We start from the raw sequence: 130,411 nt of genomic DNA on the forward strand, positions 1-130,411 counted from the left end.
GCGTTAAGGCCAGGGTTCGGCTTTATGTGGACGGGGCCTGAAATTCTCTGGGACTTCTAGTGTTAATACGACTTCAAGCTGTCATAGCCGAAATGGTAGCAACAAATGGGAGCATGGTGTTTCTGGATTGGGCTGTATATCCCAGGAGAGGCTGCAGGGGAATCTTTTCCTTGTCACAATCCTTCATTTACTTTTTATTCTTCGTTTTTTAGGGAGATAGAACAGAACAAGTCAGCTTGTGAATGTAAAGTCGAAAGACACTATTTGTTTGCAAAGTGTTTGACAGATCTATGATTATGATGCATGTTTCATCCAAAATTGCAGTTAAACCGTTTTCACACACAGATTCAATTTTGAACAAAAGAGCAAAGCGTATTTTCAATTAGTCTTAATATAAATACTTGGTTTGTATTCATGGCTGGACTTTGACTACACCGTTCTTAGATCAAAAACCCTTCAATTGTTGTTCTGGTTGTGAGTTCAGGATCCTTGTCTTCTCTCCTCAGTCTCTTTTACAGAAACAGCGTTTCTTTCAGGATTTTTATATTTCTCCAAAAACTCTAACTAGCTTTCTTGTTCACATTGACAAAACAATTCCAACAGAATGATGGCTTTCCCTCCATGTCTCAGTGTGGCAGGGCTGACTAAGGTGTGGCTCTCGTTTTCTTTTTAAAGCAGTTTATGGAATATTTTATTATGAAAAATCTTTTGCTTAGAAAACTGTCAATTCCATATAGTCAAGGAAGGCAAAGGTTAATGGAATAAGGGGAGAACAAAACATTTTTGTGTAAATGGAATAAATTGTCTATCTTGTATCAAATAATTATGAAAACCTTCTGCTTGCTTTACCCGGCATACCTGTCACATTTTACAACTTCAAAGCCCTATTTAGTGCAGCTTGGTCTGAATTTAAGATTTGTTTTGATCCAGAAGACATTTTTTTGTTTTTTTATGTTCAAGTAATAGATTAATTAATAAAACAAACTGATCTGAAAATGTTTTGTTAGGTTAGGTCAAAGGCTTTAAAGTTGTTCAAATGTATCCACATTTTATTGAGTGGTTATTTGAACTGCTGTGCTGAACTGGTTGGCCACTCCTGCACTATGGGGATGATGTGTGGAATTTTAGTTCATGTTTATGAGTCTCCCACAAGGCAATACCTGCTTTACATTTCTAAACACCTTCATCCCTCTCCTATCTGCATGTCTCTTGGTCCTCTTTGAGCAGTTATCTCCTCTAGCAAACTTTCCAAGCCTTTATTGAATGTTCATATTTATATGAATATTTGATTTCTGATGGCTTTGTTGTATTTAAAAATATTATACTGGAAGATTGTTGCTCTGGATTTTATGAAAGAGTATCGGAGTAAAGTCTAAATACCCATGCATGCCTCAGCTTAATATTTCTACTTTTAAAAATGTCCTTTTGTGCTGGACCATCACATGGAATCTGTAGAAACTATGCTGGGTGTAATGTGACAAAACTGGGTAAGAGTTAGACGCCATTGCTTGCTCTGCAGAAGTTTTCAACTTTAAAAAGAATTTCCATTCTCTTTAATAGTTTATTCTTCTTTCAAAGATTCAATAAGATTATCAACACTTTCACCACTTTTTACTAAACAACCTCTTTCACTGTGTCTATTTTATGGTATAAAAATGTCAGTTTTGTGATTTTCTCTAAATTATGGACAACAATCCCAAAATGAACATGTTTGTGTGCAAAGAACCCTGTATACGTTACTTATTTTTGTAAATTTACAGATTACTGACTCTGCTTCTCTGACACTGTTGCTAAAGCTTTTCCTTTAACATAAAAGCGAATGCATATAATTGTAAAAACACCTGGATGCCTCTTGCATCTGAAGAATATTAATTTGTCTACCTTTCTGTCTTTTTTTCTGCCCTTTAAAGTCCGACATGGTCCAGTGTTGATGGATCCGTCTGAGCTGTTTAAGACCAGGGCGCCCCCTGTGGCGGTTCACGCTGACCTGGATGTCTTAAGCTTCCTGCAACAACCGGGGGAGGACAACAGCACGGCAGAGCAATGCTTCCGCGCTCACTCTCGGAACAGCGTCCTCCAGGGCCTGCCATTTGGTGGGGTGCCCACAGTCCTCTTCATAAATGTGGTGCTTTGGATGGTACATACTTTCACACACACACACTCTCACAAAAAAAGTCTGTTGACTCCTCTTTCCAACAGCAATACTTCCTGTTTTTGTTTAAAACTAAAAGAATATTTACTAAAATGAATGGATTACAGACATGCAGTATTCCATGGATCCAGATCTTAAGCCATACATCTTAAATGGGACTAATGTTGATGTAGTTTTAGAAGTATCTTAGTTTTAAATGTCTATCAGTTGTTTTGAGGGGAAGGACACTTGCTGTCACCATACTGCCACAATCATACTTAATAGTAGATTTTCTGTTTGTAGATGTAAAAGCCCCATCCTGATCCCTTTAAACATAACGTTAAAGTGACCAAACAGCTCAGTGTTTTTCTACTGGCACCATAAAACATTATTAAAAAGGCTGTTTGTTAAAAAAAAAGGACATTTTTGTAACTTGGGGACAATCAGGCCTGCACAGTGATATCAAATACTCATGCCAACTGTTTTTGCAATGAATCAAAAAGAACACCTTCCTGCATGGTCTTTATCTCTACTCTACTGAAAATGTTTGAACTATATTCAGAAATCTGTGTCAGGAAACCGTCCTGTTCAAATTAATGGCACTAATTCTGATCTGAACAAAGGCTGAGTATCCTACGAATTATTTCAGAAGCTTTTTGATGCTAGAAACTAATGTGCCATCTCTTTGACTGTATGGATTATGTGAGCCTGTATGTATAATTATGAAGCTTTGTTGATAAGAAAAACTACAATCTTTGGTGGACATACTCCTCCAATGATCTGGTTTTAAGCACTTTTGCATGAAACACTTTGGGATTTTAATCAGAGGAAAGACAAACTTCAATAAAATTAGCCTTACTTCATTTTATAATGTTGAAATCTTTATCTTGGTGTGCGTTTAAACAAAATTAATTAAAAGATTATAAGGAAGCAAAAAAAAAATCCAGGTTGTTATGGAGGAGTTGGAGTTCCCCCGCAATGACCTGAGTCCTGCTGACAGAGTAATATTACTCAGATTTCAGCTGCTATCCTTTTAGACAACATTTAGAAGCTGAAGATATCTGATATATAAAAATTACCCAAGAAGTTTTATTAGAAGTTGGATTTATTTATTTTTATTTCTGTTCTCTTTTTTCCAACCCTTCTTCCCTCTGTGCACCTCTGATGATTTGATTGACAGCAGTGTTTCTAAATATAGCTCAAACTGCCATCACCTTGTTAACACGTCACACAAGGACCAAAGAAAGCTGGCAACAAGAGTGTGATAGATTTTTATTTTTGTGAAAATGATTTAGGACTTTCTAATAGACATTGTGTGTCATTTATCTGAGAGGAACAGCGGCTTCAGTGTTGCAATAAATCCTGATTTTCTTCACCCCTCTTTTTTTTTCTCTATCATTACAATGTCTCCACTGCTTTCTGTGACCTTTAGCAGCTTGGGCGCATCATGTGGGCAACGACTGCAGTGAGGCTCCCTTCAAAAGGCTGAATGTGTTAGGAGCATGGAGAACATGAATTTATGACTATTGGGTTATGGGAGAAAAGAAATTCAGCATCTTTGTCTCTTACAATGTTAATATCGTGCATATTTTCTATATATTTTGAAATGTCCAATATAAAAGCAAGGTTTATGTCAAATTAAAGAAGGTTTTGCTTTGAAAAAGCATTTGGATGATTCTCCAAACACAAGAAAATTTATTAGGATTTCATGTAACAGATCCATGAAGTAGTACAAGCAGCACCATGAAGACCAAGGTAAACAAAAGGCAGATCAACTGTAAAGCTCTGTGAAAGATTAAAGCAGGGTTAGGTTATACAACAATTGACCATCTCATGGAGCTCAGTTCAATCCATCATCTAAATCTAAATCTAAAACTGTGTCTAAATTAGACACAGCTTTAGATTTAAGAAGCCAGTAGCTTTATGGTGTCTCTGGAGATGCTCAACTTGGGTGGAAGAATCTGTGGAGGTGAAAAATATAAGTTATGAACTCCTTAGTTTGCCAGAAGACCTGTAGGAGACCTAGGTAACTTGAAGGAACTGAGCTCATTCAGAGCTGCCAGCCCAGTTGTAAAACTTGGTGTGGGCAGTATCATGCTGTGGGGTGAAGTAAAAGTGAAGATGGAATGAGTTTAGTACAAGATAATCCATGCAGAAAACCTTTCAAAGCCTGAAAAAGAGACTGTGAAGGGAATCCCTCCTCCAGCAGAACAACAATATTCCATATACATGAAGTAATTTAAAATATGCCTAAATGATTCCATCAAAGTCGAATTGAGAGTTAAGTTGAGGTTTGTGACAGAAATAATGTAGATCCTTCCAATTTTAGCTGCTTTGTATTTCTATTTCAGACTCTAGATGTGCAATGGTGGTAGAGACACACTCCAAAGATTTGCAGCTAAAATTACTCAGGGGCTTAATTCAAATAAACTTCACACACTTCAAAACACACTTCAAAAGAGAAAAGCTTTGAACACCATGCAGAATTTTTACTTATGTACTACTACCTTGTGTCAGAGCTGTAACCAGAATATTATTATAGGGGTGACCAGGTAGGAACTGATATGCCCTGAGAGGTCGCTGAAAGCGGATCGGCGCCAGAAACTCAGGGTCAATTTCCGCTGTTCCAACAGGGAAATAAACGAGCACAACATACATATTTTCTCTTTAAAACTATATTTTCTTATATTTGCACATCAATACTGTCTAAATTAAAGGTATAGAGGACAAATTTCATTCAGCTTTAAGTTATGGGGGTAACATGTTATCTATTGTCATTTTCTACCTAAACTTCTGGAAAAAAAACTCTCCACTCTACTTTATAAATAATAGTTCAACATAATATGAATATTAATTATACTAATACATACATGAAATGGATTTACTTGTTATTCATCTTTGTTTACACTGGCGACTCCTAGATGACCGCAGAGACACATCATTTTCTCTTCACCCAATAAAAACAAAATGTTCTGAAAAGAGCATTAATTCTGTATTTATCATCTTTAATGTTAGTATATTTATGAGTAAATAACCAACATATGTTTTGTCAGTGTATTGTTAATATATGAAAAATGAAAAGGGCCCCCTATCTAGCTACGCCCCTGCCTTGTGTTGGTCTTTCCCACATAATATCCCAAAATACAATAAACCGTGAGAAAGTTTAAGGTGTATTAATATCCTGACTGCAATCACTGTAGGTTTATAACAAGAGTTTCTTTTTACAACCTACCGGTAACCATAACCTTTTAACCATATTGTTATTCAAACTATATAGAAGAAAAATACTAATTCAGAGTTTTTCTCCTTCAGACCTGAGATTTTGTTTCCCATAATTATGTCCACAAACAGAGATCCAAACACATCAGTCTCTTGTCACATACATCAAGTGAAATATAATTTTGAGAATCCATTGTGTCAATTATTTACAAACATGGGTGTGCTGTTTGTCTTGGAGTCTTCCATATAATAATAGGCTTCAATTCAGAGCTGTCAGCCAGCTCAGTTCCACTGTCAGGCTCCGTCGTTCTCGATCTCCACTCTCGATCAGCATCCATCTTTTATTGGCTAATCTTTTGACTTCTGGGTTGTCAAGCCAACGCAGATTTTGAGTGCCGTTTCTTAATGACGGCATAAGTTAAAGTGTGTTTCCCTTCAGGTGATGGGAGCTTGCCTCCACATTAATCCTATCATCATGCTGAATAAAATATGTGCAGGGATTACAGAGAAAATGTTTTTAACAATGAGGGAGGAGCCCAGCAGGGAGAAAATATCAAGAAGCCAAACGTTGGCCCATTATTCATCCTGCAGCCTCCGTAATGTTTTCATTGCTTAAAGACTGAATCATTGAACATTTATGGATGCTTTCCCCCATTAACACAGCTGACAGGAAAAGCTTAGATGAGGAAATGATTTAAAGCTGCCATTAAAATCAAAAGCTCATCAGCACTTTCAATCAATTAGCATTAATCAGCATTCATCCACAAAGTCTCAATCATGTCCTTGGATACCACTTGACTCCACTTTGAAGCTGTAGTGATTTCAGGGCCTTTACTGCATTTAGATCTCATGGAGACAAGCAGCTTGGCCTGTTCTTTTCAGCTTATCCTTTTTTTCTTGTTTGTTTTTAACAGCTGAACACTGATTTGACATTATTGCATGGCATGTGCTCACACTGACCTGTTTCTGATAGTTTCCAAGACAACCACACATAATAAGTACTGGAAAGAGTGATTGGGGGGGGTTCTTTGTTGCTGCAACAAAATGTTTGAAATCCTGAGAGTAAGACAGAGAATTTAGAGGCAGCTTCATGATCAAACATCATGGAGACGCTTGAGCCAGAGCGGATAAGAACAAAGTGAGGGAATCTGATTTCCCAGAGGCTCTGAAATGATTTCCCTTATTTTGTGTTGCAGTTGTTATTGCTCATCTTTTCTTGTCTGAGGAAGGCTGCGTGGGATTATGGGCGTTTGGCCCTGCTTATGGACAATGACAGGTAAGTCCCACACACTCTAACCTAATCAGAAACAGCAGATATCAGGTCTTATTGTACAAAGGAGGAGAAATGAGGCTCAGTGGTGTTTCTTCTAATGCAGCAGCTCCCTCTGTTGGTTGAGAAAGACAACAGATTTCTGTATTTCTATTTTTTAGAACAAAACGTTTCCATGTTTAAACAAAAAGCTTCATTTTATTTTTGATTTTTGGCATTAATATAATTAGGATATGTATGTGATTTACACTCTATTGAAGTAATTTATTTTATACGTACATCTAATAATTTTTAAGGGTACATAAAAAAGACGAAAAAAAAAACAAATATTTTTAAATTTCTGAAACTTCAGATCAAGAAATGCCCTGCTTTAAATTGAGGGCCTATAAATGAATATGAATGTTTGAATTTGAAATTTGAAGGTTTTTTTCTTTGGGGGGAATGGAAGAAAAACAACATACAGTTTTCAAACTACACATAAATCTGTTAAGTGGGATGTGCGTATGAAACCATAGTCCTTTACAGTGGTAGCCCTGGAAAAAAATCAGAATGACACAAGGAAGCTACTCCAAGCTGCTAGGAGCATAGATGGAGCAGAACACAGGTCTGTCCTGAAGGAGAGTCTAGATGAGAGATTAACTTTTCAGTAAGACCTTGATCCTAACATTTTAGACAGAGCTACGAGGGAACGGTTTAAATCAGAACATATCCATATATTGAAAAGGTCCAGCATAAATTCAAACCTAATTTACTTTGCGAAACTTCATCAAGACTGATAATTAGGTCTTCATCCAAGCATGATCTGTTTTGCAGAGAGAAGATTGGGTCTTTAAATGTAAAAACTCTCAGTAGTAGGCTGCAGCTCCAGAGTATTGACTCATTGTAGCTGAATGTAAAATACACATATTCATTTGTATATTTTGAACCTTCTCCTTCATAATATTGGTGTCTAATAATAAAAAATACAAAATTGGTTTTGAGTCGAAAGGTGAAAGGACGACGATTTCCTTGCAGGGCACTATAAGTGTCAGTACTAGGTGTGTCCCGATACAACTTTTTGTTGTCCAATATGTCAATATGGCAGCTCTGACTACTGGCCATTACCAATACAATATCAGCATAAATGGATAAATACATTTATTACTCATTTTATACCTTGGAACAGGGGTGATCATCTGACACTTCTCAAACAGAGAACATTGATGACCTATGGTTTACATAAACTTTAAGAAGTATTTCTGTCAGCATGTTTTTAATCAGAGATTTTAGATGCAGGCAGATATATTCAAACATTCGACTGATATCAGACGAATCTGTTATCAATATCAGATCAGGACATCCCTAGTCGGTACCTTAAACCGTAAAGCAGGGGTCACCAACGCGGTGCCTGCAGGCACCAAGGGATCCTCAAGGACCACATGTGGTGCCTTCAATGTCTTCTGAAAACGGAAAAAAAAAAAAACAGTAGGCTAAGTTTGAAATGTTTTTTTTATTCTGTTGCTCTTCTTTTTAATCATTTATAAATCCATCCATCCATCCATTATCTGACACGCTTGTCCCAACTGGGGTCACAAGGGGTGCTGGTGCCTATCTCCAGCTGTCAATGGGCGAGAGGCGGGGTACACCCTGGACAGTTCGCTAGTCCATCGCAGCATTTATAAATCCTTTCATCATATTAAAGATTTCAAATTCACATTATTCAATAAGAAATTTGAAATATAAAGTTAATACACAATAAAAATGAGTTTCTTATGGATTAGGTTTAGGTGAACACTGATCACTCTTGTCCATTGGTCAGTATTGGTAGCCCTTCCTATGACTCAGTAGCCATGAAGTAGCCCTCAGCCTTTAAAAGGTTGGTGACCCCTGCCGTAAAGCTTGTTGAATACAAAATTGAAAAAGTTTTGATCGTATTTTTTCTGAGCATTTATCTTGCCAGTTTCCTGACTAAATAACTGGAAATCAAAGACATTATTATATTTTTTCAATCTCTTTGAAATGTTGTGGATTGGGTGATGTCAAACGCCTCCAGGATTATTCCTACCAGAATGAAGGCCGATCAACATAAGCACAATGATCAGTATTTGGAATATGATTTAAGGCTGTGAAATGAAGCTTCTTTGTAGGTTTTCTTCAACTTGTCCTGCATCATGAGCTTGATTGATTCTGCCTGAATGGAGACAGTTTTGCTGTGCAGGGCTGGACGGCATCTGTCTGTAATACCAAGCGGCCCTGTCTTATTGTAATTGAATTGCACTGCTTCATTTGCCATCTGCTAAACCATCAGCTGTGAAGCCTGGAGACTGATTATCACAGACTTGATCACATTTGCCTGCTTGTTGTTGATGTCCTGCTTATTTTGGAACCCCTGGTGCACAGCGTTTGTTTTTATGTGCATTGAAAAGGTCAGAATTGACGGTTAGAAAAAGGTTATTCTGTTCCTTCTTGTCCCCCTCAGTCTTACATCCCTGTTTTATGGAGAACCGAGTGAAAAGGAGAAGTCTCCCTCGGAGTCCAGCCCCTCAGACTCTGAGATAAAAGACATGGTGAGTTTTAGAATCATTAATTATACTGAAGCTAAAAAAACCCCCACAAATTTTATTGCATAACCTGCTTTATAGCAAATTGCATTACCCAGACTGTTGCTCTTTCAAAAGATCCAAATACCAAATAAAATATTTCCTTTATTAAAATATTATTTTGTCTTCTTTGTCGTAACAAAAAACTTGTATTTGAGATCTAAAATATTTTTGTTGAGGGTTACATTTTTTTCCCTTTTACGCTTTTAAGTATAACACTAAAAGTAACAAAATAAAACAACATTAACCTACCTTTAGTTCACATGTGCCTGTGTATCTGTCACAACAATGGGTGCATTTGTGTTCTTGTGCTTCTCTGAAGTGTTCCTACCCTTTGCTATTTTAATTATTGATTGATAGCCATAAGCATAAATGTTTTTAATTGGAATTTTATGTCAGACTCCAACAAAGAACAGTGCAAAGATTTGAAGTGATAAAAACATCCATCCATACTCTGCTACTTATCCATTAGGGTCATGGGGGTTTGGAGCCACAGTCTATAAATGAAAGGCAAAATACAACAATGTTCAAATCTGAAAAGTATGGCTTGCATTTGTTTTCAGGCCTTCAAAAGTCTATACTTTTTAATTCAGTGTGATTTGAGCTCCACTCAAAAAAGTGTCCATAGTCCTATTGATCTTATTATATGAGATTAATGTACTAATACAGAGTAGATTTGTCAGATTATTAATCTTCTTTGGAGAAAATTCTACTCAAAAATAAGTGTAATAATCTGAGAGTGCATTAAAACAAGTCTACTTGTTAAGACTTCTTATTTTAAAAAATATACTGTAATTTCAAGAAATCCCACCAAGCATAATTTCCTTACTGCACTGGATGATCATTCTACTGATTCAGAATAGAATTTTCTCCAATGAAGATTAATAATCTAAAAGAATCTGTTCTTGCCTAATATATCAACCTCAAAATAAGATCAAATGTACTTTTGTCTAGATACCAGAATGCAAGACTTGGTTTTGATGGACAATTTTCTAATGTATGATTATTTTTGGAGCCTGTCTCTGCTATATTTATACATCTCTATACAGTACAGTAATTATATTTCCACAAATTGTTCTTTGTAAAACAGCTCAAGCTCAGTCAAATTAGACAAAAGTGTCTTTCAGTGTCAGTTTTACTGTGTTAACACTAAATCTCAATTAAAATCTTTGAGCTCTGGGCATTCTACAAATATGCTTTAATCTGATCCTTACATTGATCCTTACACCTCTGGGTGTAGGTTGAGGATTCTTGCTTTGCTAGATTTAACCTCAACCCAGTTTTAAGAGTTTTCCAGACTCCTCCAGTTTTTCTTTCAGGATAGCCTTAAATATAGTACAGTACTATTCAGTTTACAAATTAACTCTAACCAGCTTCCATGATGCTGGTGAAGAAAATCATCCAGATAGCATAATGTTACCACCACCATGTTTCAGCATGGAGATGGTGTCTGTCTGCTCTTTTCCCTGACCTGTCCTCTTTGTTCCTTGGTTTTCATTAGTCTGTTTGCTCACAAACCTCTGAAGTCTCTACAGAGCTGCTGGATTTAAACTTAGAAAAAAAGCACACATAGACCCTGTTGTATGTGTTGGTCCCCCAACACAGTCCTGGAAAAAATACATAAAAGTCATAAAATGTGAAGCTTATGGGGTATCAATACTTTGGCAGGGTATTGTTGTAAAAGCTTTTGTTCTTCTTATATGTTGTTTCTTGGATTTGAGTTAAAACTAGCCAAATAATTGTTTTTATTAGTTATTTATTTTTTTAAATGTGCGTACCAACTGATTTTAAAGGAGCACAGCGCAAGCTCCAGAGGTTTGCCTCCTCTGTTGACAAGTTGAAATGACACCAGTGTTGCGCAGGAAGTAAAGAGCCCTGCAGTCTGCCACTGCAGAACACAGCAGGTCTCTTTTTAGAGGCTTAACGTCTTCTAAGAAAGTTATTGATAATGCTTATTTAAACAGAGTCTCTAACCTTTTTAGCCAAAGAAAGGGCCAACTGCTCCTGCTTAATCCAGGGGTCTGCAACCTTTGCATTCCAAAGAGCGATTTTCTGACATCAGTCCAGCTAATGCAACTAGTTTAGAGCTGCAAACATTACATTACCCTTTTTTTAAAAAGAAAAAAAAGATTACTTATGTTTTAAAAATATCTACAACAGGAGATTTGTCATTTGTAAATCTTCACTGTGCCATTTAGAATTTTAGGTTTTAAGATGAAGGAAGAAACTCCTGAAAAGAGAATAAACTTCTTTTTCACTGGTTTTGCTGAAATTATTTTGTAACACTTTTTTAAAAAAACTCCATGTATAAAAGATCAAATTTTATATTTCTGTTATATGTACAGTTGATTTATTTTAGAAATGCAATGCAATTAATCAGTGGAGAAATTACATTTGATAGTATATCAATATTTCTCAAAATTAGCTGCCTCTTTCTCATTTTTAGCCAAAGTGATTGAGAACCATTGTATAGTGTCTGAGCCCCTGTGGCTCCAGAGCCAGGGGTTGCAGACCCTTGTCTTAATCCATTGCAGGTCAGACTTCAGTGTGGTCCCTTTCATTGCACTACAGAAAAACATTTTTTTTACTCTTGTGTGGAGTCTGTGAAGGGGTTTAAGGTGCCCTTCTGGTTGGTATTTTGTGATTTACAAAAAATGTCACACCTGTTCTCTTGCTGCAGCAGAAATTCAACATATTGCAGCTCAAACCCCCCCCCCACACACACACACACACACCTAAAGAATTTGGCTCCATCACTCTCTAATTAACTGAGTAATGTAACCTATAGATGCAACTGTGGTTGAGGAAAGCTCCTTTTACACATCATACAATTCAAATGGCATTTATGAAAAAGAAAAAAAAAAGACTTTTAAACTTGCACAATGCACCTTAAAAAGATGAATCCAATTGTATCAGATGTGACACAATGTTTCTGCAAATAGATTACTCAAATACAGGTTAAAAAACATACTTTCTCACTCTTTAACATACTTCTGTCACAGTGCATACTTTATAGAAGCTCGTGGTCACCACCAATTGACAAATTAGTGTAACCTGAACCCGATCAGACCATCATGAGTGTGAAACTATAGCACTAACTTGTTAACTCTTAAAAGGATGGCTAACCGGTCCATGGAATGAGTGGACCTGCTTCCATGCTGCTCCTCTCCCTTTGAGTCAGTAATACTATAATTAGGATAAACAAATGTGAGTAAAGGAGGAGGAGACTGGTGGAGTCCAGCCATCAACACCCTGCACAATATTTTTAAGAAATACTATCATTACCACTACCAAAGATACTGCACAGACGACCAGTCTCACACAGGTTTATTTAGAGTAATTACACCAATGTGTCACTGTTAATTTGCTGAATCTATTTTCATGCCTACAAAAACATGCATGCTGAGTTTTTCATGATGAGGCCCAGTTTGCTTGAGATGGTGCGGCCCCAACTGTTTGGACCATGACTCACTGAACTGTCTGTGACTCCCTGTGACACCTGTGTGACAGACTAGGGTCACTCCCTGCCTGTTTATAACACTGCAAGTCAAAGAGTCAGACAGGAGTCAGCCGCCTGTGCCCACACAGAGCCGAGGCGGCACTGAACTGATTACAGCACCAGCCTAGACCCATTAAATCCCCATCTCTTTGTCACACTGCAGACCTCATGTAAGGCGCACGCATGTTTCCACATGTAGCATGTTGTTTGCCTTTAGTTTTATGATTCTCTTCTCATTCCAGGGCTTCTGCTCATGGCTTTCATCTCTTTACCATATGAAGTAAGTTAACACACAGCAGTTGGTTCTGAAATTATTTTTATCCTCCTCTAATCTCCGCTGATGTCACTACCCAATGTAAAGTCTATGCTACAGCTCTTTTAACAGCTAAGTAAACCCATCTGGGCTTTTGTGGCTTTTTGCTTCTGAATTTTGACTGCACATTATTGTTGTAAAAGCCGCCGTTTTGATGGTATCCATGGTTTCCATAGTACAGTGGTAGCTTCTGTTTTTGGCTTCTATGTCAGCGGCTCACCCAAGGATCTCTAGGGAAGAACAATCCCACCCTGAGAGTTCATAATGTGTTGGCTGCATTCAGACCAGCATGCACTGCTTACCCCTTTGTTCTAATGTCTTTCTGGGTTTTCTGAACTTTCCCTTTGATTTGGCTAAATCTTAAGGCTCAAACATAAGCCAAGTGTTATGGCGGCCCTTTAGGTACTGGTTAAACCTAGACTGTCTGCCAGTTACAATTCTTTTCATCTATAAAACTCGGTCTCAGATGTTTTATTGTGTGTGTTCAGGGACGAGGAGATCCGCAGCAAGTGCGGCATCGATGCAGTCACATACCTGTCCTTTCAGCGCCACATCATGCTACTCATGACAGTGGTTTCCCTGCTGTCTTTGGCTGTAATCCTGCCCGTCAACTTTTCAGGGAACCTTCAAGGTATGATGGTTGATTAGGCAATTATCTGATAAGAAACCTTTGTAAAAAGCCAAAAATACCACTAGCCTCAGGAGGCAGCATTCTAAATATTTCTACCCATAGCAAGACATTACATTGATACCAACCCTAAACGTTACCTGTATATTCTTAACCTTAAAGTTGATTCACAACCTGGCTCTAAGCCCACATCCTTTACAAACATCGATCCGCAACATAAACCCAGACAATAATCTCCATAAGGCCTGTAAGGTCCTCACAAGGTTAGTAAATATACCAGTAGAAGACATAATAATAATAATAATAATAATAATAATAATAATAATAATAATAATAATAATAATAATAATAATAATAATAATAATAATAATAATNTAATAATAATAATAATAATAATAATAATAATAATAATAATAATAATAATAATAATAATAATAATAATAATAATAATAATAATACATTTTATTTAACAGCGCCTTTCTTTACACTCAAGGTCACTTTACAAATAATACATAATACATAAAAAGGTAAACTTAAAAAGTACAAGTAAATATTACAAAAAAAAGTACAATCTTTAAATCACAAAATATCACATTGAGGTGCACAATCCAATGTCGATACCTGGGGCTGAGTTTATTGGCTGATATTTGATAATGATTCAACTGCCGATGGATGAACCCTATATCTTGCCGTGTGAGTGAAGGCTTGGGCCTTGATATAAACTTTGTTAAAAAAAAGTTATCATACTAAAACAGATATAAATGTACTTTATATAATTTATTGACAGATAAACAGGATTAAAAACAGTTCCATTTAAAGTGCACTAGATTGGAGTTCCAATATCTGATATTAAATCAGTTATATCTGATCCAGCTAATCAGTCAGTATTGATATCCAATTCAGGTATCAGATCGGTGCATTTCTACTTAAGTTTCTTTTTACTTTAGCTTAACTGTTTTACCGTGTTAAAGAATTTTTCATTTGTATCAATGCATTTAAAATTTCATTAAATTTGAAACCTGTCCATCCTCCTAACTTAACAGGGAGAACATTTACTAACAAGTAGCCCAGGGACTAGAGATACAAAGCCCAGGCGAGATAATCTGAGTTCTACAGCTCAAACATCTCATTTTTATGGTAATTAAGAAAGAAGAAAGCAATAAAGTCTCCAATTTAAACCTTAACATAAGCCATGCAAGGTACTGTACATCCCCCTAAGCACAACATCCCTACAAAAAAAGACTTTGGTGGCAGAATCATGGTATGAAATAGTGTGAGGATGCCTTAGTTGTTTGTTAAAGTTGACAGGGGGATGGATGAAATAAAATAAAGGGAAGGCCTGGAAAAAGAAAACTGATATAGGCAAAGAAAGACTTTAGAATATTAATAAGATAAGCAGAGTAATAAAAATATTACCTTCCAACAAGGCGTAATTCTCAATTTTTTTTTAAAGCTGGAAGAACATTGAAAATATACTTGTTAGTTCAATTCAGTAGCTTTTATCTGTCCCAGTGTGGGCAATTTTTGTGCAGTAGTAGTACACCTTTCACACACATATTCACACTTTACACATAAAAACACAAGAAACACATAAAATATATATTAAAAAAGGATAAAAGTAAGGTGGATAAATAAATAAATATGTGCAGTGCAGAGGATGAATAACAGCGTAGGCCTATATGCATGCAGCATATGACTATCTGCTTTTCCCAGTAGAGTTTAGCAGCTGAACAGCAGAGGGAATAAACCGAGCCTTAGTGTTAGTATGGCTGCCTCATTGCCCAGACCTAAATATACCTACTGGACAAAACTCTTGGACTGATGGATACGTTTTTTTTTGTTTGTTTTTTTTTTCAAGAACGGGTAAAGAATACAGTTTCTAAATGAAACTTACACCGAGATATATTATTGCAATGAAGATCTGATTTAAATGGGCAAATAAAAATGTGGGTCACACTTTATTTTTTTATTCATAAGATAATCAAGTCTCTATTGTTCTATCACACAACATGTCTGTGAAATACATAAAGAATTTAGTGGTGTCCTTTAGGCTTTTACAAAAAGAACTGCCTCATCTCCCGCTAAAGCACACCGACAGGTGTAAGGAGAGGGTTGGTGTACACAACCAGCTCTTAAAAAGCACCATAAATCCAAGCTGTGTATTTATTTTGTAGGAACACAAAAGGATAAAGACAGGGACCGGGAAATAGACAGCTTGCACAAACTTTTTTGAAAGCTGCTCGTTGTCATGTTATGGCCCATTGCGTTACCCTCTTTTTACATAAACCAATTGAGGCTGCCATAGCAACGGTAAACAAAGGCTGGCCCAAATTATCCCAGACTGGGATGTGAGGACATTGTGTAAAATTCATATAGATGAACATGACTTTGCCTTAATTGTGTCTCGCCCTGCAGAATAAAAGTGGTGGGATTTTCCACCAGTCTGAAATATATGTCATGTGTGATTATTTCTACAGGAGACAGCCCCAAAGACTTTGGAAGAACGACCCTGGCTAATGTTAGCGCAAAGTAAGTGAATGACAGCTTGGATGACATCAAATGTCATGAAACTAACCAGAGCTGTTAACATAGTTGCTGTCACTGATGTGTTGTTTTGTGCTTCAAAGGGACAGTTTTCTTTGGCTGCACAGCGTCTTTGCTTTGGTTTACTTTATCATCACTCTGGTGTCGATGGCTCACCACTCAGCAAGGCTGGAGCACAGAGAGGATGAGAAGGTCTGTCTGCATTGCATCATATCCACAATGTCTATGGAAATATTAGGCATTGTTACATACAAATAATTATCACAAAATTTTCAGACACGTGGTTATTTTTCTCGGGTTTATTCTAAAATGTGTACTTTAATAAAAGAGTTCTAGAGGAATCAATAAGCATCAGGAGTAAACAAAGATTAAGGTTGTTTTTGCTGTGGTTTTCTCTGTAACTGCAGGAATGAGGTCATCGTTCTTTACAAGATGCCTCTTTCTGTGTGGAGTTTGCATGTTCTCACTGTGATTCTGTGGTTTTCAGAGGAAAAGACATCTGGCTCTAGATGTTTGTCTCGATTATTTGGGGAGAAAAAAAACATGTCCCATATAATAGGCTTGTTTTTAACTTAGATAAAACCAAAAATAGAGGAAAACACCTGAAAAAAGATAACCAACTAAAAAAAAACAAAAACACAACAAAAAACAAATTGAGCAACAAACACTGTAAAAAGCCCTACCCCTCTTGTTTGAGTTTGCCAAAAGAGAGATAAAAAAAAAGACAAGGCTTTCACAAATACTCTTTATTGGAGAAATATTTCTAAAATGAAAATATTAGAATGCCATAATTAAATGCTGCAGTCCATGAACGCTGAACAGCATGGAGCTGGAAGATTCATGGTCTGGATTCTTTGCTGCGGTGGAACAGGGCCAACACATCTTAGATTCCAACAAGATTTCTGCTGTTTTACTGAGGATGCTTGAAGAAAATGTGAGACCTTCTGTAAGAAAAAAAAAAAACAGGCTAAAAACAGATGCCGCATAAAAATAAATAAATACCGTAATAATAAATTGAACATTATTGATCTCACATTGGAGAAATTTATCTCTGCATTTAACCCATCCCCTTGGGGAGCAGTGGGCTACCATTGTGCGGCACCCGGGGAGCAGTGTGGGGTTAAGGGTCTTGCTCAGGGCGCCAGAGTGGCAGTCTGGGGGATTGGGGGATCAAACTCCCCATCTCAGGATTCAAAGCCCTATGCCCCAACCACTAGGCCGCCACTTCCCTTAATCATCATCATCATCATGAAAATGATCCAAAATCAACAAAGAGCTGGTTGAAACAAGAACACAATAAACATAGAATGGGATGGTTAAAATCACATTCTGATTAGGATTTATTCCAAGCCTAATAAGATTAGATTTCGTCCAGTCTAATCCTACCAGGACACCATGGAGTGTGCTGTATTAGAAAGGACCCCCTGAAACATCTCACAGATAAAAACTCTTGGATAAGGTAGTTTTATTATCCTGGTCCTTAGGATCTATTTTTCTTGATGTGCAAAGAGTTTCTTGTTTTCACACTCCTGACTTATTTTAATGAATAATTAACAGGCTTGTGTTGCCCTTGATGTTTGCTGAGGAGGTAGAATGAATGCAATTATAGAATCAGGTGTTTTGAAAGCAGAGACAAATCTAAAACATGCATAACAATATGGGCCAAAAAGGACAAAGCTTAAGCTGTTGGCTTTTTTTTCCAGATATCCAAGGCTGTTGAATAATTTTTTTTTAAGGAACTTTTTCACAGGACTATATATTGTCATACATGTATGTTTTCAATGTAAATATGTCAATATGAGAAAATTTTCTGTGGCACAACATTTTGATTCCTCTGTATAGAAAAAAAAAACTGTCTTTGTACTGATAATGGTACATTCTGTGAGGTAGTAAGGTCAAGGATCAGCAAGGTGAATAAACAAACAACAACAAAAAACAGCATCAGCTACTGGATCCAGACTCTTCTGATGATTTTTATTTTTTACTTTTAACTCTGACAACCATTCCTGATAATCTGAAGTAAATTTTTTAGAAATGGCTTAAATAAGTGGCTATCAGTCCTATAGAATGGCTTCAGATTGTGCCAGTAGGCTCTTTTGGTTGTTATCATAGAGTCAATTCTAATCCTTCCTCAATTCCTTTTCCCCCACTGAATTATTAATTCTATTTATGTATAATTGGAAAATTATTTTAATAGTTCTTCATGTACTGTAAGTATAACTGAATAGAATAAAATGATCCGCAAACCAAAAACAAGTAATCTCATGCCCTGTCAGCTGAGTTCTAGAATCCTGTCCCTATTCATTCCTAATCCTCTGTGGAAACGTGCCAATCATTCTAAGATCTTCGTCAAATGGACATGCAATGTTTGCTTTTAAAACCTACAGTAATGTCACCAACAGAGGAAGTGAATGTTACATATATATATATATTCTCTATATTTTATGCACAAAACTATGACAAAAATCTGACTATCAGGAAATAAAACAGCGTGATTGGTTCCAAGGAGAGTGGAGACAGAGGACACTCTAGTTTACTGAAGAAAACCTGCTACTGACCAGGTTAGCTCTGGGGAGAAAGTTACTACTGTGACTGAAACAAAGGTTGTGGAAAATCTCAGAGTTTCCCTGTTTTCAGGTTTAGACAATGTAGAGTTTTCGGTAAACATGCTTTATGAAACAGACACTAGGAAGGTCATCGATGACATCCTCCAGCCATTTTAGCAGGAAATACTGGGACAAAGAATAATTAATTAAAAGGAAACAAAATACACAAGTTCAACCAATAGTCCAGAAGTAGTAGCCTTAACCTAAACATATAAATAGATGGAAACTGCAACATAATGCTAACGGAAACAAACCCCAATAGAAAGTGAAGCAAAGTTGCAAACTAATGTTTAAATTTAAGAATTATGAATCAGAAATAAGAATAAGGGACAAGTGTTGAACACAAACTGAACCACTTTGTCACACTTTCACAGCAAAAAAACTAAAACTTGCTGCTCATGTTTTAGGCTTCCAGGACCCTGATGATCACCTCCATACCCAGAGAGATCTCAGACCCAGGACTCATCACCAAACACTTCCAGTAATTATTTATCTTCTCTTGTAGCCTTTTGGCTTAAATTACCTCCTTTATTTTGTTTTATATTCACCTTTCTGATCTATTCATCGATTTTAAACCTTTACCCTCCAGCGAAGCGTACCCCAGCTGCACAGTCACGGACATCCGCTTCTGCTTTGACGTTCACAAACTGATGAAGCTGGACTTAGAAAGGTAAATTGACCTCTCACCTAAGTAGACGGCAACATTTAGATGTGGAGTAAAATGTTTTGTGTATTTTGCAGGCGTAAAGCAATGAAAGGCAGGCTCTATTTTGCTACTAAGTCCCAAAAAGATGGGAAGGTCATGATCATGACCCATCCGTGTGCACAGATATTTTGTTGCAACATATGTGGCTTTGAGAAGGTAGGTGAAAAGACTATACTCATTGCATGGGTAGAGTTTTACCACTTGATGGCACTGCAATGCAAAAATAAAAGTGTCTCAGTAGTGCAATTTAAGGTTTTTGAAGTTTGCAGTATAATTTTTTTGCAGGTAGATGCAGAACAGTACTACAGCGAATTAGAGGAGAAGCGCACGGATGAGTTCAACGCAGAGAAGCAGCGGATCACCATGAAAAGGCTGGGAATCGCCTTTGTGACTCTTAGAGATGAGAGAATGACAGCTGTGTGAGTAATCTGCAGGTTAAAACCTAAGGTCCTCTCATCTAAAGAGAGTGATGTAATGTTCATGCTGTTTTTTTTTGTTTGTTGTTGTTGTTTTTTACAGTTGTCTTTGTTTGTTTTTCAGCATTGTGAAGGACTACAGGCGTGTGCGCTGCCGTAGAAGACCCCAGCAGTCCAGCATCACTACTGTGGTGCAGTCGCAAAGATGGGGGGTCAGCTATGCACCTGCTCCAAGTGACATCATCTGGTGAGTACCAGAAATTCACAGTTTTACACATAACCTAGGTTGTTACCAAACACTTCTTTTATCTTGTCAGGATTTTATGTGCTGAAGGGTTGTAAGTCGAAGGGAAAAAAGCACATAGTTTAAAATATTTTTGTAAGTAAAACTTTGAAGAGTTTGGTATAATTTTGCATTTATCGAAGTTTACTTTGTTCTCCATAAATAAAACCCACTGTATCCCTGTGCATTCAGAAATCCCTTAATTAGTCATGTAAAAGTATAATGTATGACAGCCCTACAGTAAGGGACCACAGATGTCAGTTAGGGAAACATTAGTGATTAAACCGGATCATAAAGACCAATGGATACAGCACTCTGGTTAGTGGGAATGTCATGGAGTAAATTAAAGCACAATGAGGTTATAAGAAAAATAATACATATATGTCTTTCAGAGAACGCTGTTGATTTGATTTGATTATCTAAACAGAGTTGGGTAGTAAGTAGTCCAGCTTTTTTTTTTTTTTTTTTTATTGTCATTACACTGTCACAAGTACAGCGCAACAAAATTCACTCTCTGCATTTAACCCATTCCCTTGCAAAATGCACGTGCATTTTTGTTAGGTGGAGAGGGTGGGTCTTTTCAAAAATTCGAGAAAATCCTCCATACCTTTAAAAAAAAAAAAATGAATATGCACAACCCTGTACCTGCTCCGGAGAGGGAACATCTGTTAAACGTATGCACGAACCCATTTCTCCTCGTGCACGCTGTGTTTAAATATTGCTGTTCTCATAGCTTATACAAGCTTACTGTGCCCGGACGTCCACTCTAACCCCTAAACCCACAATCATTATATAGAGAGGGGACTATATAGTGGACTTTATAGCTTTGCGAGGAGAGCTCTCCATGCAAAGCATTCTGGAATATATCTGCCTCCTCTCTTTTCTTCTCATACACTTCATAGACACATTTTCTCTTATGACTCTCAGCCATTTTCAAAGAAACGCAGTGAGAAAGGTGAGCTTCAATGACTGTGTATAACCATAGCTCATGACACATATACGCTTGAAAGTCTGTATGCGCAGAAAAATATAGTCAAAGGAATGAGCACGTAGGACGGCCTTAGGTAAACATATCACCAGAATGATTGACAATTAGGAGGACCACTTAATTAGATGATCCACCTGTAGATAAAAGCTTGTCCTCTATACCTTTCAGCGATTAGGTGAATACTGAGTGAACAGTAGATGTTGTCAGAAGAAGTTCTTTACCCTGTTCAACAAATATACATCTACTTACTTAGAGTATTTTTTCAGTTTTATGTTAAAACAATTTGGGGAAAATGGGAATTTATGTTGTAATCATCACATTTATTTGGTATTATTGCTTTAGTCTTTAGAATACCAGAATTTGCATATAGTCGTCAGTCTTTTTTTAATATATATATAAATCTGATGTTTTGATGCAACAAAATAAAAAGTTTGAAGTAATGTTGCTCTTAATTTTGTTAACTTTTTGGGTGCTCTACCCACCTATGCATCGCAAATATGCAAACCTACCTAGACATGATGGTCCAACTAAGATGGCCAAGTTAAATAGAAAAGCAGCCATGATGCCTATGGAGACTTTGAAAGAGCTTTAAAGGTCACTGCATGTGAAATCCACAGCTTAAAAAAATTATTTACTTAAAAGAAAAAAAATGTACTATAAATCTCTCTTAAAGCTTGCGACTAATCTGGTAGGAGACACAGTGAATATATGAAAAAGCTATTCTGGTTAGATTAGAATAATCTAAACTTTTTTGCATGTCTGCTAAATGCTCAGTGGCAAAAAAAAATCTTTACCTCACCCTGAACATACTATCCTGTTGAGGGAATGGTCTTGTGCACAATGCATATTTTTGTGATTATTTTTCTTAAATAAATTTTGAAATCATGTGTGATTATACTTTCATTTCTGAATCGGGCACTAAATAATGTGCCTATGTCATTTTATTTAACTTTATTTACATAGCTCAAATTTCACAACGTATGTCATCTTAAGGCATTTTACAGAGACAATAAGGTCAGATCATGGAGTTAGATTGATTCAAAGATATCTAATTAAGGGAAACCAGCTGACTGCATGAAGTCATTTACTTTGCAGGACTTGCTTTCCCTGTAGTGACATTTGCATTGAGTAGTTGATTCTGCAGCAATTCCTCACACTGAACATGCATGAAGCGACAGTGGAGATGAAAAACTCCCTTTTAACAAGAGGAAACCTCCAGCAGAACCAGGATCAGTTTTAACAGCCTTCTGCCGTGGCTGATTTGTGTTCAAAGAGACAGAAGCAGAAATATGAAAGGAACATAGAAGCACTGATCTGTAAAAAAAATTAGGTTAGAAGTATCAAGGAAATACACTGACATTTTTTATTTTGATGTGATGGAGTGTAAAAAAGGTGACTTTTATGAATAATTTTAATATTCTAAACTAGATGTGAAAGAGATTTCATTTAAGCGTCTGGTTAACAACAGCAGCAGAATAAACTCTTTTACCCCAGCATGCACTTTAAATCCTTTATGGAGTAAAGTCACAGTCTCAGCACAACAGATGTAATCTTTTCTAATCTGCATGTCTTTTCACTGTTGGAAGAAACTGGAGCACTCAAAGGAAACCCACAACAAAACAGTTTTTAAGTCTAACACATACTTTTCAGAGTTTCTCACGCAATTTGGAGACATAAACCCATAATCAAGCCTTACATTTTTGGCATATTTGGGACTCTGGGAAAGAAATGTGAATCATCTAAAATGCGATCATCTTAGTAACCAGTCTTTGCATTTGGAAAACTGTCTTTTTGATGCTTTGCTAAAGAGATGACCTAAAGAGGTGATCAAATCCAGTGTGCCAAGCTTTTTGCTTCCAACCTACTTCTCTACATTCCACATCTTAGGAAATCAGCTGGTTACTTGTGTATGGTTGTGATCTACCAAAATCAAACTTGGGGTGGAATCGTCTGGTCTCTAATATCAACTCAGACCCCTGCATAAGCACATTTTAAATAAAAGGTGAAAATGGCAAAACAGATGATAAGCATGCAAACTGGTTTGCACTGGTGAACCATATCTATACATAAGGAGCTGTTAAATAAATAAACAAAGGCCATATAGTAGCTCAAATGTTTAATTAAACAATGCGCATTATTTAAATGTCGTTTTTCACCATCACATTTCTCTTCCCGATGAGTTGTAGCACAGATCAACAAGCACATTTAACAAGTTGTGAGGCATTCACACTACTTTAAAAAAAAAAACAAGTACCATTGGGAATCTGACAGAATGGTGCATGGTGGGTCCTGCTCTGCAGGAAGGAGAGCATTCATAAGGCTAAGCAAGATTTCCTGTCCCATGACGATGACTGGTTTATCCGCCAATCAGACTGCCTAAAGCATTGCTCTTGGATCTGTTTGCTGAACGGGGGCGAACATAGGAGAGACTGAACCAACACCCTTTCTGTTCATCAACAATGGTAAACCAAAGTAATGTAATCTATCTACCATTTTAGATTAGATTAGATTCAACTTTATTGTCATTACAGATGTACAGGTACAAGGCAACGAAATGCAGTTTAGGTCTAACCAGAAGTGCAAAAGCAGCAAGTGCAGGATAAATAATGGTTCCATAAATACAGGACGTGGGTATTTCTACTGANATGTACTATAAATCTCTCTTAAAGCTTGCGACTAATCTGGTAGGAGACACAGTGAATATATGAAAAAGCTATTCTGGTTAGATTAGAATAATCTAAACTTTTTTGCATGTCTGCTAAATGCTCAGTGGCAAAAAAAAATCTTTACCTCACCCTGAACATACTATCCTGTTGAGGGAATGGTCTTGTGCACAATGCATATTTTTGTGATTATTTTTCTTAAATAAATTTTGTAATCATGTGTGATTATACTTTCATTTCTGAATCGGGCACTAAATAATGTGCCTATGTCATTTTATTTAACTTTATTTACATAGCTCAAATTTCACAACGTATGTCATCTTAAGGCATTTTACAGAGACAATAAGGTCAGATCATGGAGTTAGATTGATTCAAAGATATCTAATTAAGGGAAACCAGCTGACTGCATGAAGTCATTTACTTTGCAGGACTTGCTTTCCCTGTAGTGACATTTGCATTGAGTAGTTGATTCTGCAGCAATTCCTCACACTGAACATGCATGAAGCGACAGTGGAGATGAAAAACTCCCTTTTAACAAGAGGAAACCTCCAGCAGAACCAGGATCAGTTTCAACAGCCTTCTGCCGTGGCTGATTTGTGTTCAAAGAGACAGAAGCAGAAATATGAAAGGAACATAGAAGCACTGATCTGTAAAAAATGTAGGTTAGAAATATCAAGGAAATACACTGACATAAAAAAGGTGACTTGCATGAATACTTTTAATACTCTAAACTAGATGTGAAAGAGATTTCATTTAAGCTTCTGGTTAACAACAGCAGCAGAATAAACTCTTTTACCCCAGCATGCACTTTAAATCCTTTATGGAGTAAAGTCACAGTCTCAGCACAACAGATGTAATCTTTTCTAATCTGCATGTCTTTTCACTGTTGGAAGAAACTGGAGCACTCAAAGGAAACCCACAACAAAACAGTTTTTAAGTCTAACACATACTTTTCAGAGTTTCTCACGCAATTTGGAGACATAAACCCATAATCAAGCCTTACATTTTTGGCATATTTGGGACTCTGGGAAAGAAATGTGAATCATCTAAAATGCGATCATCTTAGTAACCAGTCTTTGCATTTGGAAAACTGTCTTTTTGATGCTTTGCTATAGAGATGACCTAAAGAGGTGATCAAATCCAGTGTGCCAAGCTTTTTGCTTCCAACCTACTTCTCTACATTCCACATCTTAGGAAATCAGCTGGTTACTTGTGTATGGTTGTGATCTACCAAAATCAAACTTGGGGTGGAATCGTCTGGTCTCTAATATCAACTCAGACCCCTGCATAAGCACATTTTAAATAAAAGGTGAAAATGGCAAAACAGATGATAAGCATGCAAACTGGTTTGCACTGGTGAACCATATCTATACATAAGGAGCTGTTAAATAAATAAACAAAGGCCATATAGTAGCTCAAATGTTTAATTAAACAATGCGCATTATTTAAATGTCGTTTTTCACCATCACATTTCTCTTCCCGATGAGTTGTAGCACAGATCAACAAGCACATTTAACAAGTTGTGAGGCATTCACACTACTTTAAAAAAAAAAACAAGTACCATTGGGAATCTGACAGAATGGTGCATGGTGGGTCCTGCTCTGCAGGAAGGAGAGCATTCATAAGGCTAAGCAAGATTTCCTGTCCCATGACGATGACTGGTTTATCCGCCAATCAGACTGCCTAAAGCATTGCTCTTGGATCTGTTTGCTGAACGGGGGCGAACATAGGAGAGATTGAACCAACACATTTCTGTTCATCACCAATGGTAAACCAAAGTAATGTAATCTATCTACCATTTTAGATTAGATTAGATTCAACTTTATTGTCATTACAGATGTACAGGTACAAGGCAACGAAATGCAGTTTAGGTCTAACCAGAAGTGCAAAAGCAGCAAGTGCAGGATAAATAATGGTTCCATAAATACAGGACGTGGGTATTTCTACTGAATGAGTATAGAGATGCATACTATGAATATAATATATAGATCACTAGTGTTATGAACTAAATTTACAGCTGGATATGTACCGAATATAATATACAGATGATATTACTATTAAAAAAATGTTTTACAGTTATGTACAATGGCATATATACAGATGGGTTTTACTATAAAATGAATAAATAGAGTTTGTCCAGAAGCTATCTAAATTAAAGTGCAGTGAAAGGTAATTGCATATTACCATACTTAAAGGTATAGTGGAGAATGGTGTTTTTGTGGGTGGATCTTCAAAATAACTCCTAATTGTCAGTCATTCAGGTGATTCAGGCTGTCCTACGTTCCCAGTTAGCTATCTTTTTTTTCTGAGTATGCGCACTTCAGGCGTATATCTGTGGTGAGCTACGGTTTCAGACAGCCATTGAAGCTCACCTTTCTCGCCACGGTACTTTGAAAATATCACAATAGGCTGCCACTATCCGACGGCTGCGACTAATAACAAAGATGTGCAGGCACCACGCAGAAGGAGGAGTTACGTGACCAACAGGGGGCAATAAGCAGTGATCATCTGTCTGAACAGTTAGTTACCTGAGTTCACTATAAAGTCCAGTATATTGTCCCACTCTTTATAGTGATTGAGGGATTTAGGGGTTAGAGTGGATGTTCTGACACAATAAACTTGTATCAGCTATGAGAACAGCAACTTTTAAACAGAGTTTGCAGGAGGAGAAATGGGCTTGTGCAGGTTCTGGCATGCATTTAATAGGTGTTCCCTTCCTGGAGCAGGTACATGGTTGTGCATGTGCATTTTTTTTTTTTAAGTGGAGAGGGTGGGTCTTCTCAAAAATTTAAGAAAATCCTCCACTATACCTTTAACAGGTAGGTAATCTTAGGTTTTTACCTGCACATACATGGATGACAGAGAATAATTCTAATGGTTATATGGAAGTTATTTATTCATTATGAGCATAATACAGATGTTCTGTTATGCTGCAGATTCTATAAGATCAAAAATAATTAAAGAGATTATTAAACATCTAAATATAGTAAGCTGATGGTCATTTTCCTCTTCATATGAAGTCTTATAGAAGGCTTGGTTGGCAGTTTCCCCAGATTTTTATTTTAATGAATTACAGCCATTAACCACTCTGGGGTTTGTGGCGACTGGCTCTTAATAGCTTGAAATCCTCACACAGGTGATAAACATATTTAATAATTAATTACCTTTCTGTATGAAACAACGTATGGAAACAGAATAGTTCTGTCAATTCATCCAAAAAGCTGAGATATTCCAAGCAACACATGGAGACTTATGCACACAGCCGGGATTTATCAAGGACATTTTCTTTGTGTGTATGTGAACATGTTTTGATAAATCTGAAACATATCTTCTAGATGCCATTTCTGTATTTTTAGCATATGACACTTTGAGTGTAGATCCCATGTAATGTTTGAGACCTCTGCTCTTACTGCTGGATTGTCCTCAACTAAACCTTTATATCCCGTCCCTGACCTCACCAGGGAGAACCTGTCTGTCTGCGGCTCTCGCTGGTGGCTCCGATGTGTTCTCCTCAACATCCTCCTCTTCTTGCTGCTCTTCTTTTTCACTACTCCTGCCATCATTGTGAACACCATGGACAAGTTCAACGTCACGCAGCCCATGGAGAGTTTGAGGGTCAGATTTTTTTAATAATTCTGAGCTTTGCTTTGACCTTACTGGATCATGTTGACTAACCATATTTCTCCTCTCTGTAGAGCCCGATTATTACTCAGTTCTTTCCCACCTTCCTGCTCTGGGTGTTCTCAGTGCTCCTGCCTTTCATCGTTTATTACTCAGCCTTCTTTGAGTGCCACTGGACCAGGTACCCATCCTGTACTTAACTTTCTTGTTCTATTCCAATCTTTCTAGTCCTTGCCTTTTTCAAACAGTCATTTTTTAACCCTATTTATTATGTATTTTCCTTTTATTCTCTTGATTTTTCTCTCTCTCCCTCGCTGTCATTTTTACCCGCACTGTTATTCTAAGCAGGTTGTCATAGAGATCTTCATGAGAGAATAATGAAATGCACTGAAGTTGCCCTGCGCCATTTTTTCCCATTTTTTTTTTTCTGTTCGCTGTGTTTCGCTTAAAGAGGCTTGGAACAACTGTGCATCCGGATGAAACCTTCATTCAGCACCTATGAGCTCTGTTTCTTTACATAACCACCCACACAAACGTTTGTGTGCAGGCGAAAGCAGCAAATGCGAATCAGATATTTACTGGAGGGAAAAAAGCAGAATGAATCCAACTGAGCTAAAACATGTTGATTCAGTTAAATGTACTTTTCTAAATGCATTCATTGTGCAATGTTTTTCATTTTTTTGACTCGATGTCCGCTGGTGTCTCTCAGATCAGTTGAGAACCAAGTGACGATGCACAAGTGTTTTCTGCTGCTGATCTTCATGGTGATCATCCTCCCTTCACTTGGTCTGTCCAGGTAAAATCTCAGCAAAAACACCGGGAAAAAAAACACTAGTTTTCTTTTTCATTCTAATGCAGTTTTTAACTTCTACCTTTTTTCTATGTTATACATTTTTTTGTAGTCTTGACCTGTTCTTCACTTGGTTGTTTGACGTCAACTTTCTGGATGAGAAAGAAATCAAATTCCAGTAAGGATACTTCTTCTCATTTCAAACTGAAAGGTCAATGTCAGCTTTTTTTTATTTAGCACGTAGTAAGGCTGTGTCAAAGTGTTTTACAGGCCTGACTCATGCGTACATGCACAGAGCAATGGTATTCAATAAGGGATTTGAAAATATATACTGTTCAGCAAAAATCGCTTATAATTATATGATTAAAATTGTGTAAAACATGTTTTTATTTAATATGGAAAGTATTCAATTCATTTGAATAGCATGTTGCTTAGTTGGAGCCAAGCCAAGTGTGTTTAGGTAAGCACACTCAGTTCCTTATACCCAGCTCTGAGAACGGACAGTCTGGCATCTTGGACGACCAACTTATATAATGCAGTATTATTCTTTTCATTCCCCTGTTATACTCTACAATTGGTTGGACTATCTAATGAAATCCAAATCATGAAAATATCTGGAAATGTTTAGGTTCCTTCAGCACAACCCTGTAAGTAATTTTAACTAGAAGTCATCTTTTTGATTTTAGGTGTGTGTTTCTTCCTGACAACGGTGCATTCTTTGTGAACTACGTCATCACCTCCAGTCTGGTTGGAACATCTATGGAATTGCTTCGAATCCCAGCACTGACTGTGTACGCTCTGCGACTCTGCTTTGCCAAATCCCAGGCTGAGCGCATACATGTTAAAAGGGTTGGCTATTTTCTTCTATTTGTTTTATGTTTAATGCTTCATTTTCTGTTTAAGTGTTAAAGGTCTACATGGGTCAACCTTTTTCATATGTGCAGAGTCAAGCTTATGAGTTCCAGTTTGGCCTGGAATATGCCTGGACCATGTGCATCTTTGCTGTCAGTATGACCTACAGCATCACATGTCCTATCATTACACCCTTTGGTGAGTGACATGCAATTACCCACTTGTATCATGATCCAACCCTCTTTTTTCAGCCCTTTCCATTCCTCCAGGCTCTCTCTTAGTCAATGTGTATGTGCAGGCTCTCCTCACACAGACTGTGTGAATATGCTGCTGTAGTCCCAGACACCCAGACACAGCGAGCTGCAAGCCAGACGCCCACTCCACTCCTGTGTCAGCCTAGAGCTCACCAAGTTCTGTTTGCTTCAGCAGCCTGATCGCTAGTCCAAGCAACTTCATTTATTAAAGACAAAAATTAGCTTTTACATAAGCTTTACATACTGTCAGCAAAAGCCTTTAGTAAAGTGCAATGCTGTGATTTACAGACTATATTTGTTTTCCAGGAACTGGAGATTTTTGGCCCTTTTTACACTGCTCTTAGCTTTATAAATGCCTTTTTTAAAGTCGTAGGGAAGTCATATTTAAATGTAAATCATTTTGGCTTAAACATGTATATAAATGTACTCTTTATCAGACCATATTGTCACAAAATTTAGAAAATTTCTATTTAAAAAAGAAAATTTGCGAATGCAACGGTTAGAACAGCTGCTTCCCTATGACTTTAAGCTTACCTGAGGGATTCAGCCCACTTTGTGTTCCCGATCATCTCAGCATTTGGTTTAATACAGCCTTGAACACAGAGATTTGATTTATGCTGACATAGATGGGCTCCTAATCTAACTCAGGGAAATGCATTATATAGTTCTAGTAGTAACACATAGATTTTTTTTTTTATTATTCCAAAATGTTTTATTCCAAAAAAAGATCCAAAAGCACATTTAAAACAAAAGTAGAAGGAGACGATGCAGGGTTGTGTAAAAATGTATTAGGTCCTTTACACTGGTACCTTTGAGAAAAAACCCAGTGGAAGCAGCTGACTTCAGAACACATCCAGTCAAGTAAAAACATCAAATAAACATATTTTTATATGCCTAATTATTTATGTAACTCCAGAATGATAAAGGTAAATATCTTTGAATATTGCAGCAATTTTTATAAACACTGTTATTTAAATGAAGGAAAGCCTGCTTTCCTGCATCTGGCTGCACCACTTTAAAACCTCATCATTTGCAGTCAAAGCAGCATGCTGTTAAATAAAATAAAATTATACAATGGAATAGAATAGAAAATCCCTTTATCGTCCCACAATGGGAAAATTGTGGCATTTACAGCATCAAAAGGTTATAGAAGTGGTCACACAATGTGCACCTTAGAAAAGTGTATAAAAATAACAGGAAAATAAAACAAATAAAGTGTTGTACTGTACAGTGTTTTTACAATATGAATACTGTATCTGGAGAATAAATAATCAATAACAGCTGTGGACATTTTTTACAGTAATGGATATGTAAAAAAATAGCAGCAACCCCAGAGATGTGCAAAACAATGACAGCAGCTCGTTATTTAACTGACCTACACTCACCGGCCACTTTATTAGGTACCCCATGCTAGTAACGGGTTGGACCCCCTTTTGCCTTCAGAACTGCCTCAATTCTTCGTGGCATAGATTCAACAAGGTGCTGGAAGCATTCCTCAGGGAGTTTGGTCCATATTGACATGATGGCATCACACAGTTGCCGCAGATTTGTCGGCTGTACATCCATGATACGAATCTCCCGTTCCACCACATCCCAAAGATGCTCTATTGGATTGAGATCTGGTGACTGTGGAGGCCATTTGAGTACAGTGAACTCATTGTCATGTTCAAGAAACCAGTCTGAGATGATTCCAGCTTTATGACATGGCGCATTATCCTGCTGAAAGTCGCCATCAGAAGTTGGGTACATTGTGGTCATAAAGGGATGGACATGGTCAGCAACAATACTCAGGTAGGCTGAGGCGTTGCAACGATGCTCAATTGGTACCAAGGGGCCCAAAGAGTGCCAAGAAAATATTCCCCACACCATGACACCACCACCACCAGCCTGAACCGTTGATACAAGGCAGGATGGATCCATGCTTTCATGTTGTAGACGCCAAATTCTGACCCTACCATCCGAATGTCGCAGCAGAAATTGAGACTCATCAGACCAGGCAACGTTTTTCCAATCTTCTATTGTCCAATTTCGATGAGCTTGTGCAAATTGTAGCCTCAGTTTCCTGTTCTTAGCTGAAAGGAGTGGCACCCGGTGTGGTCTTCTGCTGCTGTAGCCCATCTGCCTCAAGGTTCGACGTACTGTGCGTTCAGAGATGCTCTTCTGCCCACCTTGGTTGTAACGGGTGGTTATTTGAGTCACTGTTGCCCTTCTATCAGCTCGAACCAGTCTGGCCATTCTCCTCTGACCTCTGGCATCAACAAGGCATTTCCGCCCACAGAACTGCCGCTCACTGGATGTTTTTTCTTTTTCGGACCATTCTCTGTAAACCCTAGAGATGGTTGTGCGTGAAAATCCCCGTAGATCAGCAGTTTCTGAAATACTCAGACCAGCCCTTCTGGCACCAACAATCATGCCACGTTCAAAGTCACTCAAATCACCTTTCTTCCCCATACTGATGCTCGGTTTGAACTGCAGGAGATTGTCTTGACCATGTCTACATGCCTAAATGCACTGAGTTGCTGCCATGTGATTGGCTGCGTAGAAATTAAGTGTTAACGAGCAGTTGGACAGGTGTACCTAATAAAGTGGCCGGTGAGTGTAGACAGAAACTGTGCAAAAATCAGCATCAATAAAAAAGCTTGCCTTAAACCTAAATAGTTTGAATAGTTTTGGGCTTAATATATTTTTTATTGTTTATGTTTTTACTAGGGCTGCTCAGTGGAGCAGTTGATAGGACTAATGGCTTTTTTCTTGTTTTGTTTGGAACAAAATGTACAGACGATGTTTAGGTTTAATGGGCATGTTTTTCCATTTCAGTGTCTCATATTTCTGTTTTTTGCAGGGATGTTTCTGAAAAGATCTGATTGTAGAAATCAATTCTTTTCTAATATTTTTTTAGCCATTCATTTTCTAGTTTGCAGCTTTCTTTTTAACTCAAGATGGGAGGATGAAATTCACTTTAACTGTTTGTTTTTTTGCAAGATGAGATTACCCAGTGTAATTTAATTTCACTTGTCCCTCCAGGTCTGCTCTACGTGATCTTAAAACACATGGTTGATCGATATAACATCTACTACGCATATGTTCCCACTAAACTCAACCAGAAAATCCACAGAGCGGCAACCTGCCAGGTCATCGTGGCTCCAATCCTCGGCATGTTCTGGCTGCTCTTCTTCTCTGTTCTCAGATTAGGTGCTTATTTCTCTTTTGTTTGAGGCAAAGCTGAACCTTCTCCATCAAATCAAGATACAAATACGCTATGCTTGTGTTTCTCTGCACTGTTGCAGGTCCAATGCATCCCATCACCTTGTTTACATTCGTTTCTCTCATCTGCTGTATTGCCTGCTCACTTTTCCGTATATGGCTTCGAAAGACACCCGACAAGTCAACAAGCTACCAGGTCTGCCTAATTATCTAAAATAACCGTTATGTATTTCAGAATTCAGAATTAGAAGTATTCATTTGATCCATTTACCCTTTTTTCAGATGTCTGATCAGCCAGCTGCAGAAACGTATCCCGATGCAGACAGGAGCACAGTGACATCAACCACTGCCTCAAATGTACAGTAATTATTTTGTTTTTCAAAAATGTTTTCCTCCATCATGTCATGTAGAGCTTTAAAGCTCTATGCTACTCATCTGTGAAAAGCCTAATAAGAAGTTACACAACATCCTGTCTTTTAAAATTATTATTAAAGAGATTGATGTTAATTCAGATTAGTCTAAATTAATCTGTCAATTATGTTCTTCGATTAATCGATTAATAATCAGAGAGAAAAGGTTGTTTTTTTAAAGATTTTTTTTCACAATCAAACCAGGTGAAAATGAAAACTTTTCTGCTTGACAAACAAGCTTTTTTATCCTAAATGCAAAATATGTATAGATATTTTTAACAATTTTTGTATAATTACTGTTCTAAGTGAGTTGCTCTGTCAGCTAAATGTTTTAGACTCTCTATAGCAAATCTATAGCAATATTTAACATGTTTTAGAGTCTCTATATCCCAGTTAATTGATTACTAAATTAGAGGACAATTGTTTAAATAATCAATCTGATTAATTGTTTTTGCAAAATAATTTAGATTATCAAGTTATTCTGTATTACATAAAATAATAATTATAATAATAATAATTCCCAAGTCTTTTTGCAGCTTTTTCCAGGTTTGCTTTGTATACATTATATCAATCCGGCCTCAAATACCTTTTGCTCTTAACACACTCTCTAAGATGTTTTGAAACAAGTTTTGATCTTCTGAATCTCTCAAATCATAATTTTTGCACGCATTCATAACCTCCTGTTTTTTGGTTTTTTTTTCCTTCAGCTGTTTGTTGCATCTGTGTTGTTGGAGCCAGAGCTGGCTTTAACACCCATGCCATCCCCGGCTCACCAAGGCTACGGTGCCATGGCCAGCTCCCAGAGTTCAGGTCACGGACCGGCGGCTGGAGCAGTGGCTGAGGAGGAACAATCCCAAACTTTTGAGACTGAGCTCAGAGACCCTGCAGACCCCTACTGTTCCAGCCCGCTCATGGACAGCCCCACAGGCTACCAGTGACAGCAGCGCCCACTTCATCTAATTTACATGTGTCCTGAAGTGGCGGAGCACAGATTTTTAAATGCTGCTATGCTGCATTTTGACCGCAGGCTCTAATTTGGCTGCATCAGACATTGAGACAAGATAGATCTTATGTGAGGACATAAAGAATCTAATGAAACAGCTGAATTATTTAAGACAGAGCATTCCAAAAGAAAGCAGCTACCTAAAACCTTGTCTGAACTTGCTTCATACACACATCAAGATCAAGCTAATATACAGTTAATAAAAAATGAAAATTATCTCCTATTGCTTCCTTTGCAAGTTAAAAAGGTTGAAAGTAAAAGGGGGGGAATGTAGCTTGAAGCCACTAGCAGACAGACACGCTCCATGCTGTGCAACTGGAACATTAGCGGAGTGGAAAGTTCCCATCACAGTGGGTGGTGAGAGCAGGCTTGCCCCTGTAGACTGACAGCGCGGCCCGGCCATGGGTGATATGTGCTTCCTCTGTGAGGCTGAGGGTGAGGGCAGCGACTTGTGAAGCCATCTGCCATGAGATTGCAGACAGACGGAGGGCAGTCAGGCTCTCAGATGGACTGTAGTATATGTACAGTCCTGCCATAGAGGCAGAAATGGTCTAAAGCTTATTGTAATTTATCTCAATATAAGGTTGCTATTTTTGCTACTGTATTTTTGGTGTTGTTCACGTGAAAGCTTTAAATTGGAGGGTGGTGGGTTCTCAACTTTCTCATCTTAATGAGAAAATTACATTGTTTACTCTGTTAACCTGTGTACCTGATCTAATTGTTTGGGTTTTTTATGCTTTCACTTCTTGCATATACTTTGGCGATCAAATTATTGATTTCCAATTAGCAGAAATAATGTAAAAAAGAAAATTGTATTTAAGTAATTTAATTCGAAAACTCTAAACTATGATGATTCATTGCACACAAAGTCAAATATTTCACTATGTCTCTGTCTATTTTGTTGATGAATGTTTGTTTCTAATTTCTGTCTAAAAGAGTTTTTCCTTCCATCCAACTTTTCTGTAATATATTTTTGTTGTTTACCCTCTTTTTGGAGACCATCAAAAACTAATGTAGGCATGAAATAACATTATAACATCAAAAAAAAAATGTTTTTTGTTGATCTTACATAGTACTTAAATTTGCTGAAAAACTGAATTTAAGGTTGTCATTAGCTGTGATCCATGATAGAAGAAAATAAAGGATTACAGCACATATAATTGTCTAATCAATTAATCTATTATTTTTCCCTTTTTTATTGAATTGTTTGAAGAATAAGGCTTTTCAATGATATTCTGATTTATTGAAATTTACTCAAAGCACATCAAATACACATCAAATACATTGGATAAGCTAAATTCAAATATAATGATGATTATAAATGTGAATGTGTTTGCTCTTTTTTTTAATCACATAGGCTTAATTCATCATGAGTTTTGTGTATTATGTGCAGCCTTGTCATATGAACAGACAATCACAAAAAACAGACCTAATAGTGTGTACAAAAGAGTCAATGTCCAGAAGAAGGCAAATTACAGCAGGCTAAATTAGCAATACACCGCACCTTTTGCATTTATTGGCATCCCAGGTAAAGACACTTTAAAAAGCCTTGCATTAAATTTGACAGAGGTAGCATGATCTTACAATGAAATATGTGTCTTAATGTAACCTTCATTTGAAGACATTAATTTAGACCTGAACAAAATCGTACATAAGGATTTTTTCTTTTTAAAATTAGTATCATGTATCACCCACAGAAATTCCATTGAAATGAAATGATGCATTTTCTATTCACCAACTTTTCAAGGTTTGAATTCAATGAGTTCTTGGATATTGATTCAGCATTTTATTTGGTGCAACCTTTTTAAGATTTTAAGATCACCTCACTACCGCAAAAGAGTTAATTCAAAGCATGTTTAAGAGGTATTTTAGGAACAAAACCCCTTTTCTGTCCCACCACAAACAAATGTGTGGAGTTTCAAAGCTGGTGGCACCATGATTGACTGGACATCCTGATAGGGAGCCATATTCCCTGTAAAAAAGAAAAGAAAAGAAAAAACGTTATCCTTTAGGAATACATAAATAAAAATTTGAAGTAAACATTTTTTCCAAAATCCCAAAGATCATGCTATTACAATACATAGTATTTAAATGCATTTTATGTTATTTGGGGTGGAAGTAAATGAGGAGGGTGCAAAATGTTTGTTGCTAACACATTGACTAATATGTTTATGGGTTGTTATGTTTTAGAGTTATTTTCCTGCATTTAAAAAAAACTAATCCTTATTTGCTGACATAATTCTTTCAGTTGTATAAATAAAGACAATAAAAGCACATGTAATAACAGCAAATTTGAATGAAAATCTCTGGCAGAATACAATCATGTGAAATGTGTGAATCCTACACTGTTCTACAAATTGTTTACAAATGCCATCTGCAAAGGTTTTTAGAAAAGAGAGAGACTTCATCTGCAGTGAAGCTCTTAGATCAACTTGTTTGTATAAAACCCCTGTTTCCTCAGTGCTCTTGTGCTACAATTGCTTTGTGTGATGTTTCAAATACAAGCCGTAAAATTACAACCCAAACATGCCTTTCTGTTTTCATTTGCACTGATTTTCCTGTCAAACATCTTTGTGCTAAATGGGTTGTTTAGTGTAGTATATGTTTGTTTTCATTGAGTTTTTCCAGGCTTTGTGAATCTGAATGTAAGCTGATTTCTTCTGCTGTGACTTCAAATCCTTTCATCTTTAAATGTTACAATACATGTATAATACTGAATGGATTTAAAAACAAATTAACAGCACAAAACTTTGATTTGCCATTCAGTGTTGCATTCTGTAGCAGGCAGTGATCTTCTACTAAGACTTTTATAATAGGTCCAGTTTACCTAAAAACATAACATTTATTGACCAATAGATGCTTAGCTTTTCCTCTTACGTGCTAATTGATTTATGTAAAAAGTTCCTCAAAAATCTTTAAAAGTTACAAATGTCAAAATGTCCTCTCCTAAGATATAGTAACCAAACAAACGAAATATTTCCATACTGTACTTCACTATTTAAAATATAATTATGGCATCTTCTTGATTCTAATCATCTTTCATAGTCTATAACTTTATTTATTTTTTTACCATACAGTTTAAAAAAATCTTAATCTAAAGAGTTGTTTAGATGCCTTACAGTGAAAATTTTTATCCTCTTTACACGTTTAAAATTTTTGTAATGTTTCAGTCACCAACTTCACCATATTTAGTGGGAATTATGCATTAGAGCAACAGTGTTGTATAAATAAAAAAGCTTAATCTTAAGAATGTATTTGTATCAGCCCCCAGGATTTTGTAGGACAAATGTTTGGTGCAATTAGGCCTGTAATCCTTTTCTTTAAAGTTTCTTTCACCTTTGTGTATCTGGGCACTACACATTCTTTGCAAGTCCTGCCAAAGATTCTCAGCTAGATTTAGGGCTGAAATAAATATTGTGGGCTAGAGCCAGTTCTACAAATGCACTGGCCCCTCTGATTAAAACCACCCATGCACACTACTGAAAATGAGTCCCTCTGCTCATTTACCTCTCTATAAAAAAAAAAATAAAGCTGACTTATGGGACCTTTACAAGTTTTAATAGTATATTCCATGAAATGATCAAGGCATTTCTCATTCTATTTCATTGAGACAAAATAACTTAAAGATGTGATGGTCTGTCTAGTTGTGGTTGTTCCTGTTCCTTGAGTTCACTTTCTGACAGTATGTCACCTCAGCCACACAGAAAAATGTACCCAGGCGATTTAGAAAAAGGCTGAAGCAAGCTCCGATAAGACACCCAATTAAAAACCTTCCGAATGTCTGACATGTCTGACATCAGTCAAAAAATAAAGATGATTATATAGTAATAATTGTAGTTTTAATTATTAATTATATAGTAATATATGAAACATTCCTGTCTGAAGCAGAGCCCTAGCAGATTGTTAAAGCTGAGGTCTCTACAAATCAGAACCACAGAAACATTATCATGAAATGGAGAAATAAAACCTTCAGTCCACTTTAAACACCTTTTAATGCAAATGGAAAACAGATAAACATCCTCAAGATCTAATAAGGCAAAACATAGAGATATAAATTAGAGATATAAACCAAATCAAAACTGACATAGAAATAATGTTTCTTTAGAAGAATAAGGGTAGACATTTCTTTTCACCTATCAGATCTTTCACAGCATCATTGTTGCATAGTTGCCATTGACCTCTGGTGGAATCAGACACACCAGGAAGTCTCCTAAGACTGTTTCTGATCAGAACCACAAACATTCGAGGTATCAGATTGCGGCTGAGTTTTGATGTAGCTTGTACCCCTGACATCACATCCTCAACCATGCCCCCACGGCATCTTTAAATCCCAAGAGAAAACCCCTTTTCTCTCTCTTCCCCTGGACATCGGTCTGATGCAAGGACAGATGCAACATGGACATTATGCTACACGTGGTGCAATCTCTGCCACTGTGATCCATTTTTGCTTGCAAAAAGGACTGCATCCCTCTTCAAAAGAGTTCTAAGCTGAAAATCCAGCATAGCCCTGATGGTATGCTGGTTCTGATACAGAAGAATTATTAAATCTTCACCTATCAATCCACTAACATGGCACCCAGTTTCCATCCTGGCTGAGCACTCTGTGTCCGGTGTGCCCTCCTGCGGTGATTGTGGTTCAGACCCAAAGACTGTTTGGTCACTGCCTGCCTTCCAACACTGTGAGATGCAGGAACATCCACTGTCTATATTGTGTTTATTTGTAATTCTTCATTATTGGATTAAGTAAGGGCTGCGCTGTGGGTAGCATTGCTGCGTTGCATCAAGAACATTCTGGGTTCGATTCCTGGCCTGGGGTCTTTCTGCAAGGAGTTTGCATGTTCTCCGTGTGCATGCAAGGGTTATCTCTGGGTACTCCGGCTTCCTCCCACAGTCCAAAAACATGACCGTTAGGTTGCTACAGGTTGCTACTTGCTTCTCTAAAATCTCCTTAGGATGAGTGTGTGTATGTGAGTGGTTTTCTGTCCTGTTTGTCTCTGGGTTGCCCTGCGATAGACTGGCGACCTGTCCATAGTGTACCCGGCTTCTCGTCCATTGACAGCTGGAAATAGGTACCAGCACCCCTTGCGACCCCAGCAGGGAAAAGCATGACAGAAAATCGATGGATGTATTAAGTGAAATCTGGTTTGGTTGAATTTTACAGATGCTGTATATCATCTAGGCTGCTCATCTGCTGGACATCCCCTAAGTGTATCAAAGCTGAGCTAATGAGCTGAACAATATCAAAGACTCTACCTTAAGAACTCTTTTCTTTTACTGATTTTTTCATGTATTCTGTGTTTGTTTTCAGCAGCTTGTAGTGTTTGCACAGTTTATTAAACATAAAAACAATGTGATCGAGATTTTTGGGTTTACTAAAGCATGGCCTATTGTGGCAGTCTGTGATTATTTATACAGCAGTGACCAGCTGTCTAAAAGGAGCAGAGCGTACTTCCTTTGACTAACAACTTGAATGTACAGAGACGAATATCTGCCGTGTGGTTAATGATTAATAACTCTACTTGAATCATAAACCGAGTTATTGACATTTACTGATGGTGAAGACATCTTGGATTTTAAAAGCTGCAAGCCACAATCTTGAGTTGTTAATTACACCAGGTGTGGAAAACGTCTTAGGAATATGGTAAACAATGCAAAGTGCTGTTTAAAGCTTTTATTAGTTCCTTCTTTACTTTGTCAAAATGTTCCCACATATTTGATTCATTTGGCAAAACTCTGTTCCATTTTGCCATCTGCTCTGTTGCATGACAACATAACACTTTATGTTAAGGCTGTAGTAAAATGATAACGTATTATTACCATAAAATAAAATCTATTCCGGCCTGGTTTATGAAGGACCTACTTATGGCTCGTAAGATGCTTAATAGCGGAATATAAAACCTGACAGTCGCGTCAGTTCAGAGAATGATGGAGCCAAATCTGTCTGGAGAAAACATTAAAGAGGACATCTTTAAAGTCTTCTCAGTTTTTTCCAAAAGACAGTTTCATGAACATTAGTTATCATCTCCACTGGAAAAACTGAATGAAATAGAAGAGATGAATATGATATACTTAGCTCTTTGCAGAGTACATACATTTGTAGATTCATTAAATTCTTAAATGCCATCTTAGGTGAACTGAACTCTCGAAAGTTTGTTGTTTTCAGATATGTCCATATATGTTCATATATGTCTATTTTACCATCATAAATAAAGAATATATTGAAATTTGGAAGCAAAGTAAGTATTTAAAATTAATCTGTCAGGCTATTGGATCAGGGAGTCTGCAATCTAAAATCAAAATTTGTTTAGCTTCATTACTCTATGACATGGCTCCATAAACTACTGTTACTTACCTTCACTTTGGTTTACATTGTATTTCATTTCTTGGAGGAATTAAAAAAAAGGACCAAGTTGACATTTTGAGAAAACATTGGTTTACTGCAAAGACGTGAATGACCAGCAGCTTATCATAGAATGACTGAAAACAAGCAGAAACAACCCAGCCCTGTGTGCAAGACACATGTTCAGACCACAAGGTTATATTTTGCAATCTCACCTCACTTTATTGACCTAATTGGTTCTGAAACTGTCATGAATGATATTGAAATTAACCAGGTACTTTACTCTAGGTTACCAGGTTTCTTTACTAGAATTTGTAAGTTACATTAAGAAAATCAGCTGTATGATTTTATGAAACTTTAAACCTATCACATATTTTCAAAGACCTTTTTGTAACCTAATATAGATTTACATGGAACTAACTAGGTCCTTTCTTGAACTTTAATTGACTTCTTCAGAATTTACAGGGTATTTAAAGCTTTTCCTGGACTTCCCTGGTAATTCCCATTGTATTTATTTAACAATGTTCTCAACTGAAGTTCAATAAAGTCCCAGAAGGTTCTCAAGTATTTATATTACGAGATATAATTCTGTATCTACCTTCTGAGTTTTACAAATGTATCCCATCTTATCAAACATTTTAAACTGGTATTGCAACACCAAGCCTTTTGGAGTCATTTTTTGTGGTTATTTGTTATGTGGATGTTTTTGTCATGTTAGAAAAGGAATAATAAAGATTGTTAAAGAGAGGAAGATTTGTCCCCTTGGAAGTAAAGGCTGTAGCACCCCGGGGGCTTCCTCACCGGTTCTTTTCCTGGGAGCAAGTTATTTACTACTCTTAACTCAAACTGGGTAAAAGCCATATAAAAAAGGACAATAAAAACAGGAGTAAAAAAGTAACAGAGTTTATTCCAGATCAGGTCGTTACAGGACAGAGAAAAATGCTTAGAGCTTGCACAGCTGTGGTCTCAAAAATCATGTCCGCGAGCATCCGGCAAAGTTTGAGCCCCGATGAAGGTCATCCCCTGCTTCTTATACCGTGAGTCTATGTGTTGCATCAGGTGGATGCTAAGCTGTCCGTATCAGAAACTGACACGCCATCCATGCCCTGACCCGTGTACAGCTTGCTTCTATGCCTCAGGGTTACAGATAGCCATCCTCTATCAGACCGGCTCTGAGATGTGCCCATATCCTGTGTACTCTTAAAGACACGAAGGCTGTCTTGATTAGATGACCTCCGTACCCACCGTGACATCCACAATGTGAAGGAAGGCCTTCTGCTCTGTCTAATTTGACTAACAAAATAACAATGCACATGATGTATAAATAATAAAACCTAACAAGATCATTGTCACTTGTTGATTGATTAAAGATTAAAGTATATGGTCTTCAACATTCAAAAACCTGACAGGGAAAGTCAGATGATTCTCATCAACCTTGACTTCTAAATCCAACATGGCTGCCTAGTATACAGAACATGTGATTGTAACAGCAGAAAATACTTTACATTATATCTTTATCATTTAATATGCTTTACAACCTATTTGAATGAGTATATTACTACAGAGGTTGAAAGTGAGCAGTTAATGACATTGTAAATAGCTTGTACAGCTAACAGTTGTTAGCTTAGTTGTTGACCACATTAATAGCAAATAATTTTGGTTGTATTAGTTTGGAACTGGTCCATGATTAGATTTGGTCCTATGTGGTTTCTTGATCACAGCTTTCATTTGAAATGGAAAGCTTACCAAAACGTACCTGTCAATTTCAGCTCCAACTGGTGCTATTTACATTTTAATTATGCATTTCTCAAGAATAGTCTTTATTACCAATGCAATTAATGATCTAAACCAGCATATTTTCTAAAACATGCTGAACCCAGCCAAGGTTCCAAAAGTTTGTATTTTACCACACTTTGATGAAATGTCAGATTTAAAAAAACAGGTTACCTAATTGTGTGAATACACTATTATCTTTGTGTTTTCTATAAAGTGTGTGTCTGCACGCAAACTACCCCTGGGACATTCCTCTGCACACTTTACTCTAAACACACAAGTCATTGAAGCCTAAAAACAATTCCGAGTTTGGACAGGAGAGTTAAAAGCCCCGGCTTGTATCAGCACCATACTGCATTGCTTTTGATGTATATTCGAACAGCTGTTGAAGGCTGAATGGTGTGCAGTAATTTCTCCGCAGTAAAAAGTGAGTTTGGAGGATGGATATCACCACATACATGCCTTTTATCATACACTCTGTTGATCCACTGCACTAGGTCGTGAAAAAAGAAAAAGAGACGTCTCTGACATTTCCCCTGTCACCCTTGGCAACCGCTGAGAGCATACCACTCAGTAAAAGGTGAATTCCTATGGGAAATGCTGCCCACCTCACTCCTGCCCAGATGCTCAGAATAGAAAATGCCTCTGCCTCCTGCTGCAGACATACTGTCACTCAATCCCATACAAGTCAGTTTCAGCATTTTAATCAGAAGACACACAACACTTTTTGGAGGAGTGTGTTTAAACCATGTTACTGTCCAAAAACACTTCAACCTCATACACACAAAATCTCCAAAAACATAAAAACTATATCTCTGTAAGAAACTAGGCCCATGGTAGCTTCTTTCATATAAGTTTTGTTTTATGAAGATATGATCTTACTATAGCTTACTCACAATTTGCTAGGTCAGAATTACTAATACATTTACTTTCTACCTGGTGCTATCAAAGTGATATTTAAGAGATAACTTATAATTGGGGCTTACGTGAATATAATATATGTCTGGCCATAGTTATGGGACAATTAGCCCTAAATATCAGGAAGAAGGTGACTTTTATACAATAATTCATAGATAAAATAATGAAAAGATTACCCTGTCATATTTTTAAAATACCTGGATCATAACCTTAGGATCTAAAGGATCTATGAAATCCTAGTCTATATTATAAGATCATATCCGGACAATTAAGTAATGACAGATTCCATACTCATATATCATCAATATAAGAGTGCAGTCTCACATACTTTACCTTCATTATCCTGATATTATACCATAATATATGAAATTCATAATTATGTGATTAATAAATAAGACAATAAGACAGTTAAGTCATAATTAAAAGATAATTATATTTCAATTCCAAAAAAAAATGTAGTAGCAAAGTCACAATTACATAATGAATTTAGAATTACAAAATATTTAAGTCATTTCCACAACCCAGGTCATCATTATGAGATGATCAAGTCTGAGGTGATGATAGTCTGTGCTTTTAAGTAGGTAGCTTTGATCATGACACCTTAACTGACAGGGTAAGGTTGTTGTTGGGAGGCAGATCAAGATTTTGAGCTACCTAAATTAAGGCTATAATAATGAAATAGTTAAATCATGCTTAATATACAACTTAATCACTTGAGTTGCCTCTGATTTGATAGATAGCTAAAACAGCTCGATCATAAATATCTAGATAGTAAGTTGTAATTTTTAGATTTTTATTCGTAAATATGATAATAATGTAGCTAAATTATTAAATAGAATTTGACAGATGAATGTTAGAGGTAAGCACCGTATTTTGTCAAAAATATTGCGTAGTATCTAGACTTAAAGAGTCATTTACTATCAGTTGTCCTAACTTTGACATCAATATGCCTCAGAAAAAGGAATGCCTTAAAAAATTAAGGGCTGCACAGTGACACAGTGTGTAGCACTGCTGACTTGCAGCAAGAAGGTTCCAGGTTCGATTCCCAGCCTGGGGTCTTTCTGCATGGGATTTGCATGTGTGAATGTGTGGGTTCTCTCAGGGTACTCCGGCTTCCTCCCACAGTCCATAAACATAACTGTTAGGTTAATTGGCTTCTCTAAACTCTCCTTAGGTGTGAGTGTATGTGTGAATGGTTGTTTGTCCTGTTTGTCTCTGTGTTGCCTTGGGAAACACTGGCGACCTGTCCAGGGTGTACCCTGCCTCTTGCCCATTAACAGCTGGAGATAGGCTCCAGCACCCATTGCAACCCCAACAGGGATAAGGGTGATGGAAAATGGATGGATGGGACGGATGCCTCAGAAAATAATGAGAATGTTTGAAAAGTTCTGTTCTGCAGCATTTTTTAATCTCATGTTATGTGTTCTTTTTTTTCTCCCACACCGTTTACATTTGATCACTGCTAAGCTTAATGGAATGGAAATTTTCATGTATTGTCTGAAAGCTGTACAAAACGAAATTTCGTTTTGTATTACTCTGTGTATACAGAATGACAATAAAAGTTGTCTGAATCCAAGTCACATGAACAGCCTGAGAAGGTACATTGAGTTTTGTTGACAAAGAACCACACAATTTAAATACACACAATAAAGCAGGTTGTATTTCACAATCTCAGTGGCCGATTAGGCTCTGTACAATCATTATAAACTGCTGTGTTTCCTGCCTTTCAGGCTTGTGTGGCATTACTAAATCACAATTATTAACTTAGAGCAAAGTCCCCATCGTTATCACAGTATGATTTAGTCTGAGTGATTGATTAATCATTACTTTGCATCCCTGTTCACACAAACACATATATAGGATCATTACAACAGTTGCCATGACAACATTCAATACCCCTTGAATCTAAAACCCATTGCGGGCTTTCTAAAAATAAACGGTGTTGTCTCTTTTCAGACTCTTCTCCAAACAACCTTGGTTCACAAAAAGGTAAGGCTAAAGAGCTGTGAGACAAGAATAATTGATCTGATGAGAATTGATGCACTTTACAAACATTTGTTTGTATTTGCAATCCATGGATCACGTACTGGTCAAGCATAAAACAAATCCACCTCTTTGTTTGTTATGCCATTTAAATTAAGGCAACAAGGATGGAGTAAGCACTCACTGGGGCAGAGAGAGATCCTGCAGGGAGACAGATTAAGGCCATGTCAAATGCCCCTCTAACAACAGAACAGACAGCACACTCAGAGATGTGAATTTTCTTTTAAGACAACCAGACAAACAATGTATGACAGAAATGATTCAGTATATGTTTAACTCACTATCTCTTTCGCCCTTTCTGTTTGACTATAGCATGACTTACTTTTAAATATACAAATAATCTCACATTCTGTATATATTCTTGACGTGGCTTTATGCAGCTGCATGACTAAGTGTGCTGATGTGTCGAAAGTCGCCCTCCTCTCTGCAGTCAAGGGTGAAGAACCAATTGGTGCTTTTGGTTGTTATGTAACTCTCCAATGGGCTCTCGGTGGAAACCAAATAAAGCATTGCACGACTGATGTAAAAAGCTAAATAGTTAGGTTTGGATTCAGAAGGAAACACGCTGACATCAATGCGCTGTGAAATACCCACAGATCACTTTATTTAAACACATAACAGGTTCTCCTGCAAACTGCAGGATGATATCCACTTTACAAAGAGTGCGTGCCTTTACCAAATCTGATAAATATAACAATGTGGTTTTTTGGTCCAAGGATAACTAAGTGAAGTCATCACAGTTCAATAGCAGCGGATTATGATGAGGTAGACAGTGAAACACCCTATATATGCACATGACTAAAAGTTACATAGATAAAACATTTAACATGTCTGTAAGGTTGGTTAAAAATGCTTTAAGTAAAAAAAAAGCCTACTAAGAAAAGTTTAGCCAAAAATACATTACCTTCACAGCCAGCTTATAAACCGTACAACTTTGGGCTGGAGAAAAAAAAGACTGAACTGGCAATCTATGATGTAGATTGTTCAACTGGAAACCCCTCATTTATATTTGCAATAATAATTCAACATTTTTGTCTTGTTTTTGCCATTTGGACTAAAAGAAACCACATTAAAGTTGTCTTTTTTCGGCGTAGGGATCATTAACTACAAAAAGAAAGATATCATATCTAAAGAATAAACAGTGCATGATATTCTGGAAAATAAAAATAACGCTCTCTCTCTCTAAAGACCATTATAATTCATAATATAAAAATAAACTTTTTAAATATAAAGTCAGACAAAAACAATAACAAACATGTCAGCAGCTTGGATTTACAGTTGAATGGTGGGATTGTTTAATACTTGGCCCACTGGAACAGTTGCTTGGCATTCTCATCATAAAGGTAAATAACTTGGTTATACATACAGTGTCAAAGCTGCTAGCAGAATATGCTCACATTTATCCTTCAAATTCATGTAAATCCAGTTTATCTGCATTAGTGTTTAGTAATAATACCAGAACATAACCGTCCCCATTAGTTAGGACTAGGCATGGGCCAGTTATGAGTATCAAGTTGTACATAGGCCAATATTTTTCTTTTCCTCAAAAGTTCATATGTACCGGTACAAAAAATTTTAGCTAACAAATTCAACAGCAGATTTCTCATTTAAATGTATTGTTTTTTGATGCATTGCCATGTTATTAATGCACGTAAGTTTTGGTGAGAATGGGTCTGATCAGGTTTTGATTGTTCTTTCAGTATAAAGGAGGTGCAGCCTTTGTGTGGAAGTGGAAGCCTGCCTGAGTCTAGGTGTCTCCTGTGGCTGTAAACTCTTTGCATTGATTATATGTGGATTACCCCGAAACCCTCTACATCCTGGACCTCCTTTAATAAAAGATCAACCTGTCATGTAGGTCTAGACATTTCATTTTATCATTCTTATTACCACTTCAGGACACGTCAAGCTGAAGCTAAGGCCCACGCAGCCTACCACTCAAGTTTACCATTACAGAAGCTATACTAGGTTTTCTTAATGAGATGCCAAAGACAGTGCCAGAGTTTTCTGTGGTTGCGTAAAACACACAAAAGTACTGCAGCGACAACCTACTGCAGTCTGTTGCTGTGCACTGTCATTCAGCTGGCCGAGAAAGGGCTTATACCAAATGATGTGGGTAAGAACAAAAACAAATTTGACCATTCTTTAAATATTTATTTAGGTGCTGGCCAGTTAATGGTGTCAGTTTTTACTGGTCAAACTGGTTTAAAAAAAACTCATATCTTATACTTTTCATTAGGTCTGGAATATTTGTATAGAGATGGCAGAAAAAATGGCACAGTGACTGTTGCTGTTTAACCTGACAACAGCCAGATGCATGTCTCGCTCCGCCGAGCTGGGCGGAGCGAGACATGCATCTGGCTGTTGTCAGGTTAGTTGCTGTTTGGAGCTAATTAATGTGTCATTAACCCTCTTGCACTTGTTCCTGTGCATTGTTAGTCAGCTGGCCAAAAAAAATTTTGACATAAAAACAGAGGGAACACAACCTATCATCATTTTGATAACACTTATGTTGACAAAGGGAGTCATGGTGGTTAAACAGCCTAAAGAAACAATTTAGTGATTAAATATAATATATAACACCACTTCATTATATGCTGATGAAGATTCTCAGTCATCCAGGTCATAGTCATTCCGTAAAAAAAGAATCACTTCATTATACAACTGTTAGATTTAAAGCCTAATGTAATTTTGTCCTCAATGTACCAACTACCAACCAGGTCCTTTAAAAAGATGGCGGCAAGAGGGCCTTGCACCTTTAAAGTGTAGAAGTTCATTGCAAAAGACGAGAAAACATGCAAAAATCTGGTTGGCAATTGAAATAAGTCTCTGACTGCTGTCACGCCAATCAAGGCTTCTAGTCAATTATAAAAGTAAGAAGATATAATCATTCCATTTACTATTAACTAGCCATTTTTTTATTCTAACCATTTTATTAATAATACCACTTTTATACTGTTGTGTGTAATAACTGTTTCTCAATCAGATACAAATAATGCGTCAAGAGCAGATTGATTTTCTTTGTTCTAAATAAACACATTTATAGTATTTTTTATGTTTTTATTTACAATTATGATAATTTAAAGGAAAAGTCCAGTCAGCAAGGAATAATCAATGGATAATTATCTATACCTAAAACTTATACTTTCGCTGTGATTTAATGGATTTAGCGTTAATCAGTAAAAAAATTAAAATAATAATTTTCGTTGAGATTTTCAAGTCGGGGAACGGCCATTTTTGCCCAAATATAGTAACACCTCACTCCTGACATCTTCCGGCAGTGACATCACAGTGCGGTAAGCCGAGTACATTCTCCCAGCTTTACAAAAAAAATCAATGGGAACCACTAGATACGCCTGCAATCAACAACAATGAATTAGGATTTCGAGAGGACTTCACTATTTAATATTCGTGTGAGCTATAGTTAAACTGACAATGCCCACATGCATGGCAGTTGGATGTAGTAATACATCAGGTAAAAGTGACAAAAAAAAAAGAGTTATTCCACCTTTCCAATTCATGATCCACCATGGGTTCGTCGTTGGATTGCCAACTTGAAAAGGGAGGATTTGCCATCGAACTTCTGGCAAGAGAAAAAACACATAATATCTAGCCAACATTTTGAAGAAGTATGTTTTCAAGAGGACTTAGATAATAGCACATTGTGACAAAGACCAGATACAGCACTGGGACTTGATTAACAGCCGATACCGCACCGTGACGTCACAAACCGGTAGTACAGGCAGTAGTACCGGCAGTAGTGTTCTTTGACAAACATGGATGTCTCTGGGAAAACACATTCAAATGAAATTACTCTTAATTAAAAACACTTATCATCTATTAAACAGCGTGTAATAATTTCATATTTAAAGTACTTTCAGAAGTTTGAATTCTGAATATGCCCGGACTTTTCCTTTAATACAACTGCACTATTGCTATTTACGTTCATTAAAAACTATATTTTTATGTAAATCCATACCTACATTTGAGGTTGCAAAAAGCATGGGCAGTGAATGTGTGGGGGTTGAGGAACCATCCATTATATCACTGTCTGAGGAAAAATAGCAAATGTTGATCTTAAACATCTTACTGAGTCGATTGATCATAATCGACATACCAGTAAAGTTGTGTTTTGGCTGTAATGATCAATATGTTAGATTATTTCATCTACAGTAGAACTGCTTGTTACTTTTCTCTTTTAATAAAGCGTATTTGAATACGTAATACATTTTTGACCATTTATACCTGTGATATTTTAATAAAAGTTTTATAATCATGAAGATGTCAACTGACCCATGCCTAGGTAACTCTCAGTCCTGTATAGAAAAGTTATGTTTGATAATGTTAATGATTTATTTACCACTGTTTAATCCTGTTTATAACCACTGGTATGATAAGCAACTACAACTTATTACATTAACATTTCAATTATCAAAGAACCGGCAAAAAATGTTGCAATTGCTCCGGTATGCCCTTTCCTGACAAACACCAAAGGTCACATAACAGTCTATGATATAGAGTTTAACAGTCATTAAACGTCTACTGAAACACTCCATACCTCGATCTGAGGAGAGTGTCACAAACTACATCGAATAATGTGTGCAAAGACACTCTAACAGTCATTGAATACCGAAGAAAGCTTTGAGTAAGGTTAACAGTTCTTGTCCGTTGCCACTGATAAAGGTTTAGTAAACTCGATTTGTTTTAGTTGCTAAAAACTCAGATAAAAACATCATACACCACTACTATCAAGTGTAATAAAAAATAAATAAATCAAACCTGCAGACACACAGAGTTATGAGTAGAGTGATTAAAGTTTCTCCTGTAAAATCACATGTTAAGAATCACTGTGTTCCAGATAGATACAGAGCTGCCTTAGCTGGCCACACTAACAGTCACAGTTTGAATAGTGTGCGATGCCTTTATCTATACAATCTATACATATATATATATATATTCCGGTATGTCACAAGTGTGTAACTCGTATAAGACACAACATAGAGACCACTTTAGTCACTCTTATTTAGTAAATATATCAAACCCATTATATACAAAGCAACTTTAGATGCTTTCATCTTACAGGTCCAGACTCAGAAGACCACCTGTCTCAAACTCTCACAGCTGTACAGCAGCGTCGACTGGAAGCTAAACATCCACAGCAAAGAAAATAAACTCTGCAATCGGTCGGTCTAATTTTAAAGTGTAACTACACCATACATTCGCCATGTTATACAAACCAGCTCACAGAGCACATGTACAGCAGCCAAAGACACGATGCTGCACTGTTACACAACCTTGTTCCATGGCAACCGTGTTGATGGTTTGACAGCAACTGCTCAGCAGCTCCCGCTGTGCTCCTCAGTCAGCCTTGTCCTCACCGTTCTTGGCCCATCCTCTGCTCATTACCGCTACCACTATGCTGTACATGTTAAGCCAGGCTTGGCGCAGCGGCGCTGTGTAAGCCTGACCCAGACTGCACTGCAACATGTAGAGAAGAGACTCTCCTACATCCTGCAGAAAGGAAAAAATATATATAATTGTGTCCCTTGTTAATTAATAAATTACCAAAGAATAAACACATTTTTCTTTTTCCATGATAGACTTTCACTATTAACATAGGGCTGAGTGATGCTAGATCTAAAGAGAATCTGAATGAGAACATAAAATGGACTTTAAGATCTCAAAAAGAAACATATAAACATATTCAATAAAAGATAAATTTTTATATTTATTAGCCTGAAAAAGGATAACTTGTAGTAACTAATGGAAGCATAAATTCTCCCCTCAAACAGGAAGTCCTGAAGAGATTATCCAGCCCAGTATGTGGTCTTTAAGTTCAAAAGAATTACATTAACATACTTTGGCTTTGGACTTAAAGGTATAATGGAGGATCTTCTTTTTCTGGTAGGATCATCAAAATAAGTTTCAATCATTTTGGTGATATGTTTACATAAGGCCATCCAATGTGCTGGCCCCAGGTAGCTATCTTACCGGTCGTGAGTCTGACAATTTGAAAAAATTGAAAATCTTCTTCTGGAAAGTTAGCTTGTCCAAGCAATGCAAACAGCAACTTTTAAACAGAGCATGTATGAGGAGAAATGGGCTCATGCATGCTAATAGGCCTTCCCTCTTGGGAGCAGGTACAGGGTTGGGCATGTGCATTTTTTTTTTAAGTGAAGAGAGCGGGTCTTTTTAAAATTTCTCGGAAATCCTCCACTATACCTTTAAATCTGATTGAATGCTGTAATTTAACATTGACCAAATCATTCTTTATTAAAAACCCTCCAATACAGGTGATAAGAGTGTAGGCCAATACTTTTCTCACTGTAAAGTACAAATCCTGTTTAAAGGCATTGCAACCAAGGACGTCACATCTAGGTATTAGTTTATAGTTTAGTTTACATGGATGCTTTCCGGTGATAAATGAAATTTTTTATTTAAAAATTTAATTTTGCATTTACTCAGGTAATTTGTGTTTTTATGCGTGGCATAAAAAAGATGTAGTGGGTGGAATTTTTTTATCAGTCTTCTTTTACTCATCAGAATCAAATCATGTACAAAAGGCATGTGGTTATTTGATTTTCGCTTTAAAATGCCTACATTTACATAAAAATTTTAGTTGTTTTATTATTTTTTTTTAAAAGTAATAACTGCAAAAGAGAGAATGTTTCTCTGAAAGGTTCAGATTAAAAAAAGCTAACATTATTCTTTATTGTGGACACTCTGAGCTCATTCTGGGAGATCCCAATCCTTTCCAGACCACAACACAAATAGTGCCTTTAGTGTAAAAGGGGCGTAACCTAAAGCCTATTATTTTGTAGGGGGGAAAAGTTAATTTCAATCCATATGCTACGGTGGCCCTGAGGTGCAAACCACTACAACATTAAAGAAGTACAAGTTTATTTCTCTGTAGTTCCAGTTGAGTTGGAGATCAGAATATGACAAATCAGGTCAATTTCTTATTTTTAACATTAAAACAAACTGAAACCAAATTAGATTTTCTCCTAAAATATTACTTCAAGATAGGAAACAAAGGTTCCCTGTCAATTAAATAATTTGTTTTTCAAAGGAAGAATCAAATTAAGACTTTTATTTATTTGTTGGAAGTTTTTTTTCTTCTGTTTTTTATTTTTTTTAGCATCTGTGCAGATATGCGTTGATCTTACGGTGAATGACTGTGTGCTGACTCCCACTGCCTGATGCTTTCTCCCAAGATTGACCAGAAAGTCTTCCAAGGTGTGTAGATCATCAAGGTGGCTGACAGCTGCATCGATCACAAGCATTACCTGGAAACAAAAAGAATGAGAAGATACCCTAAAAAACACATTCACTTGTTAAGATGTGTTGGTACCATTTTCTGATTATGCGATATTGAGCTCACCTTGGTGACATGGTCCAGGAACTCGGGGCTGGAGAGACAGTCTTGTTTGGAATCACAGTTTGTACCGTAGTGGAAAAGGCTGAGCAGTGCAGGGTCCAGCTCAAACAGCCTACCACAGAAAAATATCACACTGCTCTATAGGTGCACTGATTCACATGGCATTGGTTCAGAAATATATGCAGACAGAAAATGAGTCCCTCCTGTTAGAGTCTGATTCAGCTGTCTCAAAGTATGTGGATTATTGCACTCTGTCGCCAAGCAACAAGTCAAGCCTCTGGTCCCTGTCTGCATGGGAAACGAGACCAGAAAATCTCCTCTCATTCTTTCTCTATACCTGTACTACAAACTCTATTGTCACAGTTATTAAGAGATACATCGGTGGGTTTAATTTGCTTCTGACTACCAGAAGGATTTCTCAGCGAAACATCAGAGATTTTTCTTCTCCCTAACATTATTATTGAACATTACCTTGAGAACATGATGACACCATGAGGAACTTTGTTTATTCCCAAGCTCTCCCAGCTGCCTCGTATCAGCTCCTTCTCTTTCACTGACAGCTCTCCCATCATCCCTGCAAGCACAAGATATACTCTTCTCTGTTGGGCAAACATATAACTCCTCTCCAAAAAGAAAAACAAAAACAAAACAAAAGGCACAATCTTTCGATAAAAAGGCACAGAAAAAAAACTTCTGTTATTCCACCATGAAACATATACTGACCATGTCAAACATAAGGAAACCTCAGCATTAGAAACGATCATACTGTACCTTTTTTGAGGTCAGCTGTCTCTGAAGTCCTGCTGCAGCCAGGCTCTGGGGAATGACAGTTTCTGTGATTATGAGTGAGTGATTGTGGTGCAGGCTGCAGGCTGACACTCAGGTCCAATTGTTCCTTCTTTCTCCGGCCCACTGTACTGTCAGGGAGGCAAGTTCTGCCACACTCTTATCTGTCACACCGCCTGCTATCTCTCTCCCCTCGTCATTTGCCTCCTGATATGCTCTCTCTCCAGCACTGGGGATGTTATTCATGCCACTGAAGGAGAAACAGAGGGATCTCTCTCTTCAGCTCCAGAGAGGCTGCAGCAAACCACAGCTCCTCCTGCAGGTGAACTGAGGTCTAAAGTACACAGAGAGACTCCATGCAGAAGAACTTTCCCGCTGGATTTTTTTATATTATAATAATAAGAATAGATTACACAACAATTATGAAGAAAAGCAAAATAACCAGAAAAACACAGTGTTAGCCGTTTTTACTTGACAATTGCTGGGTTAGAGACGGTGAAATCTATTTGAGGCCTTCATCCACTATTCTGAGATGTATCTTCAGCTGCCTACATTTGCTACCCATGCATTTACAAAATGAAACGTGTGTGAATTTAGATGGCTACAATAATAAACGACCTGATTGCACCACCTTGGTGAAATTATATTGTTCATCTACTACAGAGAACCACTCCTCAAACAGCAAGATCATAACATTCTGCGGCCAAGTGTGCAGCCTCTCGTTAATCTAAATAAGATGTGTTTCTTTCCTCTCAGCCTCCAAACACATGCTTGAAGGCTATGGTTAGCTCAAATTAATGTCTCTCCCTCTCCTACAGCACACATTTTGACTGATGCAGAGTCCTGGTCAGGTATTATCTAACAGGTTGGGGAGGGATAGGCCTATTTCTTTTGCCGTGCAACAGGGAATTGGAGGTGCACAATAATCCCTGAGGGAAAACAAAATAGAGGGAGGAAGGATGCGGGGTTCCCATGGCAACCTGACAGGATGGAGCCCTTGAAGCTTCTTCATGTCATACTTGAGATTTCAAAGAAGGGACGCACTTGCAATGATATTGAAAGTGTTTTTCCTTGTTTTGAAACTTTTTCAACCTGATGAAGCCTTCAGTAAAAAATAAAACCCATACAGTGTAGAAACTTTAAGGTCAACTGACTCCACAGTATGTTTGATCTGTGAAAACATTTTAACGATGAACTGATAGGGTTTATTACTAGAATTACCTTGTTAAACTGTATGACTTGGGCTAAATGTTTTGAATATCTTACAACACGTTTCTCACAATAGTTTTACAGGAGATTTGGCCCATTTCCCCTGAAACAACCGGTATTTCTAAGTCAGGTTTGTTGGCTGCTTTGCCTTCCAACATCTTTTTAGCTCTCCCTATGCTTATTTGGGACTAATATTAGAACTTTGTCATGATCATTTCAAAATATTTACATTGTTGTCCTTAAGCCACAAAATGTTTCTTTTCTTTAAAACTTAAGCTGTATGGCCCCTTATGAAACTGGTCCGTTTTGGTGAAGAGAGAGCTGGGCCAAAAAGCTCTCGATATACCGGTCAATCTACGTTCCTACCCTCATCTACGGTCATGAGCTTTGGGTCATGACCGAGAGAGCGAGATCCCTGATACCAGTGACCGAAATCAGTTTTCTCTGTGTGTCTGGGCTCTCCCTTTGAGATAGGGTGAGGAGCTCAGTAATCCTGGGAGGACTCAGAGCTGCTGCTCCTCCACGTCAAGAAAAGCCAGTTGAGGTGGCTCAGGCATCTGATAAGGATGCCTCCTGGACGCCTACCTGGTGAGGTTTTCTGGGCACGTCCCAACTGGAAGACACCAAGAGGGAGACCCAGGACATACTAGAGGGACTATTTTTCTCTGATGGCCTGGGAACGCCTTAGGATTCCCCTGGAGGACCTGGCCCAAGTGGCTGGGGAAAGAGACTTCTGGGTCTCCCTACTGAAGCTGCTACTAGACCCCAGATAAGAGGAAGAAGATGGGTGGATGGTTGATTGGTTGGACGGACTGGCAGATGGTCCCTTTATGACATTACAAGAAGTAAATTATCTTTTTATGTTTTACCAAATAGCTTCTTCCTCCCTGAGTGGCATTAAGGTCCACCCTTACCAGCTTCAGCCAGAGTCTTGACTAGACCCTTTGCTTTTGCTCTTGGACTGATGCACACAATACACACCAAGTTCATTTCTGGAATACAGTTCCATAACCTGTTGATAATTGTACATAATTATTTGCACAAATTAATGTGCTACTTTGTGGGTACTTTGTATCTTGTCCAATATACTTTGGTAATTTAATAGTTTCCTTCACATGTATGAGATTTTGCTTTAAGTTAAATCCCTGTATGGGTTTCCATTTTCTGACATTCCTATAAGATCATCCGGGCATCGTTAAACCTGTTTGAGGGTAAAGTAATCTAAAGTGTTTTAACCTTAGAATATTCTGTCTCATTATTTTGCGCTGTAGCAATTTGAAATAAATGTGGCAGTCCTCACCAATCTTTCTGTTAGACAGAAAAAAGTGTGAATGTATTTTAAGCATATAATGTGGTTTTAAAAATCCTATAAAATTTAGTGTGTATAGAAAAAAAAGGGTTGGGGGGCATTGCAAAGTTATCTAAATGAGCTACTAAATCTATTTTCAGGCCTTTTTGTTTTTTACATCAGCCTGGTTATTTTTGTCATATACTCCACTATGCTGGTGAAGATTCTTAGTCATCCAGGTCATAGTCATTCCAAAAAAGTAAAAACAATCCACTGGACTTTGTTTCCACGTTTGAAGATGTTTGCTTCCCATCCAGAAATCTTTTTTAATTAAAAATGTCAGAAATAGCATTGAGTTAAAGGCTTTTGGTCCACTCTATAAAGCCTCGAACTTAATGCTATTTCTGACATTTTGAATTCAAAAAGCTTCCTGGATGGGAAGCAAACATCTTCAAACTTGGAAACAAAGTTCAGTAAATAGTTTTTTTCTTTACTTTTGTGGATTTTCTCCACTACTTCTGTGTATCCCAAAAAAGCACACCAAAACATTAGGTGTCATTCTTGATAAGGTGTTTTACAAAAACAAGGGGCATATATACTTAAACACCTTTACATTTTTCAGGTAATACCCCAAATTATCTTTTAAATTTTTGATTTGTAATGATTTAAAAGATGTTTCGCTTCACAACAGAGAATATGTTATATATTATTATACATTATATATAGATGTAAGAAAAATACACCTTTGTGTCTATTTAAATATATAAACCTGATAATTGCCCTTTTCCAGTTCTCTTCCAGTCTTTTTCACGCTATCTTTAACAGACCTGCTTTGAACATTATTCTGTTAGCATTGCATCATGTGAAAGCCTGAACAGCTTAAAGGCCTGGGAGTCATGCCCACAATCGCTCTGTCTGATGACCCCTTGACTGTGTTCTGAAACATATCCAGACTTCCCCGTGTGGTTTGTAAGTAAAAATGATCTCTAAGATTCCTGGCAGACAGCTGTCAAAGCACAAGCGTACAGCAGAGGCCGGTGCAACAGAATATTTGATGTGGATTTGCAGGCTTGGAGCCGACAGCAGCTCTGGTCTGTGTGAAGGCACATGCACTGCGAGGACTGTTTATTTAGCTGGCGGGGTGGCTCTAGAAATAACCGAGAACTATAAACCATCCATTGAAGAAAAGCCAATCTCAGGCGGTTGTTGTTTTTATGTGTCTAAACAATAAAACACAAATTAAAAACAATGTCTAACGGGGTGCTGTTAAGTTTGATCATTTGTCAAATTTGCTGTTGGAAGCTTGTTAATTTTCAGACACAAAAGTAATTCTCTTCTGTTTTTGAATATTTATTCTTGTAACATCATGTCCATCATCCTCTAAATTAAAGGCTTCAAGCTTTTTGACAAGACTTTTCAAAACCAAAAGCCTTTTACGTTCCACATGTTTAGAGTGAGCGGTTTGGATTTTTCCATGTACAATAATGCTCAAAACCATGTTTCTTCTCTTTAAAAAAAAGTTTTAACAAACAGGAGGGGAAAAAGTCCTTTGCAGCTTTTTGGAAACAGATCAAGAAGCGATCTTTTCTTTATTATAGCTCCACACAATGCTCTTAGGCTATACATCTTTAGAAAACAAATTATTAACATGAACAATATCAGTGACTTCTAATGATCCTTTTCATGCATTCCTTTTTCGGCTTTGAGGTTGTAATTAACACCTTTAATGAGTCTTTCAAAAACATAATTTGTTGCAGAAGTGAACATTTATTGAGCTCCATGCATGTTGAAATTAAACTTATAGACTCCAATATATGAATGGACCACTGGTATTCAAATATTAAAAAGTTGCAAAGAAAGAAGACAGTTTTTGTAGTCAAAAATTCTCACTGCAAAAAATGGAAATCTAATTAGGTAATTATTACTTAAAATAAGTGCATTTTTTTTCTCCAATTGAGGACGAAAGTGAGACACTTTATATGAAAGACTAAAATAAGAAAAAAACAACTGCATTGTCTTATTTCAAGTTCATATTATCGAATTATCTTATTTTAAAAGCAAAGATACTAATTTCATTGGCAAATCGTCGCATTTACCCACTCAAATAAAGGGTAAATGCACTTAATTTAAGAATTTTTTACTTATTTCTAGATCATTTTTGCAGTGCAGTAGGGCTGAGATTAGGGCCATGTCATAAAATAATGTTATCACATGTGCTATCATTATTCTGGTGAACACCCAACAAAGAAAAAGTTTCAACAATCCAACCAAAACTATCTGCATGAACTTTATTCCTTAGGAACAGCCACTGTATCAGCATTTCATTCACTCTATTATGGTTCCTCAGTGTAACAGGATTAATATTAACACAAACTGAGAGGGGGCTAATTGAAACAGAAGCCCCTACCCTGGAATGCACACTTTAAAATTCACGTAAGACTTGCATTGACACAGATGAACAAAATTATTTCTGGAGAAACATTTTATGTTTGAAGTTAACCAGGATTTAGCTAATGACAAAAATATGCTTGATATAGCCAAGCAGAGATCACCAACAGTCAAGCATGGTGGTGGTAATATGATGTAATGTGTCTGCTTTGAGTTTAGGTGCATTTTTTTAAGTATGTGTATTAATACAGCTGGAGAACCACCTCAAAATTATTTAACATTCCCCAATCTTCAAGTGGGGGGAGTGTTTGTCTAGTGGTTAGAGCACTGTGCTTATGCTCTGAAAAGGTTGCAAGTACCCGATTCTTTCACCACAGCCTCCACTCTGGGTCACTGAGCAAGACCCTTAACCCCACACTGCTACCCAGGCGCCACACAGTGGAAGCCCAGTGCTCCCCAAGTGGATGTGTAAAATGCAAAGATACATTTCTCCAATATGAGAACAATAAAGTTCAATTATTTAAAAAAAAAACTTCAACTTGATTCAACAGCGGGGGGTTCTAACAGGATAATGATTCCAAGCAGAGTTTTGGAAAAGCTAAAGTCAATCTTTAGGACTGGCCCAGACCTCGGGCTTATTGAAATTAATAAGTATTGCTTAAATGTGGAGTTTGTATAAGGAAGATAAGCTTCCTTATACACAAAGCTACTCAGAGAACATCCTATGGGCCGATGAGAAAAGATGGAACATTTTGCCAAGGGACAGAAAAGGAAGCATATCAAGGAAAGAACATTGTCCCTGGTGTGAAACATGTAGCTTGGTCTCAGTCACAGGTCATGGGCTTGCAACAGGAAGTTGACCCAAAACAGACAAATAAAACCCGCCAAGAATGGCTAAGAGGACTATTCTAAAGTGGCCTTCTATGAGCCTTGACTTTAATCCATTGAGCATCTTTGGAAAGAGCTGAAAAAGGTCATCAGGAAAAGGCAGCCTTCAAACCTGAGACAACCACAGCAATTTGCTCATGAGAAGGGAAACTATATACCTGCTGAGAGGAGCTAAAGTCTCAGTGACAGTTATAGGAATCTTTCTTTCATTAAACAAGAGTACCAGCAAATGTTTCTATGCATGTACACAGTGAACTTATGTACATTTCTCACTAGCACAGACGGTGTTTACAGATACTCTGGATAGAACAGGATGCAGTTAGGTACATCTTTATTTTGACATAGCAACAAGTTTGATTTTCCAACCACATTTAAGCTGCTTTGTTGTATTTGTCGACTTCTGATTATAAATAGGTCTGTTTTTTGTGGTGTTGTGCTATTTCTTACCCTTGCTGTTAGCTGGCTTTGGTCACTTCTGAACTGGCCTGTTGATGTTTTTGTTTGCAGATCACTTCAGTTTTGAAATAGGCACTCCCACAGGCGCTATTTATGATTTGCAACCAGACGCTAAATTACACTTGATAGTAAATCTGTCCCAGAAGATGCTCCTTTTCTACCCAATACTGACAGAATGATGTGTCACCAATAAATCTGCTGGTAGCAGAGTCTTCCAGAAAGGTGTTTGTTTTTTTAAGTTTATTTGACCTTTATAATGCATTAATTGGATTAAACTTTCAATGTAGTAAATCGGTTGATCAGCAAAGACCAAATATTTATATTAGGTCATTTTATAAAACAAATAAGCCTAAAAAAAGAACTAAGAAAACAGTTCATCTATGTGTTAACATCAAAAATCATGTTTGTAAAATAGTAGTTATTCAATAACATATAAAGTAGAATAAAATTTAATTTATATTCAGTTTAAACGATTGGAGTGTCAAGTCCCCATGACTTTTATTTTCATAATTTATAGGTGTGCATCATAAACAATCAGGTTTTCGGTGTTCACTGTGACACAGATCATTTTTTAAAGACAGTGTTCTTTTCAACTTGGGACACCACAAAAACTCAGCTCTTCCTGAAGCTTTTTCATCATGGCATTTCTTCCCCTTTGGACTTCACGCTCTTCTCATCCACATCTTCAATTTTCTCCCCGTCGTCTACATTTTCCTCCCTAAATCAGACATTTTGGGTTAGAAAATGCCTATATTGTAATTACGTCGAACTTTTACTTGGCTCTGGTGCTTTTTCTCTGTTCTTTGCCGACTGCAGGGAGAGCTCAGAAAATTATGTAATATAATATGACCAAACCACATAAAGTCCTTGGCTCTCAGGCAGCGGTGTTATTCATATTTTTACCGGATGCAGTTGAACTTCACAAAGCAGAAACAAAGCTTGCAGGAAAATCTCTGTACCTGTTTTGGGTTTCCTCTTCAGAACCGTGGCTAACTGTATCGGTGTCAGCTTCATCTAGTATGAACGATTTTCCAGTTTCTTCAACAAACTGCTCTTTTATACCGGCTTTCTGCAGCTTTCCTTTGTATGTCTGCTCTGCATGGACCTTTGCATTTTTCTGCCATAAAAAATTATTTTTACAATACAGAGCAAGCACATCATTTTTACTTTGTTTTAAAGTGTAAGAAACTTACCTGTTTCACTTGTTCAAACAAATAAGGTCTCTCACTAACTCGGGCTTTCATTTCTTGTAATTCTCTTATATAATCTCTCATTCTTTGTCGATCAGTTTCCCTTCAAGTGAGAAAAGATAAGAGTTTAAAATTCTGCTCCAGGGAAGCATGGCAGCTGTAATGTTTGATGCAGAAGTTGATAGCTGCAGAACTCACCGATGGCGCTGTAGATTTTCATTACATACGTCTTTCAGGCTGCTGTGGGGATCCAGCAACTTTGCATGAAGAACGACAGTCTTCTTCATTGCTTGGGATCTCATCTGGTAGCTCTTTAACCACTCTGTACTCTCTTGATTTTTACTTTCCTTCATCTCTATTGATTTTCTAAATTGATAAAGAAGAATAAATGGGATATCATTTATTCCTCTTTTTAGCTACTAGATAACAGATGTACTGGCTAACACAGCTTTACTACAGAGTCATGAAAACTCTGGAAAGCCTAAAATTTGGTTTAATCATGGACAACAAGATTCTAATTTTATATATTTCTTACATTTTCTAAAGGACACAGTTTCTAATTTGAGTATTTTTGGTTTGAATAAAAGTGGTACAGGCAGACTTATTGTTTTAAAACTGGGTCTACTTTAAATGTCAGAGCAAGAACTAAAACAGCTTTTTCCTAGATTTTCTTATTCCTCAACCAAATAACAAATGGAGAATAAGAAAGTCTTCTTAAGACCAAGAGTCCCATTTCACAATAAAGCTGATTTAGTTTTGTCCAGTTGGAAAAAATAGAGGTTTCAACGTTGATAAGAAATGTGTAGTAATAACACCTAATAATTATTCTCTTTAGCTTAAAGGAGCATAATTTAAGTCAAGTGTCCGAAATGCAATAAAAATATAGCAATTTGTGTTTGAATAAGTAAGGAAAAAATGTTAATAAAACTGTGTAAGAACCCAGTCCATAGATCTCACCTGATGGCTGCACAGCGCTGCCTTGCAGCATCTGTGATATACGTGGGTAGAGTGTCTGCAGATATCAGTGTTAGGGCTCCAAGCGACTTGCTCCTACTGAGATTATTCATTTTAGATACCTGCACAAGTAAAGTAAGAAGGAAACCTTTACTGGTACCTGGAAACAGCCAGGATCTGAGACCATCTGGTTGAAAACTAATGATCGTTATCGCATCAGTGAACTCAGAGCATATAACTTTGTTGTTTTTATTTCCCTAGTTATTTGTTTCTTAAACTATTAGTTTAATATTTAAGGATGATAACTAATCACCTTTGGAGTAACACATACAAGAAAGACATTTCCAGCAATAATTAAAAAGAAAACAAATGCAAAAATACAAAGAAATATTTCCAGAAATTTGAAAATAATCCATTGTAAGCAAAACTACATATTCCTGTGTTACCATGATGGAATTTAAAGGGGAAAAAAATGATTTTTCTATTTATAAACATACCCTCTGTGCCTATAGAAGTTTTCTGTACTTTTTAAACTGATTTTTTAGGTTAAATCAAGACAAATTTACTTAAAGAAATTAAGCAAGAACGTTAGTGTTTTTATCTAGGATTTGCTAAGCAGGCAGTATTGCTCAGTGATCATAAAATTAAACCACAATATGTAAAAAGGCTTGCATCGCAACAATTCAATTTTAATCACTTCCTGCAATTTTGCTCATTTTTGTAAAGTGCTAATATGATCATATCCCCTAAAAGCTGAATTTCACTAAATCTCCAGCTAAATACACAATGATTGGGCATAAAAAGCAGTTTTTTTATTTACATTAAAGTTAAATGAAATTTAACTCTATAATTAATAGATAATGTCTAGCAGTCATTATCCTAATTTCTCAGCTTTTGGAGATCGCTAAGACATTCTATATCTCCACAGTCTAATATTGTCATGTCAAAGACATTGAGTAATGGCTACATATTTTGTCTAAATGTATTACTCACTTGAACCAAAAATCTTCTTTTTTTTTATTAAATATATATTTGGCTTAATTTTAACCCCATAAGTAAGGGGGGTTTAGATTGAAACGCCTCAACATTCAACAAAAACTAAAGAAACTAAAACTTTTCATTCATTTTTAGGCATTTAACTTTTTGCTTCCAAAATAAATAAAAAAGAGGATTAAATTTCATGAAAAACATGAGCCCATATTTAGTAAATTGGAGGTAGGAAGCATCTAGAATGTCGCAAACTTATTATGCAAAGAAAAATGCTATGGCTTGAAAACATAGTGGGTGGATTGGTTTCAAACTATCCATCAAGCAGAGAAGGTGTGAGAATTGAAAAAATAAGTGGCGCAAAACTATAAGATGGAACCATCTGGTGTGTTGAAGGTCCAGAAGCCCTCTGCTTTTCTGGTTCTTCTTAAACATAAACCTTACAAGACAAGTTTGTTTTTTTCTACTTTCAAGGCTGAAATAAATGACTTTAAACAATGTTTGATGTCATATTTTAAAATATTATTTATTTTGTTTTAATTCGCCTAAAGCAAGCACTCTATAATATTCTTTAAAAAAATGAATCTAAATTATTAAATTAATTCTCATTGACAAAAAAAGGATTGTTTTCTTAAATGCATTTTACCTTTGATGTCTCAGAACTCTTCATGTGTTTCCTTGCAGGTAGAGCTGATGTCCTCAGGAAGAAGGGCTGACACTTTGTCGCTTCCTGACCCTGCTTTTTCTCCAGTGCTTCCTTTTGCAGCGCCTTGTGCAGCCTTTTAAAATCTGGGACTTGAGGGATGATTTTTGGCTTGAAGGTCGGCTTCTCATCCAAGAAACCCAGCTTTTTTTTTCTGCTGTGATCAGCGCTGTGAAGTTTCAGGCAGCTTCCAGCCTGAGTCTGATTCTGTTGCTTGGACAATATTCGTTCCTGGATGTTTCTGGGAATATCCAGCTGGCCTGTACAGAGATTTAAGCACCATCACCTGCATGTCTCAACAAAATGTAAATTAGAGGTCCTGCACAAATTATTTTGTTATTCTTAGCATAAAACACAAAGTCTGAGTAGAAAACTGTGCATAAAATACCAAAGAGAAAACTGAATTTGTTGTTACCTGCCACTACAGGAATCCTTCCTCTTATAATAACTTATATTTCTATTTATTTTTTAGGTTTATCTCCTTAATTACACAAAATGTTTGAATAAAAATGTAAAACATTATCTAATTATGGTATTAAAAAACAAAAGACAAGCACTTATTATTTATATTGCTGCTATAATAGTATGCCATCTCTATTATTATTTTTATCAACTTTTTTAAATGACAGAAATATAGCAATTCAATGTTGGCTCCTTGTTTAGTAATTTTATTTCTATTTTTTTAACCTTTTATTTTACCAGGAAAGAAATCCATTGAGATATGGAATCTCTTTTACAAGAAGTCCTGGCCAGGAAGTAAAAAACCAAAAGGTACAAGGTGCAAACAAGGTATTATATTAACATCAACATTATCCATAAAACAGTAATGTTAAATAATTTAAACTAAAGCTTAAAGAAATAAAACATAAAACACAATAGAATATTTTTTTAAAATCCTCCTTTGACCAAATGTTACAGGTTTAAGAAGTGTTTAACCTGTCTGACAGTTTTTGCTGGAAACTAGAAAAAGTAATAAGAAACTTCGGCTTGAGCTGCAGGTCATTCCAAGACCATGAGCCAAAACAAGATAGTCATTTTTCCTGACTCTGTACGCACACAGGGTACCTTAAACCGCAGCCAGCTACTGGACCTGAAACTGTCTGTGTTCTGGAGAACAAAAAAATCTGCAGTAAATAATAGGGTGCACCGATTGATCCGCCGGCCGATTTATGAGCCTCGATTTCCTTAATTTTGTGAGATCAGGTTGATAACAGATGTGAAACTGACCTTTCCCACAGATCTTACCTACCTGTGCAAAGCTCTGAAAATCAATGCTCTATACTTCTGTTTATATTTGACAGCGGTAATTTCAGATTTATTTTATCTTTTCATGACTATTGATTAATATATTAAATAAATTAAAATATTTAAGGGGTTTTGTGATCTTACAACAACTGACAGTATCGGTTATTAAAAAGAAATCTGTATCGATAAAAATCGGGATTGGCATGTCAGGATTTTTAAAGATCAGGAATCGGTGATAATAGGTGCACCCCTAGTAAAAATATGATGGGTATTTTTGCTAAAATCTGCTCGAGTACCTGGCTGCTTGTCAGATAAATTGGTAGTAACTTGCTTACAGTTATTTTAAAACAGTGTTGAGTTTGAGATGAGAACTATGGCCGCATGGTATATTGGAGATATTGTCATCGACATCAGTTCTGGTAATATTTATAAAAGCAGAGTTGTAGGTAAATGCGACATTTGTAGGCTTAGGCATTTGAAGTTTCCATTAATAAACATGTATTCCTATTAGACCAACCCTCACCTGATATTAACCCATGTTAAAATCTACAAAAGGCAAAAAGTCACAAAGATACAGAAGAGGATTAGGGCCACTGAAAAAAAAAAAAGTTCACTGATTTTGAAATTTAATTTCAGTTTAACATGGGGGAAAAAGTCAGAATTCTGACTTTAATCTCAGAATTTTGTCTTTTTTCTTAGAATTCTGACTTTAAACTCAGAATTCTGACTTTTTTTTAGAATTCTGACTTTAAACTCAGAATTCTGACTTTTATCTCAAAATTCTGACTTTTTTCCCATATTAAACTGAAATAAAATTTAAAAATCAGTTATTTTTATTTTTTTTTCAGTGGCCCTAATCCTCTTCCGTACAGAGAGTATCAGGGAGAAAGGAAAGAAAAATGTGGATTTACTGCTGAACATTTTGTAAAAACAATATTTTGTATTTATAAAGTTGCATAAATGGTTATCCGAGGGACAATCAGGATTTTCATGTTTATAATATGTATTTATTTTTACTTTTGGAAATTTCTATTTATTTTACTGGCAGTAATATATATATCTTCAGGTGGATCTTTTCAACAACAAAAAAAAGCCTAATGTAACCAGAGATCATGTTTGCATGGTCTCTTTAGATTTGACACATTAGAATATAGAATTTTTAATATTCATGCTTAGGACTTTTTCATGTCTTTTCTCATTGTTTAACAGTATGTGTCACAAAACCAAATTATTACAGGAAAATAAAGAAAAACCCACCTTTCTGCGGTCTTGAATCCTTAATAATTTTATGAGAAGTTTTCTTAACACTAATGTTGTTTTTTGGATCCTCAGAAACCTGGTTTAATATTGCTGGCACCTTCTCCCTTGTTTTCTTGTCCCTCTGCTCAAAGCTAAAAGGTTTCTGAATGGAGAGCAGGAACTCCTTTCTCTGCTCATGGCCCTCTTTCCTCTCTTTCTCTCTGAGCTCCATCATCTCCTGGTAGATGGGCTGAATGACACAGGTGGGGACGGGAGCAGCGCTGAACTTCTTCTTGCATTCGGCCTCAGCCTCCTCATCTCTCTTCTGTTGTGTTGTTTTAGATAAAGAGCACCTTTCACACTGCTGAGTGCTGACATAACAGTGCTTGGGATTTGATGAAGGTAGCACAGAGATAGAAGACATATTAGGCCTCTGTTTTCCATGGAGGGAGGCCTCCTTTTCTGACTTCAGAGCAGACACAAGGGTGGACCTCCTTCCTGCAAATCTGAAAGACATTAGAAATAAAACATTATTTATTCCTTAAACTATCATTTTCAACAAAATAACCAAGTGTGTTTCACATACACTTACCTTTCGATGTCATCATTTAGATTTGTATCTGTTAATAACAGAGTGTTCCAATGAATACTTTTATCGAGCTCCTCTGTCTGTCTCCTCTTCATCTCCTGCAGCTGCTGCTCAAGGGTCTTTCTCAATGTCTTTAGGTTAGCCTTAAGCACCAGCTCGGATCGAAGTCTTTCCTCTAGCAAATTGTCACATACTGACATTTTTGTCCTGAAAAAGAAACCAAAAAGAAAACAAAGTAATAAAAGTTGAATAACTGAAAATATAGAGATTTAATGAAAATGTTAAGGAATATAAAAATACATAGACTGGCAATAAGCAGGGATGCGCAGCTATCATTCGCTCATACCTTAAACTGTCAGATTTGACTTTTAACTCAAGGCGATCATCGAACTTTGATGGCGTTAAATTTTTGAAAGTATTCATGCACTGTACACAATTTCCCCCTTCTTCAATATTAAAACATCAAAGTGTTTTATTGGGATTGTATTTAATAGATTAACTTAGAATAGAAAAGATGGTAAAGGGAAAGAACGGAAGCATTACGGTATTTTTAACGATAGATTCTGAAAAGCTTGAGGTTTGTTTGAGCAGAATGTAAACTTGTAAGCCTGACTGCAGCTCAGTTTAACGAGTAGCCATCATGTAATCAGAAAGTTATGGGTTTGATTCCAGCTTCTGTCTAACAACATTTGGAGGAATCTTGTGGGCATAACACCGATGTGCCAACCAGTCTGTATGAATGTATAAAAAGGTTTGCATTAATACAATTATAGTATAAAAAACTAATGATCTTTATCAGAGGTCTTCAACAGGGGGTCCACGGAGGTACTGTATGGGGGTCGTGAAAGTTTTGGTTGATTAGACTTTTTTTTAAAATCCCCCCCTGCAATTTTTTCCACTAATTGAAATGGCTTTAAATCCACATTAACATGAATTCAACACACTGTAGTAAACAGATAAATGGAGGTAGAAGATGTCTTTGTCTTCAATGCATCACAGGAGCTCTTTCAAGCCGGGCACTGTTTCATTCAAAACACCTGTCCCATCAACCAGGAATCAGAATCAGAAATACTTTAATAGTCCCCGGGCGAAATTGCTTTCGTTACATTACTCCATCTGTAATAGACTGACTATAGGACCAGTTTGATAGAACATATTCATTAACACACGTTCTACAATATATATAATTAGGGGGTCCCTGCTCCATCTCGCTATTAGTTTGGGGGTCCTTGGCCTGGAAAACATCGCTGGTCTACATAATTAGGAAATGTAAACATCAGTTTCATGATTTGTAATTACTACTAATCTCAACCAAATGCCTTTCGAAGATGACAAATTAGTCAATAAAATCTTTCTATAAATAACATACCCTTTTTACAAAGGAGCCACCAGACAGGTAAGAATCAAATGTGTTTGAAGGATGGTGCAATTAATAAAAAAATTATATTTTTGGAGTAGCTAGAAATCAAACATCTAAAAAAAAGAGAAAAAGGCTTATTCCCTTAGCTTATTTGTATAAGGGCAAGAAGGTATTACTGGAAGAAAGCAACACCTTTCATTTTGTCAGGATGTGATAACCTATAAGAGAAGGTGCTCCGATTAGATAAGATTTAAATATTACTTTTTGGCCAAAAAAATAAAGTGCTATAGCACGTGCTATCATTATCAACCCAGTAAAATACGTTTTTGGTTGCAAAACAAAGAGTTGAGAGCATCTACTTTTAAAAGAGATATAATCTATTTTTTTCTCATTTGATATATTAATTGATATTTACTTGATATTGGTAAATTGTTTTGGTTATGTTTTCTTCCCAGAAGCTCTGATCAAATATAATATGTTAATTCATATAAGAGTTATATGTGTCAATTATTCAAAGCCAACTCTCAAAAAGTCCAGCGCGCGGCGCTATTTCTGTTTATGCTACCATGGCAACAACGCATCAGCGCTCTCAGTGAAGTGGGACACCTATTTCAGTCTACAGCAAATTTACGTTCCTTTGTTATTTACACACACACACACAAAAGTTTAGGCGCTCCAATGCATCATAAACGGGTAAAATAAAAATACTGCCATTAACTCAAAAATTAGCAATGAGCTACCAACCTGGAAGTACTTTATCGCTGTCGCGGGCGTATTATAACTTCATGAAGGTATTCTACAACTGTCTATCGGTTAGGTTATGAAATAAAGCTATTTTTAACTTGCTACAAGCAAACCAAACGCATGTTTGGAAAGCATGAGCGTTGTGTGCGGAGAGACGCCCCGGAACGCAGGAAACGTAAGCAACGTTCATTCTGATTGGCGGGAAACCCGGAAGTAGTTTTGCTGGAGCGCCTGCTTGTCAACACAACATGGCTGGATTAAACAGAGGACGCAGCTGCCTTTATTAGGACACATTCAAGGGGACACTTTCTCTGTGCTTTGTGTATGACGGCTTTTAGACTCCAGAGCTGAACTGTTTGATTTCGTTTAATGTGTAAAATAGACTGAATACAGAATAATGCACAAGCTCACAAAGGCGCCACTGGCCCTAAACGGACTGGGTCGATGTTTCATAACAGAGAAGCACTTATCTGGTGTAAATATAATCAGGAGAGGACTGGTATGTTCGGAAAATACGATAGATTCTAACAAAACCGAGGTATATGATGTGATTATATCCGGGGGAGGGATGGTTGGATCTGCAATGGCTTGCTCTCTAGGTGAGTTTGAATTGTTATGGTACTAATTTGGGATATGTGCCTTTTAAAAGATGCTTTAAGAAAGACTCATTTAAGGGTATCATATCCCTATAACTAAAAAAGTTTCAAACATATATTTGCAAAATATTATAATCACACATCCTGCTGCAGCAGCTGAGGGTTAAGCATATGTGCAGGCTGTCATTTTAATGCAGTGTATGCATATTTTTCATTTATATATATACTGTATTTAATAATCCTCCTAGGCATGGATCCCAACTTGTCAGAGAAGAAGATCCTGCTCCTTGAAGCAGGCCACAAGAAAGTTATGGACAGACTGCCTGACACCTACAGCACCAGAGTCAGCTCCATCAGTCCAGGATCAGCAACCCTCCTCAGCGGTAAGATGACAGTTTGACACCAAGGATTCAGCCTAATCTGACGTTTTATATGTTGTTTGACTCATTTGTAAATTTATTATAATTTTTTGTTCCACCAGAATTCTAATTTTTTTTTGTGGCCTTTAAATGGCCTCACATGGTAAGTTAGGGATCAGACATTCTGTTCCTCAGGTTAAGCAGGGATCAGTGTCAAGACAGCCAAAGGGTTTTTCCAAACGCTGTTGAAGATCTTTGTGAAGGTTAAAGTCAGGGAAAGTGAGATTCAAGGATTTAAATCTATTTAGGACTTGATACTTTGGTTGTCTTGTATCTTCACTCTTATAAAAGTTTAACAAAAATGGCATAATTTCAGGTTTTGTGTAGATTGCTGTTCAAATAGTCATTTGCATTTATCTTAAACAGCCAAAGGCTGCCTAACAAGACAAATGTAAACACAGTGTAAAAAGTTAAAGTTTCTGACAAAAGTGTTTTTCATTATACAACACATACAGTTATAGTTCCTCCAACTGAGCAGAAAGAAAGAACGTTACTTGCACAACAAAAACAAATCTAGCTGTGTGGAACTTTTTCAGTCATTAATAAGAGGTAAAGTCAAGGTCATGAACTGCAGGAACACCACTGACCACTAAACCTGATTTGGAATGTTATGTGTGACGTCTGTGTTGGTTCTTCAACTGACTGTAGGCTCAAATTAGGTTATTATCTCATAACCTTCTGATAATAGCCCTGATTCTGCTTTAAAGCAGCAGGTGCTGCAGGGATATCCACACATCTTTCTCCTTACAGGGCTCTCTATCTCATTCTGGAGCATCACAAGTCATTTTAAGGGATTACGGGATGTATAGTTCCTCTGCTGCCTGCGATGTGTTACAATAAAACCTCCTTCTATACTATATCTGGAAGTTATTAGAATATTTTAGCTGCAGGATGAGCACATGTGAGCTATTTGTGTGAAAAAAGAATACCTAAATAATTAATACGAATTGGATTATGTTATACATCTGGTATAAATATTTATGAAAACTGTGCTAAAGTAAAAATGTGATGTTTCTACCAAAAGTTATTGTGATGTGGGAACCCCATGACACCTACTGCCCCAACTTAAAGGATCTTCTCTTATTTCTTAGTTTCTTAGAGTAGTTGGAATCAAATCATTTTGGGCTGCAAGATTTCACTATAATATTTAAAATAAACACAGCAGCACACTGTGGAGGAATAAATGTAAAACACTGTTTAAATGTGAAACATTGACGTCCATGTCCTCCACTGGCATTTACGCAAAATGTAAAAGGTTAACCAATAACTTGTTTATGGAACCACTATCCTTCTGGCTTCTTACGAACAAACACCATGCAGTCATTTTGAAGATAAATAAAATATGTTCTACATCTCCACTTCTTTATGGTGTAGCAAAAGAAAGTTTTATGATTGTTGTAAAGTGTAAGCAGGGGTTAGAGAGTGTTGGCTTCAAATTTTAGCTTAATCATGTAGATTTTATAGATTTTGTATTTTTAGTAGCAGATTTTAATCATAGTATTTTTTTATGATGTAAAAATTATATTTTGCAGGTATTGGAGCGTGGGAGCACATCACCAGGATGAGATACAAACCCTATAAAAGGATGCAGGTATGTTTATTTACTAATCCTGACAAAATGTTGTTGACTTAATTTATGCAGGCATGTGATAAAGCAAACTTCCTTGGAAAAGTACTCATTAACTTGACTTTTTTCACATGTTATATTAAAACTACACATTGCAATGCATTTCATAGCAATAAACCAAAGGTCTCAGTGGAGGCTCTGCAGGTGGTCCAGAGTGGCTTTAGTGGGCTCAAAATGATATAGAACTGATATAACAGTTTTAAGCTACTTTAAACAACTTTTCTATGTATTTTTATGAAATATCTACATTTAATATCAGGAGGAGGGAGAGGAAATCCTTATCTTTTTGTTGATGTTTGAATTAAAGGTATAGTTGAGGTTGTTCTTTTTCTAGGTGGATCATCAAAATAAGTTGTCCTCCTAATTATCAATCATTCTGGTGATATGTTTACATAAGGCCGTCCTACGTGCTTGTCCCCATTTTAACCTAGCTGTGGTGAGTCTGAAATAGAGGGAAAATTGCAAATCTTTTAAAAAGAAAGCTTGTTTGAGCGATGCAAACAGAAACTATAACACAGAGCATACACATGCACGCTTTTGAAGGCGTTTAAAAGGCGTTCCCTCTTGGGAGCAGACACAGGGTTGTGCATGTGCATTTGTTTTTTTTTAAAGTAAATCCTCCAGTATACACTATACCGTTAAGTAAATACGATTGTCTCTTTATGCAAGTTTAGTTTAATATTTTCTTTATTTGAAGCCTAAATCAGTTCTTCACTTTATACATGTGTTACCATGAAGCTATGTATATATATATATATATATATATATATATATATATATATATATATATATATAAATAACTTTTTTTGTATTTGTATGTATACATTTTATTTAGTCAGATTAAGTGTAAAATTTACCCTTACATTTATTTCATAATGTAAGTGAGGTCTGACAGAGAAGACAACATAACACATATTTGTAAAAACAAAGGAAAATTATCATTTAAAACATTTACGTTCAGCTCATTACTTGGATTCTTATGAATTAGCTTCATGATATTATTAGTTCGTGCATAGGATTCACCCGCGTTCACAAATGCAGACCTTCTGGGTGGTGCAAAGTTTTTATAGGGAACTTTAATGAACAAATAGTAACTGATTGCTTATGTTCCTAGCTTCAACCATCTCACACAGCTGTTTAAGTCAGGCAACCATCGTCTTAGAATGTAAGCACTGTTGTGTAACTGCAAATCCACTAAGACCCACAAATTTATCACCTTGAAAGGAAGCGTGGTGGTAGGAGCATGATATTGTTGGGATACTTTCTTTTCTCTAGCAGAGAGAAGCTGGTCAGGGTGAGTAGATGGATGGAAGTGGTTCAGGAAGACCACATGATACAGCTTAGGAAAAGCAGTGTTTTGTTTCAGTCAGTAGCGTTAGACAGAAGATCATTTTTTAACAATACAATGACCCTAATTATGTATATAAGTTAGAATTAAATGTTTTAAATTAGATTATGTTAATGTAGTAAAATTGAACAGTTAAAAGTCAGATCTAAATCTGTGCAAGAGAAGATTTGATGAAAACTGTCCTTTTCCCAATGTCCAGCGCTTGTAGAGACATACCTGCAGAAGCTAACTGGGGCCAAAAATGCTTTTACCAAGTAATGACTCACAGGAGTTGGATACATGCACTCTTTTTAAGTTTTTTTTTTTTTTTTTTAAGATAAATAAACCATTTAATGTTTACCTTCCTCTTCACAACTTCCTCTTCAAAACTTTAAATAACTTAATGTTTTGTAATGTTACGAAATGTAAAAAAAAAAAAATTATGTGCTATATTTTTACTTTTACAAGGCTTTGATTATAACACTGTGCTGTTAATGTGTCCTAAGAATTTCAGATTTACTGGCACACTACATGTATTTCTGTCTTCCGTTACTCGTAGCACTGTACAATTAGTGGAAAGAAAAATCTGCGCCATTTAGCTTGTACTCATTCATTCAGATTAATCAGCAGGCAACACAATGAAGCATCATATAATCATGATTCAATATGTAATTGTTCACTTTAAAATAGTAAAAGGTGGTTTCTTGTAGTAGGCATTTCCTTCATTCCAATGTGCAATTTATGCCCCTTTCAGCTGCGTTGTTGCGCCTGTGGCACCCTAAATGCCAAAGAACCTGGGTTAAATTTAGGGCTGGATGGCCCTCTGACTATGCAAGTTTTATTTATTAAAACCATATTTGCAATAAAAAGTAAATCATTTTGATATTTCAAATTGCTACCTCCTCTCGCCAACTTTTAATTATGAAGATTCATGTGAACAACGTGGAGAAGATGAAAGATTAGGAGAGTGGTTGTTTGCTGCAAAGCTAACCCACTTTACGGCTGAGGGCGCAGCCTTGGTGCCTCTTGTCAGATGTGGTGGCTGTGTACCAAACACTTGACCGCAGGGTTTCTCTTTGGGCCCAAGATGTCATCATGCAGTGCCTTACAGTGATTATGGTAGTGTACCTCTCCCATTATACCTTCACTCTTCTACCACTGTTTTGGCTTGTTTGCCACTCAGATTTCAGTCATATACATGTCAACCATAGAGCTGGAAAATATGCAGCGAAGGTTGGCTCTAAATAGTATTCTCTCATGCTGCTAAAAATCTTCCTTTAATCTCAACAAGGCACTTGAGAATTTTACGCAGGATGCATGTGGAGTTTTTCCCACATCTTGTTCTATAAAGTTCCAAAGAAGAATATTGTCTGAATCTTGCACAAATACCGTAGCATAACTTATTCATCCCTAAAGCTGCATCATTTCACCAGCATTTAACAAAACCAAAACAATTTTTGGGCTGGTCTCAGTAAATCTTTCCTCCCAACCACTTATCACAAGTTGCAAACCAACTACCATTAGTGGTTTTACTCTGGGGTATATCCCCCTACTTTATGGCAAGTTGGGAAAAAAGCATTGCAGCAGCATATTACTGCAGAATGGTGGGGTTTGTCACCATAGTCACCGTCCAGGAGAGGATTAACCTCGTACAAACCCATTTCACACCCTTGTGTTAGACTCTTACAGGGTTGGATCAACATTAGCTTAAAATTATGTCTCATTATGCTGCTTTTGGGTTGTGAATAAATATTGACTTACTATGAAACCTCAACAAACATGTCATATTTTATTTGTGTTTCCCTGTTGGTGTTTGACAAAAACAAACCCACATCAGAAATGTAATTTTGGTCCTCAGCCCCACAGAGCTCCATTAAGGTGAAGTCAGCCGTCCATCTTTACGATAACCACTAAGCCTTGAAGCTTTGATGTGTTTAGCTCAATGAAATGCAATTTCTCCCCCTCCAACTGTAAATAGAGAATAGAAGGGATGTGTTCAAACATAGACTTTTAGACCGAAGGCGTAATGACTCTCTCATTTAGGTTTGGGATGCCTGCTCTGATGCCCTAATCACGTTCGATAAGGAGGACCTGCTGGATGAGATGGCATATATTGTGGAGAATGACATCGTCGTGGCTGCAATCACTAGACAGCTGGACACGCTGCCTGGTACGTACACAGTACAACAGAATATAATAAGTATTAAAAACATTAAGCAAAAACATTTAATATTGAATTCACATCAGAAGTCTGGATCAATTCATACTGCAAAAAGAAAATTCATACTGGAAAAGACACAAATGAATCCTAGAAAGTAAGCTCCTGTATATAGAGGAGAATATCACAAAAAAATAAAATCTTAACACAATGTTTTGTGATACTAATTTGATGATAAGCATGACGATATTAAAAGATATTATTTGAGAATGAGCATATTTAAAATTGCCTTTGACAGGACACCAGTTACATAAAGAAGTATGATTTATTTCACTGAACGTATTGTAGTTTCCCCATTTAGTAATGTTCTTCAAATTTGTCTATGTCCCAACGGAAAAGGCTGAAAGAAAATAAAAAAATAGTATAGATAAAGATTCGGACAATTCAAAATAATTAGAAGACGTTTGGAAAGATCCCTTACAGAAGGTTTCACAGACACCTGGAATTGGCAGAAACAGTTTTTTTTATGAATATAATATACAAAAAACAATTAACCATTATAGCTGCAGAACACTCAACTGCCGAAGAACAACGCCTGTTGGAGCCTAGCTAAAGTTTCCAGTATTTGGAAAAACCAACAGAATTCTGGTGGAACATACTCTCTGATTAAGTAATAAAAAAAAAAAAAACATTAAGTCTAAGATGTCTTTGATATCTAAATTCATTAGTGGTTTTAGCTGATCTAAATAATGCTTATTTTCATTCCCTTTAAAAATTATACTAAATATATACCTTAATTGTGGGTTAAAATGTCAGTTTGATAGACTTTACTTGGCTAAACTGAGACAAGGACTGATCAACATTGAATATATATATATATATTGAAACAAAAAAGACATCCACACCAAAATCATCCAACAGTGGTTTAGAGGTGGCGACATGACGGTCTGTCTCTGAACTCCTGAATAGGATACTCACAGATTTAAATCCGTTGGAGAATGATTAAAAAGAGACATTTTTGATAAGAGGCTAAAATGAAACAAGGGTGGAAGCCTGGCAATGCTCTAAAACATCCAAGGAAATGCTCAACTGGATTTAGAGAACGAAAGAGAATATTCTAGATTGAACCGACTTGAACCCATGTGAAAAACTCTTGTAAGAACTACATAGAGGAGTTTTTTTAAGAGCGTTGGTTAGATGTTCAGAACAGATCAATGCATGGATTTACCACCATTTTTTACAACTCAATAAAAACAAAACTGAGGTAATAATTGTTGGAAGAGCTTCAGCTGCTACAGCTAGAAACCTGATTATAGCTGAAATCTTAATGTCAGGATGGACTCAGACCTGAACTTTCAGAGGCACATAAAGTCAGTTACCAGGTCAGAGTTTTATCACTTGAAGAACATTTCCAGGAATAAAGGACTAATGTCTAAGCAGGGTCTAAAAAAACTCCTTCATGCATTCATCTTTAGTAGAATTGATCACTGCAACAGTGTCTTCATAGGTTTGCCTAAAAAGTCCATCAGACACCTGCAGCTGATCCAAAACGCTGCTGCCAGTTTCCTCACTAGAACTAAGAAAATAGATCATATCAGCATAGATCTGAAGACCTTCCACTGGTTCCCTGTAGCTCAGAGAATAGACTTTAAAATCCTCCTGTTAGTCTATAAATCACTGAATGGATCAGCACCTCAATACATAACAGAATTTTTATCAGTGTATCAACCTACCAGACCACTGAGATCTCCTAGTTCAAGCTACACTGGAAAAAGGATCTAGAAATAAGTACACATTTCTTAAATTAAGTGTATTTACCCTAATTTGAGTAGGTAAATGATAGTTCGCCAATTGATTGAGTATTTTTACTCTTAAAATAAGATTAGATACTATGCAGTTGAAATGAAAAATGCAAATGTTCTTATTTCAAATATAAATTGTCTTGTTCCATTGGCAAAGTGTCTCACTTTACTCCTCAATTCACGACAAAAATCCCTTTAGAAAACCATTATTGTGTAGGTTTCAATTTTCTTGCAGTGTACTTTGCACTGCAAAAATGTTCTGAAAATGAGTAAAGCTTTCTGAAAATAAGTACATTTACCCTTAATTTGAGTAGGAAAATAAAATGATCTGCCAATGGAATGAACATTTTTTTACCCTTAAATTGAGATAATTGGATATTATGCAATTGAAATAAGACAATGCAATGGGGTTTTTTTTTTCTTATTTTAAATGTAAATTTTCTTGTTCCATAGGCAAAATGTCTCACTAACCTGCTCAATTCAAGAAAAAATACAGTTATTTTAGGAAAAACTATTTAGTTTAGGTTTGTGGACCAACTGCATTATTTGCTCTAATAACTTATTTTACTGTATGTCATATCTTAAATTTCTTTTATTCTGCTTTTATGTTCCTTTTGTTTTACTGTGTAATTCATTCAAAAAAACTTTGAATTACCTTTGTACTAAATTGTGCTGTAAAAATATACTTGCCTTTCCTTCAAACTTTAAGGACAGTTTTTGTAGAAAAATTAAGAAAAATCCCGCCTCTCTCTCCATTTAGAAAAATTACCAACAAAGGGTTTCCTGCTATGTACTACAGTAAATAACTAAAAATATAATTACTTAGAATAAAATGTGGAGATGTCTAATTCTTGATTTCCATGCATAAATGAATAAAATATGAATTTCCAAACAGTTGCAGGATTTTCAGCACTAATGGGCGTTGATTCTGGCATCGCAGGCATCCCCTCCTGTCCTCAGGTTTTATTTGTCTTCTCTCCCTGAGTGTTTTTAAAGACACGCTCCTGGAGCTGTCTATGTTTTGTTTTGGGTTTAACCTTAATGAAAACCTCACATTTTGGGAGCTGGAGGATCTCAACACCCTTTGAGAACACGTGCGTTGGTCCAGTGACCTATTTAAAGTTGCCGTGTGCTCCTGAGCTCTACCACCCCCCTGACACAGCCACTGACAGTATGTAGCTCTGTTGACATCTGAGCAAATAAAAAATCCAGTCTGCTGTCTTCTTGACAGTTTAAATGGCTTATTTATAAACACTTTTCAACATTTCACACCAAACAGCGGGCATGTGGCTGCGGCACGTTTTTTGCCTCATGTGCCTCGCATGTGTCCATGCTCTCATTTTAGCCGTTGCAAAGTTATGCTAAAGATGCAGTTACATGGGGAAAAAAGTGCGGTCCCCCAGCCAGCTGTTTTCAATGTAACCATACGTTCCAATCAGAGAAAACCCATATTTGACAACCGTGTTGCAGGAACCAGTAGCTGCTCTGCGGATGGGTCCTGATCCAAGTCAGCACGAGCCAAAATCCCTCCATGTGTGGGATGTCCAGATGCTGATATTTTGGGAATAGCTGCAGCTTTAGTGTAAAAATCTTAGAAGCTGGCAGCATAACCAAAGTTCAGAGTGGCGTGCTTGTAGATAAACACTATTAGTCTGTGTAATGCGGCAGGCCAAGGCCATTAAGAAAATTGTCAAATGCAAAGCTTGGCAGCTAACACGTGCCAGCCAGGAAAACCAGTGAAGTTTTATGGGGTGGTTTATAGATCTTTCCCCACTTTGGCTGCAAGTTAGCCATCCTTTCCTTTCATTTTTTTTTTTAGTAGCAAATTACTGATTTAGAAAGATGATGCATTCATAGAGCCAATTTTACTCCTTTTAATGTGAGAAACTCACGTTGTAAAGCTTTATTTTCAGTAACTGCTTTCTTTTTAATCCAAATATGCGTGTAGTCACATGCTTTGTGTTCGTGTTGTCAGAAAATGTGCAAGTTAAGTACAAGTCTAAAGTGGTGAAGTATACTTGGCCGATGCCTCATCACGCAGCCGAGTCCATCCCGTGGGTGAAGGTCACTTTGGCGAATGGAGAAACTCTTCAGACAAAGCTGCTGGTATAAATGGATTCACACAAACTAATGTTTTTCTTGTGCCCCACATTTTTAAGTCTCTACATTTCTTTTTTGTTTTGTGCAGATTGGTGCCGATGGGCCAAATTCAATGGTGAGGCAGAAGCTGGGAATACCTACAGTGAAGTGGAACTATGACCAGTCTGCTGTGGTTGCAGTGCTTCATCTTTCAGAGGTATTTGGTCTTCAATTGTTGTGTGAATTTTCTAAAGATGTTTGTGATAGACCAACATATAAACAATATAAACATGTATTTTTGGTAATGTTAAATATTTGCCCCCTTAAACAAAATGTATTAGAATCATTTTGTGGGTAAGTTATTCTCCAACTGCCCTGTGAAGGCATCAAGGTTTGTTAGACAACTTTAGTGACCAAGGATCATAGCAAACAGATCATAGGGGAAGCTGTGGGGAGGTTTAAAGCATATTTAGGCTACAATACAATAGCCCAAGCTATGAATATCTCGCACATCACTCTTATGTCCATCTTCTGAAAATGTAAACACTAAAGAGTCACAACAGCAAAGCCTCCGGGACGTGACCTGGTTAGCAAGGAGAGCATTGATCTTAGAGGCAGCAATGAGTCCCATGGTAACTCTGGAGGGACCTTTATGTAGCAGCTTTGGTAGGAGATGCAGAAAGTCCTTTGATTGGATGTGATAGAAATGTTTTTCTATATATAAAATCTTACATGTTGAAAATACCGCATATCATTGTTAAACACAGTCTTTTCTCAAGTAGGAAGACGAAAGTGTTTCAGAGTTTATAGGAAGCTGAATGTCACAAAACAACACATTTCTGAAGAAAACAATATTCAAAGGTTTACCTTCTAGCAGGATAAAGATCCTAAAAACACAACCAGAGTTCATATGGAATCAAAGTTTATGCACTAGAAAGGTCCAGTCAATGTCTGCACATAAATCCAATAGATAATTTGCTGGAAAACTTAGTATTCCTCTCTTTTGCACTCATGAAATCAGATCCATGCCAACTTTAAAGATTTATGTATCTAAAAATGAAAAGAACATTTAAAGAATCTGTCATGGTGTCCTGGAGGAGGCCCAGGGGGAGACCAAGGACACGCTGGCGGGACTATGTTTCTCGAGAGGCACGTCTGGGCCTCCCTACTAAAGCTTTTATTAGTATCACTTGTTTAAGCATTTTCTAACATTTTACTGAACAAAATAAGTAATAGAAAATGTGCATGATTCATGCTGATATCATATTAGGTCAATATACTGTAGGTATTGTATCGAAAATGCAGAAGCTCTATCTGGACACCCCTAGTTGTAATCTCCTATTATGTAAAAGTTTAAGGGGCATGAATATTGCTTTGCAAAGCTTTTAAAAAATATTAAAGCAAAATGAATACTTTGGTTTTTGTATTGCAGCCCACAGAGAACAATGTTGCTTGGCAACGGTTTCTCCCAACTGGACCCATCGCAATGTTACCGGTAAACTTTTGAGTTTTTTATTTGTAATGATTTCTTTTTAGGTTTCTATGTGTTGCAAACATTTGACACTGCCTCCCTCTTTGTGTACCTCTGTAGCTTTCTGACACAGAGAGCTCACTGGTGTGGTCCACAGGACATCACCTTGCAGAGGAGCTGCTGGAGCTGGATGAGGAGAGCTTTGTCGACGCTGTCAACTCAGCCTTTGTGAGTCTCGCTTTGATGTGATTTACAGTCAGGAATCAGGTCTGTTCATAAGAGATTGCAACATTTCTGTATTTTTATGCAAGGACACCTGTATGCTGACCTGTTTTTTTAATGACTCACACAAACATCTCGGTTGGAGTTTGGGCCAGATAAAATAATAATAATTTCCCTGCAGGAATGATATACCTATGTTTGTTTTTCTATCTTTGGAGAACCTCCGTTTTCCCAAGCTGGCTATTTTTACTCGGTCTGCTGATGGATAGGGTCACCACGTCTGAGTCACGTTCGGTTTCAGGCCTGGTTTGCTAATTAAACCTGTGGTCTTCCAGTGTCGACCATTACTGCATGGAATGTTTTTCAAATGGAGCTAATTCAACTGCATTGCCTGGCCAGCATCTTCTTTTAATTAGCCCAGCTCCCGAGGCCCTGCCAAACCAGTTAGTTAGGAAGGAGGGAGTGGGGAGCACTTCAGCTGGCCTGAAGTTTGCTTTACTCCCTGTGTCAGCTCGATTCTCCGTCCACTCATGGGAACAATGTCTTCTTTTTTTTTCTCCCTCTCTCTCCAACTTTTCTGTGTCTGTGTGAACGTGTCCATGGCAGTGGAGCAATGAGAACCAGTCAGACCTAATTGAGACAGCCGGCGCTCTGTTCCGGGGCGCACTGTCGGCCATCATGCCATCAGAAGGTTCACCGCGGCAGCTTCCACCCAGTGTGGCGGGGATCGGGCCAAAGAGCAGGGTCATGTTCCCGCTTGGAATAGGTCATGCATCAGAGTACATCAGGCACAGGGTGGCGCTCATCGGGTAAGATGAAAACAGTCTGCACGTTACCGCTTCAGATCTGGGAAAAATATATCCTTTTCAAGTTTGCTTTTTCAAAGTTTGCTCCCACTTTTAGCCCATTTCCTGTATGAAATCATTAAATATTGACTGTCCATGGAACAGCATAATGAACATATCAGTGTGTTTGTGCTTTCAGAGATGCAGCACATCGTGTCCATCCGCTGGCAGGTCAGGGAGCCAACCTGGGTTTCGGGGATGTGGCTTGCCTCACACAGCTCCTGAGCCAGGCAGCTTTTAATGGGAAGGACCTGGGTCAGTGACAACTCTAAACAGACTTCAAGTGGTTTGCTCTGAGCTGGTTTCCATGGCCGCAGAAACACGCCATGTTGCTCTAGTCTTTGAAAAAAGGCAGCAGGTTTTTTTGGCAGTTCAGTGATGCAGGAGAACTTGGTCACTTTCCTGCAAAAACAGAAATTATTACTTGAGTTGGACTTTTTATTATTAAAAACTTTGGGTCAGAAGAAAATATTTACTGGAATCGCAAAATATTTTCTTACTAAAACAGTTAGACAACTGTAGAGAGTCAAAATGGAAATACTCTCTACAGTTTTGATCAAAGCTTATTTTTATATTACACTGATCAAGTCAAAGTTCAGACTTAATTCCAATTAGAGTAAGAGTTTAAATTAATTGCTTACTGATGCTCTTTGTGTAGTCCGACTAATACTGAGCTAACTGCAAAGGCAAAATGGCCAAAGAATTCAATTACCAGATGGACTAAACTGGTAAAGATTTAATACAATGGTTTTACAAAATATTGACGCACATTTAGAGCTAAAACAATTAATCAGATAAATCCTGATTGACTGATTGCTAAAATAATAGTCAACTAATTTAGTAATCGATTAATCGGTAACTGGAGTGTAGAGACTTGCTGAAAGATAAAAACCCACTTCAACAGAGCAACAATTATACCAGAATAAAACTTAAAAACATGTAAACATTTTGCATTTAAGATAAACAAGTGTTGTCCATCGATACGCTATCATGAACTCCTAAAGTGAAATAGTTTATTTTCCACGTGGTTGAAATTTTGACAAATATCTGCTTTAATGAGCCTTTTGCTATCCGATAATTACTCGATTAATTAGAAAACTAATCGAATATGAAAAGAATCATTAGTTGCAGCCCTACTCACATGATTTATTTTTCCATTCTGCAGTAATAAACTAACAGCATGCTAAAGATTGTGGTTGTAAGTTGATCAAATATGAAGAATTTATTTTGGTGTGAATATTTTTCTAGAGCAGTCTAACGGCAAAGGGCCGAAATAAGGAGCACCCTCATTTTTAAATCAATCAATCAAAGCAAATAATTATAATTATACACCAAACAATAAAAACTGTGTGTAAAATAACAAGCCTCCACCTGCCTTAAAAATAGTTTAATAAAAACCTCATTCTATTGGGTGTTTTGACTTTGTTTTCCCCACACAGGAGCAATACAACACTTGTTGGAATATGAGACAGAACGTCAGCGACACAATTTGCCCATGATGACTGTCATCGACCTCATGAAGCGTCTTTACTCCACCAACGCAGCTCCTGTGGTTCTCCTACGCACCTTCGGCCTGCAGGCCACCAACATGCTCCCGACTCTAAAAGTAAGCTTCCACACATCTGAACGGACCTGGTCTTTGCTCAGAGAGCATCCACCACCTGTCAGACCTAAAGCCCCTCCCACACCCGTGACCCCACCCTCCGCCCACTTTTCTGATTACATGGGACTTTACTGTAGCCGTGTCTATAATTTAAAGGACTCTGAACCTACTACTATGGCATCTAAGTTTAGCCCCAAATTTAGTGTTACCAAAAGTGTGTGGGTGGGGTGCACGGCTGGCCCTGAGGCAGCGGACAGTGGTGTTGGCTTGCGTTTTCACACTCCTTTTTATTACTGACCGCTCATGTGAAACGGCTTTATTTCCTACTAAGTGATTCAGACCGACACAACGGTTACTGCTCAGAAAGGCGTTTCACTATGGAACCACTGAGTTAAAAGAGACATTTTTTCCATATTAAAGGCTCCTGAGTTCACAAGTTTACAGATCTTGTTTAGGCAGCAGCACTTCTAACACGCTTCTCTAAAGCATATTGTATTTTTATTTTCTAGGAGCAGATCATGGCATATGCAAGCAAATGATGCACCTGCAGGGAAGCTCTCATCAGTGGATCTTCATTAAACTCCTAGCTTTAAAAGCTATTAAGATTCATTTTTGTCCATGTAAAAATGAAATTAAAAAACCTCTTTATTTATGTCTTCTTGTGTTTTTTTTTTAAAGTAAGTTAATGAAATGAAAATTATTTTTTTAGTATGTCAATTCAAGATAAAACTCATGCTTAATACAATAAAAGCAGAATATACTGATTTATGCTTTAAGTGTTTATGCATTTTATACATTGCAGCTAATTAAAACCATCAAATTCAGTTTCTTGAAATAATATTACAGAAGAGCAATTTAACCTTTCTTTTTAACCTTCTAAAAAGAATGTCCATATCCTATACACTGCAAAAAATGTAAATCTAAATAAGTCATTTTTTCTTAAAATAAGTGCATTTAGTCTTGAATTGAGGAGGCAAGTGAGACACTTTGCCAATGGAACAAGACAATTTACATTTTAAATAAGAAAAAAGTTTCATATTATTATCATATTATTATTATTATCATATTATTTACTTACTCAAATTAGGGGTAAATAGGGCTAAATTTAAGAAATGTTTACTTATTTCCAGATCATCTTTGCAGTGTACAGTATGAACACCCAGACAGGTCTCCTTTTGCATGTATTACTGTAATATAACAGCATGCTATAGAAGCTATTAGCCATGGACCTGCTGAAGTTAGGGAAACCCACATTGCAGTTGTTAACTTTTCTGCCTTGTTTGGATTCATTTTTCATTATTTAACCAGGATTTAACCATTGAGATTGAAAACCTGTTTTTCAGGGGAATCCTGGACAGGAGGCAGCAACAACTAAAAACCAAAGTTACATTCTTATAAAAAGAGGCATATTATGGAAGAAAAGGTAAATTTTTTTAAGACCACCCTTGAAAACATTTAGTATGGAAGTAAAAGCACCCAGTATGAGAAGTTGATATTAAAAGAATGATAACGCAAACATTTTTGTCTTGTTTCAGTTTGGTTCGGTCTAGATTGGCTCATTTAATTTCTTTTTTTTTTGACTGGTTTGATCCTAGAGCCAGGTTGCAACAAAATGGAGGCTTGCATGATATGCAGAAATTCTCTCATTCAGCAGTTTTCTAAGGGTTTGGTGTCTGGTCTTCCTCTTGACAACAGCAACGCCTAAATCATCAGTATCTGTTTTATGTGCCTCTCTGCGCATCCTCTAGACCAGTGGTCTCCAACCCTGGTCCTCAAGATCTACTGTCCTACAGATTTTAGGTGCATCCCTGCTTCAACACAGCTGAATCAAATGATTAATTACCTTTTCAAGCCATTCATTTGATTCAGCTGTGTTGAAGCAGGGATGCATCTAAAATCTGTAGGATAGTAGATCTTGAGGACCAGAGTTGGAGACCACTGCTCTAGACCAAGCATCCCCAAAGTCGGTCCTCGAGGGCCACTGTCCTGCAGGTTTTAGAGGTTTCCCTGCTCCAGCACAGCTGATTTACATTGATAGTTGATTAACATGCTTTTGCTGAACTGCAATCATCAGAATCAGCTGTGCTAATGCAGAGAAACCTCTGAAACCTGCAGGACAGCGGCCCTCAAGGACGACTTTTGGGACGCCTGCTCTAGACTCTGAAACATCATCTCTAAATACATTGCACAGCTTAATTTCATCTTAAAATAGGTTTTTAAACCATTATAAAAAATATTTCTCTCATGTTGCCCATCTCTTGGATCTGTCTATGTGCTGGATCTACAAATGCTGACTTTAGTCTATGATACCTTGACTTTTTCCTGAAAAAGTTCTGCTTCCAAATCATCTCAAAGCTGCTATTTCTATGCTTTTACATCTTTTCTTTTCATCATTTTTTTCATTCGACTAAATTTTCCATTAAAAATTCATTGACACTGTATTCTAAAAAAGGACAACTTCCTTGATCTTTAGTAAACCACTAATGATCAGCGGCTTGTCCTGCCTGTAAAGGCAGTTTATCACTGTCCACTGAAAAGCTGAAAGATATTTCTTTCTTGTTCTTATTTTTATACTAAACTGATCTTCACATTAGCTGTTTGCCTTAATCATCAAAACGAGCAATAATAAGTGCTTGAAACCCCTTTGTAATAAACCTATTCATTAAATTTGACATTTTTAAATTAAATATTGAACTGTTCATTAATTTCATAACACACCCAGTATGACACAAAGCACATTTTTCACGTTTTATTAAAACATTGTCGTTTGGTTATTGTCACAACATTTATGAAAAACAAGACAACAATCAGACTTCAGCCTTTGCAAACTGACAAGTATTACTTGGTATTTGTGCGGCATGACATTTTATCATGTAGATGCATTTTATTGCAAAACAGTTTCACTAAGTTTACATCTTGTATGTACAGCAGTAGTAAGTGAATATGGTAGATAATGAAAACACGGCATACTGTATGAAGGCATTAAGAGCAGTAAGACAAAACATTACTAAAGATAATACAAAATAAGACATTTTCAACTATTTAAATAATGTACAATTCACAAAAAGTTAAGTTTCCAGGCATGTTTATGTAATTTGAGTTTATGTGTTCTTAAATGGCTGCAGATAATGATGTTGGACCTTCAGTGAGCGGGTTCTTTATTCACAATAGAATATGGTCCAAAACTCCTTTCATGCTGTTGAAGGAACAGACTATATTGCTTCACTCAACACAAAAGGCATTTTCCTATAAAATTTTGTATGTTAAAAAAAAAATATTACTAATAATAAATATGTACAACTCTGTAAAAGAAATAGAAGCAAATATGTTTTGTCTACAATGTTAAAGTGTTTTGTGCGACATTAAGGAATGAGCTGTTCATCTGCTCTGTTTCATATGATGTCTTACTTGTCTAATGGTAGGAGCAAATTAACTAGGCCACTGTAAAAAATAAAAAAGATTTATGGCTAGAATGAAAAGGACCGGTTTACAAGCATTTACAAAGACAATTGTGGTTGCGGCTCCAGCAATTAGTGTCTAAATTTATTCCACTGTTCTGCACAGCGCACACCAGGACCACAGTAAGCACCAAGATACCATGGCTCCTATCACTGCCTCCAAAGTTCCCCTCTGTACCCCTTTACACGGTCGCCTGAGAAACATTTCAGGTCTGCCACCCTTAAACATGTAAACGTTTTACAAAAAAATAAATTCAACCCACCAACGATGAGCTGGACATACAGTAGAAAAAGCTGGCCTTATAAAAATATAGTGATTTCTTGTTTTCTTTATAAAAAACAAAAAGAGTTCTTTTAGTGTTTTCAGGATACTGAGGTTTTGGGAAGAAGCGAGGACGGGTGGTCAGAGGAAAGGAGGCCACACAGTGACAGACTGTCCCTTTCAGTGCCAGCTATTGCAGCTAGTCTTGGTGGATGTTGAAGTTCCTGAAGAAGTCAAAGGTCGCTCCCAGAGCCCAGCTTGTCTCTACATTGTTTACCTTCTTGGCCAGCTGAGGAAAAAAAACGTGAAATAAGACTTACATATATTGGCACTTTTCTCAACCTTTGAATCCAGTACCAACAAGTCACTTACATGCAGCACAGTGCTGTCCTTGAAGCCAAAGCCTTCCTTTAACAGGCAAGTGATATAAGTCATGTCCATGCAGAGGAAGGGGCTGATGGCGCGGTATTTGGTCATTTTGTTGCACACTGCAAATACAAAAAACACATATTTCATATAAGATATCAAAACATTAAGGGTTTATTCAATAAAGCAGTACATGGTGGACCTTTCTTTGCACTTTTTCATGATAACAGGATGACCTTTCTGTTTTGCTTGTCTGTGTACACAAGAAGGTGTGAGCAGTACAGCTGGGTGGGGGTCAACACAAGGCCGCAGGTGGGTGGTGTTTATGTGTGTGGGTGTGTTCCAGCAGTATGTATCTGCTAGGTGCCCTCCTGCCTGGGACCTGCAGACACCTTTAACTCAGCTGCCAGCCGAACTTGAGCTAGACTCGTTTCTTGAAACCACGTGACAGTGTTCTCACGACACAGAGTGTTATATAACACACCAGCTCATTTCTGCTGGTTATGAGGGTCTACATTGCATTGGTCAGAAGGTGGTGTTGATAGTCATAAAGAAGAATTAGAGCCATTTAGCTGTAATTTTGAAGCACGAACATGCTTCTTTAAACTTTGCACTTCTTGTCTTTTGCATGACATTTTTAACAAAAAAAAACAAACAAAAAAATATATATATATATATATATATATATATATATTACAAACTTGTGGTTCTCAAACCTTTCAGTTCATAACCAATAAATAAATACTGTGGGAAGAACTTATTTCCCACAGTACAGAGGGCAAAAGTGTGCAAACTGCTTATGATACACTGAAAATCACAAATGGGGTTCTTCAAGGCTCTATTCTCGAGCCACTTCTATTCAAGATTATATGAAGTAACATCTGTTAACATTCCTATGCAAGTCTATCACAATTTTTTTACCATGTTATATTACCAGACTCAGTTAGATGAAGAGTACAACACTAGCAAGACAACTATTAGAATTAGCTTAAAGTCCTCAGCTTAAAATCAGCCAACTGCCTTTTAAAAAAACATGTCCGAAATAGTTTCCTTTTAAAACAGAAAACTGATGTATGTTGTTTTTAGGTTGTCTTAATGGTGACTTATTAATACTAAACAAAGAAGGCAACTGCATCTTATTCACAATTTGGCTGCTAAGGTCTTCACCAACAGCTAAAAAATATATGGCAACCATTTCTAAACCATTGTACATCCTCTGTGTCTGTAAAAGCATAGCTTTTGAAATATTTGTTGGTCTGTAAGGTACTGAATGATCTTGGGCTTAAATACATTTCACAGTTAATTCTACAGTCACCTGAGAGCTTTTATAGCATTTTCAGGACCAAAACTAAACGAGGGGAGATTAAATTTAGGTTTTTAGATGCTTTAGATTATTAAACAATTACCTGAAAAATTGACTTTGAATTAAGGACAGTATAATTTGTAGAGATCATCTCAAGACAACCAACCCTCTTACCTTCTTTGGCTTTCTTCTTAAAGTCTCTGACTTCAACCGCACCACCTAGACTGCCTGGTGTGCAAGAAAACAAACGTGCAATTTAAATACCAACTTTGTGCAAGACATCATAATTAGCATAAAAGATAATGGCACCGGAAGGTGGCCAGCTGCTCTGTTCTCACTTACTGACGAGGCCGGTCTGCACAGCTCTGTCAAAGTAGTGGGAAAAGGCATAGAAGACGCTGCTTCCTTTCACTTCGTACGGCTGGTGAAAATTGCCCTTGACGACCCTCATGACCTCATAGTAGCACAGTTTATAGCCTGCATACCCTGTAGCAAGACAAGAAAGCAGCGGTTTAAAGAATGGTCTTCCTAAACATCAGGAGCAGTGAAGAAAGGAAGTTTTGGCCAAGAAAGATGGATGGAATGTAACTAGGAAAGCTGGAAGCCACAGCCCGAGGTCAGCGGGCGGATGAAACTCTGGGCTCACCAAACTTTATCTAAAGGAAAGCCCCAGAAGGACAAGTTTCACATGGCCCCATTGGATTTGTTGGTACAATTGTGCAGCAAAACCATGTGCTGACAAGAGTGACAGCTAGCACAGCCCCTTTGAAACACACAATCGAGACCAGGCCAAGATCAAACTGCTCTCTCTCCACAAAGAAAAAAAAAAGAAAAATTACTTCAACTCAGTGACAACCCCACATCTTTTGGCTACTTGACTGTGGTATGGGAGTGACTGCCTTATTTGTGAAGACCTTGTATTTCACTCTCATCTAAATACAAGGTTGATGACAGTTTTACTGCCAAAGTGGGAGCAGCAAGAGAGATAAGGCGACTAAACATGTGTTTGGTGCCAAGAAAAATTGAGCATTGGCTGATGCATGCTCTCATGTGAGACCGTATTGTACTGTACTCTGCTGCATTCCAAATGTTAGAGAAGAATGTATGGATTGTTGGAGTCAGGACAATGGGAGAGCATTCAAAACCTCATGGGGCTTTTATATTACCTCCTGGAATTCCGCTAACTTTATAGGTGTCTCCTCCAAATTTCACTTCTTCCCTGTATTTTTTTGGAAGGCAGGAACTAGTGAAGACTTTCCAATCCAGACCTGGGAGAAGCATAAACAACAAATATTTTACTATTGAAACTGAGCAGTTTTCAACACAAATGGTGGATACTAAATAAATAAAGGGTGTAAAAAGGTTTACCATCAGCTCCTAGCGCACCAAGAGTTGCCAGGCGGGCAGCAACTAATCCATTTCCCAGGTAGCTACATAAATATAGAAGATATTTATCATAAATTAAGTTTCTATACTTTACATATTATTCCTATGTCTGCCAAGTTATTTACCTGTGTGTGTAGAGTTCATAGGTTTGGTTGAACAGGTTGAATTTGGCAGTGAAATTGGGTGGAGCAATTTGAATTGTTTTCTGGTAGATCAAAGACAGATGTCAGTCAGTCTATGTTACAGGGTTTAAAATGTAACTTGGTTATTTTGGGCTGAAAATATTTTGCACCTTTGACTTTGGAAGGAAAGTGATCTGAGTTGATCCACCACCCAGATCCAGAATCCCTACTGTCCTCCTAGTGTTGGAATACAAATGGCCTATTGGAAACAAGCACAAGGAGAAAACAAACAAGTTTAATGGAGGATGGTGGGACTTCTTTAAGAATAAAAAAATATATATATATATATATGAATACATGGAACCATGCCTATTTTTCAGACTTTTGTATCTCAAAAATCTGGAAACCAGAAACCATGGAAGTGCTAAGCAAACTAATGGTAGAACACTGAAAAGCAAAGCTCAAAAATACTCTTTAAAATAAGAGTTGTTTTTTTCCCAAGAGGAATTAAAACTAGAGAAGTGCGTAAATTTCAATTCTCAATGGGCTAAAAATTGCAATGCTAACTATATTTAGCATATTTTTTAAATTAAATTGTACAGATACAATTTAAATTAGGAGACATACTTTATATGTTGGAATATCACAAGAGATTTTAATAACATAATAATTTGGGCATTTATGACATACAGTGCTCTTTCATTATTATACAAATGTAGGTTTACCTTTCAAAGTTAAACTCATTGGTTTTTCAAAATAAAATATTTAGATTGCAAAACGGACTTCCACATTAGTAAAGAACCTAATGGTATAAGGGAAAATTAAATGTGTTGGTGCAAAGATGTCCTGTTATTTATGGTTAAAGTTACTGCTATGGGCATACAAGCCCCACGTTGTTGTAAACCAGTAATTAAAGGCAATGAGATATTGGACAGTATGCAAAAAGTGACAGGCCATCATATCTTCTTCAGGAGTGTCCTAGTTTGAGTCAAAATTCAAATTAAATGTAGTCACAAGTATCAGTGTAATGATTACAACTGCATTAAACTTTATATTCTCAGATTTAAGGGAATATATGTTGCTGTTTCTTTTAGGGTCAAAAATACACCTCCCAGAACAACTGACACCAACAAATCAAAACTCATTTAATGCCTTACCTGTGAGGAAGTTCACTGTGACCCAGGCCAGGACCCCTGAAATCCCAAGCAAGGAAAATTTAAATACATAAGTCAGCCCTTTCTTTTTTTAAGGAGAATTAAGTACAGAATTAGGTGAAGATGCTGTTTGGTCATTGGTTTTAATGCTTTGACCAAAGCTTTTTGGATTTTCCTTTTTTAACAGTCTAAGTTCAGCTTATTAGAAACTGGCAAAATAAAGCAATACGTTTTCTTACCTTCATTTGCTCCATTCATGATAGAAACACTGTTCTCTGGCACAAAGAAAGGGGATTCTTCAAATACCTCTTGCACCTGTAGGGTTGATTTATCAGAATATAAGCACAGTTAGACTTAATGTAAGCAGAAAATGCATAAGTCATCCTATTTTCTTCTAAAAAGGTAAATATCCATTTACAAACAGTGAAGCCTGGTAGCCTGTTTTAGAGTGACACACAACTGAACCACAAACATGGCTGGAGCAGAAGCCTGGATAATACTTAAAATGCCAGATATGGTCGCTCCACATAACCCAACAACAGCTGTTCTTTGCTTCATGATAACCACCAAAAGGGCAGACTAGCTGCTGTTTCATTCAGTGTCACTTGTAAGCACTTAGTGGTTTTCTCATCCCTATCCATGGTTGGACGGCTGGGGTTTAAGCCGGGCTGTCTGATGCTAGGGTAGAAATGGGCCTCACCTCCTGTAGCAAGGCATTGGCCTTTTCTTGGGGCAGCAGGCGTAGACCAGCTGTGGCCCTCAGGACCACTGGCGTCCTCCTCCACTCCTCCTCCGGCACCGTCTTTTTGGCAATCTTCAGCAGCTGGCGGATGGTGTTCCCACCCTGAAAAAGCAAAAAATAAAATTGTTCATTTATAAATAAATTAAATGAATCCTTACATTTATGCATTTTTTTATTATTAAATCCAAAAGCAGCTGGTATTTTTGAAAATATGAACAGTTTAAATTATAGTGACAATAAGCAATTCCTTTTGTAGCACCAAATTATTCCTGCTGGCTAAAAAAAGTTTCTAATTTCTGTGGTCAAAAGCTTAGGCTGATCACCTTAAAGGGATTTTTTTATTTTGTTCTGGAGAGTTTTGATCTAGTCTGCTAAATGTGGGGTTCCTCTAGGCTCCACCCTAGAGTCCAATTTATTCATTTCATGCATGCTCCTCCTAGATAAAGTTGGAGCACCAGAGTATCTCCTTTTAGTACCCTTGTGAAAGCCACACATTACGACAGTCCCTTAAAGTAACTTACTGATGTTCATGGCATAGATACACAAATAGGTCAGAATCGCCTCACAAAATGCAGAAAATACTTTTTTGTCCTAAAAATTAAAGGTTGTAAGTGACTATTTTTAGTTCAGAGATTTAAAAAAAAGTGCACAAAAATCATTAGACAAGCATGAGCTATTTTGAAATTACAAAGCATTTACATCACATAAACCCAACCCAACGAAAATCCAAGCGGTTTAGTGGTTTAGCGAGAGTGAGCAACTCCCTATAAAAAGAAGTGATGGTGTCAACAGGCATACATACCTCCTCAGGGTTGTCCTTATATTCTGACAGTCCAGGTTTCACTGCATGGAACATTTCATTGTCCAGAACAGGCAGCTCCACTACAAAAAGAAATACAAGGAAACAGATCATACAAGTTATACACTGCAAAACAATTTAGAAACAAGTCAACATTTCTTAAATTAAGTGTATTTACCTTAAATGTGTGCAGGAAAATACTATAATATGCACTTGACATTAGACAATGCAGTTGGGTTTTTTTTTCTTATTGTAAATGTAAATTGTCTTGTGTCTCACTTGACTCTTCAATTCAGGAAAAAATGCACTTATTTTAGATTGCAGTTTTTGCAGTGTAGAATTTTTATTTTATTAAGGTTTTTTTTTTATTTCCAGTGGCTTCTTATTATATTTATTTTCATCCTAGAGGATTTAAGGCTTCCTGCATAGTTGACTCATACAAACTGATTAAAGTTCACCTCTACCACTAGATGTGCCCATGCATTCTGCTGACAGCACACAGTGAGTGAACCTAAGAGCAAACAGAGTGGGAGTCAGCTGTTCACTCACCGGGATCCTTCTGAATGAACTTGTAGATGTGGATCCTGGTGCCGGTGCTCCCAGCATCGAACATGATCCCGTAAAAAACCCGACTGTCTCGATGTCTGTCATGGGAGGAAACTTCGGGGACGCGCCGCAGCACCTGAGTCTGGTGATGCGCATCAGGTGCTGGATGCACCACCTCTGGCACCGGGTGGAAAGCCTCTGGGATGGAGTGGACATCTTCCGGCGCCGGGTGGAACACCTCCGGGACCTCGGGGTAGGTGGAGACGCCGGACTGAGAGACTTCGGGCACAGGGTTTACGACCTCGGGGAGGAGGTTTTCTGTGTTTGCGGAGGGCTCCCTGTAGCGGTAGAAGTGCGGGATGTAGCGGTGGTGGCGGTAGTAGGTCGCCTCGGTGAAGAGGCTACCACCAAGGAGCCAGAGGATGAGGATGAGGGTCTGCTTGGCCATCCTGCTGAGAGTCTGAAGATGCTGGAGGGAAGCTGCAGAGTGGGTGCGATGCTCACTCAGGGCTGTCCCCTCATCTGATTACAGTATATAAAGACATAAGGGCTTGGCATGGGGCCACATCTGGAGCAGCATCCACCAATCCTGTGCTGGGACATCCCAACTCCATCAGGAGTCCCCCTCCTCCTGGGACTAGAGCTGAGGACTACCTGCCTACCATTTCTTTTTCCTTTTTTTTTTCTTAATATGAAGCATTTTTTTTGGCTGCCTTTTCTCCTGCTCATTAACTGGCTGCACTAAAGCCAAAGAAAACCCCCATATGAAAGGAGAATGGGTTTATCAAGGTGTAGAAAAATTAATTGCTCACACTGGTAAACTTCAAAGAAATCTTGCCTAAAATACTTAATGGTTGCAGAAATTCCTTCATGCTGAAACTTTTGGAACTTTATAATGTCATAAGTGCTTAATTTTTTTTCTTAAATGATGTGTGATTTATATTTATTTTTTCCTGCATGGCTTTATAAGCTGAATCGGACTGACTCAGCATTTCTACAATTTAGCAATGCAAATGTTAAACTCTGTTTAAAAATGTGCAAATTTATTGGGATAATATAGTGATATATTTTCAGTGGTATTTTTGGTTATGGCTCACTGCTCAGGGCGCCATTGCAGAGGGCACCTAGCAAATAATCGTTCCCTATTAAATTCAGTATAAATTGGGCATTCCCTAGGCTGTGAAAGAATGCTTTGTTAAATATTACTGACCATCAATTCAGGGTATTTATGCTAAAGTTGATATTATATGAGCGTTTCCTGTTCGCCACAGTTTTAAAGTGCTTTATTCATATTCTTTAGAAAACAGTTTATGAAGTAAAACCCCAAATAAAACAAACAAAAAATTGTTTCTTTGTTTTCTGAAACATATTATTAACAGAAATATCAAACAGATTTTTTTTCCTTTTAAAAATGTGTTTTAGTTCTTAGTGTTTCTATTAAGTCAATCAGTATAAATATATTGTTTCAGATTTGGAAACATTTTTTTGAATTATAAAAAGATGGCTGAAAAAAATGTTAAATTAGCCACAAGCTTACTTTATGTAGTGCACAAAAACAAAAGGTGCACAGAGCAAGAGCTTCATTGGATTACATTTGAAGCGTTTAGAGGGAAAGAAGAATGACATCATCTTTTTTTAAACGAGGAAAACTTCACATTTAAACCTCTCACCGTATTTGGGCTTATGGAATCTTTCAAAAAATGTCAATCCAAGCTTCTCTCCAGCTGACATAAAAGTTAAAAGAATGTTACAGCAATCATCTCACTCCTACTCATCTCTGTGTTAACCACAGGTTTTCCAAGAGAAAAATGTTTAGGCTGTGAGGCACATTTAAAGAGAAAATGCATGAAAAGCATGAATAGCTGTTTTTCCACTTTCAGTGGGAGTTTGGAGTGTTTCTTTCTCTTAAGGACAGTCGAGGATGCGGATTCATCAAGTATACCTAACATTTAGGTATCCTTGCTTTATTTTGAGTACTTTGAACTATGGTGTTTGGCTAACACCATGGCTCAAAATCCTCAAGTGACCTGAGATGTGTGCATTTTGTATGAGCAGAAAGATAACAAAAAGCAGTTAACTGAAACATCCCAAGAAAACTGACCCTGTCTCAACCCCACCCCCTTTGTTTCAGCTCCAGCAAAGACCTTGCCAGGAATGATGCTATTGGCACGAGCTGCCAGGAGGGTACGAGGAGGGCAAACGTGCTGTTAGAGAGCAGGAACTCCACAGTGAGGACAATGTGGGGAGGGTGGGGCCTGGCAGCAGTGTTCGCCCATCATGCCATTCCACTCCCTGGACACTCAACTGTGCAAAGCACTGTTCCAACACTGTAATTTGGACTAAAAATATTGGACTCTCTTTCCTCCTTCCTTTTTTGTAAATACTGCGGCTACTTTCTTCAATCTTGCGGCTCACCAGAATGGTCGTTTGCCCCTATCAAAGTGTGCATGTGCAGAACCTCTTGCTGCCTTTGCGCTCGTCAATGTCTTGGTTTTTCAGCCATGTTAAGGGATATCGATTAAACCCTGAAATAAAAAAAAATTAAAATTCATAATTAAGTTAATGATTGATATGCGAACAAATTTTAAAACCATTTTGAATGTGTTCAGACAGATCCGGTGTGTAATGCTGTGAGAAATACTTGTAATGTGCAATATTTGGGCAGCAGTAATCCCCTTAAGTACAGTAATGTTTCTGTGGTGAATCACCCACACCTACGTTCATTTTGCTGTTTGAAATATATGCGGCAGCAACATCACTTTTAAGTAGATTTCCAATCAAACAACCGCAAAGAAATTGTGGATTTAAATCTTGTTGGGATGGTGAAATATGCACTGCTGTGTGAGCTTATTTCTAAGACATGACACAGCACATTACGCACATATAGACACGCATGCTATGTAAGACAAGCTCTAGTTTCAAGGTCTGGTATTTCGTTTCAAGTTAACTGAAACCCTAAAGCACTAGAAGGGACCCCAGCTTTGTAATCTACACTCTGCTGTATATCATTAATATGCTGCAATGTTGCCCTCAGGAATGTCATGTTTGTGGGTGTCCTACCCCAACAAGTCCATTGAAGAGACCCAAGCCTTGTCATTACAATTCCAGTGATAATGACAGCTTTGAAAAGCTCTGGGTTATTTCAGTTTTCTCTCCTCGCTGTCATAGTAATTACCTTTAAATTTAGTCTTCAAACTCTCATAGTAATGCCAGAGCACAGAGCGACCCTATATGATTCTGTTTACAGTAGCTACACCCAACACACTCTCAGTTTCTACCACTTTTTGTCCATGTGTGTGTATGATAAATAATCAGCTCTGGACATCCAGGCTCCAACCTGCAGGATCCCGAACAAGATGACGGAAAAAATTCTGTGCTTTCATTCTGAATTATAACTTGCCTTTACATTGTTTCTATTGGAAGAGCTTCCTTTAAAATATGAGCAAACTATCTCAGTGGTTTTCCCATAACTGCACCAGAAAATAACGGCATAGATGGCAGTGGAAAAACACACAGTTCTTTTCAGGACATCACAAACAATACTGCTGACAGAAGCCAAATGTACCTCATGTCATCTTGTGGGAAGAGATCATGTGCAAACAGATCCTGTGTGATAGAACCCGGCGTGAGAAAACTGTAATTACATGATGAGCGATCTCATCAGTCTCAAGCGAACGTGCATCACAGCTCCATCATAGGCACTTACTGGCTCATTAATTCACATATTCCCCTAATAAAGGAACACTATAATAAAAAATGCTTTGAGTTATCTCAGTAATACATTTTTAAATGTGAAACCTTAAGATGACATCAGTAATAAAGGCATTTTAACAAGAACATATTAATGTTATGCAAGCCTATACCATAATAGGGAAGATTTTAAATGAACAATTTCCAATCATGGCCCAGCAGTAAGCCTCTAAAGGTCTAACCTAAAGCAGTAAACTGTATCCAAGCTTATTAATGTAGAATTTAGTGGAAGGAAAATATAAAATTAAGTGCAAAACCCACAGGGATAATTAAAACTACAACTATAAGCTGATTCTGGGCTTATAGAGTTTAGAACATAGGGTACAACATGCGCATTCCATGTGTGAAGCCCTTAGTCAGTCACATGGTTTCACCTGAAATATAAAGATTAAGGAAAGGATTGGTTGTCTAGTGCAAGGTCCCAAACTCTGGCAGAACAGAGGCACAGAAAGCTGCATGAACTCCAGTGAGAATAAAAAATAATAATAAAATAAAACAATTGAATTTTATTGATCTCACACTGGAGAAATTTACCTCTGCATTTAACCCATCCCCTTGGGGAGCAGTGGGCTGCCACTGTGCAGCACCTGAGGAGTAGTGTGGGGTTAAGCGTCTTGCTCAGGGACCCAGAGTGCAGGCTGTGGGAATCAAACCGGGTACTTGCAGCCTTCTCAGAGCACAAGCGCAGTGCTCTAACCACTAGGCCAACACTTCCCCACTTGGCAAACCATGTTGTCTTTTGTTGCTCACCAATTTTTTTATTTTATTTTTTTTCAAATAATCTGAGGTCATCCTCCTGTATAATTTTAAATCAACTTAAGCTTCTCTCTGCTGACCAGCTTCTCGCAGTTTCCAGCTGGACATGGCATCCACCCCAACTACCGAAGGTCCCAGTATCTGTTCTAATAGCTATAGTGTCAAGGGGCTGGACTGTTCAGAATGAAACCGCACAGCAAATCTATTGAGAATCATCAAGATGAAGGTATAGATGGGTTGAAGGCAAATTTTAAAACAACCTGGCCTTCCTTAACATCTTAGCAGAATCATGGCACTCAGTAAATCATGCAAAAGAAGTGCAAGTGTTGAAGCATGCAGGATTAGAAATGAAAATTAAAGCTGATTTTGTATAAGTCAAACATGCAGAACAATGAATTTGAACATAAAGAAAGGTTGTGTTGTTTAAGTTTCACACTTAAATAAAATTAAACAGGTCAAAAAACAATTACATATATTTTAGGGAATTTATTTATGCTTATAGCGAATAACCAACAATATTTCAAATGTATTTTCAAAACTAGTAGAGCTGTAAGCTTAATATGCTCTTTTATGTCCTCATCTTAGAATATTTAGATTTTTTAAAAATTCAGAAAAAAAGGAATTTAAAACAACACAAACAGGTACTTGTGATTTATTCTTTGTGGTTGTTGCTGGCACACAGTCGGAGCCAAAACAGCACAGCTCTTATCAGAAAAAAAGGACTATGTGGTTTTACACTGTCCAAGTCAATACGAGAATCACATGTTAGGTACAAAATGAGAGATTAAGGAAACAAACATCCCCCCCAAAAAACATCTTAGTCATTTTGTTTTGTTGTCAGACATCCGACCATGTTAAAGTGTTTCTTCCAACCAGTGCATGTTTTTCCCTTTATTGTTTCTATGATTTTGTTGATCTACAGGGGGAAACTGAAAGAACATTGCAAAGGATCCCCTGTTCAATTCTCACTAAAAGTAACAAAAAAAGAAAAGGATTTTGCCTCTCAAACACTGGCAAACAAGTTTTTGTTTAAAAAAAAATAAGATAAAAAAATGTCCGATTTTCTAAAAGAATATTCCAAACCTGTTTTATTTTTAGGAGTTCTTTTTTTGTGCCTCTGTATATTCCTCAATGACCTAGCAGACTTTATCATTCACTAAGGCTCTGCGAGGAAAACCACAGCAACAATGGAGCTGTTTTTATCTTTTCCTTTTGACCCTTTTTCCTTTCCATTTGATCTAAATGATAACACATCACACAACACCATTGCTTTGTTTTTTGTTTTGTTTTTTACTGACTGGGTACAACAGTTAAAGTTTATTATTTAAGTCTTATAAACGAAGATCCAATAAATACAGGTGGAAATCTATACCTAAACATTTTTATGAAATGCACTAAAGGTACTAAAGCAGTTGCATTTTTCTTGGATGGTTAAAAAAAAAAAGAATTTATATATTTTTAAATTAAAATGGTACGTAAAATATTGGTTTTATTGCACATGTTTTTCATTTCAACATTGTAGTAAGTAGGGCCACAAACATCTAGCAACTTTTTACTAAAAAAAAACATGGTCACACCCATTCATTAACCTTGTCTAAATACAGCAACAACAAAAATAACGTCGCTTTTTTTCTGGGAAAAGACTAAAAACATTTTGACCAACAAAATAGAAGACATTTGACCTATAAAGTGGGAAACCAAATACCTTTTTTTCTTTTTTAAGGCAAACGTCTCAGACCTGACTTCTCTTCTTTGTTTCATTAAACAATGTAAAATCATAAAAATATGGCCATATTGCATATTGTTTATTTAGTAATTTTGGCCCCATGGTTCAAAACCTTTGGAGACAGCAGATCTAAACTTTGTTTTGCCATGAATAGGCTAAGATCTACTAACATCTGTCTTTGATACAAACACAAACCGCGAGTTATATGAATTCACTCAATGCGTAAATCAATCCGTAGAAAAACTATGGATCCCATAATCAACATGTCAAACATTTCAGAGTGAATGCATGTCAGTTCTATGTGTTATTAAGGTGAGGAAGAAAATCTAAGCTGCATTAAAATTGGGGAAGAGATTCAGGAAAACGGCAGGAACACAAAAGGATCAAAACTCAAAATCAGACACCAGCATCAAGAGAAAAGAGTTTTACATAAAATTGGACTGGGACAGTTGTATTACAAGCGATACTAGTGGATAAAATTATTATAAAATGCAGAAAGAAAACTACCTCACAACTGTTTCTATACCTACAACCAGCAGGCAATTAATAATACAGCCAAGAACAGCCGTTAACAAACCAGTCAAAATTACTGTAAAGGAAATGTAAACATCTGAGGGATATTCATCAAAATATAATGAGGATGCATGTATGAGCACATGTATAAGGTCTAAACATATGTGATTAAATATACATACCAAATTCTTGATTTAAATAAAGATACTGATGTTGTTTGTTAGATGATTATTCCACTGTGAGTAAAAAGCAATTCACATAAATAAATGTCAAAACTCAATATACAATTGGGCTCAAGATGAACGCATCCAAAATATGGATACATAGATGGGTGTTTGTCATTTTCAAACCTTTTGTGAAGCAAAGAAAGCATTATATTGCACTATCAATTAAGATTTTTTTGGAAAAGAATATAAGCTTTATCTCTATGACTACCCAAAACTCTTTTGAAAAAAATACAAACTTTTAAGTAGATATTAAACTTCATTTTTAAGCTAGCAATTGTGAATTTAAAATGTTTTATTGATGTGATTTATAAATTTTAATTATCATGTTTTCATACGCTGTAAGGTGAAAATTATGAATAACAGAAATAAAAACTCCTATCTGTTTGTAATTATCATGTGTTTAATTGTAGTATTGCATTACTGAAATAAATGCACTTTTTAACAACACTCTAAAGCTCTGAATATCATATAAATTTAATATTCCAACTGGACCTGTTTTGAGATTACATTACTTAAGATGGTAAGTGTTCATTTTAAGGCAAGACAAGGAAAGTTTTTTGCACTGCACAGGTCATATCATTTCAAAGTGCTTTATATGAATTAAATAATAAAACAGAGGGAAGATAAAAGCAGGATAAAAGCAAATAAAGATAAAAACATGATAAACCAGGTAGTAGGGATAAAAAAAACAGACTACAACTTTAAATAATGATACCTCAGTTAACAGTTTAACTTAAACAGGCAATGGCAGTTCTAAACAAATAGGTTTTTAACTTTGACTTTAAAAAAATTCAGGCCTTCAGCACTTTTAATTTTAGTGGAATTCTTTCATGTAGCATGTGAATCAATAAAATAAATGAAATATCTAAAAATACACATATTGGACTGAATCTGTTGCTAATAAATGCAGGGCTGTCAACTCTCACCCATTGGGAGTGAGACTCACCCATCTCAGTGTCTTCACACATTCTCACTCCATATTCCCTATTCCTTACACAAAAAAATGACAGACATTAAAACTCAACTCCATTACACTTATTTATGTATTGTATGGTACTTTGAGTAAATATGAATAAAAAATACAGCAGCTTGCTTAAATTATTGGTGTGGAGACTGAGTGTAGGATCACATCAAAAGACTTTTTTAGTCCCAGTTTTAGTCCATGTTTTGCTCACAAGTTAAATAATTTTTGCTCAGTCTAGTTTAATAATCTCCCATTGACATTTAGGAGTAATTAAACCAACAAAAATATTTTAATTCTTAAAGCTTCCAGATTTGCCTCTTAAACCCATATGAGTTCCAAAAAAAGAAAAACAACCATTGCTTTTTATTTTTCAAAAGATCAGTCACCCAAGAAAAGACCAACCACATCCAGAGAGGATGTGCAGAACAGCTCAGTTATCCATGATTCATAAAGGGAGAACCACAGGTATGTTTTTTTTTTCTTATTACTTGTCTTATTCATTTATCTTTATTTTGGTCCATTGAATATGTTAACTTAATTTCCATCACATTTTCCAAATGAAACATTCAGAGAAGTGCTGTCTCCTGTCATGAGGAGTTTTTATATAATCGTTGTTTAGCCGTTTTGTCAATTGTAAGATTGATTGTAACTAATAACATACTGAATTAAGCTTTTTAATCCTAGCCTATTACCAAATATTCATACACAGTGTAGTTTGCATAGGTTTCGATTGCGCTGGTTCCCATATTAGTGCCAGTAATCCAGTAATAGCCTATTAATTCCCCATTCTTTAAGTTACTTATAATGATAATCAACAAAGTTGTGAAATTCTTAGTTTAAAGTATATTTAACATGCTAGTATTTTAGTAGGGCCCATTCTGCTTTACTTCAATTCTCTAAAAATCACCAGAATGTAGAAAATAATGTATATCTTGAGTAAAATATTCCACATAACTACAGATCACTTATTGCTACTCAGTAATAATTACTGTGCAATAAAAATCCCACATTCTGACACTTTGTTTTAGTCAAATCCTCTGAAAACCTCCAACCTACAGCTGCACTTATCCTCATCTAACCCCGACAAGGGTTTTTGTCCAAACTATTTCAAATTCTCACTCCAAGATTTGGTGAAAAGTTGGCAGCCCTATAAATGGGTGTACCATCTGATTAACTTAGTTATTCTTTAATTAAATGATTGATTGTGGGTTCATTCATTTATTTGCGCATGTTCTGTATTGACTATTATCATCTGATAATGGACTAAAACGGTATCAAACTACAAGACTGTATAATTTATGAAGCGTCACCATAGCCACAACCCAACAAATCAGCCTGGAGACAGCAACCATTGCTCTCTGCTGGAGGCCCCTGTTAGTTGGAGCGCATCTGTCATGCCCATGACAAAACCCTCCAAGATGCAGCGGGAGAAAGGCGGGTAAGTGTGCGGGTATTTACTGCGTTCATGCGCAAAGAGGAAATTTGGGCTGAGGTCGGTTTGCGGGTTTTAATCTGTCATAGGAAAGGGAAGAAAGGCTCCAAACATGAATCCAAATCCGAGAAAGAGCCGGACCTGGAGACAGCCAGAGCTAACGCCGCTCTGTGGGAGCTGAAGTTGAAGAGCACAGAGCAGGATCTGTCCGACTACCGGGGGGCCCATCATAACATGGCCCGCATGAACGAGCAGCTCATCAATCAGCTGCACCGCGCGCAGCAGGACTCTGTGGACATGACCGGCTACTGGCAAAGACAAGTAGAAGCCAGAGAGGAGAAGGTCAGGGAGGGAAGATGCACACACACCTTACAAACCTGGAATGCAGATTTAAACAGTTTAAAGGTCCATTTTTTACCCTCACAGATAAATATGCTTGAAGATGAACTAAGAAGACAAGAGGCCCTTGCACTTCAAGAGAGAAATAAACAGGTTAGTGTTAATTTATTACACAATTTTAAAATCTTATTAAAAATGCATGGATTTGCAAAATTAAATTATAATATTAGCATATGAATTATGACAGTTATAATTATGAATTTTCTTTAGTAGGGCAGTGGAGGATGCTATATTTCTGGGGTGGATCATCAAAAATAATTGGTCCTCCTAATTGTCAATCATTCTGGTGATTTGTTTACATAAGGCCGTCCTATGTGGTTGTCCCCATTTTCAATTACTGGTGGTGAGTTTGACATAGTTGAAAACTTGCAAATCTTCTTTTTGGAAAGTAAGCTTGTATGAGCAATGCAAACAGCAACTTTTTAAACAGAGCGTGCACAAGGAAAAATGGGCTTGTGCACGCTCTTGCACACGTTTCATAGGGGTTCCCTCTTGGGAGCAGATACAGGGTTGTACATGTGTATTTTTTTTTTTTTTAAGGGGATAGGGCGGGTCTTTTTTAAAAATTCACAAAAATCCTATACCATTCAATACCTTATATATACTATATATATGCTCTGCTAAGAATAACTCCAGAACCTCTGCTCTGAGTGCTGGAGCTCCTCAGGGTTGTGTACTCAGTCCACTACAATTCCCTCAGGTTAATTATGACTGGGTAGTGTCACGATTTTCAAATCAATTTGGATTTAAACAACAAACATATATAAGAATTGAAACGCTCAGAGACATTTTGTCTTTCTTTATATACTGATAAGGAATCTAGTAATATGATTGGATCAACTGTAGGATGTAAAAAAGAACCTTGACTAATGCCTGGGGACAATGCATTGTTTAAAAAAAAGGGAATTTGATGAAATTGTCTCTTAAACTTAGCCATTGGAAATAAATGATGACTTTGCATTAATATAATTTATTATTTGCTAATATTTTCCAAAGCCAACTTAGAGAATATCTTCTCCCACATTTCATTGTTATTCAAAGGTCTGTCATAATGTTTTAGTCAATCATGACAGATTTGTGTCCTCTAAAAAAAAGGACACATATCTGTCAAGAATCTGGTCTGTTTATTTATCCACACAGGCCAGGCGTGACATTGCTCTGATTTACACTGCGCATCTTAAACCTGTAGCATGTCAAAAATGTGCTGCGCTGTCTACTGACAGCTGGTGTTATGTGTAATTATGTTGGCATTTGCCACGTTTAAAAAAACAACAACCAAACAAAGGCACCATAAAATTAAAAAAACAAAAAAAAACAAAGCTTTGCATTCCAAGTAACTTGGTCTAATGTTATTTTAATCTATTCCAGTGGCCACAGTGAAAAAGCATAATTTAAAAGTGCTTGGTCGGGAAAATACAGACACGCTGCTGGTCTTGATGCGTTAACCATACTTCCATTGTCACACAGGATCTTCAGTCTAGAAAGGCCCCTTTAGGTTACATAACGCACACCAAAGAAACTAATTTGGACTCATACCCTCACTGACCTCTGTTTCCCACCATAAAAGCCGAAAGCTTTTAAATTCACATGACAAAGTCAAGTGACAGAAAAAGTCTTCTTCTTTTGCTGGCAGCTGGTTTCCATCTTCCAAGTCTTACTTCATGATAGTAAAACCGAGCTTCTGAGGATGAGAAAAAAAAGGCAAATGGTCTGGACCGACTTAAAACAAACCTATTTCAGACATGTACATATGTCCCTTTTTATTTAAGAGCTGCATTTGGGACTTTGATGGCGCCTTAAACCTCGCAAGGCGATAAAATGGTAGTATGTGAAAGTGATGAACATGCGAAGCAGTTCGGTCAGGCGAATAATTATTCTGTGCAGCATGAGGGAAAGGCTGATCACTTTCAACCCTAAAGCGGTGAATATTTTTGGAAACCTTACCATATGATGGGTTGCATTGGGGGAAAATTAGAAGATACAGACCGGCTTGTGTAAATACTGCAGTGCTGATGTAGACGAACGTTTAGAGAGTTATCTGAAGAATAACGATTAGGCTCAAAGCTGTAATCAGATGGTTGATAACCTCTCATTTAGTCGTCATGTCCATGTTTGTGGGCGCGCGTGTTTCCAGTCCTTCATGATTTTGGTCACTTTGTCACATTTTTTCTCAGACTGACTCCTCCACAGTAGCATCCTAAGACATTTAAGATGAATGATCTATGAGTTAGCATTTAAGTTCTGGTTACAGCTTTTTCACACGTTGAATTGGAAGAATTTCTGCATCATGTCCTTGTATAAAAGTTGATGGTTTCCATTTATGACTTGTAATTTTTGTTTTTTTTTCTGTTCTGTCATGTCTTAAAAGGCTCAAGCCCATAAAATGCTCAAGGAAGAGTTAAGTTTAATGGAGGAGAAGGAAGCTCGGTTGAAAGATGAACTCAGCAATGTGAGGAGGCGGAAAACAGGAGCAAAATTTTTTTTTTTCACTTTGAAGGTTATGGAGTTGCATTCAGGACTTTTTTCTTTGCTTCCAGATGGGGAAACACATGGATTTGAAACAGAAAGAGCATGAAGAAAAGCTAAAGGAAATGCTGGATAACTTCCAAATGGATAAGGTTAGACCACGGATTACAGTATGTGTTAAAGTGCATTGCATTGATGCATTAAAGATAAAAAGCCTTAAAGGAGTTTTCAAGTTATGTACTGCTTTTTTGCATTCATCCATTTTACCAAGGCAAACATTAGTATTTGATTAATCTCAACACAAAGTAATGCATGTCTATAAAGTAAAAGAAAAAGAAAAAATGACGAGTGTAGCATGCACATGTTTTTAGCCCCATTTCCTCTCTTACACCTAAATAAAATCCAATACCACAAACTGGTTTCAGCCACCTACCTTTAAAAGTATGCATTTGCACTGAATCTCAGTTTATTAAGGCCTCAGATTTGTTAAAGAATTAGTTAAAAAGCATCACGAAGACCAGGGAACACAGATGTGGACATTTTTTTAATCCTGCTATATTTTTTTTTTTTTTGCTTTAAAAATCTCACTGATTTCTGTTCAATCAATCAGCTAAAGATATTAATAATTTGGACCAATCACAATCTTTCAAAGAGCACTATTGCAGCAACTTTACAAAACAAAACTGCTGAGAGGCTGAGGTCGGGCTGTTCCTTGTCTGACTCTCTCATTGAAAAAGGATCCTCTGAGATCAAAATGGTGCTGATGTATGAACTTTATTTAATTTAAATTTTAATAAAGAAGAACAAAAAATAAATAATCAATGTAGGATAACATATCCAAAATATAACTGGACAAACGTAAATCCCTGCAAACTGTGTAGCGGTCAACAAAAACACATGGGCCCACTCACCCACTCTCTCCCAGTGCAACCCAGTCTCATGGGAAAATGTACCCCCACTACGTTGGTCCACACTGCAAAACGTAGTGGGTTGCCCAGTGACACTCCAACAGGTGAGTAATATGCCCTATTACAAATCTCCGCCCAAATCTAGTTGACCCATTCCTCTACAAACAAACAAATAAAAACAAAACCATAACAGCTATTAACTCACACAAACAAACATTAAAGTATATTCTCATTTATGGTTCCTATAAATACCTTAACTGACAGTCAGCAAGGAAGCTGCTGGCAGAGCGAGCCGAACCGAGGGCCCCTGCTTAAAGAAGAGCATTAATCAGTGAAGCATCCAAGAGGTCAGTGGTTAGTGTGGAGGAGCCACATATATCCCCAGCTTAAGAGGGACATACTATTAATTTAGATTACAAGTATGGCCTTCATGAAATTGTGCGCACAGCTGATTGGAAGTTGGGCATTTCACCAGTTGGATGCTACAAAAGGCTTTAGACTGTGGCAGAGGTCCTCCCTTTAACCGGACAATGACCCTGAACATGCAGCCAGACATGTGTTGGAATGGCCTAGTCAAAGACCATACTTATACCTGATAGAATTTTGAAGAAAACTGCTCAAAAAACTTGCAGTGAAAGTGGCTCTACAAAGCTTTACCTCATGGGGGCTGATTACAAAAGCACACCAGAGCTTCCGATACCAAAAAAAAGGATAGAAAAACCATATGTAATCTTCTTTCCACTTCATAATTATCCACTACTTTGTGTTGGTCTATCATATGACACCCCAATAAAATACATCCAAGACTGTGGTTGGAACATGACAACATGCTAAGACTTTCGGGAGGAAACTATCCTTTTTAAAGACCTGTTCCCTGTTGGATAAGAACAGACAGTGGTAAAACACAAGCTCAGATATTCCAAATGGAGGAGTGAAACCGTATAAATGTCTCTGCAGGAAAGCCTAAAGAGAGACATGATGGTCATGTGCAATCAAGAGATAGCCCAGATGAAGCTGGACCACCATGAAGCTATTGTGTGAGTGATTTTTCATTTTTTTAGATCCTGAGATTCAATCCTATAAAATGACCTGTTGAGCAGAACACTAAGAAAAAATAATGCCAGTATTTAAATATACAAACATGTGACCAGAATTAATGTTATTATATTTGGATTTGTCATTTTCATGACAGTATATATTACCTAAGTCAACTATCGCATTGTCATTTAACCCAGAATCTCCTGCAGGAAGCGGACACTAAAGCATGTGGGGATGACCATAGTTTACTTTTGAGGCTATAGGATGTGTCCTGCTCTGGCGGCGATGTTTTTACAGCTCATGAAACATCAACGTTGATGCTGGTGTGGCCCTGCCTGCATGGTCTGAGTGTCCTCATTTGATTTAATTTTGAACCTAGAAGTTAAACAAACCGACCCAGCACCACCCGGTTTCCAGAGAAGGAATCCTCAGAACCAACAAAAGATTTTTGTTGTAACCCTAAAGTTAATGTTTCTCTTTCTGTTGGTTGTCTTGACAAAACTCGGCGAATGAATCATGTTGAGATAAAATTACAAAGTGGGACAATGACGGAAATTACATGGAGGTATTCACAGTCTGCAAATGTTTGGAAATGTGTTGAATTAGATTTCCGTATTTTCCTGGTCTGGATAATTATGGGAAAACAAACAAAGTATGGAAATATGTTTCATATCTTCTTTATTGTGTCCTTCATTTCTCCCTTCATTATGTTATTCTTTCTTTCCTTGCTTCTTTCTTTCTATTGTTCTCTTTTTTTGTTTTTTTGTCTTCCTTGCACCCCACACCCTTTCCCTGTATCCTTTCTTCTCCCCTCCCTTCCGATTTTCGCCGTTGTGTCGTTTCTTCTTGTATTGTGTCCTTCATTTCTCCTTTTGTTCCTTTGTTTTGCATTCTTTTATTCTTCCTCTTTTTTGTGGGTAAATTCAATAAAAGCATTTTTTTAATTCAATAATAGTGATCGTCTTTAAACACATTTCTTAGTTTTATTTACATGGCGAATCACTGCCATAAGCTTGTACAGTAGTCTGTTGTGGGCATTACTGGTAGTCTGTTTATATCAATATCAAAATTCTTTTGTTTCGGCAAAAATGAAGAAATATATCGTGATCTAAGTTTTAGTAATATCATTCAGCCCCAAAAAAAACAAAAAAACTGAGTCGAGACTGAAGTTGTATTTTTTCAACATGAACACACAGTTACCTCATCTTTTAAACTGGAAACAATCTCTCAGCTGCCTTTATGTTTGTTTGATTTATTTTTTCCTTTTAGTCAGATGGAAAAGGCATTAAAGTCTGCTCTCGAGGAGCAGGATCGCTTAAATGAAGCTCTGAAATCTACCATCCAAGAAGCAGAGGACCTGAAGGAACTGACACATTCACTGGCTAAGGAAAAGCTCTCACTAACACTGGAGAAGGTATCTTAGCCCCAACTGACGTTAAACATGAGTGACTTTTCAGTAGCAGTCCTTGGAAAGAGACCCTTTGTCTCAAGTAATTTTTAAGTTATTAAAGTCTTTGTCGGATCCGTCCAAAATATATTTTTGGTGGGTTTTTTCCTTACGCTGTTTACTTGTGCTGACTCTGTGTATTTTGCTTGTGGTCCAACTCCCACCGACCTCCTGACTGCTCTCCAGCCTCTCAGTGGTCAGCGGTTGTGGCGTGTTTCCACTGGTGTCTGGATTCTAATTGAACGGCTTATCCCTTGGAGTTTTCTGGCACCGATTCTTTCCGTCAAATAAATATTGGGCACATTAATTTCACCCCTGATTATGACAGCTAATCTAAAGACTAAATCTGCTTGCTGACACCTTTGGAGCTCATTCAGCAGAACAAGAGGAATCACAAACAAATAAATACCCAGAATCAGAACTCATCCCCCCTATGGTCAGAGGTTTACATGCACACTTTACCGGCATGGATGCCATGTATGTATATACAACTAGAAACTGGAATGTAGTTCAAACACAAGGTTCCAAAAATACAAAGAGTCCACTAATATTCAGTTAGTAGTCAAATATCAAACCTGAATTATACATTATGCTTGTTTATTGCAAGGTCCAACTTGCCTAAAAGATTTGACCAAATATTATTGGAGTATACATGTTTCATTCAGAATGTATGTGTTTCAAAATTGCTCATTGTTGTGCAGTACTGAAAACCAAAGATAACCTACCTACCATATTTTATGTGTATAAACCTTTGACTATGTTTTATACTCTCTCATTTAGGACATGCTTGAGTTGACGATTAAAAAAAACTCTGCAAAGATGGAAGCGAAAGAAAAGAAGCTCTCTGAAGTCACGGCCAAAGTTTCTTCCCTGGAACTGGCCCTTGGGGAAATCTCCAGAAAACTTGAGCAGCAGGAAGAGAGGGAGAAAACAAACCTGATTACCATCCAGGCCAGCCAGGTGGAGCTGGAAAAACTGCAGAAGCTCCTTGCCATGCGAGAGAAGGAGATGCAGCGTGTCAAGCAGCTGGCGAGGACTATCGTTGATAAGCGCAAAGAAGTGGAGGAGTTTTTCCATGAAGCGTTGGATCACGTCAGGCAGGAGATCATTGCCAGCAGAATTCAGTACAAAAAGGAAGCGCTTCAGGATTATCAGCAGAAATTTAGAGAGGCCACAGCCGGGATGATAAAGTTTCCACCCATCAGTACCGTGAATAAAAGTCCCAACAGTACCAATTACCTTTATGCAGACATAGAGGCAACTGTAGAACGGTACATCAACCTTCCATTCAACCACTGTGGTACTTGACTCGAACCACGGTGGTTGAATATGTGATTTTTCTATGTATGCAAAAAAAAATAATTATGTTTTATTTGGATTTGATTGAATAGACTAAGACAAAATTGAATCATTTCATTAGCTGAAACAAAGCTGAGAATTATTCATAGTACATAATACTGCCACCACTATGTTTCACAGTATGGTTACTGATGTGTACTGCTAGTTTTTTGACATGTAGCATTTTGTGTGTGTAGACCAAAAAGCCCTTTTGCTCTCATCTGACAGGAGCATTCTTCCATAAGTGACCTCTAGATGATTGTGGCAAACTGCTAACAGGGCAGCTTATGATTTTTTTTTTTTTTTTGTCAAAAATTAATCAAGGTAAGGATTAGTCATACTTTAATTAAATAAACTCAAAGTCATTGGTCCAAATCTGAAGTTTTGCTATTTGGACCTACTGTAATCAATATACATTTCATTTCTTTGCAACTTTCATAAAGGCCAGACATGTATTGGCAAATTTTGGCAGTTGAGCTTAAGACTGCAGCTCCTTCACAGGTAGCAGGCCTATTGTCGGCTTCCTTGTTTAATCATTTTCTTCCATGGCCGTATTCACTGATGATATGACATGTTAGGGCGGTTGGCTGTAAAAGATTTATTATGGATCTTTTTCTTGCATCAGCATACAGTTCTTCCCTCGATGTGCCAGTTTAACTGGGAATGGTAAAATTCAATTCACTTCATTTATATACTCTGGTACCAATTCGTAACACATCTTATCTCATGTGGCATTTTAGAGAGTCGAGTCAATTAAATTATAAAGTCAGACTGTTTCAATGTTTTAATCAAGAAAAGCCTATTGAATGCAACAAGTCTGGATGAACATGTAGCATTAGTGGATATTCTCAGACACTGAGCATGCACGCAGTGAAAGTAGAGAGTAAAGTCTACCTTTTAACAAGAAGAAACCTTCAGCAGAATCAAGCTAAGTGTGAGCGGCCTTTTGCCAAGACCGACTGGGGGTTTGAGAAAACAGAGACAGACACACAATGGGACATGGCAGCACTGATCCTGAAATACTGTGTGTGTTAGAGAATAAACGGTAAATTACCTCCATAGGTGGCTTTTTCAATGAAAGAAACAGATGAGCTCTGAGCAAGTATTTTAGATAAGATGAAATATAGCACATAGATTTAGGTCCATTAGTCGATAGTTATGTCTAGGGGAGAAAGGTCTAAACCCTGAAAAACAGGCACAACTTTATCATTTATAATTTACGTTTTTGACAGCAGGAGCTTGGTTGATGCCTTCCTCCAGGATGGTGCAGTAGCTAAAGAGAGTGCCAAGCCACATGAAGCTACTATGACAAGAAAAATCAAAGAAAATATAAAGTTAATATTTGAAATAAAATATTACAAAATTGGAGAATCAAAGTAGAATTTAGAAGAGTGAGAAAAACGGTCCATTGGTCCTCCACCAGCCTAAGCCTAAAGCATCCTAATTATTTATTAAAATGGAAAGTTTTAAGCCTAGTGTTAAAAGTGGGCAGGCTGTCTGCCTTTTGGACTGAAACTGGAAGGTGGTTCCACAGGAGAGAGCTACTAGTAAACAGAAAGCTCGATTTGGAACAATCAGTTCTTTAAAACATGATGCAGCTTGAATACTTAGAGCTTTATGCATCAGAGAAAAAAACATACTTTGGATTTATTAGGGAGCCAATGGAGGGAAACTTAAGTAGGAGCTCCACAAAAACCAACAAAAAAGAAGTTTCCCCACTGTATCCAGTCAGTGAAAGCTGAGTGGGCATCACACAGCGCACATTATGAGCATTTTAAGAAAAACTGCAACACTAACAAGATATTTTTAACAACGCAGTTTGAGATTCATACAATCTTTTCCTCTTATTTTTGATCTCAAAACAACTTGGACTGTAACAAGTATGTTAACCATTAAAGATTAGCAGGTTTGACTGAATTATTCTATACTTTATTCTACAAAAAAACATGAGTTACCGTAGGTTAAACGGCGCACTAAATAACCCTTGGGGGTATGGCGTGCCCATTTTCAGGTACACCAAGCCCTGCCAAGACCAGCGGTTACAGATAGTGAATAGATCAGTAAAGATAGTTTAAAACTTATTCTGGATTTTATATCCTAACGAGAACTATATTTTCTCAAGAAGTATAATTTTCAAATCATATTTTATGGCACGGGATAAGGGGTGCACCATGGAGAGCCTTTATTTAAGAATGTCAGGTGGTTCATTAAAATCAAAATGAAATAGATTAAATGTTGTAACTCTAAAGTCAGAAACTTAAGAGTAATGCAATATCATAAAGAATTTTCTTCTGTTTTCTGTAGGCCTCTTTCTCCAAGCAGTGAGGTCCACGTGTCTCATCTCACTTGGAAGCAAAAGGAAAAAGTTCTCGGCCTCCTCTTTGCTAAAATGAATGGACAGACGGAAAGGTAATAAAGCATCCCGCATAAGTGGCTTATGTTTCACACAGCTAAACTATTATTGGGATTTGTGCTCACTGCCTACATTTAAATCCATTTGTTTTCTTCTAAAAGAAACTTAAAACTTCTGCATCAATTAACTCCGAAGAACAAAGTGCAGTGACACCATGCAGTTAGCTAAATTGAAACTGCTGACTCCTCCCTCCTTTTAATGCCTTAAGCAGCCATTTTCTCGGCAGAAGAGGATACCATAAAAACATAAGCTAGGCTTCAACCAATTTTCTTTTCCATCCAGCTGCTTAAAAAGAATGAAGAAAGAGTCTGGGCGCAATAGTAAAAATAGGCTCGGCCACAGAGTCGTGTGCTTGGAAACAAACATCTGGTCACAACGATTTTTCTTCCAGCTCATTGGTCTCCTCTCTTTACGTGCACAAGCAGTTTATTTTGTTCTTTGAACGCTTGTGGTCGGAGAGCAGCTGGTAACATGATTTTCAGAGAAGATTGTGCAGGGCATCTGTATGTATGGGATAGAGGGGGAATGACGGGAAGTATATTCATGTCAGCAGTGGTCTGGCATCCAGTCTGAACATTTGGTAAATTGAGACAATCAGTAAGCAGTGTCCAAATCTGGTTGACCCAAAATAACCGCTTTTGGGGTAGGGGGTGGGGGGTTCCGCAGGTTCGAGCAAAAAGACACCAGTGTGTTATAAAACATGGTTTCTCGTTTTCAGTGTTCTCTATTTAACTACAACTTCCTGCTTTTTCTCCCCCTGACAGGAAAGCCTGCAAGCATCTAGATCCGTGTTCTTCCAGCGAGGAGCAAAAAGAGACTTTTTGAAAAAAGGGAGCTCAAACACAGAAAAGAAATCACACAGAAAAAAATAAATAAATTTTCTCATCCTTGCAATTAAGAAAGCCTGCACAGATTTATTGCTCCCACATCTCATGTTTTGCAGAAAAAGCAGCGGCTGTGAGGACTTGAGTGCTTGCATGTGATTTATCAAGACGGTTTGCATTCTGGCATTGCATAATGATGACTGTCCTCCAGAATTAGAGAGGAGGCCTGCTGGGGCATCTATCAGCCCCAAGGCGCCGGAGTCCATTCTGCCCTCAACCCCAAACAGCCTGTCAGATACGCACCGCACCACATGACCTCAGTGCAGCCTCGGCTGTTCTCATCGCATGTCAAAACTCTGCATCTTTGAACTGTGTGCTTCCGAAGAAGAATCAAGCAGGGGTGCAAAATATAGCCTTGTTTTCATTTTAACTATTTTTCATTGCTTTGTGTCTTAGTTTTGTATTCAGTGCAAAAAGACAACACAAATACTGATTGCCTCCATGAAAAAACAAAAGTACCTTTTAGGAGACAAGGTTTATTAGTGTTTCTTTTTTTGTGGGCGGATCTTCAAGCATTCATTAGCATCTATACACACAGTTTACATATACAGTCTTTCTAATGGGTGTTAATTCACAGCATGTATATAAACATTATGTGGTTTCACTGGAAGAAAATTCAAAATGACATTCAAAGCGCTTATAGGACGAAGCATTCAGCGTCCCATTGTTGGCATGGTAACGGCAGGACTTTTCAAGGTAGCATCTTCAGCTTTCCATTGTGAAGTCACGGTTTTAATCTGAGTGTAGAACTGGATGCCCTAGAGAGAAAAATTAAATGGTCAAATACAATTCTTACAGCTTGATGCTTTTTTTTTTCTTTTTTTTCCCCCCCAAGTTACATAGCAACCACAAGGTTCTGTATACTGTGGTGGGTTTTTATGTGATAACCAAACTCCAAAGAAACACACAACTGTGAAATGGAAGGAGAGAGAGATGGTTTACGACTTACTTTCAATTTGAAAGGTTTGTCTTAAATGTTTTTTTTAGAGCCTCCTTTTAATGCAGCTACAGATTGACCCCTTTGGGGATTGTCTGCACCTTTGTTGCACATTTAGAGACCTTTTCTTTTTTTTTTATAACCTTTCAAGATCAGTCAGATTGGGTGGAAATCTACTGTGGACATCAGCTTTCAAATCTTGCTAAGATGCTCCACTGAATTAGCTCTGGACTTTGACTAGGCCTTTTTACCACTAATGCTTAGATCTAAACCCTCCTCTTACTTTTCTTCACTTATAACTGATTTTCTTTTTTTTTTTTCTTTTTTTCTGCTAGGAGATTCTTTAATCAAAGCTGTGGATCTCTGCATCATTTCCAAAATTTCTCCAGGGCCTGAATAGAGCACTCCTGGCCCGGTTTGCTAGTCTTACCAAGTCTTGATAGGTTTATTGTTTTCCGAGAGGATGGACTGTGCAGTTATCTCCAAACATTTAAAGCTTCAGACACCGTTTTGTAACATTGCCATGCTTTAACTCCGTCTACCTCTGTCCCTGACCTTTCTGCTCTGTTCTTTGGTATTCATGATCATGTCTGCTCACTAATGTTCTCAAAGGAACCTCTGATGTCCTCACAGAACAGATGAAAAAAAAAAAAAAAAAAAATCACTTCTGATGTAAATTAGGCCCCGTCCACACGAAGTCAAAACGAACACGAAACGCTGATATTTTCCAAAACGTTTGCCGTAAAGACGGAGACGTAAAATAAATGTGAGCGTCCACACGAATGCATGAAAACGCTGCAAAATGTATGCCAGGCCTGTAAGTGGCACTGTGGTGCCAAAGCAAAAATAAGCGACGAAATGTTGTGCATGCGCACTAATATTTATACATGGTTGCCCTGCGGGTCCATTTTCGTGGTTAAGTCAAATTCAGGTGCTGAACTATGTCGTCGATATTGCTCTGTTCTTCCTGGAGATATTCCAGAAGAAGAAGATTCTGTTGTAAGCCCGACAGCAGGGTGAGTAGCATTAGCAGCAACGGCGCCATTGTTGTTGTGATACTGGTCGCGCATGCGTGTTTAGAGGCGACGCTATGACGCATGCGTGTAAAAAAAAATATGCGGTTAGAGCTTAAAGATGGAAACGCGAAAACGGCGTTTAGAAATCTTCCCACTCTGAAGGCTGAATAAAAAAAAGATCGTTTACAGACCCCCGAAACGCCGGCTTCGTGTGGATGAGAGGCTGGTTTGGTGAAAAATTTGTGCGTTTAGGCCAGGGAACGTCTTCGTGTGGACGGGGCCTCAGTCAACTTGGGATCTATCTTTGGCTGTGAGATTAAATGGCTTGAATATAAATACACACATCCTATTAAATCCACCGAAAAATAGATTAAAGTTGTCTGCTATTAATCTTATAAAAAGATATAATGTGATTAGAGTTTCCATGTTTATGAGCGGGTCCTACCTGTTTCCCGTAGAAGTTGGTATCTCCTCTGAAGGATCCCCTCGATCCTGTGAAGGAGAACATTGGCAGCGGCACGGGGATGGGAACATTGACTCCAACCTGGACACAAACAAGCACAGTCCCTTTCATTTCCATAACTTTAAAGTTTTGTAAAACAATTCCAAGAACCCAAATTGCCGGGATGAGTGAGATGCGGCTGACAAAAAAGATGTGGTGCCTCCATGCTTGTTGAAAAAACAAGCCTACACGACCATAATAAACAAAGCCGAACCTGCGGCTTAGATCTGCCGCTTTGAAAGAACAGCATGCCTTCATTAGAGGGATAAAAAGCTAAATAAAACATTCTGTTTTGAAAACTGCAGAGCCATGGTTGTTTAGGATGTTTGAAACAGAGGGAAGAAGTTTGGATGCATTGAGGCCTTTTGGCGAAGATGCACCGAGTGGTGAAAAAAAAAAAGGAAAAACGAAAAGTAGATGTTTGTTGCACAGAGGGTTTGGAGTGGAGTGCAGCACATGGCCTGCACAACATTCCCCGACATGTGAACAGCAAACACAGGGCATAACCAGGCTCCACAGGCAAACAAACAGGGTGATGGCTGGCCATAATGCAAGTCTGCTAAAAACGGTCCCTGGAATCCCTTTTGAATTTTTTATTTGAGAATTCCCTGCTCTGGGTGCCACCTGGAAAAATGCTTCTATACCCTTCTGTTTTCATTTAACAAACGCATGTTTGCTTTATCTATTTGGAGTCCCGGATAGTGGGGAAGTGGAGAGAACAGGGGTTACCTGCAGGGTGTATTTTAGGTGAGGAGCAAACAAGCAGGTACGTGACATGGAAACATTTTTTTTTTCCTTTTTAAACATGTGAAGATTTTCAAACAGAAGCGTGATGTGCTCCCCGCTGCTATGGATGAAGCGCAGACATGACAGAGGGATGTGAATGCCTCCTTTATCCAAAGGACGGAGGGGCATTTGGAGAACGGAGCCACCCACCTGGCCCACGTCCACCTCGTGAGTGTATTTGCGCGCCGTAGCACCATTTGTGGTGAAGATGGCGGTGCCGTTGCCATAGGGGTTGTTGTTGACCAGACGGATGGCATCGTCAAGACTGTCTGCCTCAAGGACAATCAGGACGGGCCCGAAGATCTCCTCTTTGTAGCACTTCATCTCGGGCTGAGAGACGGAAGGAGAAACATTTTAAGAAAAGACGCATCCAGACAGACAGCTTTAAAATGTTCAACACAATTTTTAAAACCACAAAATGCACATTTATTTGACAAAGAATTATATGTGATAGAAGACAAAGTAGTGCAATAAAATATTTAACTATTAAATAAACCCTTTTTTTTATCAACCATTGCCATTCTACAGTAGATATTTATGAAAAACTGTTAAGCTATCATTAGAATGGTTTGTAGCTATAGGAAAATGTCTTGCACTAGGGGGAGAATTTAAGATTTGGAGTGTAAAAGGTTGCAGGTTCCTGACCTAAACAGCCAGAATGTAGCTGCCTGTATTTACTATGGAGGAGCTGCAGAGGTCCACAGCTCAGGTTGGAGGATCTCCTGATGGAACGACTGTTGGATGTTTAAACAAGGCAAAATATTAACTTTTTGGTGCGTGTAAAACTCTATGTGTGGGAGAAAACAAACAGTTTGAGCAGCAAAATACAGTCTTCCCATGTATCAACATGGTGCTGGTAGCATCATGCTGTGGGGATACTTTTCTTTAGCAAAAAGAGGATTGACAAAAGCTAAATAAAAGGCATTCCAGGTGAAAGGCTGCAAAAGACAGGAGAGTGGTGGAGGGCAACAACCCTGAACGGACAGCAGAGCTACATTGGAACCCTTTAGATAAAAAAAAAAAAAATGTCCCAGTCAAAGTCCGACTGGCTCATTTCCAGGGCAGATGTTTACTGCTGCTCTCTATCGATCTTACAGAGAATTAACTTCTTTGCTGGTAAATCACATAAAATCTAAATAAATTGGAATTTGTGGTTCTAAATAGTTAAAAACTCAAATAGTTAAAGAGGTTTGGAAACATTTATGAGGTATTGTGCAAAGATCTGCTGTCTGCACAGGGCACCACATACCGTGACATTGCTGATGATGGTGGGGCCGACAAAATTGCCGTTCTCGTAACCTTTGACCTTGACGTTTCGCCCATCGAGGAGAAGTTGAGCTCCTTCGTCCACGCCACTCTGGATCAGGCTGCAGACTCTGTCCCTGGCTTGGGGAGAGATCAGGGGCCCCACGTCTGCACCAGGCTGGTCCCCTAGCAGAGCCACAAAAACAAGACGGTGTGACTTCAGATGTGACGACACATTAGCCCGACTGATAATCACATTTGTCTTTCATCACCAACATTCAGCAGGCAGGATGAGGACCCTAAAGGTGCTCCTCTCTTAAACAGCAATCCTATGCCCAACACAAATTGACTGCGACTTCAAATCCCCATAAACGGGCAGAGCCAATCTTCGTTTTACCTCACGTCAACTTTATTCTCAAAGGATTTGATGGTCAAAAACCGCCATTTAGGTCTGGCCCGCAGATCTGGCCACAAATTTGCTGCATGACTGCCATGACAAACCCTGTTCTTCCAGCTGACTCCAAAGGGAAATTACAACAGAGCATCAGGCAAGAGGTGAGGTTAGGGCGGCGTGGGTGGCCCCGGCTCGTCTAAACCAAAGGGCCCCTTGGGAGAACGGGTTTGTTGAAAGGCGGGGTGACGGGCGGGTGTGGTACCTGCGTTCACGCGCAGGGCCTTGGCACGCTGCACCAGCTCCGGCAGCCAGCTCCGCGCCTCGCCCACCAGGATGGCCGTGGAAAGGGCCATGCAGCGCTGCCCCGCCGCCCCAAACGCCGCTCCCACAAGCTGGTTCAGAGTGTTCTCCTTGTTGGCATCAGGCATCACCACACCATGGTTCTTGGCTCCCTGCAGTACACAAGAAGTGGTTAACCCTTAGCTGTTTGATCTCCACTTTACAGAAGCCTGTTTGTGACAAATAGGATTATTATTTTAAACAAACTGTGGGTAAATCATTATAGTACATATGCTTCAAATTTAGGTTCATTCCTAGAACGATTGGTGCAAATAAAAATAGCCCGTTTCCACAGTGTGGCAGAGCTGTAATCTGCTCTCTGCACTCATCAGTACATTTAAAAGTCATTGTAATTTGACCAGTGAGTAAAAACATTTGAGAATCTGTTGAGCGCTGCTGCCACCTTCTGGGCATTTTCTGCATGTCTGGTCACTTTGTTTATGGAACTCACCATGTTGGATTGGACCCTCTTGCCATTTTTAGAGCCTCTTTCATAAATATACTCCCCAGCCTGGTTGGAGCCCACCAAACTGATGGCCTTGATGGCTGGATGGTCGCAGATGAAGTTCACAGCTGAGGAAGAAAGATTTTCATGCATTAGTCACATTAGCAATGCGCAAAAATTGTATCTTTACAACAGATTTCTTCAGTTTTTTTGGTCTTTTTTATCAAATTAAATAGTTCTGCTGCCATGTGTAAAAATACACTTCCACCTTTCCCTCTGACAAATAATGAAATAATGGTATTTAACTAAGCTTTGGTTAAATTGTATCAACTGGACTAAGGGCTAAAAGCTGCCTGAGCTGCAGAATTTTAAAGAAATCCCAATAAAGAACATTTCTGACAACATGACCTGGGTTATCACAGAATACCCAATCTAACAGGTAATAAACAAAGAATTTGACATAAATTTACCTCAAAAGTATTGCTGAAACCTTTTTATGATCTCGTACTTCCATAACCAATACAAGAACCATAATTCACAAATGGAGAAAATAGGGAAAAGTGATTAACTTCACAGAAACCATCAGATAACTATAATCACTTAATTACTTAAAGGTATAGTGGAGGATGTTCTGGGTGAATCATCAAAATAAGTGATTGTCAATCATTCTGGTGATATATCTATGTCTAAAATCTATCTATGTCTACGCGGAAAAATTGCAAATCTTCTTCTAGAAAGTAAGCTTGTATGAGCGATGCAAAGAGCAACTTTTAACCAGAGCGTGCATGAGGAGAAATGGGCTTGTGCACGCTCTCACACACGTTTAATAGGCTTTCCCACTCAGGAGCGGGTACAGGGTTCTGCATGTACATTTTTTTTTTTTTTTTGTGGAGAGTGCGGGTCTTTTCAAAAATTCGCAATAATCCTCCACTATACCTTTAACTAAGGCTCCTTACGCCTCTTTTTTAGCTATGTGGTAGCATCAGCCGTCTTTTCTTGTTGAGGTTTACTGGAGCAGCAGCTTATCTACCGCTTAGAGGAAACAGTTTGGGTAAGCTTATCAGAAACACTCTGACCTAAAATGTCCCAACAATTCAGAGCAGCCTGTCAGAGATAAAAGGACCCGGGCAAAAACAAAACTGTTGGACTATGTCTCCTATTCCATGCATGAAGTTGTTGCAGAACTGGACAGTTTGAGATATCATATGTGCACAAAAGAGCATTATCACAGATCCTTCCAGCCGCTATTAGACTTAACAATCATCAACGCTCCCAATAATGTCATTGCTCACATACTTGCCGTTTTTCCCATTTCCGTGTGTAAAAGGAATGTACTTTTCACTTTGCTTATTCTGCTATTTCTATTCATTGCTTAACAACTCACCCTGGAGGTAACAAAGGAACCAGAACATAATCTGAAGACGTTTTGGGCCTAAAATACATCAGTTAAGATTACTGTTCACGATTCAACAGTTAGAAAAAGAACATGCAAAAAGGATAGAAAGAAATCAAACCGACTGTTATTAGCAATTTTCATTCAGGCTATATCAGCTCTCACCAGCATGCTGTCCATGTATGATGTTCAGCGTCCCATCTGGAGCACCGGCGTCCTGCAGCATCTTAGCCAGCAGCATGGCGCAGGTCGGCACACGCTCCGACGGCTTCAGCAGGTAGGTGTTGCCGCACACCATGCCCATGGGGAACATCCACAGGGGGATCATAGCGGGGAAGTTGAACGGGGCGATGCCAGCGCACACGCCGATGGGAAGGCGGTAGGTGTAGGTATCCATATCCTTGGTGATGGAGGGTAGGGTTTCTCCCAGCATCAGAGATGTGATGCTGCAGGTGTGCTCTACGACCTCTGCAAAAAATAAAGCAGGTAAGACATGATGCAAGCCATTATTTTGGCTGAAAAGTGAAAAAAAAAAATAATTCATGGAAATGTCAATGTCTAACTTCAAGGGAAATCGTTGTGTGAAGTGAAACTTACGCAATCCTCTGAATACGTCTCCTTCTGCATCAGCTAGGGTTTTGCCCTGCTCCAATGTGATCGACTTGGCCAGCTCTTTCTGAAAAGCAACCAGGAGTTCAGCTCTACAGTTTATGTCATCTGGCATATCACACTTTACAACTTTCTTTACTCACAATGTTGTCCTTAATAAGCTGCTGATAGCGCAGGAAGATTTGCTGCCGTGACAAAACGGAGGTCTCAGACCACGTGTGAAAGGCTCTGGAGCAAGAGTCTACAGCAGCCAACATCTCTTCTTGGGTGGCTTTGGGAACACGGGCAATCACTTCATTAGTAGCCTGCAAGAAATCAATTAGCAAATTGTTTAATGACCGCCTTAAATAAGCCGTGTTTGTTAATCTGCAGCGGAAAATCTCCTTGGAACTGAAACTAAGGCCTCCCATTTTCTGTTTATAAATGCACCAATCCAGGGTGCATTCCTAACATAACACAAGAGTAAAAATGAGCCTTGGTGCTTTACTCTACAGCTCACTTTTTTCTTATATGTGCTATAATTTTTTTTGGGGGGGGTAGGAAATAAAATCAAATTCAAGCACGTAAAAGAAAACCAGACATTGATACTGACCTGATTTTTTAGTCAAACACCAGTACATTTTTTGGGGCCTTGCATCATACTTACAGGATTGTGAATATCAAGCCATTCTGAGGATTTCGACTCAACAAATTTGCCATCAATGAAGAGTTTTACAGTCGGCTGTAAGGAAAATAAAAACACCAATTGTTACTGACAATGCAAAATTTAAGGAATCAAAAGGAATGAGATACAAGAAAAGCTGTTTTTCCACTGACCGCTGAGGAGGAGGAGTAGCACAAACGGCCAGCTTTAGGATGGACCTGTTGAAAAATGAATATATAGTGTTTTTCATTGGTATGTTAAAAACCTATAAAGGCAAGTTTCATTTGCATATTTAAGATGATTCGCATATAACCGGTTATATCCTGTTGTGGCTTGTAGGAGAACATGATTAATAAGCAACTAAAACATGCATGGTGCTGGGAAGGGGACAAAGTCAAACTGAGTGGAGCAGGTTGAAAGAATAAAAGCATGACAAGAAGCATCAACCCAAGTGAAGCTGTGCATTTTAAACAAGCCTACAGTCTGACAGATTATTTATACATCTATAAGAAACATGCAAAGTTGAAACCATCTTTATTGACTCAGTCTGCAGTGCACACATGCTGCTCCAATGACACTAACTTTGTAAACAATGACAGTTGGAATGCCTGCTTCGGTTTTAACAGATATAAAAGCTTTAGCTTTAAAGCTCACCTTGCTTCTTAGAGCCGATCTTAATGCTAATGCCGCCATGATGAAATGCTTTGGACCCAGAACGACCTGATCTCACAGATTCTGCAGGTGGTAAAATGGTCCAAGAACACCAGAAACCTTCCTTACGGACATAGATTACCCGGAGGTGGGATCTGAGTAAAAGCAAGGCTCGCTATTGGTCCAGATTTACTCACGCCCACAAATAACCGTGTATGATTGGTCTCCTTGCTGGACAGTCTATCCAATCAGTGTTCTACGTGAAGCAAATTTCCGCTTTAGTTATAAAAGTCGTATAACTATTGGATAAAAAAGAAATTCGTCAATGGAGACCATAGAAATAGAAAAATAGATATAGTGTTCGAACATTAGTAAGCCACTAGGCATTGTACGTCAGCGTGGCAGCCATTTTGTGAGTGGCAAGTTCGCCAGGGTTACTCAAAACACTTCAAAGCCGAGTTTTCTTAACTTATAAAGCTTATATTTTACAAATCCTGATAATTTTTTTTGTTTCTAACTGTATATGTTCTTATCGGTATTAAAACTGAAGGTTATTTGGACAAAGTGACAAAATATCTGGAAATTAAAACTAAATAGAAAGTGCCTGAAAGAGGATTGAACATATTTTCTGTGATCTTGTTCTGGAAAAAAAGTGAAGACTGTGATGACTTGGTCAATAAAAAAAATGAAATACAAATATTTTTTCATTCTCATGTGTATATAATATACAGGAGTTTTGCTGTAAAATATTATCATAATATCAAAACGATTTGAATTTCTTTTTTTTTTTAAAGATATTAATTTATGTGGTGCAGAAGAAATGACTACTATTACTGCATCTACTAATAGTAATAATAGGAATGTGTGTTTTATGCATTGATGATTAATGCATATATGCTGGTACTGCCTTTTCCTCCTAAACAATTGCAATGTGAGCAATCTAAACTAGTGGATTAAATAGCTTTATTTTAGATTCTATTATATGATCCTAATCCCTCTAAGAGATGCTATGGTACAGAAAGCCTCTTTCAATTTGGGGGTTTTATGAAGAAGCTACTGTTATTGTGTGGTTTGTTGCAAGAATGAACAAATAACACATAATAATATATTTGTATTGTTAAAACTATTTTTCTTTATTTATTTCTCTTGTAGCTTCTTACTAGGTCCTACTGGAATGTTTTTTATAGGAAACATTAAACACCACAAAGTGCGTTCACAATATGGCGGCCAAGTTTACGCACAACACCGACGCTGATGCAACATCTATTTTTCTATATCTATGACGTTGCTGCTCTACCGTGATGTTTGTTTAACTAGAGCTATTGTGTAACCTGCAGCACAGTTCATACCAGAACTTTTCTAAAATCTTTGTATCAATTTTTAGGGTTTTTTTTTCTCTGCTTTTATTTTTTCATTTCATAAGTTTAAGGCGAATTCATAGATTCATAAAGGCAAGACTATAACCCACATATCTAATTTGATGTTACGAACGTCTTAGAAGCAACATCAAGGATGCGCTTGACGTTAGTTTGCCTTGTTAAGGTACTGTAATATCTGTTTCTGCAAGCTGTGAGTGTGAGACTATGTGTTTAATATGAAACAGATGTTGCACAGTCATGGACCAAAGTATAAGGAGGAGGGAATTCAGGGACACATCCTATTGGCTGATAGAGGAGGATGGGAATTTGCAGAGGAAAAAAAGAATACATGCAAAACTTTCTTTAGTCTTCCAAAGAGATATCCACTAGATCTATAGAGCGATGGCAAACAAAAACAAGGTGAAGCAAGAAAACCTAAAATGCATGGAGGAAGAATTATTTGTTTTTCTATATTTTCTCAACCTTCTATATTTCTTTTTCTTGTTTTGTTTTCTTTTAGCCTATACTTCATGGATACTTCAGAAGCTCCTGCTCCTGGAGGGTCCGGATTGGTGAGTCGTACTTTAGTACTCTGCTTATTTCTTTTAGAGATTATGGATGTTAACAAAATAACTTTGAACTTTTTTTTTTCTGAACAGCTTTTGCTCTTAAGGGTATTGAATATGACCAGGTTGCAGTCAACCTAATCAAAGATGGAGGTCAGCAGGTATAGTATTAACATTTCCTGTTCATTTGTGATAGCAAAAACAAAACAAATCCAATTTGATTTTATTCCATAATTCAATTTATTGAAAGAACTACTGTACACATCTTTTTATTCCTGCAATAAGCATATTTTTTAGCATATTGTTAGTTATTTTTATCAGTTTTTTTTTGTGTTGGTTTTTTGACCTCTAAATTTAATGAAATTAATGAGCTTTTGGGTTTGTTTTTACTTTAAGTTCTTATGAGTGTCTAGAATTTTCAGTTTAGTAATCCACAGTTTTCCTAGCCTGATAAACCTGACTAAATGAAAGATTGGTGGGTGGGGCTAGTTTACTAGGCTACAATTTTCCATGTACCTATTAAATATATTGGGTCCCAAAATCTGAAAACTATCAGATGAGCAGTCTAAATGTCCACTCATTGTTAGGGGCCATAAGCAGCCCCGTAACCAGCATTGAGAACACCGAGGTCATGTCCTTGGTATTTTCCCCTTTTTTTTTAATTTTTTTTTTTTTTTTTTACTCAGAGAAATGTCAAACTATATGATGAAAATTGTTCTGACTTCGATTGGTGTAAAGATCAGCATGCATTCTCATTGGTTAGGAAAAAAATAAAAGTCCACAATATTATTGCAAGTCATTTGATTCATTTCGTGGGCCATGCACATGCATAGTGATGATGGTGACAATAATAGTAGTATTAATAATAATTCAATAATAACAACAACAACAATAATAATATAGTATAATGATGATTATAATAATAATAACTCTCACTCACGAAAATACTCTAATTTTGTGAGTTTTGGATTTTTCTTATAATAAACATGTTCATATTTACCTCCTTGATGAGCTTTAAAGTCACCATATTATGATGTGTTTTTGTCAAGTAAGATTTATCACAATATTTGATTGACCTTGGTAATTCAAAAATCCTGGTTACGGCCCATAAGACTGAAGATGTTGTATGCACTCCTAAAGGTCCCAGAGATGTTTGCTTTTTTAAATCTGAGGTTTAAATAATAAAAAGAATTTTTTGGGGGGTTCAGAAATGTTATTTTTCACAAGAAGTGAAGAGCAGGACTCCTTGGAAATCTTAATGGGGTCATCGTTTTGAAGCAATTATGGGAACAATGCCCTTGTAACATTTCTGAACAATCACACCATAGGTGTTTGATATCACACAAACATAAGTGGTTTTTGGCAAAGATGAGTGGAAAAATCTCCCAAAACCCAGAACAAAATAAAAAATAAAAAAATTCTTATATTGTTTGGAAACAAACTTGTGGTGAACTATTATATGCCTATTATTTTACATGGTGGAGAATTGTCATGCCGTGGGCCCATTTTACTTCTAAAGGTATTGGATTTAACAAAATACATAAAATATTATATTTATCAGAAACACAAAACAAATGTGGTTCAGCTGTCTTTACATTCACTTTATTCCTTGCTATCACAGTTCCTAGAGAGGCACTTTAGAACATTAACATACTGTATGAAAAATACAGCACATTATTTAGAGATACAGATCTGTAAGGGAAACATCCTGAAACTTTACACTAAATGTATAGTAATGCATTTAAATATGTAAGCACATGCTTTTTTGCTGGGAAAATGTTTCTTGTATTTATTCATTTTTTTCAGCTTTTTAAATTAGAAAATATTTTGCAAAAATGTTTAGCCAACCTGATTTTAATGAATGACTAAATCTGATTGCATGTCTGTGTCCACCTCAGCTTACAGAGCAATACAAAACATTAAACCCCATGCAACAAGTTCCTGCAGTGGAAGTTGATGGCATTACTCTGTCTCAGTCAGTAAGTTTGAGTTTATTCAATCCCAGATCATGAGCACATACAGCGCCCTACAAATGTCTTCACACCGCTGGAAGATGTTTTTCAGTTTTGACATACAAATGTCTGCGTATTTTGGGGGGATTTTATGTCCTAGAGCATCACTAAACGAGCAATAATTTGAGGAGGAAGAACAAAGTTTGCGTTTAGACTTTCATCTACAAGTGTTGATATGTATGGCTTTGGAGACTCATATTTAACTGCTTTTGCAGGTTCAAGTGTTTTGGGGACCTGCATGTCTCTAACAACTCTAAACATTTTAAGAGAAATATCTAAAAAAAAAAAAATGCCTTAATCTGAAGATCAGTTTTTAAGACTTGTCACACTTATGTTTTTAATTTATTTGGACTTCTTAGTCATAAATATGTTTTAATTTAAAGAGTTTATTGTAGCTCTGGTTCTACGGTCAGGGCTGATTCCTAAAAGTAAAAAAAAAATGAAAATAACCTGTGAGAAGTCTAGCATGGCATGTTTCAAATGAACTAAGGTGGCATCATCATGAGCAATCCTTCAATATGCTTGTTTTGCTCTTCTAGCTTGCTGTGATTCAGTACATTGACGAGACCAGACCGGGACCCCGTCTTCTTCCTGCAGACCCAAAGGCACGCGCACACGTTCGGATGATAAGCGACCTCATTGCCTCTGGGATTCAGCCTGTGCAGGTAGCTATAAAACCAAAATATATTTCTACTTTGACCGTCCTAAAAAAATTAAGTAATTTCAGTTTAATTTCAGAACTTATACGTACTGCAGAAGATCGGAGCGGAGAAGGTACCATGGGCACAGCACTTCATTAACCGTGGTTTTCAAGGTTAGGGGAAGACATTATCCATCCTTACTGTAGTAGAAAAGATCATGCACTGTGTGGTTTTTTTCACTGGGGTTTGTGTGAACTTTACGATCTCTCAGCTCTAGAGCCAATTCTGAAGCAAACATCAGGAAAATACTGTGTAGGTGATGAGGTAAGAAAACACCTATTAGACCGTAAGTAAACTCCATAAAATGCAGCCAAGGATTAACATTTTGGTGATTTATTTTAGATTTCCATGGCAGACATTTGTCTGGTCCCACAAGTCTACAATGCAGAGAGGTGCGTATTTTAACATTTCCCTTTAAAGTGCTCGGCATGGATATCAAGATTAAGGGCCTTCAAGAAGCATTCTTACCCCTTAAACTTTTCAAATTTTTGCCACGCAACATTAAACGAACTTCAACATATTTAATAGATATTTCATGTGATAAACAGATAGCATATAGTCATTAGGTGGAAGAAAATTGATACATGATTTTCTCTGGTACCATTCAGTTTTTGTTGTTACAATGTCACAAGTACAGAGCAACAAAATGAAATCTGTTCCTTTAACCCATCCTGTTGGGGAGCAGTGCGCTGCCATTGTGCGGTCCCCGGTGAGCAGTATAGGGTTAACGGTCTTTGCTCAGGGACCAAGGGTGAAAGTTTGTGAGAGTGGTGCTTGAACTCGGAACCTCTGGGATTCCAGGTGCAATGCCCTAACCTCTAGGCCGCCACTCCCCAATTTAAACCTGGGTTAGATTTAGTGTTGCGCCGATGCCATTTTTTGGCCCAGATACTGATACCCGATACCTGGCACCTGGCTGTGCAGTATCGACCGATACCATAATAATGTAAAATAATTGCCATCATGGCTTTGTCAAGCTGCTGCCTACCTTTGTGAAGCAGGAAAAAATGTAATACAAAGTGAATCCAGTTGAACTTTTTATTGCCTACCAGGAGTGGGTGACAATAGTTGAATAAACTTATGGCTCTCAAAATGGTATCGGTGCCCTATTTGTTGGTACTCGCCGATACCACCATTTTAGGGTAGTATCGGGGCCCCGTCCGATACTGGTATCTGTATCGGTGCAACACTAGTTAGATTATCAGAGAGCATCTTAAGCTTTGAGCATTTCAGATAACTGTTCACTCCTCTGGATATGGAAACTTTTACCCAACTGCAAATCTACAGAGAAATGGCTGTCAACCATAAGCGCAGGTAGGCACCCCAGAAAAGCAATGTTCAAATTTCAATGAAACCCTAATGGGGGATTTAGCAGAAATATAGAGAAAGGTGCTCTGGTCCCAAAAGATCTTAATTTAACTTCTCTGCCTACACGACTGTGAGCACAAGCTTTGAAAACTGCTTTTCCCAGATACTCCCCATGTGGTTGAACAGAGCATGAGCCATTTTCCAAAAAACTTCCATGTTTATGCAGTAGTTGGTGTTGGTGCTTTTCATTGAACCCCCTATGAAATCCTTTCAGAATTGATCTGCTGAACTGCTAATTTAACAAAATTTTTTTCTTAAAGGTTTAAAGTGGATGTAAGCCAGTATCCAACCATCAAAAGGTTAAATGAGACTTTGCTCGAGGTTGAAGCTTTCAAACTGAGCCATCCATCTCGCCAGCCGGACACACCTGCAGATCTTCGAGCATGAAATGTCAGTGTGGCACATGTACTGTGTAATACTGCTTTAAAAAAAATGTTTTATTGAACAGATTAAATAGCAGTGAAACTTTCAAAACATTCTGTCATTAATTTGTAAAAATCAGTTTTTCCAAAATACACAACATGACATTAAAAATCTATAAAACATGCAAATTGTACATTTGTTATTCAAAGTGGAGCACCTAAGTGCATACATCTTATTACTGGTGAACTGTTTATAGTAACACTTTAATTTACAACCAGTACAAAGCAAACAAAAGTTCACTTTTTCTTTCACATAATTTTTTTTGGATCATTATTTGTCTCTAGTTATTTCCACTGGACATTTTATTGTGTCGTCATAGAAGGAACCAGAGCAGTCAGAACCACCAAAGACCACTACTGTGCACTTGATATTTCTGTTTTCATCCTGCTCTGTTTGTAAATGTATCATGCTGTGTCCTGCACGGGGCTTGGTGCAAAGCATGGGGCATGCCACGGAGCTCCACATACAGGTGTCTAAATATGGAAAACAAAGCATCTTCGTTTTAAAACATGAGATCACAAATCGGCTTTTTTTGTTTTTAAACAAAAAAAAAAAGCATATAGTTGGTAAAGTACCAACACTCACCTGTGTTGAAGACGTGTACATCCTGCAGAGCTCCAATTGCACTGCAACCTCCACTGATCAAAATCCTGTTATCCGACACTGGAACTGCTGCATGAAATCTGATTTACAAGGGAGAGGGTTTTATCAGCATATCCAGCCACTTTATTTTCAGCTTGGTTTAATTGGATTATTTAAGAGATCAAAACGTGTGTGTGTGTATATATATATATATATATATATATATATATATATATATATATATATATATATATATATATATATATATATATATATATATATATAGAGAGAGAAAACAAGTATTCAAGTAAGTTCTCCGACTTAGAAATCCTGGAGAGGTTTGAAAATGTCATTGTAGGTGCATGTCCACTGTGAGAGACATAATCAATAAAACAAAATACAGAAATCACAATATATGATTTTTTTTTTTTTTTTTTTTTTAACCATTTATTTGTATGATACAGCTGCAAATAACCCATCTCTCAGCCAGAATTCTGACCCTCAAAGACCCGTTAGTCCCCCTTCAACATGTCCACCTCCTTTCAATTTATTCTCCTAATTTAGATGCACTTGTTTGAGGTTGTTAACTGCATAAAGACCCCTGTCAACCCTGTACAATCAGTAAGAATCCAACTACTATCATAGCCAAGACCAAAGAGCTGTCCAAAGACACTAGAGACAAAATTGTACACCGCCACAAGGCTGGAAAGGGCTACGGGGAAATTGCCAAGCAGATAGATAAATAAGGTCCTCTGTTAGAGTAATCATTAAAAAATGAAAGAAGCTAAACATCACTGTCAATCTCCCTTGGACTGGGGCTCCATTCAAAATCTCACCTCGTGGGGTCTCGATGATCTTAAGGTGAGAAATCAGTCCAGAACTACAAGGGAGGAGCTGGTCAATGACCTGAAAAGAGCTGGGGCCACGTTTCCAAGGTTACTGTAGGTAATACACGGAAGGTTCCCCAATTAAACCAGCACATGTCAAGGCCCGTCTGAAGTTTGCCAATGAACATTTGGATGATCCAGAGGAGTCATGGGAGAAAGTGGTCAGATCAGACCAAAATAGAACTTTTTGGTCATAATTCCACTAACCGTGTTTAGAGGAAGAAGAATGATGAGTGCCATCCCAAGAACACAGTCCCTGCTGTGAAGTATGGGGGTGGTACCATCATGCTTTGGGGGTGTTTTTCTGCACATGGGACATGGCGACTGCACTGAATTAAGGAGAGGATGACCGGGGACATGTAGATATCTTGGGTAATGACCTCCTTCCATCAGTTAGAGCATTGAAGATGGGTTGAGGCTGGTTCTTCGTGACCATGATTTTCTTTCTTTTTTTTTTTAAGATTATGTCAGACCCCCCCCCCATTATTTTTAAGTGTGCCAACGTGCAAAATAGTAGGATGTTCAAATATTTATTTTCCTCACTGTGTGTGT

At 37.4% G+C, this 130,411-nt stretch overlaps 9 protein-coding genes across 10 annotated transcripts in view; 4 read left to right on the forward strand and 5 right to left on the reverse strand.

Moving 5' to 3' along the window:
• The first annotated feature begins 1,914 nt into the window (after positions 1–1,914).
• tmem63c (transmembrane protein 63C) lies at positions 1,915–36,519 on the forward strand. The gene is made up of 22 exons (XM_015386822.1): positions 1,915–2,137; positions 6,547–6,626; positions 9,079–9,166; positions 12,941–12,978; positions 13,500–13,642; positions 16,117–16,168; positions 16,267–16,375; positions 19,197–19,270; positions 19,379–19,459; positions 19,531–19,651; positions 19,781–19,914; positions 20,036–20,158; positions 27,307–27,460; positions 27,541–27,647; positions 28,176–28,262; positions 28,369–28,434; positions 28,943–29,105; positions 29,201–29,306; positions 32,387–32,554; positions 32,650–32,762; positions 32,849–32,923; positions 33,684–36,519. Exons 1-22 carry the CDS (start codon positions 1,931–1,933, stop codon positions 33,912–33,914), a joined length of 2,520 nt encoding a protein of 839 aa, XP_015242308.1. The 5' UTR covers positions 1,915–1,930; the 3' UTR covers positions 33,915–36,519.
• Positions 36,520–48,879: 12,360 nt separating this feature from the next.
• ngb (neuroglobin) lies at positions 48,880–53,430 on the reverse strand. Its single transcript, XM_015386848.1, has 5 exons — positions 53,200–53,430; positions 52,900–53,002; positions 52,432–52,540; positions 52,217–52,336; positions 48,880–50,561 (listed from the first exon to the last, which is right to left on the reverse strand). Exons 2-5 carry the CDS (start codon positions 52,998–53,000, stop codon positions 50,409–50,411), a joined length of 483 nt encoding a protein of 160 aa, XP_015242334.1. The 5' UTR covers positions 53,001–53,002; positions 53,200–53,430; the 3' UTR covers positions 48,880–50,408.
• A 6,311-nt stretch (positions 53,431–59,741) lies between these two features.
• Positions 59,742–68,588, reverse strand: fam161b (family with sequence similarity 161 member B). The gene is made up of 9 exons (XM_015386849.1): positions 68,455–68,588; positions 66,354–66,557; positions 65,780–66,267; positions 63,221–63,537; positions 61,591–61,709; positions 60,832–60,999; positions 60,637–60,736; positions 60,403–60,560; positions 59,742–60,161 (listed from the first exon to the last, which is right to left on the reverse strand). The coding sequence occupies exons 2-9, from the start codon at positions 66,548–66,550 to the stop codon at positions 60,080–60,082; spliced, it is 1,629 nt and encodes a 542-aa protein (XP_015242335.1). The 5' UTR covers positions 66,551–66,557; positions 68,455–68,588; the 3' UTR covers positions 59,742–60,079.
• Positions 68,589–68,851: 263 nt separating this feature from the next.
• On the forward strand, positions 68,852–83,272 carry coq6 (coenzyme Q6 monooxygenase). Its single transcript, XM_015386827.1, has 12 exons — positions 68,852–69,053; positions 69,299–69,433; positions 71,002–71,060; positions 74,467–74,593; positions 78,359–78,489; positions 78,572–78,679; positions 79,895–79,957; positions 80,054–80,161; positions 80,762–80,964; positions 81,140–81,255; positions 82,440–82,606; positions 83,113–83,272. Exons 1-12 carry the CDS (start codon positions 68,852–68,854, stop codon positions 83,140–83,142), a joined length of 1,449 nt encoding a protein of 482 aa, XP_015242313.1. The 3' UTR covers positions 83,143–83,272.
• A 2,065-nt stretch (positions 83,273–85,337) lies between these two features.
• entpd5 (ectonucleoside triphosphate diphosphohydrolase 5) lies at positions 85,338–93,253 on the reverse strand. Its single transcript, XM_015386879.1, has 13 exons — positions 92,745–93,253; positions 92,199–92,278; positions 91,355–91,498; positions 90,894–90,969; positions 90,658–90,693; positions 89,671–89,759; positions 89,504–89,583; positions 89,361–89,422; positions 89,159–89,260; positions 88,335–88,478; positions 88,167–88,220; positions 86,696–86,811; positions 85,338–86,612 (listed from the first exon to the last, which is right to left on the reverse strand). The coding sequence occupies exons 1-13, from the start codon at positions 93,187–93,189 to the stop codon at positions 86,523–86,525; spliced, it is 1,518 nt and encodes a 505-aa protein (XP_015242365.1). The 5' UTR covers positions 93,190–93,253; the 3' UTR covers positions 85,338–86,522.
• An 8,759-nt stretch (positions 93,254–102,012) lies between these two features.
• bbof1 (basal body orientation factor 1) lies at positions 102,013–113,294 on the forward strand. The gene is made up of 10 exons (XM_015386821.1): positions 102,013–102,115; positions 102,199–102,451; positions 102,536–102,601; positions 104,877–104,957; positions 105,046–105,126; positions 106,840–106,919; positions 108,190–108,334; positions 109,148–109,638; positions 112,010–112,114; positions 112,883–113,294. Exons 1-10 carry the CDS (start codon positions 102,072–102,074, stop codon positions 112,941–112,943), a joined length of 1,407 nt encoding a protein of 468 aa, XP_015242307.1. The 5' UTR covers positions 102,013–102,071; the 3' UTR covers positions 112,944–113,294.
• Positions 113,295–113,529: 235 nt separating this feature from the next.
• On the reverse strand, positions 113,530–122,107 carry aldh6a1 (aldehyde dehydrogenase 6 family member A1). Its single transcript, XM_015386820.1, has 12 exons — positions 121,966–122,107; positions 121,485–121,529; positions 121,315–121,389; positions 120,812–120,973; positions 120,657–120,735; positions 120,225–120,527; positions 118,673–118,794; positions 118,145–118,334; positions 117,493–117,674; positions 116,394–116,573; positions 115,401–115,499; positions 113,530–113,760 (listed from the first exon to the last, which is right to left on the reverse strand). The coding sequence occupies exons 1-12, from the start codon at positions 122,002–122,004 to the stop codon at positions 113,656–113,658; spliced, it is 1,581 nt and encodes a 526-aa protein (XP_015242306.1). The 5' UTR covers positions 122,005–122,107; the 3' UTR covers positions 113,530–113,655.
• A 1,186-nt stretch (positions 122,108–123,293) lies between these two features.
• Positions 123,294–128,500, forward strand: gstz1 (glutathione S-transferase zeta 1). 2 transcript variants are annotated; one of them, XM_015386836.1, is made up of 9 exons: positions 123,294–123,504; positions 123,841–123,892; positions 123,980–124,047; positions 125,785–125,865; positions 126,438–126,563; positions 126,637–126,712; positions 126,811–126,863; positions 126,942–126,991; positions 128,228–128,500. In XM_015386836.1, the coding sequence occupies exons 1-9, from the start codon at positions 123,475–123,477 to the stop codon at positions 128,352–128,354; spliced, it is 663 nt and encodes a 220-aa protein (XP_015242322.1). In that variant the 5' UTR covers positions 123,294–123,474; the 3' UTR covers positions 128,355–128,500. The 2 variants fall into 2 exon arrangements, with proteins under 2 accessions (XP_015242322.1, XP_015242323.1); XM_015386837.1 differs by lacking the exon at positions 123,294–123,504 and adding an exon at positions 123,610–123,740.
• Positions 128,501–128,643: 143 nt separating this feature from the next.
• Positions 128,644–130,411, reverse strand: part of LOC107092385 (rab9 effector protein with kelch motifs-like) — an 8,130-nt gene continuing 6,362 nt past the window's right edge. Inside the window, exons 12-13 of the mRNA XM_015386841.1 lie at positions 128,976–129,073; positions 128,644–128,863 (exon numbers count right to left, since the gene is read on the reverse strand). Coding sequence (XP_015242327.1) covers positions 128,661–128,863; positions 128,976–129,073 — 301 coding nt within the window. The 3' untranslated portion in view covers positions 128,644–128,660. The remainder of the gene's footprint in view (positions 128,864–128,975; positions 129,074–130,411) is intronic.

The sequence above is a fragment of the Cyprinodon variegatus genome, unplaced genomic scaffold (assembly GCF_000732505.1).
Source record: "Cyprinodon variegatus isolate N-32 unplaced genomic scaffold, C_variegatus-1.0 Scaffold379, whole genome shotgun sequence".
Lineage (NCBI taxonomy): Eukaryota > Metazoa > Chordata > Actinopteri > Cyprinodontiformes > Cyprinodontidae > Cyprinodon > Cyprinodon variegatus.

Bases quoted from the DNA above. Each gene is read 5' to 3' on its own strand.
- ngb (XM_015386848.1), bottom strand. From the start codon at position 53,000: ATGATGGGAGAGCTGTCAGTGAAAGAGAAGGAGCTGATACGAGGCAGC. The intron at 52,337-52,431 runs GTGAGCTCAATA...TTTTGTTTCCAG, and splicing joins TCCTGGACCATGTCACCAAG to GTAATGCTTGTGATCGATGC. The intron at 50,562-52,216 runs GTAAGATCAACG...TCCTTTCTGCAG, and splicing joins TCAGCACACAGTCATTCACC to GATGTAGGAGAGTCTCTTCT.
- fam161b (XM_015386849.1), bottom strand. From the start codon at position 66,550: ATGTCAGTATGTGACAATTTGCTAGAGGAAAGACTTCGATCCGAGCTG. The intron at 60,737-60,831 runs GTGAGTTCTGCA...TCTCACTTGAAG, and splicing joins GAAAATCTACAGCGCCATCG to GGAAACTGATCGACAAAGAA. The intron at 60,162-60,402 runs GTACAGAGATTT...TGTCTGATTTAG, and splicing joins GAAGAGGAAACCCAAAACAG to GGAGGAAAATGTAGACGACG.
- coq6 (XM_015386827.1), top strand. From the start codon at position 68,852: ATGCACAAGCTCACAAAGGCGCCACTGGCCCTAAACGGACTGGGTCGA. The intron at 69,054-69,298 runs GTGAGTTTGAAT...TAATCCTCCTAG, and splicing joins TGCAATGGCTTGCTCTCTAG to GCATGGATCCCAACTTGTCA. The intron at 80,965-81,139 runs GTAAGATGAAAA...TTGTGCTTTCAG, and splicing joins CACAGGGTGGCGCTCATCGG to AGATGCAGCACATCGTGTCC.
- bbof1 (XM_015386821.1), top strand. From the start codon at position 102,072: ATGCCCATGACAAAACCCTCCAAGATGCAGCGGGAGAAAGGCGG. The intron at 104,958-105,045 runs GTGAGGAGGCGG...CTTTGCTTCCAG, and splicing joins TGAAAGATGAACTCAGCAAT to ATGGGGAAACACATGGATTT. The intron at 106,920-108,189 runs GTGAGTGATTTT...TTTTCCTTTTAG, and splicing joins GACCACCATGAAGCTATTGT to TCAGATGGAAAAGGCATTAA.
- entpd5 (XM_015386879.1), bottom strand. From the start codon at position 93,189: ATGGCCAAGCAGACCCTCATCCTCATCCTCTGGCTCCTTGGTGGTAGC. The intron at 92,279-92,744 runs GTGAGTGAACAG...TTCTTTTTGTAG, and splicing joins GTTCATTCAGAAGGATCCCG to TGGAGCTGCCTGTTCTGGAC. The intron at 89,584-89,670 runs GTGCAAAATATT...TTGATCTACCAG, and splicing joins CTTTCCTTCCAAAGTCAAAG to AAAACAATTCAAATTGCTCC.
- tmem63c (XM_015386822.1), top strand. From the start codon at position 1,931: ATGGATCCGTCTGAGCTGTTTAAGACCAGGGCGCCCCCTGTGGCGGTT. The intron at 20,159-27,306 runs GTGAGTACCAGA...TGACCTCACCAG, and splicing joins GCTCCAAGTGACATCATCTG to GGAGAACCTGTCTGTCTGCG. The intron at 27,648-28,175 runs GTACCCATCCTG...GGTGTCTCTCAG, and splicing joins TTTGAGTGCCACTGGACCAG to ATCAGTTGAGAACCAAGTGA.
- gstz1 (XM_015386836.1), top strand. From the start codon at position 123,475: ATGCGCTTGACGTTAGTTTGCCTTGTTAAG. The intron at 125,866-126,437 runs GTAAGTTTGAGT...TTGCTCTTCTAG, and splicing joins GCATTACTCTGTCTCAGTCA to CTTGCTGTGATTCAGTACAT. The intron at 126,864-126,941 runs GTAAGAAAACAC...GATTTATTTTAG, and splicing joins AATACTGTGTAGGTGATGAG to ATTTCCATGGCAGACATTTG.
- aldh6a1 (XM_015386820.1), bottom strand. From the start codon at position 122,004: ATGGCGGCATTAGCATTAAGATCGGCTCTAAGAAGCAAG. The intron at 121,390-121,484 runs GTCAGTGGAAAA...TTTTCCTTACAG, and splicing joins GCTACTCCTCCTCCTCAGCG to CCGACTGTAAAACTCTTCAT. The intron at 118,795-120,224 runs GTGAGAGCTGAT...TTTCTTCCTCAG, and splicing joins CATACATGGACAGCATGCTG to CTGTGAACTTCATCTGCGAC.